This window comes from Herpailurus yagouaroundi, unplaced genomic scaffold, assembly GCF_014898765.1.
Source record: "Herpailurus yagouaroundi ecotype Mexico unplaced genomic scaffold, PumYag 189, whole genome shotgun sequence".
NCBI lineage: Eukaryota > Metazoa > Chordata > Mammalia > Carnivora > Felidae > Herpailurus > Herpailurus yagouaroundi.
This window is the reverse complement of record NW_024412420.1, coordinates 15,502,039-15,612,652: the sequence shown is the minus strand read 5'-3', so window position 1 is coordinate 15,612,652 and position 110,614 is coordinate 15,502,039. Positions and strand designations below refer to the sequence as shown.

At 54.3% G+C, this 110,614-nt stretch overlaps 8 protein-coding genes and 1 long non-coding RNA gene across 16 annotated transcripts in view; 8 read left to right on the top strand and 1 right to left on the bottom strand.

The window, feature by feature from the left end:
- KRT16 (keratin 16) overlaps window positions 1-5,285 on the top strand; it is a 22,639-nt gene extending 17,354 nt beyond the window's left edge. The window contains exon 7 of the mRNA XM_040497530.1: window positions 5,123-5,285. Within this exon, the coding sequence (XP_040353464.1) occupies window positions 5,123-5,270 (148 nt within the window). The 3' untranslated portion in view covers window positions 5,271-5,285. The remainder of the gene's footprint in view (window positions 1-5,122) is intronic.
- A 410-nt stretch (window positions 5,286-5,695) lies between these two features.
- On the top strand, window positions 5,696-10,397 carry KRT14 (keratin 14). The gene is made up of 8 exons (XM_040497527.1): window positions 5,696-6,297; window positions 7,489-7,571; window positions 8,388-8,544; window positions 8,711-8,872; window positions 8,977-9,102; window positions 9,194-9,414; window positions 9,508-9,554; window positions 10,115-10,397. Exons 1-8 carry the CDS (start codon window positions 5,767-5,769, stop codon window positions 10,210-10,212), a joined length of 1,425 nt encoding a protein of 474 aa, XP_040353461.1. The 5' UTR covers window positions 5,696-5,766; the 3' UTR covers window positions 10,213-10,397.
- A 9,419-nt stretch (window positions 10,398-19,816) lies between these two features.
- KRT9 (keratin 9) lies at window positions 19,817-26,310 on the top strand. The gene is made up of 8 exons (XM_040497526.1): window positions 19,817-20,986; window positions 22,096-22,178; window positions 22,297-22,453; window positions 22,728-22,889; window positions 23,600-23,725; window positions 23,851-24,074; window positions 24,452-24,915; window positions 26,008-26,310. The coding sequence occupies exons 1-8, from the start codon at window positions 20,312-20,314 to the stop codon at window positions 26,025-26,027; spliced, it is 1,911 nt and encodes a 636-aa protein (XP_040353460.1). The 5' UTR covers window positions 19,817-20,311; the 3' UTR covers window positions 26,028-26,310.
- A 28,236-nt stretch (window positions 26,311-54,546) lies between these two features.
- LOC121044988 (uncharacterized) lies at window positions 54,547-57,352 on the bottom strand. The gene is made up of 2 exons (XR_005797565.1): window positions 57,239-57,352; window positions 54,547-56,208 (listed from the first exon to the last, which is right to left on the bottom strand). It is a non-coding gene; the product is annotated as an uncharacterized LOC121044988 (long non-coding RNA).
- On the top strand, window positions 56,709-70,374 carry KRT15 (keratin 15). Of its 2 annotated transcripts, XM_040497522.1 has the most exons (12): window positions 56,709-56,889; window positions 62,435-62,438; window positions 63,458-63,473; window positions 64,227-64,228; window positions 66,203-66,617; window positions 67,500-67,582; window positions 67,723-67,879; window positions 68,364-68,525; window positions 68,612-68,737; window positions 68,933-69,153; window positions 69,462-69,487; window positions 70,020-70,374. In XM_040497522.1, the coding sequence occupies exons 1-12, from the start codon at window positions 56,724-56,726 to the stop codon at window positions 70,109-70,111; spliced, it is 1,470 nt and encodes a 489-aa protein (XP_040353456.1). In that variant the 5' UTR covers window positions 56,709-56,723; the 3' UTR covers window positions 70,112-70,374. The 2 variants fall into 2 exon arrangements, with proteins under 2 accessions (XP_040353456.1, XP_040353457.1); XM_040497523.1 differs by lacking the exons at window positions 56,709-56,889; window positions 62,435-62,438; window positions 63,458-63,473; window positions 64,227-64,228 and having other exon boundaries at window positions 66,032-66,617.
- Window positions 57,138-61,041, top strand: KRT19 (keratin 19). Its single transcript, XM_040497524.1, has 6 exons — window positions 57,138-57,637; window positions 59,354-59,436; window positions 59,665-59,821; window positions 60,126-60,287; window positions 60,402-60,527; window positions 60,658-61,041. The coding sequence occupies exons 1-6, from the start codon at window positions 57,221-57,223 to the stop codon at window positions 60,910-60,912; spliced, it is 1,200 nt and encodes a 399-aa protein (XP_040353458.1). The 5' UTR covers window positions 57,138-57,220; the 3' UTR covers window positions 60,913-61,041.
- Window positions 70,375-78,317: 7,943 nt separating the features above from the next.
- On the top strand, window positions 78,318-82,987 carry LOC121044987 (keratin, type I cytoskeletal 13). Its single transcript, XM_040497525.1, has 8 exons — window positions 78,318-78,904; window positions 80,356-80,438; window positions 80,614-80,770; window positions 80,947-81,108; window positions 81,197-81,322; window positions 81,418-81,638; window positions 82,291-82,316; window positions 82,667-82,987. The coding sequence occupies exons 1-8, from the start codon at window positions 78,422-78,424 to the stop codon at window positions 82,735-82,737; spliced, it is 1,329 nt and encodes a 442-aa protein (XP_040353459.1). The 5' UTR covers window positions 78,318-78,421; the 3' UTR covers window positions 82,738-82,987.
- A 4,085-nt stretch (window positions 82,988-87,072) lies between these two features.
- KRT36 (keratin 36) lies at window positions 87,073-96,513 on the top strand. 7 transcript variants are annotated; one of them, XM_040497508.1, is made up of 9 exons: window positions 87,073-87,211; window positions 90,357-90,507; window positions 90,657-93,174; window positions 93,898-93,980; window positions 94,244-94,400; window positions 94,934-95,095; window positions 95,208-95,333; window positions 95,511-95,731; window positions 96,117-96,513. In XM_040497508.1, the coding sequence occupies exons 3-9, from the start codon at window positions 92,716-92,718 to the stop codon at window positions 96,310-96,312; spliced, it is 1,404 nt and encodes a 467-aa protein (XP_040353442.1). In that variant the 5' UTR covers window positions 87,073-87,211; window positions 90,357-90,507; window positions 90,657-92,715; the 3' UTR covers window positions 96,313-96,513. The 7 variants fall into 7 exon arrangements, with proteins under 7 accessions (XP_040353442.1, XP_040353444.1, XP_040353443.1 ...); XM_040497510.1 differs by having other exon boundaries at window positions 90,357-90,788; window positions 91,647-93,174; XM_040497509.1 differs by having other exon boundaries at window positions 90,357-90,788; window positions 91,528-93,174.
- Window positions 96,514-98,242: 1,729 nt separating this feature from the next.
- Window positions 98,243-106,530, top strand: KRT35 (keratin 35). Its single transcript, XM_040497513.1, has 9 exons — window positions 98,243-98,361; window positions 101,726-101,799; window positions 102,273-103,054; window positions 103,921-104,003; window positions 104,199-104,355; window positions 104,490-104,651; window positions 104,964-105,089; window positions 105,517-105,737; window positions 106,027-106,530. The coding sequence occupies exons 3-9, from the start codon at window positions 102,584-102,586 to the stop codon at window positions 106,172-106,174; spliced, it is 1,368 nt and encodes a 455-aa protein (XP_040353447.1). The 5' UTR covers window positions 98,243-98,361; window positions 101,726-101,799; window positions 102,273-102,583; the 3' UTR covers window positions 106,175-106,530.
- The last annotated feature ends 4,084 nt before the right edge of the window (window positions 106,531-110,614 follow it).

Genomic DNA, 110,614 nt, shown 5'->3' with positions numbered 1-110,614 from the left:
AGGAAGAGAGGACAGAAGCGGAAATTCAGGCAGAGGCTGGAAGATGGAAGGTGATGTAAGGGTCAGTGAGGGGACTGGGCTGTTGGGGGTGGAGTTCAGTTTTCAGTGAGCATTATGGGTAATTGGCTAGAGAACATAAGCCTTACTTTCCCTGAGTAGGTAGCTCATAGATGGTTAGTGAACCCATGTGTTGCTGGGCTTTGGCTACTTAACTCTTCATGTTCTTAACAACCTAAATGTGATTCTGGGGTGCAGGCACAGCTCTTTTCAGCCCACACATTCTCAGCCTGCCTAGCTCAGGTTTCTGGGAGGCCCTTGTTGCACATTTCATAGTCAGGTGACTAGTTAGAGTCCCCCCTTGGGATTCTCAGACCTCTGCCATTTCTGCAAAGCAAGCTCTATGAGTGACTTCGGACATGACCTTTTCCATCTCAGGGCCTTAGTTTTCTCATCTGTAAAGTTAAGAGGTTGGTTTAGATGACCCCTGATCCCCTTTTTGGCTCTGACTTTCAAGGACCGTTCTCTGTGTTTGAAAAGCGAGGCTCACAGCCAGGAAGAGCTGGAAATGAATCCTGGCTGAGCGGCTTCCTCACTGTGGACCTTGCAAATTTCCTCAACCTCTGAGCCTTTTGCATCTGTAATGTGGGACAGTCGATTTCTGTCCTGTCATCCTTAGCCGCTGGCAGGTACAGACAAGGCCGTGGACACTGAAACACTTGGCTGAGCCCATCTGTTGTGTCAGTGAAGGCTCTCACAAGGACAAGGCCCAGATGGGCAGGCTGGCCTGGGAAACCAGTGGGTGGCAGACCTTTCTAGAGGAAAGAGGACTCAGGGCCTCGAGGAGGTACTCTAGGCTCCCGATGGCCTCCTGTGTTTGCAATCCTGCCTACCAGCCTGCTCCCTGCCCCCATGCTAGCCCAGCATTCCTGGAGGCAGAAATCGAGCTCTAGGTCAGCTCAGGCCTCAGTCTGTCACTTCTAGAAGTGACAGCCCTCAGCTCTAGGAGACTTTTACCTGTGCTACAGGCAAGCAGCTGGCTGGGACTTGGTGGAGAAAAGGATGGGCAAAAGTGAGAAGGGTGGGCAGGGAATGGTGTGGAGGGACAGGGAAGGAAGGGCAGGGGATATAGGACTCTGCTGGGAGGAGAGGAGGAGCCCAGCCTCTGGCAGAGGTCTGAGAATACCAAGGAGGGGGGGTTCTAATTAGTCACTTGACTATGAGCCTCTATGCACCTCAGACTTCCTACCTGTGACATGGGGAGGACCCTGACTGTCCTACTCTTTCCTCCAGGCTTGTGGGGGCCTAAGGAACGACTCTAGACATTAACGACTACAGAAATAGTTGGTAGGTCTTCCAGGGAAGTAGCCTGGGAGCGTCTTAGGGTACAGAGTCTAGCTTTGGGGACTGGATTAGAAAGGAAGAAAGAGTTCTTTCTTGGGCCTGGATTTCCTTCTCCAATGTGTTTCTTAAAAGCCACATTCCTTCAAGGAGTCCAGGGCGAATGAGGGTCTTAAGCTCACTTAAGTTTAAGATGAAGAGCTCTTGGGTATCAAGAGCTCTTTCCCACCACAAATGGATGCAGAATTAGTCGAAAAAAAAAAAAAAAAAAGGAGTTGAAGGAGAAACAGTATGGTTGAATAGTCTCAAAGTATCTTCTTGAAGGTATTTATTAATTTCAATGGGAAAAACAGTAACGCCACAATGGAGAAATCCAGCAAACACTACCTTAGCCAATGGACAGCAGTAAGACCCATTCAATTAATGTCTTCCATACCTGAGCTGAGGCACTGAGAAGGACACACCATGTCTGTGGTTGTCTTGCCAAAATGCATAACCTCAATCTGATCATGAGGAAATAACAGGAGAACACAACCTGGGGGATATTCTACTAGTCGCCTTCCAAACTGTCAAGGTCATGAAAGATAAGGACGGACTGAGGAGCTGTCATAGATTGGGAGAGACCAAGGAGACGTGACAACCAATGGAATGTGGGGTCCTGGGTGGGATCTTGCAACAGAGAAGGGACATTAGTAGAAAAACCGGTGAAATTCAAGTAAACTCTGTAGTTAATTAATAGCATTGGGTCAATGTTAATTTACTTGTTTGAATCATGGTACAATATTTATGTAACATGATCGTATTGGGGAAGTTGGGTGAAGGGCGCATGTGAACTCCCTGTATTACTTTCGCAACTTTTTATTATCTCAAAATAAAAATTTTAAAACAAAAATAAAAAAAAGCTCTCCTCCAGAGCAGCTGTCTATACGTGAAGGACCCAGAGAAACTAGGTGGTGGGAACCGTGGCCCGGACACCTGAGAATTCTGTCTCTCTGCTGCCCACTCCCCAGCACCCTTCTATGCTGAGCTAACAGCTGCCCCCAGAAGCCTTCCAGATCGGCCCTGCCGGCATCTTATCACAGTCATTCATCCACCACGTTTTCACCACTCCTGCTGTGATGTGGACAGTTCCTGGTCCGTTACACATGTAGTGGGTTGGACAGTGCCCCCCGCTCCCCCGCCAATTCACATCCACTGGAACCTCAGAATGTGACCTGATTTGGAAACAGGGTCTTTGCAGATGCCATTATGTTAAGAATTGAGATGAGATCACACTGGGTTAGGGTGAGCACCAAACCCAATGCGTGTCCTTAGAAGAGACAGAAAAGGACACAGAGAGAGACACAGACACAAAGAGCCACGTGAAGCCAGAGGCGGAGATTGGAGTTGTGTCACCACAAACCAAGGACTGCAAGGAGCCACCGGGAGCTGGAAGAGGTAAGAAAGGGTTCTCCCCTGGAGCCTTCAGACGGAGTGTGACCCTGCCGACAACTGGATTTTGGACTTCCAGAACATGAGAGAATACACTTCTGTTGTTTTAACCCACAAAGCTTGGGGTAATTTATCACGGCGGTCCCAGGAAACGAATACATATGAATTGTGCTTTTCTTATGCGTGTCCATGTCTTAAGTACTTTTGATGCGTACTTCTCTTCCCTTTCAGGCTGGGGGCTTCTTAAGGGCAAGGGGCAGTCTCTTCCATTAGACGGGGCTCTGAAGACAGGGGCTGTGCCTCTCTCCTCAGACTGGGCTGTCACTAGGTCCCCTCCTTCCTTAGGGACCCATCCCCTGGTGCCCAGCCCATCCTCAGCACACAATGCAGGCTCTGTGGGGGGGCTGCTTGGCCCTTCCGCCTCACCTGTTTGGGTTGGCATTGATCCTCCCCTCCATAGGCTGGCAGGAAGACTCACCAACCACAAGAGACACCACCCTAGGCTCATTTTGGCCCCCTCCTCTTTGGGGTAGGTGGAGTGAGGGCCGGGTCATGGTGCCCACTTAAAGCTTGTTTAGGAGTCTGGGGCCCAGAGGACAAGCCCTCATCCCTTTAATCCCTGTTGTCCAGAAAGCTGTCTCTCCTCCCATGTCATGAGCACCAGACTGGACCATTTGTGCCTAGTTCCACGTCTGCAGAGATCAGTCCCAGGATCGAGGCCAGGGGTCTAATCCTGGGCGCTGGCCGGAAGGGGGTAGGGGGCCTCAGACTTGTGTTCCAGGCTGGGGTTCCGGGGTCCGGAGGGGCAAGGAGGGCCTGGCAAAAGTCTCTTCCTAGATTGTGTGCGTGAGTGTACATGTTGCTGCTTCCCTGTGCTCTTTACTTTTGGATTTCCCTTGGAGGTGGACAAGGAGCCTCTTCTGGGTTCCACCGAATCAGGTGGAAGGTTGGGGGAGGAGAGCTTTGCCCACGTCCTGCGCTCTCGGGATTTTATCCGTGGCTTCCTGCCGTGGAGGGAGACAGGGTGGTGGGCAGCACAGAGAAAGCTGGTGTTGGGCTCTTCACTCACTCCTGTCCCGCAGGTCTCTGTGGAGGCTGCATTTTTCTCTGGTAGGTACCCCCCTGCCCCACCCAAGGGCAGTATGCCTCCTAACAAATGCATCTGTCCCTCAGCCAAAATCCCTGCTGCCTCTCACTGGGGTAGTTGTAGGGCTGGGCCGGGTGGGGGACCATTCCCTGGAAGGAGATTAGAGTGTCCGTCAGGGGTGGGTGGGGCAAGGCGGGGCCCTTGCTTACTCATCCTTGCAAGTCCTTGGGCGGCAGATTTGGGGAGCCCACAGCCTCAAGTGTCTGTCTCAGCATTGTCTTCTGAGCTCCTAAGCCCCGGAGACGGGGTGCTCCCTTGGCATGTGCTTTGGTGGCAGCCAGAGTGGCGGGGAAAGGGAGGCTTTGCTTCCCTCCTGGGAGCTGTTGATCCCAGGAAGAGCGTTGGAGCCTGCAGCGGGGGCTGTTGGGGCCTGTCTGGGGAGATGGGACGCGTCAGGCAGCCCCAGACACGACTGCATTCCTCCCAACATGCCTGCTGGGGTCCGTGGGGCTGAGGGGCTGGCGGGAAGGCGGGTGTGGCTGGAGGGGGTGCCTCTGGAGGCTGCCCGGGAGACGTGGGGCGGCTGAGGTCCCAATATGCAAGCCTCCGAGGCAGCACCAAAGGGACCCCTGGAAATGTCCCCCTGAGCCTCAGGGTCTCAGGAGTCAGGGACCCTCGAGTACACTCCCAAGTGCCTGCACTGCCTCTCCACCCCCAAATCTCTTGGGCCAGCAACACAAGGGGCTCAGACCAGGGTGCCCGAGCCAGCCTCTCCCACTGCCGCTGCCCTGGGGGCCTGGAGACACCTGGGGCTAGAGGCAAAAAGGCTCTCCTGTCCTGTTCCAGGGCTGTTGCGCACCCTCTCTGTGGCCAGACGAGGCTATAACAATGCTAACCAGACTTCGTGCCGTACTTGGCTTATAAAACCCTCACATATACACTGCCACTTGGATTCTCGGAGCTGACTCTGCAGTAGGCAGGGTGGATGATGTTTACTCCCACTTTACGGTGAGGAAACTGAGGCTCGGAGAAATGTCAGGTCACACAGGGGCACACAGTAGAGCCCAGACTCAGTCTGACTCCATGCTCTTTTAGCACGTCTCTGGCTGTGCCTGTGAGGCCCCCCCACCCCCACCCTTGGCCACCTGCTCTTGGCCAGCCAATGCCATGGGCCCATCCACAGGTGCGTGGAGGATCTTAGAGTCTGTGCTCAGGGTTGGGGAAAAGCTGCTTAGATTTCCCTTTAATGGGGGTACAGGGTGGAAGCCTGAGCCAGCTGATTGGCTGGGCGTGTTCCGGGGATGTGACAGGCTTCTCGGCACAGCCTAGCGGGTCGCATCTGGGAGGACGCCCCAAGAACTTCTCTCTTTTTATAGACGGTAATGCTGAGGGGGCATCACCGTGGCTAACGTAGCCTTGCCATGCTGGCATTTCTCCAGCCAGGAGCCTCCTGGAGTGATGTCTGGATGGATGTCAAAGGCCCACCTCATTAATGGGAGAACAGGTCACCAGGTTTCTGGGGCAGACGTCCTGCTCCCCGCCGCCTGGCCGAGCCCAACACGCGGGCCCCTGAGGGCCGCGGCTCCCAGGGCCAGATGGGAAAGTATAGCCTGCAGGCCCACACCTCCTTATGTGAGTCACACCTGGCGGGACAAGAAACCAAAAACACCCTAAACAATGAGTTTCCAGTAAAATGTGACGGACGTGATGAGGCGGGGGAGAGGAGGGATCTGACTGGGAGTTGGCACTGGCCTGTGGGTGGTGAAAGCCAAGGGGAATGGAAAATGCCAGGCCCGCCCCCTACTCAGGAGTATAAAGCACCCACCTCCTATTCCAACTTACCTGAGCACCTCTCTCTCCTCTCTGCCGCCTCGCTCGCTCGCTCGCTCACTCACCTCCCTCCTGGCATCATGACCACCTGCAGCCGCCAGTTCACCTCCTCCAGCTCCATGAAGGGCTCCTGCGGCATCGGGGGCGGCTCCAGCCGCATGTCCTCCGTGCTGGCCGGAGGGTCCTGCCGGGCCCCCAGCGCCTACGGGGGCCTGTCGGTCTCCTCCTCCCGCTACTCCTCCGGGGGGGCCTACGGCCTGGGGGGCGGCTACGGCGGCGGCTTCAGCAGCAGCAGCAGCTTTGGTGGGGCCCTGGGTAGCGGCTTCGGTGGAGGATATGGTGGTGGCCTTGGAGGTGGCTTTGGAGGTGGCCTTGGTGCTGGCTTCGGTGGTGGCTTCGGTGGTGGTGACGGGCTCCTGGTGGGCAGCGAGAAGGTGACCATGCAGAACCTCAACGACCGGCTGGCCTCCTACCTGGACAAGGTGCGCGCCCTGGAGGAGGCCAACGCCGACCTGGAGGTGAAGATCCGCGACTGGTACCAGAGGCAGAGGCCCGCTGAGACCAAGGACTACAGCCCCTACTTCAAGACCATCGAGGACCTGAGGAACAAGGTGTGTGGACCGGGCGGCAGGACTTGCCATTCTAGCTCCCTCGCTCTGGAGCGACAGATGCCTCAGGCCACTGGCATCTTTAGATTACTAGACCGGGCAGACGCCAACCCCGCATCCCTTCTTCTGGCTCTGGACGCCCCCCGCGGAGCCGGTCAGTGTCTCCCCGCTTTGCTCATGCCCTTCGGGGCTCCAGACCGCAGACCGCGAGAGCCTGGGGATTCCTACCCTTACATTTTACAGGGGAAGGAGTCAGAGCTTTGAGAGGTGCTGTGGGCTGCGAATCAATGGCAGAGCTGAGGCCAGAGCCCGTGTGCCCACTTGCTAATTACACGAGGCAGCTACCTGTTCCCCAGCACAGGGGAGGAGCGAGGCTGTAACGGGACCAGGCTAGACACCCAAACCACTCATTAGCTCATTAGTCTGGGCTGTGGCGGCTGCCGCCCGTGAGCCCTGGCACCGGAGCCCCTCCCCACCGGCAGGCAGGCAGAAAAACCCCAGAGAGGCAATCAGCGGAGCCCTGCCTTACGTGTCCTGCACAGGAGGGAGCCTGGGGGACTTGTATCACCTGACTCCAGCCCCGACCCCCTGCTCCAACCGCACCCTGGGAGCCCTCCCCGCTGATCCTGCTTCCTTTCGTTCCTGGCTCTGATGCCTCACGTGGATTAGGTAAATTAGATGGTGAGGGAGAGTACTGCAGCCAATCCGGGGTTCAGTATTTCCTCTGCTTCTTCTTTTCTCATCCCTTGTGCTAGTGGGGTCTCCTCTTTTGGGAAAGCCACACCTGAGGTCCCATGCTCTGCGAGCTCAGAAGGAACGTGTGAGGATGGGCAGATTGGCCTGTACAGAAAGAGAAGAATTCAGACCAGGAAGGGAGACTTTGGGACCTTAGGTCACTCCTCCACTCTGTGGGTAGGGGAACTGAGACCCTGAGACTCATCAGTGGTAGAACCACTGGTTCTACCAAGGCCAGGGCTCTTTCTATCCATTTTTTTTCTGATCCGGAGTCAGCAAAGTCGTGGGTCGAAGCTGGGCCATCAGGGGTTACCCTTTAGGTTGCTGTGGCAAAGGTTTTTGGGAGGAGGGGAGACTCAGGTGAGAGCAGGAAAGCAAAGGCCTGATGTATGCAGGCTGCAGTGAGGTCTGGCTAGTGACGTCCATTTGGCTGACGACCTGTGCCCTCTCTACCTGCAGATCCTCACGGCCACCGTGGACAATGCCAATGTCGTCCTGCAGATTGACAATGCCCGCCTTGCTGCTGATGACTTCCGCACCAAGTGAGTTCGCAGCAGTGACTCAGGATGTCCAATCTCCCCAGGGTGGGGTATTTTTGGGGCAGCGTCCCCTAAACAGGGCTGACCGGTTGCCAGGATGGCCACATGAAAACCCCTTGGGGTGCTTGTAAAAATACAAAACTCCTGGGCCCCAACCTGGAGTTCTGATTCAGTTATTCTTTTTTTTTTTTTTTTTTTTTTTTATTTTTTTTTCAACGTTTATTTATTTATTTTTGGGACAGAGAGAGACAGAGCATGAACGGGGGAGGGGCAGAGAGAGAGGGAGACACAGAATCGGAAACAGGCTCCAGGCTCCGAGCCATCAGCCCAGAGCCTGACGCGGGGCTTGAGCTCACGGACCGCAAGTTCGTGACCTGGCTGAAGTCGGACGCCTAACCGACTGCGCCACCCAGGCGCCCCATGATTCAGTTATTCTTAACAGGCTACCTGAGTGATTCTGATCCATGGCCAGGTTTGGGTGCCATTGCTTTAAGGGAGAGGGTTTCCCCACTCCTCCACCTGCCCCTGAAGTGTAGGAGGCAGTCACATTTGGAGGCCTGTGTGCTACTGGTTGTGAGGCCAGAAGCGTCTCCCCTCCCTGAATTCTGCAGCCTAATGAACTGCCTTATTCCCTGCCCCCAGGAGTGTTCAGATCTGAGTCCTCAATGGGTGCTGTGTCCAACCACGCCATTTTCAACATTGACTCCCTAAACCACCCACAGGGTGCCAGCTATGGGAAGAAGCTGCAGGGGGCAGAGAACAAAGCCTTCAGTGTGGCCAGGATGGATGTCCCATTCTTCTTGTCTTGGATCATTCCAGGTACGAGACTGAGCTGAACCTGCGGATGACCGTGGAGGCCGACACCAACGGCCTGCGCAGGGTGCTGGACGAGTTGACCCTGGCCAGGGCCGACCTGGAGATGCAGATCGAGAGCCTGAAGGAGGAGCTGGCCTACCTGAAGAAGAACCACGAGGAGGTGAGAACCAGCTTAGAAGATGAAGCTGGGAGGGCAAGGATGGGATTGAGATGGGGTGGCAGTGGTGTGGGCAATGCTGAGGCCAGGATCACCGGAGAGGAGGGAACCCCAACTGGTTGCCATGTCGCCATGGCTCCTGACTGTGCACCGTTCTTTGGTTGTGCAGGAAATGAACGCCCTGAGAGGCCAGGTGGGCGGAGACGTCAACGTGGAGATGGACGCCGCCCCCGGCGTGGACCTGAGCCGCATCCTGAACGAGATGCGCGACCAGTACGAGAAGATGGCGGAGAAGAACCGCAAGGACGCCGAGGACTGGTTCTTCAGCAAGGTGGGTGTCATCCCGGGGGCAGGGGGAGGGGTGGGGAAGGGACCCAGGAGACCCGCCTTCCAGGCACTTCTAGCGTGAATGACTTTTTTTTTTCTCTTCTGCAGACCGAGGAGCTGAACCGCGAGGTGGCCACCAACAGCGAGCTGGTGCAGAGCGGCAAGAGCGAGATCTCCGAGCTCCGGCGCACCGTGCAGAACCTGGAGATCGAGCTGCAGTCCCAGCTCAGCATGGTAGGGGAGCTGGCAGGCTTGGATCTGATCCAGGACTGGGAGGGAGGGAGTGACTACCCTCACTGATCCTTGATCTTTCCCTCCGTCACAGAAAGCATCCCTGGAGAACAGCCTGGAGGAGACCAAAGGCCGCTACTGCATGCAGCTCGCCCAGATCCAGGACCTGATCGGCAACGTGGAGGAGCAGCTGGCCCAGCTGCGCTGCGAGATGGAGCAGCAGAACCAGGAGTACAAGATCCTGCTGGACGTGAAGACGCGGCTGGAGCAGGAGATCGCCACCTACCGCCGCCTGCTGGAGGGCGAGGATGCCCAGTGAGTGCACTGCCCTCCTTCCCAGTCCTGCCCCCACTATTCACCTGCTGTATCCCATGTGTCTAATGATCTTGCCCTTTTCTGTCTTCATAGCCTCTCTTCTTCCCAGTTCTCCTCTGGCTCTCAGTCGTCCAGAGACGGTAAGACTTTCCTTCTCGTCAAGACTGGACTCGTGACCACTTCCTGTCTCCCAGCAGGTCCAGAGAATTGGCTTTTTGACGGGTTGAGTTAGAGTTTTCTCACCCAAGGTCCCTTATAAACCTACTTGGGTAGAAGCAGCCATTTTCTAAACCTTCCTTAGGGCTAGGAGTTAGTGGCCTCCACTTTTTACTTCTGTCACCTGGTGTCTGTGGCAGACTCCAATGTTCTGATGGTCAGCACCACGGACAGGACACCACATGGGTCTTCCCTTCAAGACCAGTCCACTTGGGTTGATCTGGCCTGAACCAAGCTGATCTGAGTTCTTAGGAGCCTCCAGTTTGAGGACACAGACTCTGTCCTACCTTCGGGAGCTCTAGGCTGAAAAAACTGTGCAGATGGGATCAGTGTTGGGATAAGAGCAGTGAGTGAAGAGATCATCAGGGGAGAGGGCAACAGGGAGATAGTCTGCTTAAGTCTTCCCAACTCCCTGGTCTCCCCACTCCTGATTTCTCCATTGCCTGTCCTCTGCTGGTAACACCTTCTCTCCCCTCTTCCCCAGTGACCTCCTCCAGTCGCCAGATCCGCACCAAGGTCATGGATGTGCACGATGGCAAGGTGGTGTCCACCCACGAGCAGGTTCTTCGCACCAAGAACTAAGGCTGCTCAGCATCGCTCAGGCCTAGGAGCACCCCCCCCCCCCCCCCCCCGCTGCTTCCCCGCCATGTGGATACAGACCACACTAGGGAATCCCCTTTCTTGCCCCCAAGAACTTCACACTTGAGTCCTGCCTCACCCTTGCCCTCTCCTGGCATTCAATAAAGCTTCATTATCTGAGTTGCACAGCTCCCGCCTCTACCTGGTCATTGTCAGGAGTGGAGGTGGGGAGAAAGCGGGGGAAGCCTCTCTTTGAAGCCTGTCATTAACACCTGGCTGTGGCCTCTAGGACTGGGAAAAAGGGCTTGGGGGCGGACTGGGCTCAGGTCCTGGAATGGCTTTCACCATCTCAAAAGATAGAGATGGATGTGTGTACTAGGTCGTTTGTGGTGTCTCCAAGGTCATGGAGGCACATTCATTCATTCACTCACTCACTTATTTGTTTACTCATTTATTTATTAGTTTGTTTATTCACCAATATCATTGAGTGCCTTTTGTGTGCCAGGCACTGCAGCAGGTTAAAGATTTTTTTTTAACAGTTTTGTCATCAGGGATTTCTTTGAGACTATACTGAAAGCTATAGATATTCTTTCCTCCCCCAGCCCGATAAGCACACACACACTTGCACATAATTCGTGAGGTTCCTGGGTCCCCTAAGGCTCATCAGTGGAGGTCCACAAACCCAGTAAGAACTCACGCTTTACTGAGACGTTGTCTCCTTCCATCCCACCTGCTCTTGTCTCTAGAGCTGGGATAGAAACTGCCTTGCTTTCAGTTGACGTAGGGCAGGTTGGTTACCATCTCCATGCCTCAGTTTTCACATCCATAAAGTGGGCACAATGACGGTACCTACCTCATGGGCTTTCTGTGAGGATTTTCTGGAAGAATGCACGTAAGGCCACCAGCACAGAACCTGGCACAGTGCAGGCTCAGGCACAGCTGTGAGTAATACTGGGGGAGCTACCTCTCGTGTGTGGTGATTTGCCATCCATGGTGAGGGCATTTTTAGAGACTTTGGGAACAGACAGACTGGCTTCTAACCCTGACTCTGTTCTGTATTATCTCTGTGATCTCGGAGAGTCTGTTTCCCCACTTATATAGTAAGCGTGGGGAACTCTGTTTCTTGCAGTTAATATGAGAATCCAGCAAGCAAATGCACAGTAAGAACCTGGGCTGTAGGTTGCAGGAGACTTCTCTGGTGGAAGTGTCTTTTTTTCTTTTCTGTAGGGAGCTGGAAAAGGAGGAGGAAGGGGAAGATCATCTGAGTGCTAGTGAAAATTCCAGAGGTGGGTAGGGCTCATTGCCCGGAGCTAGGAAAGAGTTGACTAGTCACTGTGTCAGTTTCAAGAGCTCATTCATTTGGCTCATTCATTTGGGTGAATGAAACTTCTCCGGGGAGCCAAGGATGGGGCATGGGTTAAAGAAAGACTTAGTCCTTGAGAGCAAGAAACCTAAAAGCCTAGGTTTTGGAATTAGACACCCCGAGTTGGAGTCCCAGCTCCCACACTGACTAGCATGGAAGAGTTTGGACAAGATCCTCTTTTACAAAATGAGGAATGAAAACGCTTACCACATAAGGCCAATGGTAGATAGAATGATCTCATGCAGGCAATGAGTTTAGCTTTGTGGTTGGCACATAGTCAGTGCTCTATAAATGGTACAGTAAAAGGGTGAGTTGTTAGGAATTGGAATGAAGTGATGTTGATTTCTCCTCACCTCATCTTCACCCCAGGGAAGAGAGGCCTGCTTTGTGCTCCTGAAACTCTGGGATGTCTTTTTACCTGAGTTTTGTCATTAGGAAGAGTTTACCTGGGGTGATCTCTGGGGGAAGGTGTGTCATTTTGGGGACGAATGCTTAGTTTTGGAGGTATGTGAGGATAGGCCACTCAGGGAGAAGGGTGTTTGGAAAAGTTTCCTTGGATCCTGGGAAGGGGTAGTTTGGTGGTCCTAAGAGCCCTGGTGCATGTTACCCCCGAGGATGGTGGACTCTAGGGTCTAGTGTTCCCAGCTGGACGATGAGCTCACACGTGGCAGAAACCCGGGGAAAAGTTCACATTTGGGAGGCCACACGGACCTGGACGAAGAGCAAAACCTTTCAGCGGTTGCCAACGAAGACTGAAGCCTAGAATGTTCCAGATTGCATAAGAATCCCCAGACATCACTCTGTCTTGGAGGTGGTGGCAGATTAAAGCTTCTCCACCCCCAAAAGAGATTTGCTTTAGAGGAATATAGAATGTGAGATTTCTTAGACTTGAAGGTGGTGGGGTGAGCTTCCTCCTCTCTTGACTGGTTGCCACTGACGTTTGGAGGGAATATAGGGGGTGTGGGCTTGCTTGACAGTAAAGATGGCGGCTGGAGGCCACCTGGCTGACAGCAGGGTCAGAAGTGGGAAGCGAGGAGCTCAAACATGGGCCTCGAGGGACTTCCACCCTATCTGGGTCCCAGAGATAAAGAGCAGGTGGAGCTGCCGTACCAGAGTCCCTCATGGAGGCCACCCCTCCTTGGGGTCCCCTGCCATCATACCCCACTGGGAAGAGCAGAGTCAACACTTTGGGCCCTGCTGCTGACCAGTGCTCTTGCCCACAAGGCCTGGCACCACAAGAACACACCCGAAGACCTGGGTCAGCCACTCTGACTATGGCGAGACTGCCTCCCCTCCCACCACCCCAGATCGGAATGACAGGAAACCGAGAAAGTGACTCCACAGCACAGTCTAGTGGAGGTAGGAGGAATGGCCTCTTAGAGGCCCGGGGCAGGTCACGTGACCCTCTGGCTCCACTTCCGCAATTTGGGAAGAGTGACCCTCTCTCCCGGCCCTCGTACAGCGCACAGCGCAGAAGGGCAGTGCTGGGAGAATCAGGGAGACGGCTCTTCCAACCTCCTCAACTTAGGGCCACAGTGGCCTGCTCTAGGTCATACAGACTGAAAGTGGACCGGGTGCTCAGGCCTCTGGTCCCTGACCAGGTTTGCGCTCCATTCCTGTGTGTTCTCTCTCAGGGAGGGGATGGAGCTGAGAGCCCCAGGGGACGAGCATGAATTTTTTTCCCAACTCACTCCGAGGTTTCCGTCTTATGGGATAGGCCCACCTTGAAACTCTGGGTCCTCGTTAGTTTGTGGGAGAAACTTGACTTTTTATTGTGAGAGGAACTTATCTGTGCCCTGGGAACTCTACAGGCCCAAGTGGCACATCTCCCTATGGTTATCGGATCTGGTGAAAGGCCCCTCCCCGAGGCCACAGATGACCTGGTTTGGGCAACGTAGCCAACTAGTCCTATAGGCTAGCGTCAGAGGGGGCAGCCCCAAGGAAGCCTGAGGCCCCGGAGGCTGGATGTCCTGATGTCCCAGCCTGGCCCACCTCACTGAGCTTAGATGTTGCCACAGAGGGGACAAGAGGACGCTAAGGACTCCAGGGCAATGGCTTGGCTTCAGGCAGATAGGACAAACACGAGCAGCTCCTCCTTTGTCCTTTGCTGGGCCAGCACTTTCCTGCCGGGGCCTTCCTGTGAGGCACTATTAGCTGTAGGGCCAGACCGGGAAAAGGAAGCCTTTTCCTTTGAGGTATTCTGACGAACTTTGGGGGCATTTTGGCAGGGGAGAAAGGGGACAAAGACAAGAGAGATGGAAACAAATGCATACAGACAGAGTCAGAGAGAGAGAGAGACAAGATAGTGAAGGCCTTGGGCTGGGATTAAGCAGTGAGGATCCTCCCTCCCTCCCTCCCTCCCTCCCCCCTTCCTTCCCTCCTTCCTTCCCTCCCTCATACATAGTTGTTGAAATTTACATGTGGAGGAACTTGGGGGTGAATTGAGACAGACGGAAACAAGGAGAGAGAGACCCAGAAAGCGTGTGAGGTTGGGAGAGGGAGCCCTGAGCCCGTGTTCATCTTAGCTCCCACTCACGGCAGGACAAACCGTGTTCTGCCTTCTGTTTGTTTAGCTCTGTGACTGTGGCCAAGACACTCAGCCTCTCTGAGCCTCAATTTAGACACCTGTAAAATGATTTAAAAGTTAGTATCTACCTCATTGTGAGGATTAATTGTGAAGATTACCATAGGGCAGGCAAAGCAATGGGGGTCTTGCCTGGAGCCGTGGAAGTTCCTGATGGAAGAAATCATGATCCTCCAACCTTTGTGTCCTCTCCTTCCCGGTCCCACTGAGCATAGGTCCTCGGTCTTACTAGGGGCTCAGCAGACCAGAGGGGTAGACTGATAATAAGAGAGAGGACTGAGAACCCAAGTTGTCCACCAGGTTCCGGGGGAATGTAGGGGGCAGGCACAATGCCACTGACAGGAAAATGTCCCATTAGGTGCTGGTCCTACACCAGCAGCTTTACATTAGCTCTTTTAAACCTTGCACTTTGGCCACACTGGCCTTCTGCCTTTGCAGTCACGTTGCTTCTTCCCACCTCAGGACATTTGCACATGCTATCTATATCTTCCCGAGGACACTTCTACTCACCTTCACTGAAGCGTCTTTTTCTCAGAGAGACCCTCCCCGATCTCCCAGATGGGGTCACACCTTTGTCATGTGCTCCCCATTTTCCTACCAATAGTACTCACCCCAGTTTTGAATTATATACCTTTATTCTTTTTAAAAAATATTTCTTTGAATATTTATTTTTGAGAGACAGAGACAGACAGACAGACAGAGTGAGAGCAAGGGAGGGGCAGAGAAAGAGGGAGACACAGAATCCAAAGCAGGCTCCAGGCTTTGTCTGAGCTGTCAGCACAGAGCCCAACACGGGGCTCGAATCCACGAACCATGAGATCATGACCTGAACCAAAGTCAGGTGCTTAACCAACTGAGCCACCAGGTGCCCCTATATACCTTTATTCTTGAGGGTCTGTTTTATCCCATAACTGTCCAAGAAGGTAGGTAGGGTTTATGTCTGGCTTGCTCACCACTTTATCCCCAGCACTCAAGACAATGCCTGGAACACAGTAAATATTCAAGAAACGATGAATCCAAACTTACAGTGAGGAAGTTGAGATTCAGCGAGGGGAAGTGACTCTTCCCAAACTGAGTGGGAGAACTTGGCTTCAGACTCAGACCTGTCCGGCTCCAAAAGCTAGTGCCCTGAACCTCTTTGCCAGGTATGCCCTCGCACCCTTGCCCATGACCCCTGGTGTCATGGGTCTGGTTAAGTGGGGGTGATGACAGGAACTTAATGTGTGAGGAAAGAATTAGAACAGGTGCAGGCGCCTGGCGCTGAGCCAGTGGGCGGTCCCTGCCTAGATAGGTAATGGAGGGGCGGGCCCATACTCCACGCCCAAGCAGCCACGCAGGATGACTAAGGGCCTTCCCTGGGCCCCACCTGGGACTCAATGACACAGCAAGTCTGGGGTGTGAGCGGCTGGTGGCAGGCAAGCAGCAGGGCTCTTGTGGCCAGTGGAAGCCTGTCCTTGTCCCCTCATCCCCCCAGTCCCCTTAACACCTGCCCTATGGGGACACCTCGCAGGTGGGATCTGGTTCCCTGTCTGTCCCTCTGCCTGCCTGAGTCCCAGCAGCCCCTTCCCTCCCACTCCCCCTCTGCAGGCAGGGCTTGCACCGCGCGGGCTGGAACCGTGGGTGCAGGTGGCAGTCTTGCGTGTGGGGCGGCAGAGGCAGGGCCGCTCCTCCTCGGGTCCCTGGGCTGTGTGTGCGCCATTTCTCACTCACCTTCTGGAGGTTTCCTGCAGGAGGTGGTCGAGGTGGGACTCAGAGGGCAGCCCCTGGGCCCTGAGAGGGTGGGAGAGTGAGCCATGTCACATGGCCCAGAAGAAATCGCTCACTAAGGCCAGGGATCTGTCAGCCTCCCCCGTCCCTGAACCGCTCTCACGCAGCCTGGGTCCTTGTGCCAGACAGAGAACTTGGGGGAGGGAAGGGACGGCACCCAGGGGCTTCTGGAGGAGGGCCTCATTTCCGGGCCGTAGGGTGGTCCAGTACAGCAAGCTGCTCTTGGCATTGGAAGTAGAGCCGGATGCGGAGAGGACAGGTAGGGGTGGGGGGGCAGGGCCGCACATGGGGAGTAGCTGGACATTCATCCAGGGACCCCTCCAGACGGGCCTGACGCATGCACTGTCTTTATGGCCCCAACAACTGTGTATGGAAGGGCTTCTCATGAAGAAACAGGCCAAGGCCCCAGGGTAGGGAGAGTGCGGCCGGGAGGCAGCCCCTTCTCTCTCCACACCACTGCTTCCCTGAGCCCCGATGAGGAGTGCCGGATGGAGAGAGCAGAGAGAGAACAAGGGCTCAGGAGAGGGTGGCAGGCACTGGAGATGTGCAGGAGCGGCCCAGATGTGGGAGAAAAGCCTGGACCTCTTAGCACCCAGGGAAGGGAGGGGAGCTGGCAGTGACCAGGGTTCCCTCAGTGCAGGCAGAAAATTGGCCAGATAAGTCCAAAATTCAGGGGACAGCCAGAGGTGACAGTCAACCTGGAGCACATGGCCTGTTAAGTCCTTGCCTTGCTGGTCCCCTGGGAGTTGGGTGTCCCCACAGGCGACCTGGCCTTCCTGTGTAGCCACAATGGAAGTCTGAGGATTACAGCCTGCAGCTCTGAGCTGAGGGAGGGTTAGGGCCAGCCCGGAGCTGGGGGAGCTGAGGAGGTGGTTGGGGGCAGGGTTTGGAGGGCTCGGGAACACGGCTGGGTAAGTGTCGTCTGTCACTAGAGCCATCTGGGCAGAGGTGCCCCCGCTGGGACCTTCTGGTCAGGCAGGCAGGTCTCAGCTGCCTCGACGCAGTCAGGCATGGACGTTCAGGAGCCCCCAGCACGAATGCATTTGCAGGGGGCGCACGCACAGGGCCCCAGAGGTGCTGCTCAGCTAGCTCTTGCCTCCCCTGTTCACTCCGGCTGCCCCGACCCCTCCTCCATCCAGCTCGGGCACCGAGACCTGGGCTTTGCATCCCAGAGTGGCAGCAGCTCATGGGGATCAGGGGAGGAGGTAAAAAGGAAGGGGCCTTCCCAGGGCTCCAATCACATGTCAGGTGCTGGGGTCACCAGCAGAGCTTGACGGGAACCAGGGAAAAGGTTTACAAAGAACACACTTGCCACTGACTTCAGTCTAAGAGTTTCCTGTGTGTTAGGCATTCACAAAATGCCTTCGATATTTTATGTATCACCTGTTTAATGTTTTAATATTTAATATTGATATTTTGTACTGCCCATTTAAATAGTTAATGCATTTTGGTACATCTGTTCACCTTTCATGTCTTTTTAAAAATTTTATTTATTAAAAATTTTTTTTAATGTTTATTTATTTTTGATGGGGAGAGAGAGAGAGAGACAGAGCACGAGTGGGGGAGGGGCAGAGAGAGAGGGAGACGCAGAATGTGAAGCAGGCTCCAGGCTCTGAGATGTCAGCGCAGAGCCCGATGCGGGGCTCGAACTCACAGACCGCGATATCATGACCTGAGCCGAAGTCGGACGTTTAACTGACTGAGCCACCTAGGCACCCCTAAATTTTATTTATTTAAATTTTTTTTAACATTTATTTATTTTTGAAAGAGAGAGAGAGACAGAGCTCTAGTGGGGGAGAGGCAGAGAGAGAGGGAGACAGAATCTGAAGCAGGCTCCAGGTTGCGAGCTGTCAGCACAGAGCCCAATGTGGGGCTCGAACCCATGAACTGTGAAATCATGACCTGAGCCAAAGTTGGAGGCTGAAGCGACTGAGTCACCCAGGTGTCCCTTATTTTTTAATGTTAGAGAGAGAAAGAGAGAGAGAGAGAGAGCAAGGGAGAGAGGCAGAGGGAGAGAGAGAGAGAGAGAGAGAGAGAGAGAGAGAGAGAGAATCCCAAGCAGGCTCCATGCTCAGTGTGGAGCCTGACTTGGGGCTCGAACCCACAACCCTGGGATCATGACCTGAGCTGAAATCAAGAGTTGGGCACTCAACCAACCCAGTTCAACAAATGGATGTTTATGAAGGAAATCCTTTATTACTCTATTACTAGCAAAAAATGAAAACCAGAATCACTTGCCAGAAATGGAAGGAAATAAATACTTAACTTAACTAGACACTGTTGCTTCCTGAAGGTTCTGAGCCCAAGGCCAGCTTTGGTCTGTGAAACAACGATTGGCAGTTACAGACGGGTGTTGAAGGGGCTGTAGAGTCCAGTTGAGATTTTCTCCTTGACTGATCAGAAAATTGAAAAATGGAAAAAGGGAATGTTTTCTTACCATGTGACTCTATTATTTAGCAGAGTCTCTGTGCATTGCCTAAAAGCATCTCAAGAAACACTGGTCCTTTGTGAAGCCTAAGCATCCTTTAGCTACAGCACAGAGGTCATTGCCTTTTCCAGAAGCTGTTGCTGACCACCCTGGCCTCTCTCTTTTCACCTTTATTTCTCTTTCAGCTCTTAGCACCTCCTAACTGGAATGACCGGTCGTCGTTCCTTTATTCCATGTGTGTTGGGATCCTACTTGGACGAGACACGGTGCTGGGCACCAGGACAAGTACAAGATGCATAAGCACGGGAAACTGCAATGGAGCAAAGTGCAAGGCCAAAGGGAGAGAACGCAGGAGGGCTTCCCGGAGGAGGGGGCACACAGATGGTTCGCTAGAGATGAGTAGGAGTCTCTGGGTAGAAAAGACGGAGGGATATTTGGACTGGAGCAAACTGGAAGCCCCGAGCATCATCTGAGGTTTGAAGGGTGTTTGGGAGCGTTGCGTGATTTGGTTAGGGGGTCTGGGGAACGGCAGCAGGTCAGGCTGGAATGGAAAGACTGGCCTGGGCCTTGAGTGTCAAGAGTGTGGACTTTCTCTTGGGGGTGAAGGGAAGTCAGTGGAGAACTGTGGTCACACCCAGGTCGGGAAAGACCACTTTCCCCAGGGGAGGAGTCTGGACTGAGCGAGGCAGGGAGAGCCGCTGCGAGCTGATGGTAAAGATCCAGGAGCGGGCAGAGTCCAGAGGGCCTCTGGGGCTGAAGGATCAGAGGTGGTGAAACCGTTTCTGGAGCCCTTCTCAAGCGTCTCTTCCTAGGAGATGGGCACACCGTTAACATCATCCTTTCACAGAGGAGAGAACGGAGGCACCGAGTAATTACATAACGTGGCAGAGTCACATGTCACACAGCTCGTGAGCGGGCAGCGGGGGTTGCCTCGGGTAGTCTGGCACCAGAGTCCCCTGCCTTTCTTACCGCTGTCTCCTGGCCCTGCTCACCAGAACACACTTCGGACCTTCTGCCAGGAGCAGGGGGCTTGCGCATTCCAGGAGGGCTGGGAAATCGCACATCTCTGTATCCCTCAGGGCTCAGTACGGACTAGGCAGTCAACCAAGGTCAATTCCATACCCGCTGCTGGGCCCTGCTGAAGGATCAGGACAGTGGAGCCCCTTGCCTTCCTGCTCCAAGGTCAGCCAGCCTCAGTACCACTGTCTTTATTCAGTCTTTCTCCCCGCATCCTTTGTGTGAACACAGCTTGCTATTTCCGAGCGCTGGTGGGCATGTGGCTGTGTTGCGGTCTTTCTGCCATGTCATTTGCTTCCTTCGTCACACTGGGGTTTCTGAGAGCAAGGACCGGGTTCCCCATCAGTCTGGGGCTCCGTGAGGGCAGGGGCTGGGCTTCCCACCATCACTGGCAGCTCTCTGTGGGCTGGGACTGTGCCTCCTCCATCCTCGGGGATGACCCCGTGGTCCCCCAGTCCTAGCCCACCCACAGTGCGCACTAGGTGGGAGCAGGGAGGGGTGCACACAGTGATAACCATCAGCGGGGGAGAAGACTCTACTCCTAGGAGTTCCTATCCCAGAGGGGCTAAGTCTCAGACCTGCTGCCGGGCCGGCTGGAGACCAAACGCCAGGATCTAGGTCACCCCCTTGGCGGCAGAGCTGATTTATGGTCCCCCTGACAGCCTAATATCACCAAATTACCCCACACAATGGAGAGAGGCTGGGCTGCCTCCGGGGAGTCAGAGAAGGACGCTGAGCCTGGGCGGCACTGCCGCCTCCCGATCGCAGACCTCCTTCAGGTCTGTGGGGGGAGGCTGGTGCCGACAGAGGGCACACCCAGGCATGCCACCTTCAGCTGGGGGTATAAGTAAGAAGCCTTGGGGACAGCCCTGTACCCTGCACTCGGGAACTAGCAGCGCTCTGACGACTGCCTCCTATCCCACGAGCTGCAGCAGGGCCAGCCATGAGTTGCAGACAATTCTCCTCCTCTTACCGGAGCCAAGGCAGCTCCAGGGGCGGCGGGGGCAGCATGATGTCCTCGTTCGGTCGCGTCAGCTCCTCAGGGGCCGCTGGAGGAGGGGGCCGATTCAGCTCTTCCAGTAGCTACGGAGGGGGGCGCTCCGGGGCCTGTGGGAGGGGAGGTGGTGGCAGTTTTGGCTCCAGCTACGGTGGAGGATCTGGGGGTGGTTTTAGTGCTGGTAGCTTCGGTGGAGGTTCCAGGCGCTTCGGTGGTGTGTCTGGAGGGGGCTTTGGGGGTGGATCTGGAGGAGGCTTTGGAGGCTCTGGGGGCTTTGGGGGTGGATCTGGAGGAGGCTTTGGAGGCTTTGGGGGCTTTGGGGGTGGATCTGGAGGAGGCTTTGGTTTTGGTGGCGGTTCTGCAGGAGGCTTTGGGGGATCTGGGGGCTTTGGCGGTGACTTTGATGGTGGTGCTGGTGGTATTCTGGGCGCTGATGAGAAGACCACCATGCAGAACCTCAATTTCCGGCTGGCCTCCTACTTGGAAAAGGTGCAGGCACTAGAGGAAGACAACAATAAACTGGAGGGTAAGATCCGGGAGTGGTATAACAAGCAGGGACCCATGGCCTTCCAAAAGGATTACTCCCCCTACTATGACACCATCGAAGACCTCAAGAACCAGGTAGGTGGGGAAACTCTGATCTTTCTCTCCTGGTGTCTCTGTCTCTCTTTCTCTCTCATACACACACACACACACACACACACACACACACACACACACTCACATGCTTCATCAACTTTCAGAGTCTGGGAAGAAGAGAGGACAGGCTTAGGTTAGCATGGGGGAGCCTGGGACTGGTTGTGGGGGGTCTCCTCTTGGCCTGACCCTAAGTTGGGAATGGAGAGGCAGTGTGGAGGGAGCACAGTGATGGAGGCACTGCCCTGGGAGCCAGTGATGCAGTCCTGGGTCTGCCATCAATTCACTATGCCCTCTCTGGGAAACCTGATGCCCTCTCTGGATCTGTTCTCCTACACATTTAATGCATGGGATGGGCAGACCAGCTCTTGTCCCTGTTGGTTCGAAACTTCTGTAATGATATGAAAAAAAAAATCCTGTTTGGAGCAGATCGTGTGGCTCAAGAGAGGAGGTAATCTGTGCGTGTCTCTCCTCTCACTCTTTAAGAATTTCGAACTTTCTAGTTTGGGAAACTTAGAAGTTGTATCTCTTCCTTCCTACTTCTCTTGGGCTTCTAGAGGGGCCTGTCTTGGTCTTTCCAGTTGGATGCAGACACACATGCTGGTTGTTTAAGGGGATGAAGAGGATCTAGAACTCCGGGGATGGAAGTAATCTACTTTTCCATACCCCCTACCTGCCCTTATCTACTCATCCTCCTACCACCCATTCATCTATATACCCACTCATCCAGCCAGCCATGTTTCTATCTATCCACTTATTCATCCACTCAATCTAGTGAATGACCACCCTCAGTGTTGCCTCCGGCAGACAAAGCGATGTACCAGACTTGGTCTCTGTCCTTGAGGAGCTCTCAGTTTAGCTAATTTGCCAAATGAATGAATGAATGAATGAATGAATGAATGTCACACTGAACATCCTTGCTGAAGTCTGTGAGGGGTATGTGCCAGGTACCAGCTGTTGGAAGCTTCTCCTACGTTTTAAGCATCTTCCCGGATGGGGCCATCATCTCTTATGGCTTTGCCTGGCCTCTTGCCTTCCCAGCAGTGGGTCATAGCAGAGGAGCATGGGCTCCATGCCATCTCCTCTGTTTTTAGATTCTGGACACCACAGTGGGCAACCATAAGACTCTCCTGGATCTTGACAACATTCGCATGACATTGGATGACTTCAGGATGAAGTGAGTCTGGCTGCCACTCCCTCTGCTGTCAACAATCTTTCTCCACCCCCTAGTGCTCTAAATGTCCCAGTAGGGACTTGTGCCCTCTTGCTCATTCCCACCCATGGCTGGTCTGCAGGTATGAGATGGAAAGCACCCTGCGACAAGGAGTGGAGGCTGACATCAATGGCTTGCGGAAGGTGCTGGATGATCTGACCATGCAAAAGTCTGACCTGGAAATGCAGTATGAGTCTCTGCAGGAGGAACTGATTTTCCTCAAGAAGAATCATGAGGATGTATGATACTGGCTACTTATGGCTTATTGAGGAGTGGGAGGAATGGAAGTGCAGAGACAATGGGGGGACAGCTATGGGGCATTGCCTGGGAGACACCCTCTCCGTGACTTTTGAGGACACTCTCCCAGTGCCTCCTTAGCAGTGCCTATGGTGGTGATTGGGCTTTGCCTTCCCAACTGTGCCCCTTTTTTGTACCTCTGGGAAAGCAGGGAGGGCTAAAATGTGGTGGAGAGGATCCTACCCCTTGACCTCATAGACCCATCATCCCTGGCAGGAGATGAATCAGCTGACTGGGCAGAACTCTGGGGATGTCAACGTGGAGATGAATGCTGCTCCTGGCAAAGATCTCACCAAGATCCTCAATGACATGCGCGAGCAGTATGAGAGGATCAGTGCTAAGAACCGTAGGGACATTGAAGAGCAATATGAGACTCAGGTGAGCAGAGTGGGCTGCCCATTCAACCATCTCTCCTTCTTCCATGCATCCCTCCATTCCTCCACCCCATCCCTCTCTCCTCCCACCCCTCCATCTCTCGGTTCAGCTGTCCTCCATCCAGCTTCAGTAATTGCCCACAAACATGATTACTGAGTGGCTTGTCAGTGACAGCTTTATGTGAAGTCCTAATGTCTCAGACATGAGCCAATAAGATTGCTGCTCTCAAGAAGCTCACAATTTATTACATGTGTGAACAAAGGCAGAGCATGAACAACTCATGTAAGTCTACGTGCTATCAGACCCCCCAGTAGAGGTGTGTGGTGTGCCTCTTATACCACACTGAGCTCTCTGATGTCTTCCTTTCTCCTTGAGCCTCCAGAGCCTACCACACGACCCTGGCATATGAGGGCATGGTCTCTAGTGTGTGTGTGTGTGCTTGTGTGTGTGTGTTTGGGGGTCGGTTTGAAATGAGGTTAGAAAGGTGGTTTGGGGACAAGTGTGAAGAATCTTAGAGCCTTGCTGGGAGGGAATGTTAAGTTGAGAGAATTGGATTACTCTGGCTGGCTAGCAGACCCAGGACTCAGGATAACTTGTCTTTGGTTTTGGCTCACTCTTGGTCCTGGAGGCAAAGGTCCGGGTGAGTGGGGCAGAACCTTCTCCATTGCAGCTTCTGGTCCAGCCTGGTTCTCACTGAGTTCTTGGGTTTTCAGATGAGCCAGATGGAGCAGGAAGTGACGAATAGTGGCCGGGAGATGGAGTCCAGCAACAAGGAGGTGACCCAGCTCCGGCACAGCATCCAGGAGATGGAGATTGAGCTGCAGTCTCAGCTCAGCAAGGTTGGCCGTTCTGCTCTAGACCCTTTGCCAACGTGAGGCACAGGAGGCTTGACATAATCCCCAGGAGTGGGAAGGGGAGGAGCTATGATGTAGCATCCCTCTTATAGCCTCCTCATGCCCCCTAGAAATCGGCCCTGGAGAAGTCCTTGGAAGACACCAAGAACCGCTACTGTGGCCAGCTGCAGCAGTTGCAGGAGCAGATCAGTAACCTGGAGGCTCAGCTCACTGAGATCCGGGGAGAGATTGAGTGCCAGAATCAGGAATATAGCGTTCTGCTCAACATCAAGACACGGCTGGAGCAGGAAATTGCGACTTACCGCAGCCTCCTTGAGGGTGGCCAGGAGGACTTGTAGGTGCCCCAGGATTCTGTGGAATCCCTAGGAATTTATAAGTCCCTGACATTGCATCTGTCTCTCTGGACACAGGCAGTTGGGAAAGTTCCTGTACACAGGGTCTTATGGGTTGAGGACTTCTTCATTCGGTGGGGGAGCTCAGGGCATCTGGGCTTTGGGAAAGGAGGTTGGTAACAATGAGAAAAGGGACTACTCCTTGTTCCAGGGAGAGGGAGGCTCTCCTTTCCAGCTGTGGTGCCAGCCTAGTCTGTCCTCTAGCTTGCAGAAGGAAAACTCAGGAAGATTCACATTTGGGTCTTGACTCTGTCCAGGTCCATCCTTGTATATGTAGTGGGGTCTCTCATTTTCTCTCTGTGTTATCTTTCATTCTCAGTGAATCTCATGAATCTGGACAAAGGTACTCTGGAGGTGGCAGAGGAAGTGGATATCACGGTGGAAGTGGAGGCAGTCATGGAAGAGGATCCTGGGGAGGAAGTGGAGGTAGCCATGGAAGAGGAAGTGGAGGCAGCTATGGAGGAAGAGGTAGTTCTGGAGGAGGAAGTGGAGGTAGCCATGGAGGAGGAAGTGGTGGCAGCTATGGTGGAGGAAGTAGTTCTGGAGGAGGAAGTGGAGGCAGGAGAGGAAGTGGTGGCAGCTGTGAAGAAGGAAGTGGATCTGGAGGAGGAAGTGGTGGCAGCTACGGAGGAGGAAGTGGATCTGGAGGAGGAAGTGGCGGCAGCTACGGAGGAGGAAGTGGATCTGGAGGAGGAAGTGGTGGCAGCTATGGAGGAGGAAGTGGAAGATCATCTCAGTCCCAGTCCTCTTCCTCAAAATCTGGTGAATGTGATGATACACAAGGTAAGGGACAACTCTAGCTCATGGGGTCAGGGAGGCACGGGTGTTAAGCTGTCATGGTACCACCCCTTTTTGAGTATCTTTGAGCTTCTCTAGGGGATACATACTCTGAACAGAGCTAGATTTTAGGGAGGTCTCTAGTAAGGTGTTATAGACTTGCCCTTATTTCTTAATTATCATTAATTTTGACAAACCTTTGGGTGAGGCTAGGACCAAATCTACATGGCCTGAGTCTCCATAGCTTAGGAGTTTGGTTGGAAATTGTGCATTATCTTATATGTTTCCCATCACACCCTATGAGGTGGTATTATTATTCCCATTTTAGAGATAAGGGAAATGAGGTTCAGAGAAGAGAAGTAGCTTATTCAAGGTCATACAATCAATAAATGAGGAACTCAGCTCTGTGGGTCTCCACAGCCAATACTTTCCATCATCATGAGGATGGGAAGACCTGGATTGGCAACATTTCAGGTAGAAAAGAGGTTCAGGTACTGTAGTCAGTGGTTGGCTCATACAAGTCAATTATATGGTGCAACTATCTAAAGGGGCATACACTGAACAGAAAAGTCTAATGTAAGAGTCACACCGTGAAGTGGTCTCTAGGTCAGAGAAAGTTTCCCCTTGTGCATGTTGAATTTTATGAATTATATGAAATTGTAGTAAAAAGTCTGGGTAACATGACCGGGGATTTTAGCTCAGAGAAACCTTGAGGTGCATGGAAGCTGTCCTTGTCTAGGGTGTCTGGTGTGGTTTTGTGCAACAAGAGGAACCACAGGGCCATGGATGTGCATGTATGGGCAGAGGCTGGGCCATACTTACCTCAACATCCAAGAAATGTACTAATAAGGCTATTGAATGGAAGAGGGACCAGGCTCATGAAACTTCATCTTCAGAAATGGGACAGTATCAGTCAGGGCTGCTGCAGGAGACCTTTAGGAATTGGATGGGGGCCACTAGGACCCCAAGGTCCTTCCAGCTCTTTGAGCTCCAGTCTCCTCGCTCTCCGTTTGCCTATCTTTCTCTAAGTCTTGGTTTCTCTGTCTCGTGTTCTAAGTCCTCCCTTCTCACCCTTACCTCTCTTCCGTCTCTCTACAGGCTATCAGATTCGATACTAGAGCTCCTGTAAATGTTTTTGGCTCCGCCTCAGCTGAGTGTCCCCCAGACAGGCAGCCCCCCAACAAAGCCTGCTTATTGCCTTCTGACATCAAGGATGGCTGGCAACAAGTCCCAGGGCTCATTTGGGACTGGGCTGAATGGGCATGTGTGCCTCTGGCTGCTCACTGGCTCCCTCCCCTAGGAGGGTTGGGGAGACCTCTCTTCCAACTGTCTGGTCTGGGGGTGATCCCACTTCCTGCCTGATCTCAATTTCCCAATAAAGCTTTCCTACTGCAAATCAAACTTGGACTTTGACCCATTTGTTCTTTGGGATTAAGAAGGGACAGAAAGGAGGTGAAGGGAGAATCAACTGAATCCACTTTGCAAAGTGTTGGTCAGGTTTTCTATCAATTGACTTTTGCTTGTAACAAAGCAACCCACGATTTAGTGGCTTAAAATAATAATCATTTATTTAGCTCATGATTTTGCAGTTGGCAGTTTAGACTGGGCAGTTCCATTTTCCTTCAAGCATCTGTGGCCAACTGCAATTTGGCTAGCTGCTCTGCCTCTGGGGCTTGGCTACATGCTGCCTGGGGGTGCTGGGGGTGAATGACACACATACTTCTCATCCTCCAGTTGGCTAGCTCAAGCAAGTGTCTCAGGAGAGTGAGTGGTAGTGTGCAAGGCCTCTTGGGGCTTGGGCTCAGAGTAGTCACTTTGGCTCTATCTTACTGCCCAAAACAACTCCCAGCCTTGGCCAGATTCAAAAGCAGGGGAAATAGACTCTTCCTGATGGGAGGAGCTACAAAGTCACAGGGCAAGGACATGGATATAGGGAGGGCAATGACTGAGGCCAGTTTTTGCAAACAATCTGCCATAGCCTATTAGCAGGTCCTATGTCTGATACAGAGAGAAAGAAGGCAAACACCATGTAGTTTTTGCTTTGGAAGATTTCACAGATGGCAAAAAATATAGCCCAAATAAAAGAGCTCCAAGGCAGAGTAAGGGATATTGTATATCCCTTGACATATATCCCTGTCAACAATGTTGACAGCAACCAACAATGTTCTCCAAAGATTCTGATGGGCCTGATATAGAATTACTTTTCCTGACAAGGGATGGACAGCCCCTCAGCCTGTGTTCCGGATATTATCACAGCTGATGTTAAACCCCCCAAAGCTTGGAAGCTTAAAACAATAACATTGATTTGGGGGCTTGGTGGGGACAGCTCACCTCTGTTCCACTTGGTGTCATTGTGCCTCACAGGCTGGAGTCATTTGAAGTCTTACTCACCTGTCTGGCACCTGGGCTGGAAAGACTCAAATGTGGGGGCTGGCCCTGCAGGGGCTCCTCAGTAGCTTTGTATGGAGATTCTCAGTGTGACCCTTCCAGCAGGGTAGCTTCAGGGTAGCCAGAATTCTTACATGCTGGAAGAAGTTGTTTTGCTTTATTATCTAGACTTGGGTGTCATGCAGGGTTCCCCTCTATTGTAGTGCTCGGGCCTGCTGAGATCCAAGGGAGGAAGCATAGACCTTGCAGGGGGCAGGATTCTAAGATGACCCCAGTTATTCAATCAAACATGAACCTAGGTATTGCTACGAAGGGATTTTGGAGAAATAATTAAGGTCTCTACTGTGTTGACCTTAAGATAGGGACATTATCCAGTGGGCCTGACATAATCATATAAGCTCTTTAAAAGGAGAGAGTTTTCTCTGGATGATCATAGAAGAGGAAGTCAGAGATGTGAAGCGCAAGATTTTGATTTGCCATTGCTGGCTTGAAGATGAAAAGGGGCATATGGCAAGAAATGTGGGTGGCCTCTAGAAGCTGAGAGCCACCCCGAAAAAGGGGACCTTGGTCCTCCAGCTGCAAAGAACGGATTTTTTTCCAAAAACAAGAAAGAGTTTGGAAGCAGATTTTCCACCAGAGTCTCCAGATGAGGACTCAGACTGGCCAACATCTTGATTTCAGCCTTGTAACACCCTTCACAGAAAACACCTGCAGAGCTGTGAGCTAATAAATGGGTGCTGTTTTAAGCTTAAAAATTTGCAGCAATTTTTAAAGCAGGAATAGAAAACAAGTACAGATCCCATATCAAGATGGAGGAGTGTCAATGTCACATTGAAGATCAGCATGTGGAATGGGATATAGTGATCTTTGGAAAATACACTTTTAAAAAACACATTTAAAAAACCACACTTTATTTATTTGTTTGGAGGTGGGGAGAAGGGCAGAGAGAGAGAAGGAGAGAGAAAATCCCAAGCAGGCTCCATGCTGTCTGCCCAGAGCCCGATGTGGGGCTCGATTTCACGAATCATGAGATCATGACTTGAGCCGAAATCAAGAGTTGGATGCCTAACCGACTGAGCCACCCAGGCGCCCTGGGAAAGCAAAATATGCCACAGATTGGCCAAATTATTGGGGGAGAGGTTGCATAAAGGTAAACTTAGGACAACAAGTGACACGGAAGCTCAGGAAAACCCAAGACCCTGGGGTTTATGAAGATGGAAGCTGGATAGTGTCTCTGGGTCCAAGATGGCTCTAGCAAGTTGCTGGAGCAGTGAGAATTTGTGATCATTTCGCTAGTGCTCCACCCTTACTGTGCCACTGGTTATTCTCTTCTCTGGTTCTCTTCCTGCTTCCAGCTGTCTTCCTCTCCTACCACTTTAATCTTCTCTCTACCTTTCTACCTCAAGATTGTCCATCTTGAGTCTGAGGCTTCCCAAGGGAGAAGCCAGAACCTTGCTTTCCCAACCTCCCTTGCAGCTAGGGCACGTGCATGTGACCCAGCTCTGCCAATCAGGTGCTCCCACACAAGACTTTGGTTTGAACGTGAAGGAATCTAATATGGCAGGAACAGAGCTGGGGCAGAGACACACAGGGGATGTTTACTGAGGCCACAGTAGTGGTGGCCCTGCAGGGATATGCAGTGCTCAACATGAACAGTTTAAGCTGCAATGTCTGTCCAGCAGCAACAGCCGTGGTGTCTTCCTGGCAAAATCCTTTAGAACGATTTGAGCATTGTTTCTGGTTGCATATACTCCAAGTCTGATTCTCTGCATATCCTGGGAAAGATGTACTTCTTTCTCTGTAGATGAAAGCAAACACATTCTGTTATTCTTTGCTCATTGGGATAAGGAAAGAAGAGTTTTCCACATCAGGGGCCAGAGACTATGGTGGTCTGTTCTAGTACGTAGACCAAATGTGGGTCAATGATTGCTATTGGAATAGCCATGTGATACATTGTAAAATAACCATCCCCTCACATCTGTTTGTATTCTACACAGGGAAAATGGCAAGTTAATTGGGAAGTGATCAGAGGCATCAACTCTGAATTTATCAAGTCTTTTCTGAGGTGCTAATCTCTGTCATTCTCTTAGAAATGTCGTGTTATTGGCTCTTCTTTCCACACTAATCTATACTCCATGGGTCAGGGAGCCATTTATTGACTATATAGATTCCATTGCAGACACTAGGAAATAACCACAAGATGGGTCTAGGGTACTACTGAGCTCACGAGAAGCAGACTTAAATCAAAACTCCATTTGTGGGGCACCTGTGTGGCTCAGTTGGTTAAGCATCTGATCTTGATTTTGGCTCAGATAGTGATCTCACAGTTTGTGGGTTTGAGCCCTGCGTCAGGCTCCATGCTGACAGTGCAGAGCCTGCTTGGGATTCTCTCTCTCCCTCTCTCTCTGCCCCTCCCCTGCTCGTGCACCACCCCCTCTCTCCTTTTCTCTCAAAATAAATAAATAAACCTAAAAAACCCCCTTAACTTGCTATCTGATCCTCTGTATTGGTCAGGTTCTCAGGTGCAACCAACAAAAGCAACTTTGCCTATTTTAACAAGTAAGGGATTTATAAGAGCTCCTGATACTTTGAAGAATCATCAAGAGACAATTAGGAAACAAAATTGGGGCTAAGTTTCTAGTGCCTCCCAAAATGACACAGCAGAATGGGTCTGCCAAGGGCATTGTTGCCTCTGGCGTGAGTAGGGAGTTTCCAAGTCAGGATGCGGCCTGCTGAATTAAGAAACAGCATCTACAGCCAGAGCTTCAGAACCAGGCTGTCTCTGCCATCGAGCCAGCAAACTGGATGTCCCAAGTGGAGCCCATTTCTTCATATACCTCCCTTCTAAATTAAGGATCACATGGTGCAGAACCTCATTTCAATGGCAAAGGAGGCTGGGAAATGTAGTTTTTGGATGTACCTGGGAAAGAATAGTGATCAAATGACAGATATAACATAAACACGCATAAGCTTCCAGTCTTGAACCACAGTGTTGTGCTGCTAACCTCCAATTTTCAGGGATTAGAGTTAGTGTGGAGCCAGTGTCCAATAATCCATGAAAGTCTGGGTACTTTTCTCCCCCCAGTACATAGCTACTCTTGTAAATGCCCACAGGTTCCTATGGGGAAGATTAGGAGGTAGACATACAGTATGTGCTTATAATTTATGGCAGAGTCCTTCCTCAAGGGTACCCAGACTTCCTTTTATTCAGAGTTCTCTGCATCTATGAGATAGTTCTGATTTAGGAATTCAATGAGTCTGTCATTCTCCATTATGGGGCTTAAGACAGGCCTATTCTTGACCTAAAGGTTTCTTTTTGGAGTGTGGGGTAGGGAAGTGGGGCAGGTATGGAAGACCCACTTGCTGATATCAGTCCCACATCCTTCTAGTAAGCATTCCTGTACTCTAAAGGCCGATAATCTTAGAACTATCTTTCCCAGACTCCCTTACAGCTATGGCTGTAGGAGAAATTTAGGTTTTTGCCAACACATACACTTCTGTGGGACATGAATCGAGTGGGGAGAGGTCTGGAGTGGAGAGTGTTTTTGCTGGTATAGATCTACCGGGTATGACATGGTCCCGGAGTCAACAGAACTATTTCTGGCTTACAGATTCCCAAGGTCTCTGATTGTGGCAACCAGGAGCTCCCTTTCAGTCTGGTTCTGTGGTGTTAATCTGGGAGCTATTCCCAGGGGCCCAATCCAGTGTCTGTTCCTCCAAGCTTCTTATGATTTTGTAAGCACCTAATGCTCTGTATTAAGTTCCTTTTGGTTAGGAGAAAAGTGAGATTTGTTTCTGTTACTTAATACTGAATCCTGACTGAATCAAGACCTTGGTGGGCGGTGCATATATTTTGGTCCTAGAAACCCATGAACAACTGACCATAATCAGGGATCCCTAGAGATTTTATCATTCTACCTTCTGTTCTAGCCTGCTAGCATTGAAATGCCCCTAATTGTCCTCTGCCACATAGAATCCCATTATTATTGAAGTAGAAATCCTCATTCAGCTGTATCATCTCTTACTTGCGTCCTCAGAGAATACTGCCGCTGCGCTTTTCAAAGATGCTGGGTTCCCTCTTGTCTAGGTATTATTATTATTATTATTATTATTATTATTATTTTGGAGAGAGAGAGAGCAAGCAAGGGAGAGGGGCAGAGGGAGAGAGAATCTTAAGCAGGTTCCATGCTTATCGCAGAGCCCAATGCGGGACTCAAACCCACAACCCTGGGATCATGACCGGAGCTGAAATCAAAAGATGGACAGTCAACTGAGTGAGCCACCCAGGTACCCCTTGTCTAGATATTTCTTAATTTCCAGAGTCTATACAGTGTCTTCTGGGCTCTCATAGCTGGAGAGTTGTTGAATACGTTCCATGAGATAACTCCACTCCAACATTTCTGTTTCCCTAACTGGTTGTATTCCTTCTTCCTTATTACAACAGGGGTTTTCTGGAAGCTCAGCTTTATTTCATATGGGCCACCACTGAGTTCAGTGTCTGCCACTCAACTGAGCAAGTATTTAGACCCACTCCCAGATATTCAAGCTAATAGCTGAACAGTGACTCTCCAGTGAATGCCTCCATATTGATTAATTCAGCCTGATCAAAAATTAGAATTAATTCTCAAACCCAGTGTTTACATTTCTGCTGATACAGTGGGTAAGCCTTTGGGTGAGCCTTTTTCTCTAAGCTTTGACTTGATAACTGACCTTCTCTTCCGGATCTGACTTACTTATAACTTTGGAGGCTATAAAGGCTGTAAAGGGTGGTAGGGTGGAGTGTAAAGATAATTTGGAGTTTGGGGTACTTTAAGCCAACAAAATCCTCTTATATTTCCATTCCAATTCTGTGAGTGCTCCTGTTTCCAGATCAATGGCCTAGCTTTTACATAAGAGACTTAGCAAGGCTGTGATTTCAACCGATGCTGTAACGTGGCAATTTGGGGAATTCAACTGTGAGATGAAATCTTCAGTCCTTCCGCCTGGAAAGTACAGGAAATAAGAGACCTTTTTAGCATAACCGTGGAAAGTCCCTGGTGTTCTGATTGCCCATAAAGTCCAGGACCTGGGAATTTGAGAAAACTACCCTAAGGTACTTCTCTAAGCTCTCCGGTACAGTTAGAAGAAAACTAGACAACCCCTATCTCATCACTACATGCCTTGGACTTCCAAAGCCCCATATTTTAATAACAGTTGGATGTTCACTGCCTTCAGACCCATCTAGGTCAGATAACTATTTTGAATCTCATGTTACTCCTTCAACAATCTTTATGGGGTAAAAATGTAATTAAGTTGCTTCTCTGCCAGGCACTGTTCATTGAACCAATGAGGCAAACATTCTTGCCTACCTGGAGCTTACATTATAGGTAGGGGGAGGGGAACACAATAAATGTAACACATCAATAAATTATTATGATATATTTTGAGGTGGAAAGTGCAAAGAGAAGCAGGGAATGGTGGGGGGGGGGGGGGCGTTGGAATGCGTGGTAGGGAGGGAAGGATGGCAGGGGTAAACAGGGTAGCCAAGGTCGGGTTAGTCAACAGGGTGAAATATAAGCAATGACCTGACAGAGCAAGGGAGATAGACAGGCAGGTGTGTGGCAGGAGATCAATCTGGGCACAGTGCATGAGGGTGTGAAGGCCCTAAGGTGGGAAGGGAACATATTTGGCATATGATTAGGTTTTATTTATTTATTTATAAGTTTATTTATAAGTTTATTTACTTATTTTTGAGAGAAAGAGAGGGAGCACAAGCAGGGGAAGAGCAGAGAGAGAGAGAGAGAGAGAGAGGGAGGGAGACACAGAATCCGAAGCAGGCTCCAGGCTCTGAGCCGTCAGCCCAGAGCCCGATGTGGGGCTCAAACCCACGAACCGCGAGATCGTGACCTGAGCCGAAGTCGGCCGCTCAACCGACTGAGCCACCCAGGCGCCCCATCAAGCAGGGTTTTTACCTGCACGGATCAGAAGCCACACTCTGAAGCCAGTTTGTTAAGGTGGGTCACAGAGTCCCTGGGAAGAACTCCCAGGGAACGAGGACTGCAGGCTGTGCAGCCGGAGGAAGCCTCCCTCTTGCACCATCTGCGGGCACCGATTCAGAGGCATGTCGTACTCGGAGCTGCTGCTAAGGCCCTGGCAGGGCTGCTGCTAGAAGCTGGGTGTCTCTGTGGCCGCTCCTACCAGAGCGGATCCCACGGGGCACATCCCTCTTTAGATCATTAGCTCTCGGCCCGCGGGCTTATGCCATGGGTTTGTTTGGGAAGGTTCTGGTCATGCGGCTGTGTTCCTACTGCAAGGGAGCCTGGAAGGCTATACGGGTGGGCGGGTGGAGAGGGGGGCCGGGGAGCACAGCCACCATACGGAGAATTCCTTTGCAAAGGAGCCGGATGACCAAGAACAGGAGAAAGGGGCAGGGACAAACAGTTATCAAGCACTCACTGTGGACAAGACGCTGTGTCAAACACTTCCCATATATATGACCTTTGTTAGTCCTTGCTGCAACCTCCTGATGCTGTTTATTTTTTCATTTCCTCGTGACAAAACACGTTCCGTTCCGTAGGGTTAAATCGCTTGCCAAAAAGATCACGTAGCTTCTAAGCGGCAGAGCCAGGATGTGAACCTAGAAGTCAGTTCCAGAAAAGCGGAGGTTATCATGCCCATTTTACAGAAGAAGAAACTCTAGCTCAGAGAGGTTAAGCAACTTGTCTGAGGTGACACAGCTTGTAAGTGACTGAGCTAGGACTCAAATCCAGTTTGGCCTGGCTCCGAAGCTGGTGCTCTTCCTGCCCTGTCTGGCCTCACACGATGATTGAGCTCCCACTGAATTCAGAGACAAGCAGAAGCAGAAGCTTGCCTGTAAGGCTTGTCGCAAATGCCCCGTGTGGGAAGCGATGCTGGCATAAAGCGCAGAGAAGATGGGCAACCTCACACATGGAGATTCTTTCCTGAGACCTCAGATCCCGCCCCCCCCCACCCAGAAGGCCCTGGGTCTGTGCTTGCCGCAAGGAGGAGTGGGTAAACAGAGAAGAGAGCGAAGGAATGAAGAGTGATAGCTGGATGGTCTTGGAAAACCTTTGTGACTCCAACGCTCATGACTCGCCAGCTCCCCGACCTCACGAGGCCCCCCGCCCCAAGGCTGTCCTACGTGTGGGGGCCGCTGGCCTTCCTGGCCCAGGGCGCGGGTGCTGTCCCCCCACCTCAGGCCTGGACAGGAACAACGTTCCCTTCTCTGTTCCCTTACTAGACTGGGAACCATTGGGACTGTCTGGGGACTCTCACGATGAACACCGGCGCCAGGTAGGAGGCAGGAGAGACGGTCCGGCCTGAGGTTAGGAGTTAGTGAGGAGAGGCGAGGTGAGGGTGGGAATCTCGAAGCTGCCTCCTTATGGGCCTCCAACTATTTTAATCTCCTCCTGAGACCGTTTCATTCAATGGTTCATTCACTCAACAAATCTGTATTCAACAAATTCTGTATTTGGGCTGGAAGGAAATAAAACTGTGAGGAAAACAGATGGAGTGTCTCTGCCCAGGGGGCTCACGGCCGGGTGCGGGAGGCAGACAGGCAGGTTGGTAATCGCGGTCTGGTGCGGTGAGTACGGTCCGTGCCGGGAAGAGCCCAGGGCTTTGAAAGCATGGCCTCCTGACCCGGCCCTGGCGGCCTGGGAGGTTCCTACGACAGGCATGTTCAGGAATGTTCCGCGTGCCACTGCTTCTCAAGACATTACCACGAGAGGCAGATGCCGTTGCTTCCGTTTGCAAATGAGGAAACTGAGGCTCAGGAAGGGAAGTCACTTGCTCAAGTCACACATACCAAGGTTGGCCTGGCTCCGAATCTTGCCCTCTCAGCACTGGCCTCTAACAATTATTAGCACCTTCTAAGGTCAGAGGTGGGCTGCCGATGGGCAGAGCTGTTTTGAGACAACCGTGCAAACAAGCAAGAGCGAACTCTTTGGTCTCTGGCCTCAGTTTCCCCCCCACAAGCACCCTCTCTGAGTTTGTTAAAGGAATGAGTGAGTGAACAGCTATGGAGGGGATGAGAGCATTGGACCAGATGGTGCCTAAGGATCCCTCTTCCCCAAAGAATCTGCTTCTGACCTTCATACCTCATCAGATGGCTTTGACCCTCCTGAGAGTTCTGGAATCTCTTGCCCAGGAGTCTCTCGATCCATCTTTGCCACCAGCACCCTCAGCCTCAGGGACATGCCATTCTCACTTGGACTCAGGCCAGACCCAGTGCAACACGATCCTTTTCCTGTCTTCCCCTCAGCATGACTAACACATGTTGGGGATTGTTGGAAGGAACTTTTGTCAGGACAGGGAAACCTCAGGGAAGTGAGTCAAGAGAGCACAAAACCCATAAAAATGGGTCAAGTCTGAGACAGACGCAAAGGTGGAGTGGAGGTGGAGAGAAAGTTGGCTCCTCCAGTCTCCCTGTTCATTGGGAGCCCCATGTGGAGCCCCTGTCTCCCTTTATCAAGTCATCGTCCCCTTCATTCAACACGTACTCATGGAGGCTGCTTGGTGGTGGGACCACAAGAGTGATCCATGAAGGGTCTGCTTCGTCGGGTCTTGTGGAGAAGACCAATGAGGACCAGAAACCACAGTGCAGGCACAGCGTGTTGAGTACCTCCTGGGGGAATCTGGGGGCTTGGGCACACACTGGGGGTGCCTGACCTAGTCCTAGGAGTCAGGGGACATTCCATGGAGGAAGCGCTGGGCTGAGACCCGAGAGATGATTGGGTTTATCCAGGTTATAGTTGATGGAGGTGTGTTGTACCAGAGTGCATGCGTGCTGGGGCGGGGTGAGTGCTTTGGGCAGGGGGACCTACACCGGTCAAGGCCTGGAGGTGGCACCGTGGCACAATGGAGGACCTGGAACATGCTTCCTGGGGCAGTGTGATGAGGGGCTGCTGAGAGGCGAGGGCGAGGGCGAGTTGGTGGAGACGTTGAGGTGCGAGCTTGTAGAACGTTCACACGTGTTCAAGTGTGACATGCAAGAATGGGGCTGGGGCAGAGGATCCCGGCTCTACTGGTTAATGATTCTGAAATGCATTAATTTCAAAGAAAACCTGCATTTCCCAAGCTTTCTGCTCCCTGTGGGGGCCTCCTATCTCTCTCTCCAATGTCATGGTTCCCCCTCTGCCCCAGGGGAAAGCTACTCTCATTTGCTCTTGGGTCCGAACTCCAGGAAAGCCAAATCTTCTTTTCTTCTCTCTTGGTTCCCTCCCTTTCTCTTCTTGCTGATGTCTGAGATGCTCTGGAATTTTCAGAGGGAAAGTTTGGCCACCTAAGAAAGGCTTAATGGAAATGAACAAGGAGTATTCAGAGTGGATGTAATCCTAGGAGATGGAGTCACGCTTGCGGGATTAAGGGCAAAGGAGGAGACGGCTGGGTGGCTCAGTGGGCTAAACATCCCATTCTTGATTTCAGCTCAGGTCATGATCTCACGGTTTGTGAGTTCAAGCCCTGAGTTGAGCTCTGGTCTGATGAGCGGAGCCTGTCTGGTATTCTCTCGCTCCCTCTCTGTCTGCCCTTACCCTGTTTGTGCTCTGTCTTTCTCTCTCTCAAAATAAATAAGCTTAAAAAAAAAAAAAAAAGGATAAAGGAGACCACAGTGGCTGTCTCCAGTAAAGCCACACCAGGCCCTCAGTCCCCTTCCCAGGCCGTTCATGCAGTCGGCAAATATCCTGTGATATTTGGGTAAATAGAATCCAGGTCCGGCGATCCAAGGGCTGTGATGAGGGAGGAACACAGGCTTGGCAGCTCAGAGCAGGGCATGCAGTGTAGATGAGGGAGCACCAGGGAGAGGATTAAGGAGCAGGTGGGAGAGGACAGAGTGGAGGTGCTGGTGGTGGGGAGTGTACGTGGGGAGGCCTGCAAGTAAGAGCTGGCCTGGTACTTTCAAGAAACCAGAACAAATCCGGAGTGGAGTCGGGGTGGGGGGGGCGGGTAGAAAGTGCTGAGGGTTGAAGATGGAGAGGTAGCTGGGCTGGATCCTGAAAGGTATGGAAAACCATGCCGGAGAGGTGGGCCCACTGAAGGGTTCTGTGCTCAGGCTGTGCAATCTTCCAGTGTCAAATTCCTCGAGTTATGTCGGAGGCTCTTCCTATGCCCACATCTCCCATTGTGTGGGGCAACTGCCGGGGAGAGGGGAACTTGGTGGAGGGTCCCCTCAGTCCAAATACAGACCCCCACCCCCCAGAGTGTCTCCTCCCACTGGTGGCTCTGGGAGGTTCAGTGACTGTCTTCGGACCCATAGCTATGGAGAGACTCACTGCCCTCCTGGATTTGAGCCCATGTGGCTGGGATTCCATGACCAGCGGGTTTTCTTTTGGTATCCTGTCTCTGCCCCTTGCAAGGGATTTAGGGCTGTTTCTTGCTCTCATGGGATTTATGCTCCTATCTGCCCAGCTTTCTTTTTAAAAAAAATTTAAATTTTATTTTTAGAGAAAGAGAAAGAGAACAAGGGCAGGGCAGAGAGAGAGAGAGAGAGAGAGAGGGAGGGAGAGAGAGAGAATCCCAAGTAGGCTCTGCACTGTCAGTGCCGAGCCTGATGTGGGGCTTGAACTCACGAACCATGAGATCATGACCTGAGCCGAAACCAAGAGTCAGATGCTTAACCAACTAAGCCACCCAGTGCCCCTCTGCCTGGCTTTCCACACCCTGATCTCCAAGGGTCCCAATAAATTCCACTCCCAACAGAACTGAATTAAGAGGATTGTTCTATTCCTGGAAATCTTTAACCACTCGGGTTACACTGATTCCAGCAGGTCTGGTACTGGGAGGCAGGAGGCTGGGCCGAAGCTGTGGGGGCATGGTGGGGGCAGGTAGCTGAGCTGGGCGGAAGTGGGTGCCAGTTTCCTTCACAGCCAAGGCTGCAGTGGCCCCTTGTGGTTGTCTTACACACAAGGAAACTGAGTGTCAGATACACTACAAGTTTAGAGCTGGGTGGGGAGGTACCTTTCCTTAGAAGGATGGCCTCCTCCACTCCTTTGTTGCTCAGAGAAGGAAAGACACATGCCCAGGGTCACACAGCTAGAAGCCAGGCCCTTGGACTTCCAGCCCTCCTGGGGCTCTTTCTCCTGTACCACTTCCAGCTCAGCGCCCTTTTGCTGTGCATAGGAAGGCCAGGGAGTAGCCTGGAGTGTAGCGCCCGCCCTTGCCTACATAGGCCCCCTCTGATCCTTCTCCTCGTTTCAGAATTGAGCAGGGGTACAGAAAGGGGCCGGCGGCAAGGAGACGGCCTGGTGACAGGGCAGCGCGTCCCCATGAGGCCTCCAGGGGGCGCTGTGGGACCGAGTTGGCCGGTCCCAAGCGCCCGGTGTAGGGGCGGAGCTAGTTCCGCACACTGGGGACAAAGGGCAGCCAGCCAGCCTGGGGGGGCTTGCGGGGAGAGTGCAACGGGGGGTGGGGGGGGGGGCCCGCGGCCCGCGGCCTGCCTTTTCCGAAGCCGTGGCTGGCTCCGAAGGGGACACCACCACCTCTTTCCGTGGCTCGGACGCCAGGCCTCTGATCCCCCTCTCAACCCCCTGGAAACTGCACTTTCCAGAAGCTACCTCTTTTTACTGAGTTTCCGAATGTCCAGGCAGGATTGTTGTCCCTGTGACTCGGATGGTGAACAGTTTCAGAGAGGCCGAGGGATTGGCCAAGGCCAGCCAGCTGCTAAAAAGACAGAGCCGGGCCTCCATCCAGAGCTTCTAGATTCAAACTCCAGCCCCCTTTCTGGCACACTCGGGGTTCCCAGAGTTTGGCTCAGGGTAAATGGGAAGGGGTGCTGTGGAAGGCAGTTGTGGGGGAGGCTTTGGAGTCCCCTCCATGACTCCCTGACCTTTTTGTCCCTCCTCTTCTCATCTGTAAAATGGTGGTAATCATTTCCCTCCAGAGGTTGCTCTAGAAAACGGACATAAGGATGTACCGAGACGGCCGGACACCAGGTCTGCGGTAGCCGGTGTTGAACACCGGGATGCTGCCAGCCCGGTCCTCTGTATAGCCTTCTTCCTAGGGACCCAGGCTGGGAACGTCAGAGCCCCGCTGTGCCTCCCTGAGGCGGGGGTGGCCGGTGCACGGCCTTTGACTCTGGGGCGCAGAGTGTGGGGCAGGCATTGATCAGCCTGGCGCAGCCAGTGCAGAGACAGAGCTGAGAGGGGCCAGGTCTGGTGGGGTCAGAGGCAGGGCAGGGTGTGAGGGATGTGGGGTGAGTCATTCTCCAGCCCAGCTGCTGTGGAGTGAAGGGGGAAGGAGTGTGGGGGTTGGCCAGGCCCGGCGGCACCAGGCACCACGATACCAGGCAAGGAGGCGGCCCTGAAGCAGAGGCGAGGCTGTGGCCCTGTGCCCACCCCACCCTGCCGGCTCCTGTCCTATCTGGTGCACCCCAGGAACGGGGTAGGCCAGAGGAGACATGTGGTCTGGGAATTCTCAGGGTGGGCCTGTGCGGGGAGTGGGGCCCCTCACTGGGGGCGAGGTCCGGAATGCATTCCTCCCCCAGCTCGCTGCCCACCTCCCTCCCCCCCCTCCCGCCACCGCCCTCGGCCCTTGCGAAAGCCTTTCTTCCTGCCCCTGCGGCTGGGGGTGGAAAAGAATGCTCTGTGGGGCTCTCTCCCAGCCCCCGTGGGGTCGCCATCTAAGACAGGCTGAGATGGTGTCCACATGTGTATCAGGCCCCACGGCAGACTGTAGCCACCCTTGCCTGGGTCAGGGTGTCCACAGGATACTGGGGACGTTCAGGGTCAACAGGATGGACTTTAGAGAAACAAGTTTTGGAAATGTGGACAAGGGCAGGGATGGGCCTGAACCTGGGGCATGGGAGCTGGGGGCTGGGAGGGGAGTCAGAAGAGCAGCAGGAAGCTGAAGGGACAGGCGAAAAGGGGTGAGGGAAGAGCGGTGTGATGGTGGGCTGGTGACGGCAGTGGGGGGGGGCTGCCTATGGTGTTTAAGAGGCCCCCCACCCCCCACTCCCAGTAGCTGATCAGCCTTCCTCCCTCAGAGCAGGGTGCAGACGGGTGGGGGGTGCACCTGGAAGGACCCAGGGGAATGATCAGGATGACAGGGACCCGAGATGAATAAGCCAGCTCCTGCCCTCAAGTAGCTTACTCGCTGGAGGAGAGAGAGCCAGCTGAGCTCACCGTGGGAAGAGGACAGTCACAGCAGAAGCCAAGCTCCAGACAGGCCAGGGGGAGCAAGGGAGTTGGGTAGGCGGGGCCGGGAGGCACAGTGGCTTTAAGGAAGAGGCTTCTTTTTGCTGCTGTTACAAGTTGCCACAAACTTAGTGGCTTAAACACCCACTTGGTGTCTTAATAGTTCTAGAGCTCAGCAGTCTGAACTGGGTCTTACGGGCTAAAGCCAAGGTGTCAGCAGAACCGTGTTCCTTCTGGATGTTCTAGGGGAGAGTCCGTTTCCTTGCCTTTCTGGCTCTTAGAGGCTGCTGCCTGCCTTGACTCTGGGCCTCTTCCTCCTTCGGAGTGCAACATTCTGGGACAGCTGGGTTGAGCCACTGACTTTTGATTTGGGCTCAGGTCATGATCTCACAGTTCATGAGCCCCGAGTTGGGCTCCGTGCTGAGTGTGGAGCCTGCTTGGCATTCTCTCTCTCTCTCTCTCTGCCTCTCCTCTGCTCTCTCTCTCTCTTTCTCAAAAATAAACTTTAAACAGTTTTTTAAAATGTTTATTCCTTTTTATTTTTTTTATTTTTTTTTCAACGTTTTTTTATTTATTTTTGGGACAGAGAGAGACAGAGCATGAACGGGGGAGGGGCAGAGAGAGAGGGAGACACAGAATCGGAAACAGGCTCCAGGCTCTGAGCCATCAGCCCAGAGCCCGATGCGGGGCTCGAACTCACGGACCGCGAGATCGTGACCTGGCTGAAGTCGGACGCTTAACCGACTGCGCCACCCAGGCGCCCCTGTTTATTCCTTTTTAAGAGAAAGAGAGAGACAGAGCACAAGTGGAGGTGGAGGGAGACACAGAATCCGAAGCAAGCTCCAGGCTCTGAGCTGTCAGCAGAGAGCCAGACAGCAGGGGCTGGAATTCATGAACTGTGAGACCGCGATTGGAGCCAAAGTCAGATGCTCAGCCGACTGAGCCACCCAGGTGCCCCCCTTCCATGCAAATAAATAAACTTTAAACAAAGTGCATCATTCTGCCCTGTTTCCATGGTCCCATCTCTTCTCTCTGACTTTGACCACTTTGCCCTCCTGTTATAAGGACCCTGGTGATTACGCTAAGCCCGCTCAGATAATCCAGCATAAATCTCTCCATCACAAGATCCTTAACTCAACCACATCTACAAAGTCCTTTTTTTTTTGCCACTTAAGGTGCATGTGCAGGTGTCCCGGGGATTCGGACATGCACATCTTTGGAGGGCCATTATTCTGCCGACCGCAGGTGGCACTGGAGATGGGGCGGGGCTTCGACAGGTGAGGGCTGAGGGAGAGGACCCTGCAGGTGGAGGGCCAGGGCCTGAGGGCTCCGGTGTATGCTTGCAGGCAGGTGTGGTTTGGGGGAACAGACCTGGGAGAGCTCAAAGGCCTGTGCTCGCCCCGTTTCTAAGTAAACCAGGTTGGCCTCCAAGGTCATGAGGCAGACTTGCCCCCTGAGAGACGGTGAGGCTGGGGCGAGATGTTCCTCCAGGACTTAGCGCTGCTCTGTTCTTTTCAGGTATAGAGGCCAGAATACCCTTGTGATTGTTTCCCAGTGGTGTCCACCCTGGAGCCCTGTCCCCTCCCGCCCACGCGACTCCCACCGCAGACATCGTCAGAATCGCAGACATCGTCAGAAACGGCACCAACCTCTCCTCCAGCTGCAAAGGGCAGATCTGGGCTTGTTCCCCTCCGTGGCCTGTGCTGGCCTTCAGCTCTGATCCCTTCCTCCAGCTTGACTCCCCAGCCACCTTGAACTGCTCCCTGGTCCATCTCTCACCCATTAGGCCCAGGTCATTGCCAGGAGCCCCCCACTGCTTTCCCCACTACTCAGCCTCAGCTCTTGGGAAACCAGCCTCCCCCTTCCTTCCTCTCCTCCAAGCATGGAAGCAGTGAGCAGCTTCCGCAGCATCTTCTGTAATAACCCGTGCCTGTGGAGTGACCCTCCGGTGCAGGGATGATGGACGCATCGCATTCACTCCTCCGTTTCAGAGATGAGGAAACTGAGGCTCGGAGAGGTAAGTAACTGGCCTTGAGTGACACAGCTTTAAAAAAAATAGTGGATCCATGGATGAAGCCCGGGAGTCATTTTATAGAGGAGGAAACTGAAGCTTGGGGAGGTTCAGTAACTGGCCAGGCTAATGAGTGGTTCCCAAACCAAGGTGTGGCTCGTTTCTAAGGCCAAGCTTGTCACTGTCTCACTCCGTGGTCACTCATTAATCTTAACTGCCACACTATGCCGCTTAGTCTAGCCGGGGGCTGGGCCTGTGTCTGTCATCTTTGTGTCCCGCACCAGCAGAGGTCCAGCTCAGGGCATGTGCCTGGCCAGATGAGTGAATGAAAGAATGAATGTTGCTTCCTGGGCGTGGCTCTGGGCAGAGCGGGGACACTGCTCAGGGAGGCCACCTGCAGCTGCTGAGATACAGAAGGAACTGCAGGCTTGAGGCCATGCTAGGCCGGGATGGGCTCCAGCCCATCCAAATTTCTTGGCAGATCTGAACATTCAAGTTGGTTGGTTGGTTTTACAAATGTATTTTATGTATAGTTTGGGGGAGAGGGAATACACACCTAGAGTAGGAAACTGTCAAAGTACAAAGGGGATAGAATAAAACCTTGGACTGGGATTAACTTGTTCCGCAAGACGGGATTAACGTGTTCCGCAAGACGAGCAAACATTTCTAATAAATTTGAACTTGATAAACGAGCGATGTCTTGCAATTCGAGTAGTCTGTGACACCAAATGTCACATGATCACAACTGAGCCAGTGGCTCTTCTCTCTCTGTCTCTGTCTCTCTCCCACTGTGGGATTATGGGTGATCGTCTCCCGTGCTCAGATGCTCAGTCTCAGGCCACGGGATCCGGCCGCAATCAGTGAGTTTTCAGAACGTTGGAAGGTGTCCACGGTGGCACTAGAGTATTTTTTGTCACTTCCAAGCACCTGTGGGCAATCCTTTGCTTTTCCATCCGAGAGTCAGCTTAGGAATGCTTTGCTTCATTCTAGGTCAGGCTGCCTGCAGATACAGACCCTTTCCTCTGCTGCCTGATTGACAGTAACATGAAATACGGTATCTGACAAGAGTTTATTAATACTGTACTGTAGTCAACAGCTGTGTGAGTGTATACAATGGCCCCCATGCAGAAAAAGGTTGAAAGGGAAGGTGGTAAGAAGAAGGACATGATTATGGTGGAAGTTAAGAAGGAAATCATCGAGAAGTATGAACAAGGTATGCAAGTGGCCAAAATTGCAAGATTTTACAAGAAGTCTACGTCTGCATCTTGTCTGCAGAGGAGGCGGAGAAAAAGGCAGAGGAATCCCTCACTTCCGATGAGATTAGGGAGATGAGTAAAATGTGGGAAATGGTGCAAAATTTGTAGAAAAGCACCACCCAAATAAGGCTGTAGCAGTGTGGGCAATGAGTCTGTTTAACGACAATGCAATGTCACATTTCCATGAAATCCTCAAAAGGAGGCAAAAGATGTCATTGGATGGGTTTCTTGTTAAAGGTGCACAAAAAGAAAAAGGTTCCACTGAGCCAATAGATAGCAGTGATTCCATTAGTGATAGTGAAAGTCGTCCTCCACAATAACCCTCCTGTCTCTTGTCTCCCTCACACCAGCCACAAAGGTTTTCAAAGGTAAGTGCAGGTGAATTTGTTTATACTTTGTATTTTCTTTATTATTTTGTATTATATTACAGAATTGTGATTATTTTTATATGACTATTTTTGGGTTGTAGAATGAATCATCTGAGTTTCCATTATTTCTTGTGGGGAAATTTGCTTTGATATACAAGTGCCTTGGCTCACAAGCATGTTTCCAGAACAAATTATGCTCGCAAACCAAGGTTTTACTGTACAAAGAAATGGTAGTCTTCCTGCCTCCTTTGAATCCAGTGTCCCAGCTCCTGCTCCAAGCAGCATCCTGTGCTGTAACATTCTGGTGTGCTTTTCTAAAGATATCCTTGTGGGATATCTGCCTGGCTCAGTCGGTTAAGCACTGACACTTGATCTCGGCTCAGGTCATGATCTCATGGTTTGTGCAATCAAGCCCCACCTTGGGCTCTGCACTGACCGCAAGGAGCCTGCTTGGGATTCCTCTCTCTGACGTTCCCCGCCTCCCTCCCCTCAAAATAAATAAATAAACTTAAAAAAAAAAAGATATCCCAGCATTTACAAACCTATATGTGTTTGTGTTCTCTCCTGGAGCACACGCATGAAGGGTAACAAATGATACACATTACTGTGCCTCTTAATTTTTCAACCTTTCTGATGGTTACACAGTAATCCTATTGTATAGAAGTATCACATAATGGATATTTAGGTGTTTCCACTCTTTTGCTATTACAAATGTCACTGCAATGAATATCCACGACATCATTTTGCATGTGTGCAAAAGTACCCCAGCAAGATAAACACCTGTCAGAGAGGTTGGTCGGTCAAAGAATTAGATTTAAAATTGTGATAGGTGTTGGCGATCACTGTTCATACTGTTTACACTGATTTTACCGCCAGCAACAATGTGTGGGTGTCTGATTCCCCATATTCTCAACAAAGGGTAAGAGATCAGCCCTTTTCAATCTTTGCCAGTCTGACACACGTAAAAAATGAGATTCACGATAGTCTAACTTTGCATTTCTCTTACCGTGCGCGAGGCAGAACATTTTCCTATGTCTAAATGTAATTTGTGTATTCTTTTCTGGGAACTGTTGGCTCATATTATTTGCTCTTTTTTTTTTTTTTCCTCCTGGGTTATTGGTCTCTTAGTCAGTTATTTGTAGGAACTCTTCATATATCTTAAGGATATTGGCTGTTGGCCCAGGATATATCTTCCCTGCACGTATCTTCCCTATGGCTGTTACCACAAGGTCTTTGGTGAAAGTTTCCTGCTTATCACTTTCCACCTTTGACTCTGGTTACTTGTCTATTTGCCTTATCTCCTCTATAATTATCTCCATATGCCTGGTGCCTTGCACTTGCATGGTCTGGTTTAAAGCATATAAATTCCATGCAAGATGAATTCCCATTCATGTTAGGAGACCATTGTCCTTGGATTTATTGCATTGATTCTGCACATCTTGCAACCAGAGGCTCTGAGTTGGACTGGTTACGGTCTATCTTTTCAAGGATGCTTTACTAGCCGGCTGCCTTGGAGGGAAGAGATAGCATCTCCCACTTGAGCAGAGGCAGGCTATTTTTTCTTGTTCTGCATAATAATGATGATACTTCCCTCTGGAGCAAAGATCGCACAGCTTTGCTTGCTGCTTGTTATAAAAGATTTGGTTTCCCAGCACTTGGGCTTTCTCAGCTGTGATTCCAAGCCCAACGCACATGGAGCACCAGCTGGGTCAAGCTTTGCATCACCCCGTAGTACTTGATAGGGCAAGAGGAATCAACACAAACACACATCTCCAGCTTGCTTGCTGTGCCTTGAATAATCAGGTCCTTTGTCTCTGATCCAGCAATGTCTGTTCTGCCAGCGTCCATAAAACTGGGGCGGGCTAACTTGTTAGCTTGCCAAAAGAATAAGTCTCAGACCTTTATGGCTCTTGACAATTTGGCAGCTGGGCAAGGTGAGGCTTTGATCACCTGAGCCCAAGGTCACCCAGATAGAAAGTAGCAAAGCTGGGCCTGGAATTGGGTCTCTTATGTACCCCACCCCTGAAGTTTTGGCTGTGCATAGCCTTCCCCTGCTGGCGGGTAAACTGACTATGGCTAGGCTCTCAGGCCGATTTATGTTTGTGTCACTCCCACACCTCTTGCATGGTTTTAACATGGGGGTTCTAGGCATCTCATTCTTGCACTAGTGGTTCTCAAGCTGTAGTGAGCCCCTGAAGCACCTGAGGGGCACCCCGGAAATGCAGATTTATTAAAAGTGTAGGCTCACCCACAGAGATTTGATTCAGTAACCCTGGGGTGGGATCTAGGCACCAGCATTTTAAACAAATCTCTCAGCTGATGCTCTCCCTGCGGGGGGTGTCTAAGGACCACGGGCTGAGAGTCACTGCCGTGAACAGGCTGTCACTGCAGGTTCGTGCGCAGAGTGACTCGATTGAAGCTGTCTGGAGATGGATGAGCCTGGAACTGGGAGAGGCACCACGACCAGCTCTGAGGGAGGCGCCCTGGATTAGGGGGGCCCGGGATTGGGGGGGGCGGCAGAGGGAAGGAATAGAGGAGGTATTGGGACACACAGCTGGGACGGCAGCCCTGTGTTCCCAGCCTTGGGGCAGTCTGACTCATCTCACACTTTGCATGTGTCACCTCTTGACTCAAAAGCCATTGTCGTTACTGCAGGAAAAAAAAAAAAAATCCAGTGACCTGGTCTGCAAGGCTCTTCCTTGTCTGAGTCGGGCCAGCTCTGCAGCCCCCACAGCCTCTTTGGCACAGAGATTAGACCGAATGCCACAGGGCCAGACCTCCTGGGTTAAAATCCAGCTCTGTCACTTTCCAACCTTTAAGCTTAAGCAAGTTCCCCTCAGTTTCCTAGTCAGTGAAAGGGGGATGTTGCTGTTTGCCACAAATGTGGAGTCTTGATGATTGACATGCGTTAGTGCATTCCAGGCCTTCCAGTCAGGCCTGTAGTAAGGACTCAGTAGATTTGGGCTTTTTTTTTTTTCCCCCGGGATCTTTCTTCTTGGAACTTTCTTCCCATCTGCCACCTCTGTGTCCTCCACTCCCTTCACTGCTTACGGCAGCTCACCCTGGGCTCTCAGAGCCCTCCTCCTCCAGGAGGCCCTCTCTGCTCACCCCTCTGCCTCACTCCGGGTGCTGTCCTTCCCTGAGCTCCAGCAGCCCTCTGCGATCTGCGATCCGCGTCCCTCCTCTGGCCCTGGCCTGCCACCTGCTCTTGTCAGGAACCTGTGGTGTTTACCTCCTTCTCCTCCGCAAGCTCAGATCTTCCCCTCGGGGCAGACAGCCTGGATCCAGGACACCTGCCTGCCCGGAAACCAGCTGTGTGGCTCAGGCAGGTAGAGTCCCCGCTCCCATCAGTTTTGCTAAAGCACCGGCTATGGAGCTTTAAAAGAGGGAGACCTGGGGCGCCTGGGTGGCTCAGTTGGTTAAGTGTCAGACTCTTGATTTCTGCACAGGTCATGGTCTCACGGTCCTGAGATTGAGGCTCCACCCCCCCCGGTCAGCGCGGCTGCTTGGGATCCTCCCTCTCCTCTCTCTCTCAAAAATAAATAAACATAAAAAAATGAAAATAAAAGAGGGAGACCTTCTGCTTGAGCAAAATCCTACAGGAAGCTGTGTGTAAAGCCAGTGAGGGTGGAGCTAGCTGCTCTGGGTGAAGGAGTGTGCGTGAGTGTGCACACACGTGTGTAGGAGCCTGTGAGTGTATGAGTAAGTGTGCGAGTGTATGTGAGAGCACGTGAACACATGACCAGGAGTGTGGAGAGCAGGCGAGTGTGTGTGTGTGCGTGTGTGAAGGGTGTGTGTGCGTGTGTGCCCATGTGAGGGTGTGCACGTGTGTATGTGTGAACGCACAAGGGTGTGGGCGCGTGTGCGCGGAGTGTGTGAGCGTGCGTGTGGGGGGGCACGTGTGCATGTGTATGAATGCTTGAGTGTGGGCGCTCGCCGGTGGGTATGCCCAGGGCTCTGTGGGCCAGGCAGGAAAACTTCTGGGCGAGGGGGTTTCTACACTCCGGTCTTAAAAGTGCAGGCGTTCGTCTGATGCGTCTTTCTGGGCTCACAGTAGATGCTTTCTCAGTGGTCAGGATGAGGGTAAGGACAAGGTAAAACAGGCCTGGCAAAACTGGCAAGTTATGGGTTCCTGAAGCTTCTCCTCCCCCTCCCTGAGCTCAAACCCTTCCTTCAGAAACTCCAGATACAGATCTCTCTGTCCCAAGGCGTTTGTTTGGTTTCTGTGTGCAGGGGCCCTGCCTTGTGTTTACTGAGCTAGGACTGGTGTCTTTGGTGGATGTTCTGGTCTCCACAGGCCCCTGTCCTAATCCCACATGGGGCCTGCAGAGGAAGGACCCCCCTCTCCAACTCCAGCACATTCCACTGGAGGGGGGCTGGGTCTCAGGCAGGGACTGGAGGGCTTCCTGGCAGTGGCTCCAGAGCTGCTTCCCGGGTCGCTTGGCACTGGCCCAGCCAGAAGGCCTCAGGCTGGTGCTTGGGCAGCTTGGCGAGGGCTGGGGCTGGCATCTGATAGGTCCTGCCTGGAATAGCAGTGCCCAAGGGAACCAATACGACTTTGTCCTCTGTTAATGTGTGTGTGTGTGTGTGTGTGTGTATCTTGGGCGGCGTGTATATTCCCTCCCCAGAAACTACCCAGTGATCAAAATGCCCCTTAGATACCAGGCCTCTAGTAGAGGGTGGGCCTCACTCGCTCTTTCTCTGGGAATAGGGCATCTCCCGAATCAGATCCCAGCCCCAGTCACTCCTGTGATCCCTAGCTTCCGTCAGCCCACCTTGTTATGGGTTCTTTGCTGTGTCTGTGTAATGAATGTTTACCCTGAGGCCAGGGCTCAGCATTCTGTCTCTAGAGAAGCTCTCAATTCCAGCTGCTCCCAAGAATGTCCTTCTTCTTTCTGCCTGTCTTCCTGTCTGGGGAGGAGGCAGCTTTTTCAGAAACTCAGCTAACCCAACCTTCCCTACCCCAAGCCTGCTGGGCCGCACTTGCCAACTTGAAGGCAGCAGAGCTTGGGGGCAAGTTGGAATTGAAAATATAAAAACATCCCTCACCTCCGATAATAGAGGTGATACATGTTCATTGTTGCTTTGTTGAAAACTTAGAGAACCACAGGTCAGAGGTCACCCCCCCCCCCCCCCCCCCCCCCCCCCCCTGTGGGCCTGTGAGGGAAGGGCCTGCGTGGGCACAGCCTCTGTCCTTCCCCCTCCCGTGGTGGGTGTCTGTGCAGCCAGACAGGGGCACAGTGAGTACTTGGTGAGTAGAACTCAATTAGAACCTAATTCTGCCAGGGGCGCCTGGGTTGCTCAGTCGGTTGGGTGTCCGACTTCGGCTCGGGTCATGATCTCATGGTTCGTGGTCTCGAGCCCCGCGTTGGGCTCTGTGCTGACTGCTGGGAGCCTGGAGCCTGCTTCAGACTTTGTGTCTCCCTCTCTCTCCCCCTCCCCCGCTTGTGCGTGCGCTCTCTTTCTCTCTCCCTCTCAAAAATAAATAAACATTAAAAAAAAAAAAAGAACCTAATTCTTCCAGATTATCCAGTTCTGGGGACAACCCTGGGGTGACCACTGTCTGTCTGGAGGGGGATGGGATAAGCCATGGCCTCAGACCAGTCCTCTGACTGCAGTGCAAGTGCCAGCTCAGGCCTGAAGTTAAGAGTCACCTGGATGCCTCTTCTTCCCGCTGCTTCAGGGGACCCCACTGGGCGGGACCCCAAAGCTGGCCGGGTTGGCTTTGCTTTCAGAATGTCCCCAGGCCACTTCCCACACGCCGGCCCACATGACCCCAGAATAAGCTCTCAGCATCTCTGCCTGGGCTTCATAAGAGCCTCTCCTCGGATTTCCAGCTTCCACCCTTCCCCACCCTCCCCATCCATCTGCAGGGACTAGCCCCAGGGCTCCTGGTGCTGCTCTGATCAAAGCTCCCAGCAAAAAAAAAAAACAAACAAACAAACAAAAAAAGCCCAGCCCCTGAGAACAGAACTGGATCCCCTCCTGCTCCTTCTCTCGCCTGGCCTCCTCTGGGCCTCTTCTCCCGCACACCCCTCCTCCGGGGCACCCCTCCCAGCTAGGGGGTGCTGGGTGATCCCGGAATACACCTGGCTCGTTCTTCCTCAGGGAGCAGAATTCCCTCCGCCTGGCTCCCCCAGGGGTCTGCAGGCTCCTTTGCCTTCATTCAGATCTCTCTATGTGCCACCTCCTCTCTTCCCGGCCTCTCTCCGCTGGTGGCCCCTCACCCCTTCCCTGATTAGCTCTTCCCCATGCACCCCTCATTGCTGGAATTAACCTTGTGCTGCCCCACCCAGATTGAAAGCTCGGCAGGGCGGGGGTTTTTTGAACATTTTGTTCCTGAAGCCCAGAGTCCAAAAAGTACCTAGCACATAGAGGGTGGTTCATAATTACCGGTTGAATGAAAAACAAGGGCTTCTCCTTCTCCTCTTTCCCAGCAAATACCCATTAAACATTCACCGGGGCTGGAGTCGACCCTGGAACCAGATGCAGTGGTGAAGCTTGGAAGTCCAGTTGGGGAGACAGAGCTGTGCATCTAAGGTGGTGAGTCCCGGGGGTTGTCAGGGGTGGGGGGCAGTAGTGGGAAAAACTGGCCCAGTCTGAGTGCATCAGGGAGGACGTCCCAGAGGAGGTGATGCCTAAGCTGAGGGCTTGGCTTGAAAGAGGAACTGCAGTTCCTGGCGTCTAGGGAAAGGGAGGGGGCTGGTGGGGAGGGAGGATTCTTCAAGTCTGCGGAAGGTCCTGGTCCCTCCTGGAGGCAGGGATGTCGCCCCTCATGGCCACGTGTCAACCTCTGGCACACAGTAGGTGTTCGTGAAAACTGCCGAGGTAGCCAGTGTCCTGGAGCCACACCTGATTTTGAGGAAGGCATTTCAGCTGCTGAACAGGAGCCTTGTGGGGGGCAGGGGCGTGGTAGGGGTGAGGTTGGCAAGGGCTGGGCAGAATTCCCCTAGGGATTCAGAGGATCAGATGAGTTTTGACATGGAAAGGGCCCCAAGTTCCAGAGTCTTTGTCGCTGCTTCCCTGGTGGGAAGGAAGTCAGCTGACTGGAAAGGGAGCTGAGGATCGAGGCCCATCCAGGTGGAATCAGGGCAGGCACCAGTCTTCTTTCTGTCTGTCTGTCCCGGGTCTGGCCCTCCTGGCATCCTGGCCCCGGTGGGATGGGCTGAGGCTCCGCACTGGGCTTCAAGTGGGGCCCGAATAGTCTAGGGCCAGGGCAAAGGCAGAGAGAGGCCTCCTGGCCGAGGGGCCGACCTGGCCCCTCCTTGTGTGCACAGGACCCTGAGCCTGGTCACGTACACCGAGCCCCTCGGGAGGGGTGGGGTGGGAGGGAGAGGCACCCGGTGTTCCCAGAGTGTGGAATGTGGCACCTGGGGGGAAGCTGGCCCTCTCCCTTCCCCCACTGCAGGGACAAGGGGCCCCCCCCCCCCCCCCCCTTTGGCCCTGGTTCCTGTCAGGCTGGTTTTTCCTCCCCTAGGGACTTGAAGAGGAACACCAGGGGCCATCCAGACCGGCCTGCTCTGCCCCACCTTTTATGGGTTCCCACTTGTGGAAAGTGACGAGATGAGCAGTCACAGAGGCAGCCAGACCTGGGCTGCTGGCCTTGGGTCCCCCTGCCACCACCCACCTGGCCTGAGCAAGCTCTTCAGAGCATGGCCAGTATTTTTTGTCTTCGTCCTTCACGACCCAGGCTCGCTCCTAGGCTCCCAGGACTACATTCAGGCTCTGTTTATCTGTAATGATCTCAGCAGACCCGAAACTGGTCTCCCCACCCCAGACCACGCCCCACTCCCGTGTGCCCCCCGGGCCCCGGGGCCCCCCCCCGCACCTGGAACCCGCAGCAATTTCTAAAGCATACATTTGACTACATCACATCGATGATTAAAATAACCTCCTGTTGTCTTCAGGATCAAGTCCATCTCGTTGGCTGAGCTGACAGCCCCTTCCTCCCACCCCTGCCCTGACCCCTGTCCTCCCTCACATAGTCCAGCCGGACCGAATTGCCAGTGGTTCTCCAAGCTGGCCAAAGTGATTCCATTCTTCCAGGCCCCTGTTCCCTTGCCCCCTGCCTGATAAACACCTACTAGTCTTTTAGCCTCTTGCTCAAGGGTCGTGCCCCCTTAGGAAAGCTGTCTCGATGCTCCCAGGAGGAAATGAATGCTCTCCCTTTGCCCCCACTTGCTCCTGTGCAGACACGATTCCCAGCACTGACACACTTGATTATACTGATCTGTTTGAGGCCTAAACGCCTACTGGCTCAACAGTTCTAGAAAGATGGCCCACATAGTGGCTACTCACTCCCACACCTCTAGAAATCCTCCCAGTTATTTCAGAAGGTCCTCAGAGGGACGCCCCCATGTGCTGACAAGGTGGCTGCTGACCGTAGGCTCATGTGGGGTACACTCTGCTTCTCCCCAGCTCTGGCCCCGCCGGTCCACGTGCACTACCTAGGGTCAACATCCGTGTCCATGCTGGCAGGCCTTGTCTGGGTGCTTCTAAAGCTTCTGGTCCTTGGGGAGCTAGAGCAGGGGTCTCCCCCACCCTCCCTGTTTCACCTCATTAGGCCCGAAGGAGCCCTCCTGCACCCAGGCTCTCTCCAAGTCCCTCTTGAAAAGTTTCTGCCACATCTTCCCTTCTACCCTCTGGCTTCATAAAGAGGGAAAACCCGTGCAAGGGACCCCAGGGGTGGGGACAGGACTTAGAAAGCTTTTTGGGGGGGCTGTCTTTTCCCCACATCTGCTGCTCCCCTTTCCAAAACTTCCTCTCTAGTGTATGAGTGAGACAAAGACGTCAGTGGTGTGTGGATGGAGGGGAAGAGGTATTTACTCTATTAAATAAAATCAGTTCTAAATGTCCATCATGTAGTGTTTCTTAAGAAATTATTGCCTGCTGGGGCGCCTGGGTGGCTCAGTCGATAAGGGTCCAACTCTTGATTTCGGCTCAGGTCATGATCTCATCGTTCGTGAGTTTGAGCCCCTGCATCAGGCTCTGTGCTGGCAGTGTGGAGCCTGCTTCAGATTCTCTCTCTCCCTCTGTGCCTCCCCAACTTGTCCTCTTTCTCTCTCTCTCTCTCTCTCTCTCAAAATAAATAAACTTAAAAAAAATTATTGCCTATTAATGCGTAACATGAAACAAGTTACACGTAAATACATCCTTGTAAAAATTAGAACAGCAGATGGGGCGCCTGGGTGGCTCAGTCGGTTGGGCGTCCAACTTCAACTCAGGTCATGACCTCACACCTTATGGGTTCGAGCCCTGCGTCGGGTTCTGTGCTGACAGCTCAGAGCCTGGAGCCTGCTTCGGATTCTGTGTCTCCTTCTCTGACCCTCCCCCGCTCGTGTTCTGTCTCTCAAAAATAAATAAACATTAAAAATTAAAAAAAAATTACAACAGCAGAGATAAGTATGGGTTGCCTTCACTCAGCTTCTCTCCAAGGAAATCCTTGTCTTTGGTCTGGAGCACGTCCTCCCGCACCTGTGTGCTTACATGCATATTCATATGCATACGGAGAAATAGCCATCTTTTTAAAAAATGTTTATTTATTTTTGAGAGAGAGTGACAGAGCATGAGCGGGGGAGGGACAGAAAGGGAGACACAGAATCGGAAGCAGGCTCCAGGCTCTGAGCTCTCGGCACAGAGCCCAACGCGGCGCTCGAACCCCAAACCGTGAGATCACGACCTGAGCCGAAGTCAGACGCTTAACCGACTGAACCACCCAGATGCCCCCCGAGGTCCACTACTTACCTGCAGGACCTTGGTCAAGTTTTTAACCTCTTTGAGCCTCAGCTGATCCTCAGGCCGGATCAGCTTTTCTTGTGACATATGGATTATTAATTCATAGGTGTCACCTGAGAAAAGATTCCATGGTCCAGTATATTTGGTAAATTCTGGTTGGACAAAGTTAAATAATAATACTTATAATACATGATAATATATATCATTATAAGTATCATTATATAATCCTATCAATATATTGTTACAAGTAAATGATAATATAACAACACATACACTATTTATTATGTAATGATTGTTGAATATTGTGATATTACTATTTCATAATTAAATTATATAATAACATTGTTTTGAGTGCTTACTATTTGTCAGACGCCCTTACAAGGACCATCTCATTTAACCCTCAAAACAACGCCATAAAGGAGGTTACTATTATTATCTGTGTTTTACAAATGACGGACTAAGGTCATCAGAGCCTTTGGTACCACGCACTGTCACTCTCTAAGAGGGAGTGGGGACAAGCAGTATTTCTGATGTTTGTCAGTGGATCCCCTTTTCCCAAAGGGATGTCATGGTGCTGGGGCTTTGTAGACATGAGGTGGGGGAGGTTGGGCAGGATCCGGTCTGGGATTCTCTCATGCTTTAACATTCCCTTCCCACTCCTGACGCTGTGTGCCCCTCCCCTGGAGGCGAGGGAACCTTGGCGTGGGGACCAGGGCTTGGGAAGGGAGCTCCTCCGTCAGGTTTTGCCCTCCAGCAGCCAGGGGCCGATCAGAGACTCAGGGCTGTGGGCAGTTCGTTACTGAATGGGAACAGCAGCTTGACCCCTCAGTTACATCTCTGGGGACAGCGGTCCATCCAGGTTGTTAGCTCCTGAGTTCTTGATGTACCAGAGAACTGGTCCAAAGCCATGCAGCTCAGGGTGGAAGGTGTTGGGCACTGTTCTGGCTGGGGAGCAGGGGAAGGGGATTCTTCCTGACCCCCCTTGCATTTCAGCCTGGGGTTTACTGCCCTTGGGGTTGGTATAAGATTTTGGAAATGGGACCCAAAGGAGTTGTTCTGGAGCTGCGGCTTCGTTGGAAGGGAGAGCGGAGCCCCTGTCCCACCCCAGAGCCCCGGCCGCCGGGCTGAGGGGTGAGAGGCTGGAAGCCAGGCTCTGACACAGCTGGCTGTGGACCTGCCAAGTCATTGCCCCTCTTGGAGCCTCTGTTTTCTCCTCTGTAAAATGGGCTGGGCTGCTGTGAGGATCCAATCAGACCTGAAAAGATGTAGGCTGTACTCCCCTCAGTCAGTTGTTATGATTATGGCCCTGGGGCTCGCACGGGACACTCTAAGCTCCTCTGGAGTTTTGGGAGCTCACAACCCCTTAATATTTGGGGGTGGGGGGCTTTGGTCCTATTCTTTTGTTTCCTAACACAAAGCTCCTTCCCAAAGCCTCCTATCAAGCCAGAAGAACAGAGATTCCAGCTCGGGCTTGGTGTTCCTAGCAACCATCTGGCCCATGAAGAGCAGGCCTCCTTCTCTGGGTCAAATAAAGAGTGACTCACCTCAGCCCAGCCCTGGCGGCTACAACCTTTGTGAAGGCCCACCACACCCTGCTTTCAGGGCCTGCCTTGGGTCACACCCGTCTTCTTTTCACCTTTGGGCACCCCAGACCCACTTACAGGTCTGATTCACTAGTTTAAACAGCCTCAGGCTGGCCTTCCTGAGTGGCTCAGGGCTCTTGCTGGTGGGTTAGGGGTGTGTGTAGGCGGTTTCCTGTCCCCTGCTCCTGGCTATAAGTTGGTGGCTGGAAGGCAGTTTGTTGGGGACTGGTTTCAGAGGCCTTCCTTTAGCCACAGGGGACCCAGGTGATGATATGTAGAAAGGAGGACTGAGATTTCACGGGGGAAACTGAGGCACGTTGACGGGAAGTGACTGGCCCATCTCCCTAACAGCATCTCAGAAGGGCTTAGGGCCTCGGTCCTGTGACTGAGTGACCGCTCTGACCTAAGGAACCATGGAGACATTTCTGAGGAGGGGTGAGGTCCTTGTGGACAGGAACTGGGGTGAGGCACAGGCAGTGTCTGGCAGGGGGCCCGGCCTTCCCAGGCGATGAAGAAAAGGTGGAATTGTTGAGCGGGATGAAGAGGGGTGAAGAGCGGGGCTGGGGGCTGTGTGTGGAGACGAGGGTTCCTTCCCCTATGATCCAAGCTCTTCACTCCGGCCATGAGAACCTCCGGAGAGCCTGGCAGTTCAGCCATTCGTCCATGTCTGAGGCTCCGGGATTCAGCCTGATACCCTCCTTCCAGATGCTCACACGGAGGGAGGGATTCCACCCCATTTCTGTCTCTGGGTGGCAGGCGCTACATGTCTCATGGGCAAGTTATTTGCTTCCTTCAGGCTCAGATTCCCCATCATGGATTTCAGGAAATCTGTGTTGAATGAATGCATGATTTGCGGGCGGAGGGTGGGGGCTGTCCTGGAGGGGGTAGGTGGTAAGAGGCCCCCAGGGGGTCTGCCCCAGGTGGGGTCAGGCTTGAGCCTGGGGTTCCCAAGAAGCCCCATATAGCCCAGCTGCAGAAGCCTCCCAGCAGCCAGCAGCTGTTCTCAGGAGCCTGCTCTCCGCCCTCCCCATCCCCCGCGCAGCCCCAGCCCCAGCCCCAGCCCCAGCCCCCGCCCCCAGCCCCAGCCCCAGCCCCCGGCCCCAGCCCCAGCCCCAGCCCCGGGATTTGTATGGCTCCAGCGGCCGGCAGCTTTGTCTCAGAAGGCCAGCAGCAACAGTCCCCTCCTCTCTGGGAAAGAGAGGGAGTCAGGGTGTGGGTGATCCCCACGGGGCTGTAATTCCAAGTGGGGTGTAGGAATCTCCTGAATGTACTGGAAGGAAGGGTTAACTTAGACCCCCAAGGAAGGGGCTTCAGAACATAATTCTAGAGGGGGCCTCTGAGTGATGGGGGGAGGGGGAGGACTGGGTGTAGGAGTCTACTGTCGGAAGGACTTAATTCCTGGAGGGGGTGTCAAACCTGGGGAAATCTTAATCGGGGAGGCCCAGAATGTGACTGGGAGGGTGTCCTTGTGTTGTGATGGGGTGAAGAAGGGAAGGAGTGTGACGGGAGGTGCTCCGTCGGGGCTCTGGAGTGGGCAGGGGTGGGGCACTTCGAGGGGGGAGGGTGGGGGTGGGGGTGAACACTGTCTCAGGCCCCTGGGAGGGAAGAGCTGGAGGGAAGAGCTGGAGGCAGAGCCGCCAAGAATCGACCAATGGGGAGAGTGCCCGTATTTGCACTCTGGAGCTTGCAAATTCCTCGGGGCTCAGATATCCGCCCTGACGCCCTCCCCCCTCCCCCTCTCCCTGCCCCCGCCCGCCTAGGGCATAAAAGGCGCCAGGTGAGGCCCTCGCCACTCCTCCCGCCAAGCGATACGCTACTGAACTATTCCCGCTGCGTCCCCATGGCTTCCTACACTTACCGCCAGTTGGCCACCACCTCGTCCCTCGGGGGCCCGGGCAGCGGCTCCCTGCGCTTCACGGCGGGAAATGTCTTCCGCGCGCCCAGCATCCATGGGGGTTCGGGCGGCCGCGGCGTGTCCGTGTCCTCCGCCCGCTTCGTGTCCTCGTCTTCCGGGGGCTACGGCAGCAGCTTTGCGGGCGGCCTGGCCGGGTCCGACGGCCTCCTCTCCGGCAACGAGAAGCTCACCATGCAGAACCTTAACGACCGGCTGGCCTCCTACCTGGACAAGGTGCGCGCCCTGGAGGAGGCCAACGGCGACCTGGAGCAGAAGATCCGCGACTGGTACCAGAAGCAGGGGCCCGGGCCCTCCCGAGACTACAGCCACTACTTCAAGACCATCGAGGATCTGCGGGACAAGGTGGGCGGCGGCCCAGCTTCGGGAGGTGCACCTGTCGCGCAGACCCAGCCCCGCGGGCCGGGCGAGGCCCGAGGCGGGCACGGCGGGCACCGGAGCCACCACCCGACAGGGCAGGGCGGTAGCGAGCCCGTTAGGACGTGGGAGGGCCGCAGGGTGGGGCAGAGAGCTGGGGGCAGGTGAGCGGGGGCAGGACAGTGGGACAGGAAGTGGAGGCTGGGGCTGAGGGAAGGGGGTGGGGTGTGCAGCTGCGGTGGGGGCGGGGCTGGAGGGTGGGGAGGTCTGGGAAAGGGGGTGAGAAGGAGTAGGAGGAGGTGGGACAAGGCTGTGGGCTGTCCGGAGGTCTGGGCCAGAGGCTGCAGTCACAGACAAGAGTTTGGCCTGGGAGGGACCCATCCGCTGCTGCCCCCGGCGTGGGCCCCTCTGCATTGCATTCCTCTGGTGGGGCAGGTCTGCTTTCCTTCACGCTCGGGCTGGAGCCCCTCCTGCCCCGCCCAAGAGGGCCACCCGGATTTAGGAAGAACTTCTAGGAAGAATGGGAGGGGACAAATGCTGTGGCCCAAAGACCTGGTGAAGGCGGGACACACTCAGAGGCCCCGGGGGTCCTTTTCAGCAATAGTTCTGTGTGGGTGGAGAGTCCTGGGGTTGGGGGGGTGGACCACAGGTCTTACAGGGAGCCCCGAGGCCATGCGGAACTGAGACCTCTGCCTTGAAGAAATGTATCAGAAGCCAGTGGGACATTTAATGGTCCCACATGCTGGGTCTCCAAAGCGGGCCCGGCGCCTGCCCTGTGCCCAGCATGGTGCGGGCCGCTAGGGGCATAGAACAGATAGGCCAGACTTCTAGACGAGGGGGGACAGCTAGAGATGTAAACAACAAAGTAGAATACTGCTTGCACACTTTAAAAATTGTAACCTGCCGTAAGAAATACATTTCAGGGTGTTCTCGCTCTGTGATGCACAGAGCGTTCTCGCTCTGTGATGCACACACCCAAAATGGAAGCAAAGCTTTCTTGAAACAATTCTTACCCTGCTGTGGTCCATCTCTTCTCATATTTTATATTCTGTTCAGTTTCATTAAAAAACTATGCAAATCACCACTCACTGTACTGGGTGACTAATGAGCCATGACCTGCTCTTTGAAAAACATGAACCCAAGTACCATAATCCATGATGTGAATATGCCCATCACATCAGAGGGACCTCAGATGGGGGTCAATTTGGACAAGGACTCCTGAAGTTCATTTCCACCTCTGTAAGATAGGCATACCCACTGACCTGGCATGAAAGATGAAGTGCAAAGTGCTTGGCACATAATAGATGCTCAACACATGGGAATTCGCTTTCCTAAAGCAGATTGTGCTTTGCACGGGGGGTTCAGAGAAAGGTAACCCAATACGCCATCTGGTTTGCAGATCATTAGCGTCTGCCTCCCGACCATTTAGAGTACAGGTCTCAGATGCTTTCCTCCCAGACTCCCCTCTGCCCTCCCACACCCGTCCCCTACCCCCTGGCTCAGCAGTCCCTGACCACGGTTTCTCCTGCTCTAGCTCCTGGGCAGGGACTGACTTCAAGACCTCCCAGAGAGCAGGCCAATGGTCAGCTGAGTCTCTAGGGGGTAGGGGCACACCCATTTGTTTTCGTCTGTCTTCTGGGAAGAAAGTGGGTGGACAGAGCCAATATGCTGAGCTGGTGCCAACCTCCTGCCTCTGTCTTCCAGATTCTCGGTGCCACCATCGAGAACTCCAAGATCGTCCTGCAGATTGACAATGCCCGTCTGGCTGCCGATGACTTCCGCACCAAGTGAGTATGTGTTTGCCCTGGAGGGCTGCAGAGGGGGCAATGCCAGGCCCTTTGGGGGCTCGGTGCAGCGGGGGACTGCTCTCTGTCCTCGCTCACCCCAGCTGGCCTGGAGTAAGCCCCACCACCTCCACGGACTCCTGAACCATGAGGAGAGTTCAGGGAGGACTCCTGAACTCTGCAGGGGTTCGGAGGAAACGCTGGCCTGACTGCACCTATTTCCTCTGAAAGGCTTGAGATGGAGCAAGCCCTGCGCCAGAGCATGGAGGCCGACATCAACGGCCTGCGCAGGGTGCTGGACGAGCTGACCCTGGCCAGGACCGACCTGGAGATGCAGATCGAAGGGCTGAAGGAGGAGCTGGCCTTCCTGAAGAAGAACCACGAGGAGGTGGGTGTCAGGCTGCGCCTCCTGTCCATCCCACTCCAGCTTTCCAGGGCTGAGGACACTTTTTTGTCCTGTATCCTCTTGACCATGGCTGCACTTGCTGTACCCTCGGCATGGCCCCGGGCGTGGAGCAGGGCTTCCGGGGGTTCCAGCAGCGGATGGAGGCCACCTTGTCTGTCCTGCGGTGGTGGCTCCTGGTCTGCACCTGAAAATCAAGCCCTTTCCGCCTGGGGGACGGGGGAGTGACTTGGCCCAGGCCCAGCAGGCTCTGGGCTCCGACATGCCCATCTCTGCTGTGTCTTTCCAGGAAGTCAGTGCCCTGAGGGGCCAGGTGGGTGGCCAGGTCAGCGTGGAGGTGGATTCTGCTCCGGGCATTGACCTTGCCAAGATCCTGAGTGACGTGAGAAGCCAATATGAGGTCATGGCTGAGAAAAACCGAAAGGATGCTGAAGACTGGTTCACCAGCCGGGTACGGCGAGGGGAGCGGGTGCCCTCTGGGGAGGTGGCAGGGAGAGAGGGCTTTGTGCTCTCAGACAGAGGTCTGCCTCAGTGCTGACTCCTTCTGCCTCCTCTCTTATTGCAGATGGAGGAGCTGAATCAGGAGGTGGCCGGCCACACAGAGCAGCTGCAGATGAGCAAGACGGAGGTCACCGAACTGCGGCGCACCCTCCAGGGTCTGGAGATTGAGCTGCAGTCGCAGCTAAGCATGGTTTGTGCCCCCTGCCCCGTGGGATGCACGCCGGGGCCCTCGCAGCCTTGCGCAGCCCGGGCCGTGGCTGTGCCCATGCCCTCTCTGGGAACCGGTCTCCGCTGAGTCTGTTCCCTCTCCCTGCTCTCAGAAAGCCGCCCTGGAAGGCACGCTGGCGGAAACAGAGGCCCGCTTTGGAGCCCAGCTGGCCCAGATCCAGGCTCTGGTCAGCAGTATGGAAGCCCAGCTGAGCGACGTGCGTGCGGACACTGAGCGGCAGAACCAGGAGTACCAGCAGCTCATGGACATCAAGTCACGGCTGGAGCAGGAGATCGCCACCTACCGCAGCCTGCTGGAGGGACAGGACGCCCAGTACAACAACCTGCCCACCTATAAGGCTCTCTGAGTCCGGCAGCCTCCTGAGCTTCCTGCTGTCCCGCAGAGAGGTTCCCCTGGGGAGGGGCATGTGGGAAGGGACGGGCCCTACCCCCAGCTCTTTCCCTGACCTGCCAATAAAGCTTTATGACCCAAGGGAGGAAGGATGTTGGGTTTGTTGTTTCAGCCCATAGAGATGGGCCAGGACTTGGTCCTGTTAAGGTTTTATTTGGATCAGAGTGCACCCTGTCCTAAGAGAGGGAAGGGGTGGGGTACACGCTAACTCCTATGGTCGTGGTAATTCCTGTTTGCGGAACTTTTCATTTATCAAACCTGTTCCTTGAAACAAGCCTGTGATGGGGGCTTAGTCGGTTGAGCGTCCGACTTCGGCTCCGGTCATGATCTCACGATTCGTGGCTTCAAGCCCCACATCGGGCTCTGTGCTGACAGCTCAGAGCAGCCTGCTTCAGATTCTGTGTCTCCCTCTCTCTCTGCCCCTCCCCTGCTCGTATTCTGTCTCCCTCTCTCAAAAAAAATGTAAAAACAAACTTGTGAAGCAAGCATTGCTCCCATTTTATAGAGGGACAAACTAAGGTTCAGAGAGGTGAAGTGGTTTGTTGTGTGTGTAACTGTTCCAACATGGCAAAGGTGGGATTTGAAACAGTGTGTTTTTTTCAAATTCAGTTTTTTCAAATGTTTATTTTTGAGAGACAGAGTACGAGTGGGGGAGGGGTAGAGAGAGAGGGAGACACAGAATCCGAAGCAGACTCCAGGCTCTGAGCCGTCAGCACAGAGCCCGACTCAGGGTTCCAACTTGTGAACCGTGAGATCATGGCCTGAGCCGAAGTCGGACACATAACCTACTGAGCCACCCATGTGCCCCCAGAGTTAGTTTTCTTTCCACTTTACTCCCTCATGGGTGGGTGTGTGTATTTGTGTGTTGGAAATTAATGTTTATTTGAGCACTTAGTATGTGCCATTTAATCAAACAACCCTCAAAGGTAGTTAAGTAGGAGTACGCGTCGTATAGAGCAGGAAACGGGGAAGTTAGGTAACTTGTCCAAGGTCACAGAGTGTCTAGGTTTCCTGCTTACTAGCTCGCCGGGCCACCTGGTACCCCAGTCTCCTAGGATTTGACACTCCCTTGTGCTGGGTCCTCAGTACCTTCGGGTCTTGTTCCGTGTGAAGTCCTAGGACCGGGATCCCTTGGGGGCAGCTCCTTTTGATAACATTTCTTCACCAAGCCAGGAACGGGGGCAGGCATCCCACTGAGAAGGCTGAAGAGAGTGTACCTGTTGGTGTGCATCTGTGTGCGTGCATGTGCTAACACATTCATGCATTTCTGGGCAGCCCCACATAAGCCCCCTACGCCCACCAGCTCATACCTGGGCCCAGAGCCTGGAATGGGACCCGGCCGTGACCTGGACCTCCCGCACAGACCCCCAACCTGGCTTGCCTGAGGCTGGTCCCAGGCCAGCAAAAGAACGTAAGTCCCAGCTTCCTGGTAGAACTCTGCCCTTGTGGGGGTGTGGTCTTGCCCCTGTGGTTTACAGTTCAGCTGCCAAGAATTGAGGCCAATTAAAGGTAAATAAGTACTTCCCCTTGGCTGAGAGGTTCAGCCTGAGTGGGTCTGTTAGGTCCCAGGGATCTGCCTGACGGCAGGTCCGCTCTGCGAAGGGAGGGGGTCAGGTGAGGAGCACTCTACCCCCTGCCCCCAGAAGGGCTCCTGTAGGGGACTGAAGTGGACACTTGTCTGCTGTGTGTGTCCCGCACTGTGCTAAGGAGCCTGGGATCCAGGCATACCCTGTGCTGATGATCCTGAGGTGGTGGTATTTCTAGTTTTCTGTGGGTCGTAGAGGGGTTTGTTAGCTTGCTATAAGTCAGAAATGGGGACCCCAGAGCTCAGATCTCTCTCGGGGTCTGGAGCCCCTCTGCCACCTCCCTAGCTGTTCTGCCCTGGCCTCCAGCATCTATGACCACTCCCCACGCCCCCACCCCCTCCACCTCACTTAACGTTAGGGGCCCGGCCTCACTTGGAGGCTGGGTCTGTCCAGAGATTTCTGTCCCCTGTTCCTGAAAGCCTCTGTTGTCACAGCTGAAACCCTCCCCTATGCCCCAGAGGCCCCTGGAATGTGGTGTGGGGCGGGGTCTGGCCTCACACAGGTGGGTCAGGTGACTGGGTTGCAGGTCTGGGTATCGGGAATGAAGCCTTCCTTTGTGTGTGTGTGTTGGGGGGGGGGGCAGGGGCACTTTTCTGTCTCGGTCTGGGAGCTGAAACTAGGGGTACTGTGTTGACAGAGTCTGGACTAGGGGAGAGGGAGGGGGAGGGAGAGAGAAGGGGAGAGGATTTAGAGGGTGGGTCTTTCCATCCCCCCTGGGCATTGCATTATGACCACTGGGTTTGCAAAGCATTTCCTGTCAGTCATGTGGCTCCATCCCTGTGAGTCAGACTGGGCAGGAGTTATTTCCATTTTCCTGATTGGTAGACTGAGGCTCAGAGAGGAGGCTGCATTACCCAAAGTCCCATACTGAAGTCAGCCACATACCTAATAGAGGAAGAATTATCCAGGCCCCAGGACGTGTGCTCTCTCCGTCCTGACACCTCCCTGGTGGGGGAGAAGTGGGGGGGCAGGTGAGGGTGGATTTATGGAGACCACACCCTCACGTGTCATTGAATGTTAACGGTGGCCCTGTAGCAGGACTCCGTGTTCATGGCTCCAATGGCTCCGTGATTTCTTTTTGTTTGTTCTGGTAAAATACACATATAATTTACTCTCTTAACCATTTGAGAGTCTGTGGTTCCGTGGCACTGACATTCACACTGTTATGCAACCATCACTATTGTGTATGCTCCTGTGTCCGTCTTGTAAAACTGAAACCCTAAGTCTGTTAAATAGTAACCCCTTGTGTGATTCTGACTATTCTAAGTACCTCATATAAGTGGAAAAATGGCCCAATTTTAAGTCGGGAACCTGGCTCCACGAGTTTGAGTCACACCCAGAGGTGGAGTCCAGCCCAAGGCTTTTTCCACTGGGCTGCTCGTCCAGGAGAGAAGGCCCCGAGACAGCCTGTTTGCAGTGGGCAAAGGACAGAAACTAGCACAGCATGGGTGGGCTGCCTGGGGCAGGGCCCCAGGCTGCAGCCTGGGCCGGAACCAGGTAGAGCTGGGTCCCCACCCTTGCCTGGCCTCTCGACCCACTGCTAATGAGCAGGAAGCAAGGGGCCTCAACCTTGACCTTGCAGGAGCTGTTTGCACTGAAACCAGGGATTCGTGACTGGGACAGCTCCTGCCCCCGGAGAGGCCTGATGGTGTGTAAAAGCCCCCTTTTGAGGGGTGCTGGAGAGGAGTCAGGGTGCGGATGAGGGGCTGGCCAGGTGCCCATCCCTCCCTCAGCCTGGAGTGATGGCGTGTAATTGTTCCTGTGTTAATTGCTGGGGCCGTGATGTCTGCAGAGACTTTAATGAGCTGTGGCTGATCTGACTTTGATTATTTTTCTTTCAGAGGGAAAGACAATGTCCTCCCGCCCAGGAGACAATACTGCACTGTCTGGGCACAGTGCTCAGAGGCCCAGCTCAATCACCCCCTCCCACCCAGGCCTGTCTCTCTTACCACCCTAGCTCAGATGGCAATCCCGGGTACTGAGCCACACTATCTGCTTCCTTAGAAGTTGGGGAGCCAAGAGGAGGCAGGATGGGGGCTCTCAGGTCTCAGGTGGAAGCTGACAGTGCCCCTTGCCACAGGAACCTGTCCAAGGTTTCACAGCAGTAATTGACGGAGCCAGGAATTGAACCCAGGCCTTAGGGACTCTGGAGCTCTATCCACCTCCGTGTGCTTCAACCCTGGAAAAGGTATCGTCCTGACTCTCCAGATCAGCCTTGCTTACCTCCCCAAACCCAAGAGCCCTGGAGCCGGGGCTAGAGGGTCAAGCCGTGCCTCCAAATGGCACTACCCACATGTAACAGGTATCCCTGAAAGCCGGCCTCTGGGTTGGTGGCAGAGAAAAGGGCTTTCCTGAGTGTTTTGCTCCCGCCTCTGGCCTCAGCATCCTGCTCTGTAAAGAGGTGTCTTCCAGTCGGCCTGCCAGGCCTCCCAATCTCCTCCCTCCCAACACTCAGGCACGTAGAACCCTCCGGGTCGGTCCCTCCCCGGCCCCACAGCGCTTGACAGGACAAACGGAGTTAATCTGCCTTTGCTATGCAGGGACATGCCTCTCTCTGGAGAAGGCAGGGGCTTCCCAGACCAGGCTCCAGTCTTATCTGCAGAGGTTTGCCCCAACGTGTCCCAGGAGCAAGCAAAGGTTCAGTGACATGTGCAATTGGCAGGTGGCGGGATTATCAATCAGCCCCCTGTCAGCCCTGAGGCTCCTGGTCTTTGGGAGAGTGCCAGGGTGGTGGGGCAAGGGGCCGGTGGGGGCCTGGGGTGGGGAGGAGAGGAGGGGATGGAGGAGGAGAGTCCTGCTGTATCAGGGAAATGACGGATGTTAGCTTCTCTGATCACCTTAGCTGGAAATGCGCTCATGACCCCCTCTCTTGTCCTCAGCCTGTGCCCATGGGCCCTGCATTCATTCCTGGGTGTGCCTCTGCCCACCCATCCCCAGAGGCCACTGCTACCCCCCCCCCCCCAGCCCTGCAGGCTCACACATGGGGTCTGGGAGTGGGATGACAGAGCAGCGATAGGGAGGGGGCTCACAAACTGAGAGCATGGAGCTGGCCGCCTGGGGTGAGGGTCCTGGGCTGGAGGCAGCACAGAAAACTCCGGGAGGGCAGAGCTGGCCTGGGCTGCTCTACCCGTAGGCGGAGGCCTGGTAGCTGTGGAGTGACAGGAGATTTCTCCCCAGCAACTCTTCACGTTCTCCCGGGAGTGCAGACATGAACCTGCCTTCGAAGTGTTAAAACCATGGCCCCGGGGCAAAACACCATTCATTCTGAATCATCTCTTTTGTTGCATTTAAAAAAAAAAAAAAAAAGAAAGAAAGAAAGAAAGGAGAAACTCCACACCAGCCAGGCAGAGGTGTGCAGGCGGCTGTGTTTGAACACAGGAGTTGGCTTCCTTTTGGGGGAGGAGACGAGGTCCCACGACAACTCGGAGGGGTATATAAGGAGCCGCGGGCTGGGGGGGAGACATTCCTGGGGCCCTGCTTCCAGCCCAAGCCTGCGGCTCCAGCCTGCTGAGGACTCACCCGCTGCCCGGCCATGAGCACCACATTTCTGCAGACTTCTTCCTCCACCTTTGGGGGTGCCTCTACCAGAGGGGGTTCCCTCTGGGCCGGGGGAGGCGGCTTTGGTGGGGGGAGTCTCTATGGGGGCGGTGGAGGCCGCAGTATCTCGGCTTCTTCTGCTAGGTTTGTCTCCTCGGGGTCCGGAGGGGGCTACGGCGGCGGCGGCATGAGCTGCAGCTTCGGTGCAGGGGCTGGTAGTGGTTTGGGCGGAGGCTTCGGAGGTGGCCTCGGAGGAGGCTTAGGAGGTGGCCTTGGAGGTGGCTTTGGTGGGGGTTTTGGCGCTGGCTTTGGTGACTTTGGTGGCGGCGACGGCGGCCTCCTCTCCGGCAACGAGAAGCTCACCATGCAGAACCTCAACGACCGGCTGGCCTCCTACCTGGACAAGGTGCGCGCCCTGGAGGAGGCCAACGCCGACCTGGAGGTGAAGATCCGGGACTGGTACCAGAAGCAGAGCCCCAGCAGCCCGGAGCGGGACTACAGCCACTTCTACAAGATCATCGAGGACCTGCGGGACAAGGTGAGTCCTCCAGCACCAGAGAGAGGGGAGCAGGTGGCTGGCGCCCTGCATACATCTCCATCATCTTTCTTGCTGCCTCAAGGAAATCCTTTTCCTGCCCAGGCAACGACTGTCGGTGTATAACTTAGAGAGCAGGGAATGCTTTCCAGGTGCGGAGGCCAGCATACATCCGCTTAACTTGGCAGTGAGAATAATGCTCAGGAACTCTGGTCGGGGGAGGGTCCGAGGTGGGGGCAGTTACACACACCAAGCAGGGGTCTGCATAAAGCTCCCTTTTGCTTCTTTTGCAGGAACAGTTAAGGGTAGCTTCAGGAGCCTTGAATGCCAGGACCACCTCCCTCACCCTTTGAGGAGGTCTTTGGTGCGAAAAAGCTCTATTGGGACTTAGGAGACCTGGAACTCCTTATGTGCTCTGCCAGTTACTTACTCACCCTCTCTACTTACCTGGACTGGTTTCCTCAGCTGTAGCGTGCCTTCCTGCCCTGCCCTCCAGGGTCCTACTGGCTGTGGAATGTTCTGTGGGTCCATGGCTGTGTCAAGTGTTCAGGAGGCCAGTGACCAGGGGAGGCTGGCAGAATATTCCCGAGAAAGCTGCTGAACCCCACCGCACCCAACTCCTGGCCAGGCACTTCCCACAGGGGAGTCCAGGCACTCCTGGCTCCTTGGTTTTTCATGCCCTGGAGGCAGGAAGGGTGGTGTGGGCTCACACCAAGTATGGGCACTCGAGGTGAGGCTGAACTCTGCCCCGGGGAGGCTACAGGCCTCTGTTGCTCGTGTCAGAAGGGAGACTGTCAGTAAGGCGTCTGACCTGGGGTGCAGGGCGGGGAGAGCAGTAGGGAAGAGAAAACAGTACTCCAGATACCAACTCCCTGCCTCCTGCAGATCCTGGGGGCCAAGATCGACAACTCCCGGGTCATCCTGGAGATCGACAATGCCAGGCTGGCGGCAGATGACTTCAGACTCAAGTACGCTCCTGCCTCTCTCTCCCCTCCAGATTCACCCCCTTTCTTGGCCTTCTCTCCCTCTTCCAGCTCCAACAGCCCGCACCCCTACTCCAACAGCCCACAGCCCACTTCCTTACTCTGGGCTCCCTCTGTGTTCCCAGGTATGAGAACGAGCTGGCCCTGCGCCAGAGCGTGGAGGCCGACACCAACGGCCTGCGCAGGGTGCTGGATGAGCTGACCCTGACCAAGACCGACCTGGAGATGCAGATCGAGAGCCTGAATGAGGAGCTGGCCTTCCTGAAGAAGAACCACGAGGAGGTGGGGGCCGGCAGGGGCTGCTGGTGGCGGGGGGCAGAGTGGGATCATGGACACCTTCTCATCGTTGACCGAAGGGCTTGGCGGTTCAGATATGCTCCCCTCCACCAAAAACAGGGTGTGTCGCCACGGAGAGCAAGGGGTACTGTCCTTTGGGAACCCAGATCCCTTTCCTTCTTGGATCCATAGCCAGGCCAGGTGGTCAGTGGGACCCGCTGTCCTGATTTGTTTCATGAGCTCAGACAAGGGCCCTGCTGTCTTGAGTCCTCCCGTAGGACCTAGCAAGGAAGAGAGACCCTCAGAGCCAAGAGGCCCATGTGCTCAAACCTCTTCACGCTCACTGGGAAACAGAGGCTGGGGGGTGGGTATGCAGGAGGGCGAAGGGCATGTCGCGAGTCAGGCACGAAGCCGGGATTGGCATGTGGGAGCCCGCTCTCTGCCCCCTCTTCTGCCCTCCGTCCCTAAACGGGCCCCACCCACTCCGCAGGAGATGAAGGAGTTCAGCAGCCAGCTGGCCGGCCAGGTCAACGTGGAGATGGACGCGGCCCCGGGCGTGGACCTGACCCGCGTGCTGGCCGAGATGAGGGAACAGTATGAGGCCATGGCCGAGAAGAACCGCCGGGACGCCGAGGCCTGGTTCTTCAGCAAGGTGGGCCTGAGCTCACGGCCCCGCCTCAGCTCCCCACGTCTCCCAGGGTGCCTGTGGGCCTCACTGGTCTTGTGCGTGGCCTACAGACGGAGGAGCTGAACAAAGAGGTGGCCTCCAACACAGAGATGATCCAGACCAGCAAGACAGAGATCACGGACCTGAGACGCACTTTGCAAGGCCTGGAGATCGAGCTGCAGTCCCAGCTCAGCATGGTAGGGCCTCCGACCCCCCACCCGGCCACAGCCCAGCGCAGCTGGGCCTTTGCCACCGTCTGTGGCTCATTAAGTCTCGGGGTTCCCAAGCCTCCTCCCAGGGGGTTCTCTGCACTCCGTTCAACACCCTTCTGCATGACCGCGGCATCTTCCTTCCTGGCCTGATGTGGGGTCCGTTGACCACCCCCCCTCCAGAAAGCCGGGCTGGAGAGCTCGCTGGCGGAGACGGAGTGCCGCTATGCCACGCAGCTGCAGCAGATCCAGGGGCTCATCGGCGGCCTGGAGGCCCAGCTGAGCGAGCTCCGCAGCGAGATGGAGTGCCAGGACCAGGAGTACAGGACGCTGCTGGACATCAAGACGCGGCTGGAGCAGGAGATCGCCACCTACCGCAGCCTGCTGGAAGGCCAGGACACCAGGCAGGGGCCAGGGTGCAGGGGGAAGCCTGAGAGAGGGGCCGGTTGGGGTTGGGGTGGAGAGTCTTCGGGGGACAGCAGTGGGACAGGGAAAAGGAAACAGATGGGGTGTTAGTGTAGATCAGAATCTGTCTGCTTGGGGGTGGCAGGCCTGAACAGGTTCTCAGGACGTGCCAGCCTCTAGAGAAGTCAGATGTGCAGGTGGTGGGGGTGGGGGCCGCTGGAGAGGATTGCTTAGCCAGACACCGGGGCTCCCTTAGGGAGACCTGGGCTCATGCCCTCCCCTTACATCTGCTTCCCCTCTCTTTCAGGATGGCTGGCTTTGGCACCAGAGAAGGTAAGAAGGCTTAACTCTTCCTGCATGGGGCGGGGGGTTGGGGGGGGGGCGGGCAAGGCGGCTGTTGAAGCCACCGTTCCCCTTGGCATGGGGTGGAAGCAGGAGGAGGCCAAACATGCCAGTGGGGCAGGAACACACCCATTTCAGGTGATACCTCTTCCCCGGGGGATCCTCCATCAGCCCCAGTAGAGTCAGGGCTGAAGATTTATTGAGAACCTTCCGGGTTGAGCAGGCTTTGTCCAGGGCATAGCTTCCTCCAGGCCCCACCTTCCTGCACTTATGGGAAGAAGCCCCCAGTTACTACCTGTTCACCCTGACTTTCTTGCTCACTGTGGGGCGCGAACTGCCGCTGCCTGCCTCCATGATGAGTGGTTCACCGCCAGACCTCCTGGCCACTCTCGAGGGATTGGCCAGCGGCCATTCTCAGGGGTGCTGTCTGGTTCTCCCCGAGCTCAGCCAAGGTCCTGGCTGCCTTGGGAGGGCGAACAGCGAGGGTCCCCCCCCCCCCCAAGCTTGCTCCTTCTTTCTACAGCATCCCTGGGAGGTGGTGGCGGCAAAGTTCGCATCAACGTCGAGGAGACAGTGGACGGGAAGGTGGTTTCTTCTCACAAGAGAGAGGTCTGAGTGCCTGGCGCAGGAGAGACCTCCCTGACCACCCCCACCCTCCCCAGGCTGGATGGAGGACCGCCCAGAGGGGCCAGAAGAGCCAACCCCAGTCCCTGCTTTCAGAGGGTCCGGCTCTCCCTGTTGGGCACTCGGCATCCTCCCCCTCCCTCTCCCCACCTGCTCTAGACCAGGGACAGGCAAGAAGTAGCTGTATTGTGTAACGAGCTGGATCGTACCACGTCTGCCCATGCAATAAAGAATTGCTTTTCCTTTTGCAAATATCTCTTGGTAGTATGTCCAGTTTTTCTTGTTGGGGGCCTCTGTGGGCCTAGGACCCACATGATGACATCTCCTACTTTGGCCTCTTCCCTGCACCCAGGACCAATTCAGACTGTTCCGGTGACTTGATGTTCTGGCTCATTCCATCTAGTGATTATGGAAGCAGGAGACGGGGGTTGCCCTCAGAGCAGTTGGGTGCACCCGGCAGAGGACTTGTCACATCGAACAATTATTTAGCGGGCAACTGACTGTATAGGTCGTACTGGTTACCACCGTGTCGTTGGCACTGTGCCATGTGACCCTACCCCCGCGTCCTGTTTAAGGCAATTGTGGGCCATCAGGATTTATGATTCCCACCTTAGAGATGAGGAAGCCAGGGAGGTGAGTGACTCCCTCAGGGGCCTCATGGATGGATGGTGAGCAACAGGGCTGGGACTGGACCCTACACCTGTATGACTTTTAAGTTCAGCGCTTGTTCTGGGACGCCAGGCCCTGGCCCTGCACGGCTCACTGCCAGGACCTTCCTCCTTATTTCTGGTCCTCCTACATGTGTCCCTAGCACCTCCCCTCTTTTCCAGTCAGGCACACCTGACCTCCAGAGTGGCTGAGCCAGGTACCATCGCTGCCTCCTGCAAAGACGGACCTTATCTACCCCCTTACCCCTGAAGCTGCCATCTCCTTCCCATAAGGCAATTACCGTGCTCAGAGGGAAAGACACCAACTCCAGGAAGCCCTCTCTGATTTCTCTAAGCTTAAATCCAAAGCAACATCAACCCTATCGCCCTCCTCAGTCCAAACCTCACTCCTGCTCCCCTGACCCCAGCATCTCTGCCTTTGGGCTCATTAGAGCAGCAGTGACATCCACACACACCGAATTTGTTGCCTCTGGTCTGAGGCTGGTTCCCCTGGGATTCATAGTCCCAGACAGAGGGCAAGGAATGAGGAAGCAGAGCGTTCTGGGTGCTGTGGCTGGGCTGGGCTCTGGTGAGGACTATGGGGAGAGGGAGAGCCGGTTTCTTAGTCCTGCTGGGAACAGGAGGTTGGAGGTGCCTCTGTTCTGAGAATCAGATCATCCGGGGGAGAATTAAGCCCTCTGAGCGGGCCGCCCTGAGTCTTGCTGGGTGAAACTCTGCCCAGCAACCCTGGTTGGAGAGAGGGTGGCGTCTGTTTCTTCGGGAGGAGGTTTAATCTAGAACGTGTCTCCTGCGTACACACTTGGAGGCCAGACTTCTCTGAGGCTGGAGGAAGGAAACAGAATTTACGAAGCCTCTATTCTGCAGGGCTCTGGGCAGGGCATTCAGAGGATGGCATCTCAATGACTCTCCTGGGGGCTTCGTGAAGGTGGGGTGGACCCTACATCCTCAGTTTTCAGAGGAGGAAACTGAGGCTCAGGGAAGTTAAGTAGCTTGAATTAAGTCACAAGCTGGGAAATGGGAGGCTGAGCCTGGGAATGAGCCCTCTGATTTCAGACCCTTGCTCTTCTCTGGACGTCATGAGGGTGATGGAAACTGGCAACACCTTTCTTAAGAGAAGCCCTCTCTTTTTGTTTTTTTGTTTTTGTTTTTTCCGACAGTTTTTAGACCTAACATTTGATTTAATTAACTAATTATTTATTTTTTCTTTTCAAATTTTTATTTAACTTTTAGTTAGTTAACACAGTGCAACACTGCTTTCAGGAGCAGAATTCAGTGATGCATCACCTAGGTGCAACACCCAGTGCCCATCACAAGGGCCCTTTAATACCCATCCCCCATCCAGCCCATCGCCGCCCACCTCCCTCCATCAACCCGCTGTTTGTTCTCTATCTTTAAGAGTCTCCTGTGGTTTGTTTCCCTGCCTCTTCCTTCTTTTTCTTTTATTTATGAAACCCCTTTCTTAATGTCTGTGGGAAGCCAGTTCAGATGTCATACAGCCGTTACCGTCAGAAAGATTACTCTCACATCTAGCTTTGGTCTCCTGTGCTGTGGCTTAAGTTCACACCGAAGCCCAAAACATCAGGTGTCATGTTCCCTGACGTTCTGACAACAACCAGGCCCCTTGCTGAATCCAGGCCCCTGCTCCTGCTTCACCAGCCTCCGGGCCTCTGTCAAGAAGTCTCAGGCCTTCAGAGCAACCCACAAGGGTTTTCTCAGCCCACAGTTTGCCAAAATAACAACCCCTGCAAAGGTGCAGAGAGGCAAAAGGTGGGTCTCCACCCTTATCCAGCAAGCCTTCTCTTGGGGCCAGACCCTGGGCTGGTGGGGAGAGAAGGCTGGTTCCGTTTCCTTGGAGGGCCCCTTCCACTCTCCTCGGATCCTGGGGTTGGAGGGAGCTGACAGAGAGGGCCTTGGATCTGCCAAGTCCTGTTTCCTGCCTGACCCTGGAGTGAGATGCTCACACCCAGGGAAAACTGGTGCCCTGCCGAGCCCTTTAAGTAGTCTCTGGGCAGAGATGGCCCGCCTTCTGCCTGCCCCTGGGCTGAGGTCGGGCTTGGTTTCCAGCCAGTGTGGGAGGCAGACAGCAGGCCTCCCTTCTACCCTAGGGAGAGGGTAGCTATGGGACGAGGGATTAGGGCCTTGGGTGTGTCTTCTGCACAGGCTGGGCTTCCCAGGGTAGGCACGGGGCACTGCCCATCTCCCTGAGGACTTTGTTTGGTCCCTGTCCCTCTGTGGGTCTCAGCATCCTCATCTTTAAATCGAGGAGTCTGGCTGGACCAGATGATTTCAAGGTTCTCTATGACTTGATCTGTGTCCTGGGACCTCGGAGGGGTCCTGGACTGTGACATCGATGGCCCTGGGGCTGTGTCTCCTCCTTGCACTGCTGAGTCCTCATAGTGGGAGCTACATAAATATTTGTTGAATGAATGCATGACTTTGCTCCTCCTTTGCTTTTTCCCGTTTTAGACATGGCTCCGGACATTCACCAGAATCTTGGGCGAGTATGTCCCTGGTGGTCACCTGTCCCTCCACGGACAGCTGGCAGCTTCTCCCATGAGATCTGTAGCAGGGATGACCCCATCAGATAATACTCCTGGTTGCCATTCATTCTCATCTAAAGCCAGCAGACAGGGGTGTCTGGCTGACTCAGTCGGTTAAGCATCCGACTTCAGCTCAGGTCATGATCTCATGGCTCGTGAGTTCAAGCCCCATGTCAAGCTCTGTGCTGACAGCTCGGAGCCTGGAGCCTGTTTCTGACTCTGTCTCTCTCGCTCTCTTTCTGCCCCTGCCCCGCTCACACTCTGTCTTTATCTCTCAAAAATAAACGTTAAAAAAAAAGTAAAGCCAGCAGACAAAACAAACAAACAAACAAACAAACAACAAACAAACAAACAAACAAAACACCACTTCTCGGGTGTTTGAGAGCTTCTCTCTGCCAGGAGGGAGTGCCTTGGAGGTTTATAAAGACCTTCTCAGGGTGCCTGGGTGGCTCAGGCAGTTAAGTGTCCAACTCTTGACTTCAGCTCAGGTCATGATCTCATCGTTCCTGAGTTCGAGCCCCACATTGGGCTCTGTGCCGACAGCATGGAGCCTGCTGGGATTCTCTCCCTCTCTCTCTGTCCCTCCCCTGCTTGCTCTCTCTCTCTCTCCCTCAAAATAAATAAAAATAAACTTCAATAAAATAAAATAAAATGTGAAAAAAAAAGAACTTCTCCTCAGGGAATGTAAAACCGAGTCGGGGAAATAAAGTAGGAACACCACCAGCGGTCACTCGTCTGATTGTTGTGGGCACCGTGCTGGCTGCAGGAACCAGAGAGGGAGGCAGAGCAGGCTGGCACAGAATGGAGGCCCAGGACAGGTCACGATGCACAGATGAGCTGGAATTTCCTCATTTGTAAGAAGGAGGGGTTCTGCCTGCCAAGTGCTTCCCTAGGTCAGGTGCTTCTCAAACGCTCACTCATCAAATGCCTGTTTTTCAGTTGTGGCCACCAAAGCACTGACAGGTTGAGTAACTTTCCCAAGGTCACACAGCCAGTTGATGGCACATGTAGGTTGAAACTCCGTTCCATCTAATTCAAAGGCTTTGCCGACCTCACTGGGTTCCTGGGCAGCACGGCGGTAGAAGAGGGATTCTAGAGAGCCGGGTACCATAGCCATGTAAGGACCTGGTGCATTGAGGCTGGGCCGGAGAAGGCTCCCGAGTCCTGCTATGTGAAGCAGGTGTCTCTGAGGGCAAGGCGGATGACCACCGTCTGGGGAAGGTCTGCTTTTCATGAAAGGCTCCTCCACCGTGAGAGGTGGGTCGGGCATCCTGGGGTCCAGGCCCCTTGCGGTCCAGGGAAAAAGGGAAGGAGGGAGGAGCCTGATCCAAGAGCCAAGCGAGGAAGGCTGGATTAGGAGCTGGGGGACAGGATTTAAGCCTCAGCTGTGCAGGCGAACCATCTGGCACCTCTGGACAGGTCTTTGAGAACCAGAGACTCAGAAAGCCGTTGCTGAAGGCAACGCAATTCAACGCAAAGCCCACAGTGAGTTGGTGCTGGAGCTGGACACCCAGGCATTTCTCCTTGCTCCCCACCGCCTTGGGCCTTGGCATTCTGGGTCTTGGTTTCCTCACACGTGAGACATGAGGGCATTGGGCGGGAAAGTTCCCATGACGATTCCGGCTTTGACATCCTGCGCTGACTATCCTCGCAAGCCCCCGAGCTTCAGAGCTCACGCTAGGACAGACAGTAGACAGGCCGACCCATCAGGCCATCAGCTGCGCAGGTCCAGCCACTGTGGGAAAACAGGACCATCCACCAGCCGGGCCTGCGGTGACAGGGAGCCCGGGAATGCAGAGAGCGGCAGCGGACGCCCGTGCTTGGGTGGGGTGGCATTGACACTGGCCTGAAAGGGATGGAGCAGGCAGTAGTGAAGGGTGCAGACCCTGGAGACAGAGGTTCACAATGAATTTAAGCTTTCTGGACCTCAGTTTCCTCATCTGAGAAAAAGGGTGTGAAAAAAACGGTAGAGTTGTTTGCGAGTTATGCACGGAGAGTGTTTACGAAATGTTAGCTAGTGTTATTTTATTATCTTTGGTAAGTATGGAATGGAACACTCAGAGATCACACGCTGAGTTCACAGCAAGGCTCAGAGGCACCATCATTTGGGGTAGAGAGAGAGAGCCAGAGACGAGGTTTAAATCTTGACTCCATAGCGACCTCGAGCAAGTAGCTTGGCCTCCCTTCACCTCACTTGCCTCATCTGTAAAATGGGGCCAGTAAAAACCCTCCCCCGTTGTTGTGCGGACTCAGTGACAACGGGTGAAGCCAAGCCTTCCTTGATTGCAGGAAGGAAGCCTTCCTTGATTCCTTGTAAATGCAGCCTTCCCCCCGCCCCCCGCCCTTACTGAATTTGGTGTGATTTTGTCAGAAAGCAAAGAGGGAAGCTCAAGATGTGTGAGCAGTGCCTCAGCTCCCACACTCTGTCCTTCCTCGTTTGGAGCAGGGCCAGTAGAAGCGAAACTGGGGCCCCAGGATGGGTCTCTGCCCAGCTTCTTCCAGGAGGGCCCTGGGGTTCACCATGGGTCAGAGGAAGGCATTCCTGCGTCAGGCACCATAAGTACCTGCTCAGGAGGGGAGTGGTGGGGAGGGGCCGTGCCCTGACCCTGCGAGGGGAGGCATGTCATGGCCACCCTATGTTTGTACTACTGGGACTTTGGAGGATCTGTGGTATTGTTCCTCTAAGAGGCGTTGGCCTGAATCTGCTGTCAGCCCCGGGGGGGGGGGGGGGGGGTAGGATCGTCACTCCAGGCCTGGCAGGTTTCATTAATCACCTTTTTGTCAGTTTTGATCCTCTCCCCGAGAGAGAGGAGAGAGACAGCCCTGAGAGGTCCTACTTTGGGCTGAATCACAGCTTTTCAGAGAGAGAGAGACAGAGAGAGACAGAGAGAGAGAGGGCAAGAGTGCTGAGCTATCAGTTTGGGGCAGAAGGGCTGGACAGGATCAGAGCTCAGAGGTCAGCCTGAACTGCCCCCCCCCCCCCCCCCAGCCTTTGTCTCCCCTGGGAGACCCCAAGCCTGCCCTGGTTCTCTCCCTGGTGCTGACACTCGCTGGGTGAAACACAGGCCCAGCTTCCCTACTCACAGAAAACAAAGGGCAGGAAAGCGCTGACTCACAGTCCTCTTTCCTGGTCCGGGTTGCTGAATCAGCGAAGGGGTTTTGGGGAGAACCACAAACCTGTGTCACCCCACCCGAGCCCTTGGTCTAGTCCAGACCTCCTGGCTGCTGTGGGCCAGCAGGCTCCCCCTGAGAGGCCATTCATGACAATCCTGGCCTCCTTGGTGAGTGGGAGTTGGAGCCTGAGCCCACAGCCCTCCATTTTAGCCCTAGAAACTTCTCCTACCTTGGGCTCCGAGAGACCACTGCTAAGCCCTTTTATTCCAGCCTGAGGGCTCCTCGGGCAGGGCTACTAAGCAGTCTCCGAATTTTAGCTGCGTCCTAGGCTCCTCGGAAGAGACCCTGGCCCCAGGCCCTGGGTTACATCCTCTTCTGGGGCCTCTTGGTCAAATGCTCACAAGCTGAGACAGGTGTCATGTGACCGGAGGGCTGGAGAGAGCCCTGTCAGGCATTATAAGACTCCCTTTCTGGACTTGACTGTGCCTCTAAGGCAGCTGGGATGATGGCATGATTGAACACATGGCTCAGGCTGATCCAGGGCTCCTCAGCCTCGACACTATCGACCTTCTGGGCTGGAGAATTCTTTATTGTGGGCTGTCCTGTGCGTGGTAGGATATTTAGCAGCATCCCTGGTCTAGGTCCTCTAGACAGCAGCAGCAGCGCCCTGTTGTGACAACCAATGTCTCCAGACATTGTCAAATGTTCTCTAGGGAGCGAAAGAGTCCCTGGCTGAGATCTGCGGATTCATCTAGGGTGACAGTAGAGGGAATTGTGGTCTTCCTAGGGATATAGGGCACGGGTAGCTGACTGGGAAAAGGTATGGGGAGCTTTATGGAGTCCAGAAATGTTCGGGGTGATGGGTAAACTTCATACATAGGTAAAAATGCATTAAGCTGGGGGCACCTGGGTGGCTCAGTCAGTTGAGCATCTGACTTCGGCTCAGGTCGTGATCTCACAGCTCGTGAGTTCGAGCCCTATATTGGGCCAGCTTTGCATTCTCTGCATTTTCTGTTCCCCTTTCTCTCTGCCTCTCCCTGACTTGTGCTCTCTCCCCCAAATAAATACACATTTAAAAAATGCATTAAGTTGGACACAAATGATTTGCACAATTTACCGTATGAATAATATACCTAAAAAGGCAGTTTTAGTGTCAGACTGAACCAGACTTGGGTCCCAGGCCTGACTACCCTTAAGCCTCGGTTTCCCCATGTGTAAAATGGGGTTACGAGTAGGACCCACGTCATCGGGCTGTTGCAAAGATCGAATGACAAGTAAATGTACTTAGTCCCGTGCCCACCCATGGTGAGGGGTCTGAGTGTGTTAGCTGTTATGATGTTCAGGGTTGCTTCCTTCCTCATTCTGTGCCTCAGTCTCCCTGGGTTTTGATGGTCTTGGGAACTATTTTTTTTTCTCCCAGTTTAAACACTTTCGAGGTAGTCGATTCTACAAGACCGAGCAGTTTGTCATCAGAGTCTCTGGGAGCACTGGAGTCGATGAAATGCTAAAGAGGGGGCAGAACATTCCAGTCTGAAGTTTTGGAGACAGAAAGAAGGGAGTCGAGGGCTGCTGTGACCTCGTGAAGCACAGGGCCACCTTGCAGCTCTGTCCCCATTCTAGTACTGGGTGGAGCTGAGAGCCCGTGGAGGGAGCTCCCACAGTACAGAGGTGAAGTTGAATTCAGCTGTCAAAAGGGTAGTCTCGGGCAGAACACCGTTCCCTCTGAATCATCCCTTTTGTTAAGGCTTAAAGCCACCCCCAAAGGCACAACCCACCTTGGAGAGCAGAGGTAACTGGCTTGTGGGAAACAGTACAGTTGGCACCAGTCACAGGGTGGGGAAGGGAGGAGAGAAGATGGGGCAATTGTCCAACCTCGTAGAAGGCGGTATAAAAGGCCCCCACTCCAGGGAAGAGCCACCGTCTTCGGCCCAGGCCAAGCCCAGCTGCTGTCCTCACCTGCTCCCCATCTTGCTCTCACCATGAGCTGCCGCATACAGAGCTCCTCCGCCAGCTATGGAGGTGGATTCGGGGGTGGCTCTTGCCAGCTGGGAGGAGGCCGCAGTATCTCTACCTGCTCATCACGCTTTGTCTCTGGGGGATCAGCTGGGGGCTACGGGGGCGGCATGAGCTGCGGCTTCGGTGCAGGGGCTGGTAGTGGTTTTGGCGGAGGCTTTGGAGGGGGCTTTGGAGGTGGCCTTGGAGGTGGCTTTGGTGGGGGTTTTGGCGCTGGCTTTGGTGACTTTGGTGGCGGCGACGGCGGCCTCCTCTCCGGCAACGAGAAGCTCACCATGCAGAACCTCAACGACCGGCTGGCCTCCTACCTGGACAAGGTGCGCGCCCTGGAGGAGGCCAACGCCGACCTGGAGGTGAAGATCCGGGACTGGTACCAGAAGCAGAGCCCCAGCAGCCCGGAGCGGGACTACAGCCACTACTACAAGACCATCGAGGACCTGCGGGACAAGGTGAGTCCTTGGATGTTGGCAAGGGTTCTTCTGTGCAGGCCAGAGCCGCAAAAGCCAGGAAATGCAGTATGGTAGAACCCTCACCCCCCCTGCAGGGGAAAATTCTAGTCTTTTACCAGCAAGTGTCCCTATTCCTGATAACCTTCCTTAGGCCACTGCTCCCCAAACGCGTTTTCTCCTACTATCCATTTTTACTGTTATTACCACTCATGTCAACATTTTTACCACTTTTTACTGTCAACATTTACTGCTTTGTTATTAGTGACTGGATCCCTATAATTCTAACCCACTGAGTTGTTTGGAAACCATGACAGTTTTTTAAAAAAATTTTTTTAATGTTTATTTATTTTCGAGGGAGAGAGAGAGAGAGACAGAGCAAGAGCGGGGGAGGAGCAGAGAGAGAGGGAGACACAGAATCCGAAACAGGCTCCAGGCTCTGAGTTGTCAGCACAGAGCCTGACGCGGGGCTCGAACTCACAAACCGTGAGCTCATGACCTGAGCCGAAGCCGGACGCTCAACAGACTGAGCCCCCCAGGCGCCCCAACCATGACAGTTTTAAAAGCCACTAAGAATGACTCCAATCCTCAGAGAGGGATACGTATTCATTCACTGGCCTTGGAATACTGGTTGATGTTGTAAGGGCCCCATTTAAATTGTTACACTCAATTAGCTACGGCCAGGTGGGAAAGATGGAGAAGAGGCTCAGCCAGCATCAAACTGAGATTCCTTCATCGAGGACTGTCCATCATGCTGGGACCCAGCTTGCTAGAACAGAAATCCACCTGCCTGGGCTATGTCCCAGCTATGTGCGGTGGAATTTGCTTTTTTAATTTAAATTCAAGTTAGCTAACATACAATGTAGTCTTGGCTTCAGGAGTAGAACCCAGTGATTCATCTCTTACATATGACACCCAGTGCTCACCTGGAAAAGTGCCCTCCTTAATGCCTGTCCCCCATTTAACCCACCCCCACCCTCTCCTCTGGCGGCCTGCTTCAGAATATGGAAGTTTAGACAAGAAATTCAGACTGTTGGGAGTGTTTGTTAGATCTTTCCTCAGCGCGGAGGCCAGCTCCAACGAAGTTACTATGAGCTGTCTGGAGCCAGGCTGACCCCCTCCTGACCTTAAGGTCACCTGCTCTCACAATGGCGGGCTTGCTAGTCTGGGGCCGTTGAGACATGATGAACCAAAGATGTTCTCGGCAGGGTCATTCCCCTGAAATGTGCATCCTTATCTTCCCCACCATGACCAGGCGTAGAATGCCAGAGTGACTGGGCAAGCGGAAGGACTTGCCCCACCCCCCCTTTACAAGAAGAGGAGACAAGTGCCTTATTCTGGCTCGCGGGGACAGTACAGAGGCAGTCAGATGATGACAACCGTCCTGCCCACGCTGTCTCTTCCTCCTCCCCAAACTCGTGGACCCTCCGGTGATTACCTCCTGTATTTTGCAGATCCTGGCGGCCACCATCGACAACAACCGGGTCGTTCTGGAGATCGACAATGCCAGGCTGGCTGCGGACGACTTTAGGCTCAAGTGAGTCCTGGCCTTTCCAAACTGTCTTTTATTTGACACAAATGCTCATCTGAACAGTGAGATCGGAGCATCCCAGGGGTGAAGGTCTTGGAGAAGTAGCAGAGTCCAGTACAGAATTAGGGGAGTGTCTAACTTCTGTGTTGCTTTTTATATTAAAAAAAAAAAAATCGTTTAGGTATGAGAACGAGCTGGCCCTGCGCCAGAGCGTGGAGGCCGACATCAACGGCCTGCGCAGGGTGCTGGACGAGCTGACCCTGACCAAGACCGACCTGGAGATGCAGATCGAGAGCCTGAACGAGGAGCTGGCCTTCCTGAAGAAGAACCATGAGGAGGTGAGGGCCGGCAGGGGCCTGCCATGGCTCAATGGCCTCCACTGAGAAAGGGGAGCAGCCAGACTTAGCCCTCCGTGGTGGGACCTGGAGGTGCTTCCTAGAACACGTTGGTGGCACTCAGAGCCAAGGAGAGGGAGGTCAGGAGCTTCACACACCTTCCTTTTCCATCCCTACAGGAGATGAAGGAGTTCAGCAGCCAGCTGGCCGGACAGGTCAACGTGGAGATGGACGCGGCCCCGGGCGTGGACCTGACCCGCGTGCTGGCCGAGATGAGGGAACAGTACGAGGCCATGGCCGAGAAGAACCGCCGGGACGCCGAGGAATGGTTCCACAGCAAGGTACCCGGCCCTCTCACCCCGTGGCGCCCAGGGATTCCAGGGCCTTCCACTGGGCTCCTCCGTAACCTTCTTCCTGCTCGGATTTCAGAGTGCAGAGCTGAACAAGGAGGTGTCTTCTAGCACCGCCATGATCCAGACCAGCAAGACAGAGATCACAGAGCTCAGACGCACCCTCCAGGGCCTGGAGATTGAGCTGCAGTCCCAGCTCAGCATGGTACACCTGCTGCCTCCTGCCCAGCAGCCAGCACCTCTGGGCCTCTGCCTGGCCTGGCTCCCCTTCTCACTTCTCTGTTACCCCCTCCCCCCCAGAAAGCCGGGCTGGAGAGCTCGCTGGCGGAGACGGAGTGCCGCTATGCCACGCAGCTGCAGCAGATCCAGGGGCTCATCGGCGGCATCGAGGCCCAGCTGAGCGAGCTCCGCAGCGAGATGGAGTGCCAGGACCAGGAGTACAGGACGCTGCTGGACATCAAGACGCGGCTGGAGCAGGAGATCGCCACCTACCGCAGCCTGCTGGAGGGCCAGGACGCCAGGTAGGCCCTCTCAAGCCTCTCTGTTGGGAAAGTGACCACAGGACCCTTGGACATTCGAACAGGCAAGGCTTTAAGGATCGGGTCCTCATGCTCCATATGGAAGGGGACCTTCTGAGCTTAAACTGACTGGATGGAGATCCAGGACCAGGGCTTCCTGTGTTCTTGAATCAGACTGCGGGGGGATTTCCTCAGTGGCCTGCAGGGTCAATACCTTTAGGCTTTCCAATTTGGGCCTTTGGATTAGACTGGCAGGAATAGGGGCCATGGACAGAACGGCTCATATCGGAAGAATATTGCCTGGGGTTCAGGTCGGCTAAACAAAGCGATAAAAATGGCGATTTCTGCCTTCAGACCATTTGCAGGGACCAGGCTGTCCTCGTGGGCTCAGCGGGAGTAGGGTGTAGGTTTCGAAGGAACCAGAGGGAAGACAAAAGATCTGGCAGATATCCTGGATTTGGGGCCGGTACTATGTCCTCCTGAGGTCCCATAGGCCTGCCAGTTACCTGTGGCGGCCCTTGGGCTGGGGCACAGTTGGTAAGGAAGCCCAGCTTGGGGGCCTCTCAGTGATCTGAGTCGCTCGATCCAAGGGCAGATGAGCGAGCAGCTGTCCTTGGGTGATTTGTGCTCACGCCGCTCCTCTTCTCTCTCCCAGGATGGCTGGCTTACCCTCCTCAGGAGGTAAGGAAACAACCCGGTGGGAGAGGCGGGTCGGCCTCCTGCTCGCTGCCCTGGGGGGGGGGGGGGGGGGGGGGGAGGCAGTGCCAGACTCCCCAGTGGACGGAGGGAGGGGGTTATGGTGGACGTGGTCATTTGCTCATCTCTTTCTTTTCAGAATAGCTGGCTCTGCCCCATGGAGCCACTGGGAGGCTTTGGAGGCTTCCCCACCTTGGGGGACAATAACATAAGAGTCCCTATCAGCTAACGCCCAGCCCGACCAGTGAGGGGGCTTGGGGCCCTCCTGGGGGGCCCTGACCTGCTGAGGTGGGTCTTCTCCAGCCTGAGTGTCTCTTGCCCCCTCTGTTTCTCAGGAAGCACCAGCGCCACTGGCACCACTGCCTCCCCTCCCAGTCGCCGCATTTCCGACACCCGTAAGCCTTAAATCCACCTGGCCTCCTCTCCCTCTGTCTTCAGCACCCAGAGGAGAGAGATGACAGGTCCCTGCAGGAGAGAGGGAGGGACGGCAGGACGCTCAGGACACCGGCCCCCCGGGGCTCTCCCGAGGGCGGGCGCTCTGCGCTTCTCTCCCTGGGCACCTCCCCTTCTCCCTTATCTGGTCACTCTGATTTCTCAGCTTCTCTGCTAAAAAGAAAAGACGATTCAATAAAGTTTCCTGCCTTTCTGCATATGTATTTTTGACTCTGGCCTGATTTCTGAGGGCAGGACCTGCCGAGGCCCTGATTTGGGGTGACAGGTGGGCGGGTACCCTTGGGCCAAGTGGCTTACCCCAACAAGGCCTGGCCCAGGCAGCTCCCAGCTGGGCAGGACACGAGGCACCTGGGCCAACCATCAGGGCACAGACACGGGGGAAATGGGTGGCTCATGGGCCACGGTGCTCAGCAAACACGGACAAATGCAACAAACTGGAGACACGCGAGGCCACGTGAGCCAGTTCAACACCCTATAGGCTAGAAGGTGGCAACGGGACACTGACAGAGGATGGGGAGATTCGGGAAAGAGGTCCAGAGGGCTCTGGGGAGGGCTTCGAGGGCCAGTGTTCCCTTGCAGAGAAACAGAGGGGGCAGGAGACACTGGGGCTGGTTTGGGGAGGAGACCCAGGACAGTTACCCCAGGCCCAACCTGCTGCCTCCCCCTTTCTTCAAGTACCTTCCTTTTAAGATGATGGACATCCGGACCTGCAGTTCCCCTCTACCCACTCCAAGGTCCTGCCATGCCAACCCGCTCAATGAACTGGCCACATGACTCAATGGGTGACCTGAATCTGAGCTGACTTTCCTCCCCAATTCCCCTCTGCACCCGTGTCCCCACCTCTCTCCATGTCACAGCTCTGATTTGCAGCCTCCTCTTGCTGGGCGCGCTCCTTACGTGGAGTCTGGTCCTCTGGATTCTGGCATGAGCATGCTTCTCTTTATTCTTTCAACCCTCCCCTTGGCTCATCTGGGATATGTCCATGGTCACGATCGCCAATGCGTTCTGATGGCACTCCAGTGAAGCCCCTCTCCTCTAGTCCAGACCCTCATGCCCGCTGCCTCCTCTAAACCACTGTCCGAAGGAGCACCCTTCACGCTCCCAGATCTGTGCCATCCTGGTCCCCCATCCCAGAGGCTCCGGAGGCCCAAGTCAGGAGCCCAGGAGTCACCTTGGCCTGCTCTCTCCCTGACTGCCCTCCCAAGTCCATCCTGTGGATGCTGGTAGCTTGTGATGTCCTCACAGCCGGCCTCCCTGGCCTCCCTGCCTCCAGTTTGAGCTTCCCCTGCGTCCTTGCTCCACACTCAATTGGGGATGATTCCTGGGAATGGGAAGTCTTCCTCCTGGCCTAGTGATGCTTCCGTGGCTCCCCTGGCCACTGAAGAAAACCTGGACTCCTCCCTGGCGGAGGCCGCTACTGTCTGGCCTCTTCCTGCCTGTCTCTGGCCCTGAATTCTACAATCGCCCCCTCTCACACCTTGAGGTCCTGTTATTGCAAACCGGTCTTGGTGACCCAGCCATGTGACTGGGAGCCTTGGGCCCTTGTTCAATGAATGACCTCAGTCTGAGGTGACCTTCCTCCTCGCTTTCCCTCTGCGCCCCCACATTTGTGTTATTGGAAGCTACCAGGTGTTTCTTTTCCGTGTTTATTTATTTTTGCAGCGGGGGAGGGGCAGAGAGAGAGGGGAAGGGGGGGCAGACGATCCGAAGCACGCCGACAGCAGAGAGCCCTCTGTGGGGCTCGACCCCGCAAACCGCGAGATCGTGACCTGAGCCGAAGTCAGACACTTAACTAAACTGAGCCACCCGCGTGTCCTGAGACTACTGGGTTTTTATTCACCGTTCAGACTGAGATGCACACCCCCTCCCCTGTGGCACCCGGACAGTGTGGGGTGCATTCAGGTGTGTGTGTGTCTGCGCCTGCCTAGCCCGGTGTTGACCACGTGCTTGGGAGGGTGGGGCTGCCTTTCTCTCCCTGGACCAGCCTAGCTACCTCTGGGGCGCTGCTGTGGGCCCAGGTGGCTGGCTTAGTCCTACAAACATCACTCACATGCGGCCCACCCGGCTGACTAAGCCAGAGCATTCCAGATTCCTCCCCTCTCCCCCAACCACTGCAGAACGGGCTGGACTTAATTCTAGCTCACATGCCCAGGTCCGTGTCGTCCACGTGGAGCCACGAAATGAGCTGGACCCTGGGCCTGGTGGGGATTCTGGTCGGGGACCCTTTCACCCAGGCGTCAGGGAGGCCATCGAAGCCGGACTCACACAAGGGCCTCTGTGGCCCTGTCGGGAGTCCCAGGGAAGCCAGAGAGGGAAGCCCAGGAGGGGCCGTCAAAGCCAACCCCGCAGCCTTCCTGAACCGGGAGAAGGTGGTCACCTCGGTAGTGTGGTGTGCGGGCTGGGAATCCGCCCTTTCCATCCAGGACTCAGTTTTTCCCCCTGTCATCTGTAGGGGGCGGCCATTTGAGGGAGGGCAGCTTTGAGGGAGGCCTGCGGGGTTGGTATTTCCCTCCCCCAGTTCGCTAGGTGCCCACGCCCACCCCAGGCCCACACCCCTGCTTCCCAGGGCTGCGGTCATGAGCGTGTGGCTAATCACATGTGAATGCCAGAGGTGCCAAATCAGACGGGGTAAAAACAAAGGGGAAAGCGACAGTGTGTCTAGTGCCTGACTCTTTACGGAGCTCCTTTGCATTATTTCATTTTTGTCACAATCCCATGCGTCGGCACCATTGTGCCCATTTTACACGTCTAAAGACTGAGGCCCAGGCTGCTGAAGTGACCTGCCTAGCGAGAGAGCTGGCATCCATGTTCCAGTGTGCTTTCCGAGACTGTGGTTGGCCTTTTGCCAAAGTCAAGCGTTCGGTTCTGGGCCTCTAGGGAAAGAAAGGAGGCTCTCGTCTAAGCCCCAATGCTTAGGGGATAGAGGCGTCAACCATGCGATGCTCCTGTGGCGTCCCGTGCCTCAGAGCTAGTCAGGCTCCCGAGGCAAGCACCTCCATACGGTAGGTGCTGCACAAAGTTGGCTAATTTCTGTGCTGCCTCTGTGCCCTCTTCCTCCTCACCCTCGGCAAAGGTGCCTCCCTCTCTTTCAGGCTCCGCCCCGTGGACGGGGCAGTCAACTTCTGCCCTCCCTGATGGGGGTGTGTGTCCTGTCTGGGCCCTGCAGGGGGCAGGCTCACCCCAGAAAGCAGATCAGTTCCTCTCGGCCACCTGCTGGGACCCAGGGCGGAGGGACAGAGCCCTAGACCTGATCCTACCTGGGTCCGGTGTCCACACCAGGCCTTGGCCAGTCCCCGGCCTCGTGTTGGGCAGCTGGGCGCCCTGGTGAACGGGGCACGGCTGAGCCCCGAGACTCCTCGGGTGCCTGTTGTCTTTCTGTTTTGGGTGGTAACCTTTGAGGGTCCACAAAAGACTCAGAGTGTGAGATGAAGGTGCCTGGGGCTTTCTGGGAAGAGGAGGCTCACGGTCCCTCCTAAGGGGAGCTTGAGGGAAGAGAAGGGAGGGATGTCACGCGAAGGCTGCGGTCAATGGCGTGTGATGATGCGCTGTTCCGGCTTTCCCGCGTCAGCCGCTGGGGCCCTTCCTCTCTCCCTGCCTGGGTCAGCGTGCATCTCGGGGCTGCCTGGGGACCTGCCTCCTATTGGATGGTGTTCCTGGGGCTTAGTGGCTGGAGTGGGGCAGGGTATGCGAGTGGCACGCCTTTGAGCAGCTCCTCTGGGGGGTCCAGCACGAGCCGAGCACACATCAGACTCCATTCTGCAGAGTTTGGGAAGGATCAGGTTGCTGGGTGGGTCCTCAGACCCACACAGGCTCCTGTTGCGAGTGGGGAGGGGGGCGGGGGAGTTGGCCAAGAGCTGGTATTCACTCTTCGGGCCCATTTTTATGAACGGCCGTGATGACTCTGTGGCTTCTTTCAACCAAGGATCTCAGCCTAGTTTGCAAGCGGAGTCCACAGTATAAAGCCGAGTTAATTACAATCTGGAGCCCACAGTGCTTTGCAGACACGCCGTCGTCAGTAGGAAGTACTGAGACCGAGTGCACACCAGGCCCTGTGAATGCGGACGATGGAACTCAATTAAACAGGGTGTTTGGGAAATTTGCTTTGTAGTTCAGTTAAGTGGTACCTGAATCCGGTGGACGCGGGAGGCTGAGGTACCGCTTCTTTCTCCCACTGGGCCTGGCTCCGCGTCTCCCACAAACCACAGGTTCTCCAGGCACTTGAGGGAAAGCAGTGACAGCTCTGGAATTTTCCATAAAAGCTGGGTGGGGGGAGTTAGGGGCTGAGTGGATCCGAGCAGGAGGCCCTGGACTCTTCCAGATGGGAGCTGTCAGCCGACGCAGCTGTGCAGGGAGGAAGAGCTGGCTGTAGGTGAGGGAAGTGGGTCCTGGGATGCAGGAACGGAGCCTGGTGAGAGAGAACCAGAGAGGTATGGCCGCGGACTGGGGTCGGGGTGGCTCTCTGGGCCTCCCCCAAAGCAAGGGTAGTTTGGAGCAGAATCCAGAAGCCCCGGGCGATTGCCAAATGACACCCGAGGGGGAGAGAAAGTACCTTTGTGTTTTGGGGGGAATGAGAGTTCTGGGGGGTTCTGGAGCTGGTGAGGTGGGGGTTTCAAGTCCTGATCTGGGTGGGGCTCAGGCCCAGTGGGGATTCAGGGCCATACAAGGAGCAGCATGCTGGGAAGCCATGTCCCCGGGAGCCCGGTAGAGGCCTGGGTCCTCAGGAGGAGCCACTTCCCGGAGCCGTGGGCTACTCGTCAGCTCTCCTGAGGTCCCAGGGCATGGGCTCCTGGTCCTATGGAGGGGCAGCCAGGGAGTGGGGAGAGACAACCCCCAACCCCCCCCCTTGTTCAATCAGTGTGTGTCCAGATTGTCCTGAGCCTGGCTAGGGCCGGATGGCAGCCTTGCCCAGTTAATGTGGAACCACAGACAGTGAGTGATTTCAAGTACAAGTATGTCCCAATATTGTATGCAGTTTTGTTTGCTAATAAAATCTGGCAGCCCTGCCCTTAGCAGGTCTGGGAACAGCTCTGAGTCTCTTCCAGTCAAGACTAAAAAAGGCGCAACGTTTCTCTGATTCTTTGGATAAATCGAATTGGTGGCTCAAAATGTCTTAATTGAAAGATTCCCCCCCTCCCATAATGCTTCCGTCAACTTCGTGTACCTGTTACTGCACGTCTGTACTAGAATCTCACAGCTGGCAGCAGAGTTGGCCTGGGGTTTTGATGTGGTTATTTGGCACAGAAATTTCTGGGAGGGGCCGGGAATCCCAGGTGCTTTGCCGCTTGAGTAAATTGAAAAAGCAGTTGTGTGGGGGGAAGAAATGGAGGTCAGTGTGGGTGTCCCCATTTCTGGGTGGGTGGGTGCTGGGTGGGGTCTAAAAAGGTGAAGACTTGGGATCAGCATGTCCTAGGTGCCTCTTAGAGTGAGAAATTCTGCAGGACCCGTGTGTATGGGTGTCAAAGATCAAACAGGTACCAGGAAAACCAGGAAGCTCAAGCCTAAGCCTAGAGAGAGAGAGAGAGAGAGAGAGAGAGAGAGAGATTGTATTTCTTGAGTGACCTTTTTCTTTTTGTGCCCTTTTGTGGAGACCTGGCTTCCCCATGGTCCATGGTCTGCTTCCTCCAATGCCTTTGGGGCTCCATGTGATGGTGGAGGCTGGCTTCTAACTATAGCACCAGCACCGAGAAGCAGGAAAAGAGGGACCCTGCTTTCCTCCTCGGGCCCACTGTGACAGGCCGTTCCCAGTCCCTTCTATGTTGAAGGGAATGATCAGCTGGGCAGCAGACTCATGCTTGATTTCTTGGGTCTTCGCCCACGGAGAACCTTGGCTTTCAGATGGAAGCTCATTTGAGAACAGATACCCCTCCTTCTTCTTCTTCTTCTTCTTCTTCTTCTTCTTCTTCTTCTTCAACCAAAAAAGGATCCACAAACCCAGTGGTTGATTTTGAACTTGGTGGCCTTCCAAGGTGGGCTTGGGAAAAGCCAGGACATTTTATGTTCCTACAGCAGCACCTCCCCTCCTCCCCTTGACCCTGAAGCTGGAGCCATGGTGGGCAGAGAGCATCCTGTCAGCTCTGTAGCCCTAAAGCCAGCACCGGTGCTGGCAGGAAGTGGGGGTAGCTTTTGGAAGGTGCTAGCTTCTCGTCAGAGGCCAGAGGGTCCTGGTCTAGGGGGCTCCTGCTGCTCTTTGATCAGCTGTCTTTCTTGCACAGCTGGGCTGCATCCCATGAAACCAGGGTGAGTGATTTGAGCCCCTGGATACAGCATTTGGCTGGAGCTTAGGCTATATGGGTTCTAAGAACAGTTTTGATCTCTCAAATCTGTGACACCAGTTCCTGTTCATCAAGCATGTTTACTTCTCACAATCCTGTGACTGTGGTTCCTCCTGGAAAAACTGAGGCTCAGAGTGGCTGGGTAGCTTCAACTACCCAGGTCTGCCTGAGTTTAGACCCCAGGCCCCTGTGGGCCAGCCTGAGACCCTCTGAGCCCCTTCTTTGGCAAAGCCGTGTCCCTGGCTCAGTTGGCCAGAGATGTCATTTCAGCCTGGACGTGCTGAGGTGCCGGCTCAACATCCCGGTGACTCTGTACCTCCAAATGGGGGCTTCTGGGGAACAGCCCCAGGAGGTGGGTTCGTGTGGCCTCTGCCTACCAGGGCAGGCCCCGAGGAAGCCCATGCCTTTGCTCTGGTGGAGGCGTGGAAGCAAAGGGTGGCCTGAGGTCCAAGAGGGTTTGCAAAAACAAAAACAAAAAAACAACAAGAAAACTCAATCATGTCATAAGCTGGAATCTCTGTAACTTCTCTCCATTCTTTTATTCTCCAGGCTAGTGGCAAAGAAGCAGGATGGTGGCTGTGGGGGGGTGGTGAATGAGTCACGGACACGTGCAGGTGACTCCTGGCCCCCTCCACAGGAAATGCCTAGGCCTCAAATCCTATAATGTCTGAGATGGAAGAGGGCCTCAAGCTTGCCTTGTCTGGGCACTTCCTGTTCAGGTTGGGGCTCTGAGGCCCGGAACGGACGGGGGTCACTTGGGAAGGTTGGGGCAGAGCTTGGCTTGGAGTCCAGGCTGCTGACCCTTAGCCCAGTGTATTGTATTGTATTGTATTTATTTATTTTGAGGAGAGAGAGAGAAAGCAAGAGAGCAGGAGCAGGGGAAGGGCAGAGAGAAGGAGAGAGAGAATACCAAGCAGGCTCCACACCATCAATGCAGAGCCCAATATAGGGCTTGAGCTCATGAACCGCGAGATCATGACCTGAGCTGAAACCAAGAGTCAGATGCTTAACCGACTGAGCCACCCAGGCGCTCCTTTAGATTAATGTTAGAAAGAATGGTCTTGAAATGGACTCTATTTTGAAATAAAACCTGATGAATGGGCACTCCTGGTTTACTTGATGCCGAACAGGGGGGATTTTCTCTAAGGCTGGGGCGCCATGGGGAGTGGGGTGGGCAGATCCCTGGGGCTGTGTTGGGAGACGAGTGGCTCTGTGAGTCCTGGGTTCTCTTCCCTGATGCAGGCAGGGCATCTGTTCCGCATGGGCCTCACTTCCATCCTGTCATGGCCCCGGCTTCTAGGTGGAAGAGAGCAGAGCAATCTGCTCCCATGAAGCCCCCTCCACACTTCCCCCCGAGGGGTGGCCTCGCAGTTTGCGACGTGGAGAAAGGCAGAGGACCAAGCGCGACCGAAAGCCCTTCTCTGACCCGCTTGTCACCCGCTTCAGGAGAGGTACGTGCCTCTCCTCATAGCCTGGGAGACACCTGCCTGGACTCTGGCCCTTGGCGGCCACCCTGATGCACAGGCTGGGAGCGATGGGAGCAGAGCATCAGACACCTGCCCACTCGGTTGCCCTGAAGGAAACCTGCAATCATCTTCAGATATGGATCGTTCAGCGGAGGGGTGAAAAAACCCAGAAACGTCAGATGCCTGGCAGCCAGAGGCCCCGGAGAAGAGCCGTGCCAGGCCTTGGAAGGGCTGCCCTTGGAAGAGCACGCTGTGTCCCACATAAGGTAAGTTGAAGCATGGGTGCTTTAGGGACTTGCCTGAGTGGGCCCCACAGTGACAGCCAGACTCTGCGTGAGTCGTCCTAGAAATCAGAGGGGGGCATTTATAGGAGGTCTGGTCAGAGCCCCTGTCCTGATGGTCAGTGGTTGTCAACTGGGGAGGGGTTTGGCCTCCCAGGGGATATTTGGCAGTGTCTGGGGACATCTCAGATTGCCACAACTGGGGGAGGGGGTTGCTACTGGCATCTGGTGATAGAATCCAGGGACGCTGCTGACATTTTACGATGTACCGGAAGCCTCCCCGCCCATAAGGAATTATGTAGTCTACGATGTCAGTGCTGAGGTTGAGAAACCCCAGGGACAGCCCCATCCTAGGCTCTGCTGGAAGACGGGGCCGCTGTGAGGACCTGGTTCCGTGGCATCCAGAGCTCTGGGGGCCTAATGTCCCCCTTTCCGCTCCCAGTGTGGGGGGGGGGCGCTGTCAGGCATCCTGTCGAGGTGTCTGCCGAAGTGGGTGAGGCATGGGCATCACAGCCAACCCTCCTGAGTAATTTCGGAGAGAAGCTTATAAAGCGTTTTAAGAGGTTGCTAAATTACAACTTCAGTGTCACATAAATGCTTCCATAAACGCCAGTCTTGCAAACCAAGTCTGTGTGGGAGAAGAGTGAGCGGGTCGCCTGAGCCTTGGGAAATCCCACTTTGTGAGGCGGCAGACGGAGTTTACTTTTGGTGGTTAAATTCTCAGGTGCTCCTCCCAGCTTGCTTAATTATCTGGCAGTGCTTTGTTTATTCTCATTTTTTCCTTCCCTGTCCAACGCGTCTGCATTGACCATCTCCTGTCATCTGCACTGAGCCGTCTCTCAGGGCCTAGGGGGACGGTGGAGGCTGCCCAGGGTCCTGATTCTACTCTCCCAGGTTCAGAGACCTGCGGGTCACAAAGGACACTGCCCTCCAGGGCAGCCCCTTGGAGGGCTCACACACGCGATCCTTTGCCAGCCACAGCCACAAACCATCATCAAAGACTGTCCTGTGTAAGCAGTGTTTCTAGAGCGCACAGGGGTTTTCAAAATACCCTTACCTCTGTTCTCGACTCTTCTCATATCTGTGGGAAGCAGGCAGGGCAGGCTGATGACCTGCACTGTCCTGATGAGGACACTGAAGTACACCACAGTCATGTGCTCACATGGCAGGACCGATTATCCGCAGAGCCATCATTTGGACCTAGGTCTCTGGGTCCCAGATTCTGGGTGCCTGCACTTGACTTTGGTTGTGTGAGAGAAGCAGCAGGAACACAGGAGTACAGGATTTGGGGTCTGGGAGACCTGGTCTCCGTTCCAAGCTCTGTCACTCACTGCCATGTCACCATTGGTGCCATGGAGACAGGACCGGCTGCCTCCCAGGATTGTTGTGTGGTGTAAATGAAGTGACTACGGGTCCTGAACACAGCAGCTCCGGGAATTGTCCTTCCCTTTTAGCCGTCCCAGGGGCCCAGGCGCAGGGGAGCACCTGTGAGGCCGGGGAAGTGGACAGGGGGTGACGAGCAGACAGACTGGGTTGCTCCGGGGAAGGCACGCAGAGAGAGCAGGAACCAAATGTCATTTGTGAGGCCACTCCCGATTTATGGGATCTGGTGCAAAGACTTTGAAGACGCAATAAAATTCATATTCTGACAGGAAATGACAACACACGAGAGTCCTGACTTAGCAAACAAAATTCAAATTTTTTTTTTTTTAATTTTTTACAAGCTAAGAAATTCTGGATGGGTAGCAAAAAAATCACATTCTGATGAGATTAGCTTTCTGGAATAGGAATAGGCTTTCCCAAGAGAAACACGCCAACACCCCATGGAGACTGTATATAAACACCCCAGAGAGGCCTTGAGAGTCTAGAACCTGAGCTCCTTGCTTCACTGTGACCTGCCTCTGCTAGGATCATGGCCACCCAGGTCTGCACCCCGGTCTTCTCCTCTGGGTCTGTCAAGGGCCTGTGTGGCACGGCAGGCGGCATCTCTCGGGTGTCCTCCGTCCGCTCTGTGGGCTCCTGCAGGGTCCCCAGTCTTGCTGGTGCTGTGGGGTCTGCCTCCTCCATCAGGCTGGGCCTCTCCAGCCTCGGGAGCTGCTTGCCCGGCTCCTACCTGGCCGCTGGCTGCTACCCCTCTGGCTTTGTTGGGAGCGGGGGCTGGTTCTGCGAAGGCGCCTTCAATGGCAACGAGAAGGAGACCATGCAGTTCCTGAATGACCGCCTGGCCAGCTACCTGGAGAAGGTGCGCCAGCTGGAGCGGGACAACGTGGAGCTGGAGACCAGGATCCGGGAGTGGTATGAGTCTCAGATCCCGTACATCTGCCCAGACTACCAGTCGTATTTCAAGACCATCGAGGACCTCCAGCAGAAGGTAATGGGGACCTGGCCCCTCCCCAGCATCCCCAGCCCTGGCTGGGAGTGGGGTGGTGGTGGGGGGGGGGAGGGTCCTGTCTCATTCCAAGGGACTACAGACGGATGAGAATTCTTAGGACCTCTTAGGGAATTCTCTGTTCAGGGCAAGATTTTCTCTGGGGGTTCTGGTTTTCTGGGGCGGGGCGGGGGGGACCCAGACCTCTGTGAGTCTCTTGCTAAGTGCATCTATGCCAGCCATCCCTCTCCTCCCCTGGCTGTCTTAGCTATAGGAAGGGCAATAACATGTACCCAGCCTCTACCAAATGCAGGCACAGCGCCTGATGCTTTCCCATCTGTTAGATTACTTGGAGAGATGGGTAATACTCACCTTGGAGATCTCACCTTGGAGAGATGGGTATTACTGGGCCCATTTAACAGAGGCAGAAGTTAAGTATCCGGGAGGTTCAGCAAACTTGCCCGAGATCGCACAGCCTGTGAGTGTGAGATGCAGAATCTGAATCCGGGTTGGCTTGGATCTTTGCACCTCAGCCTGAGGCCTCCCGCCGTGCCATTCTGGGGCCTACTTCTAGTGATGCCCTTCCTGGGACTGATGCTCCTTCCATGTCTGGGCTCAGGGCTCAGGACTCGGGGCTGGGCATGCTGAAGGTGCCGGTGGTACTTAGAAGCATGCCCTCTGTGAGCTGGGCCTTTCCTAGCTCCCGGGACGCCCCTTGTTCCCCAGATCCTGCTGACCAAGGCTGAGAACGCCAGGCTAGTCCTGCAGATTGACAACGCCAAGCTGGCTGCCGACGACTTCCGGACCAAGTGAGTGGGCCTCATCGGGGAAGGTCCGTTGTGTCTTCCTTCGCCTCTGCCCTCCGGCCTTGGGAGCTGGGGAGGTGGGAGTGAGGCCAGACGGAACCGTAAGCGGGAATACGGCACAGGCCCTGGATCCCTTCCGGGTCAAAGGAAAGGCCCAGCGTGCTGCTGACCCCAAATCAGCCACCGCAGCTGACGGAGGGCGGGGGACCCTGCCTGTGCGTGGCTCCTTCGCTGCAGACCCAGCAGGGTTGTGTGTGTGTGTGCAGGTACGAGACGGAGCTGTCCATGCGGCAGCTGGTGGAGGCCGACACCAACGGCCTGCGCAGGATCCTGGACGAGCTGACCCTGTGCAAGGCCGACCTGGAGGCCCAGGTGGAGTCCCTGAAGGAGGAGCTGCTGTGCCTCAAGAAGAACCACGAGGAGGTGAGGCTCGTGTCGTGTGACTTTCCGGAGTTTCCCACCCGGCAGGGAGCCCCCGGTGACCCTTGGGGCTAACAACTGTGACAGCTACCCCCCCAGGAGCTCCAGCTGACATTTGTTGACATCACACTGTGTGCCTGGAGCTGTTGGAAACACTTTGCATTTTGTTCTCGCTTCATTTCGTCCTCACAATGATCCCATTTTACGGATGAGAAAAACGAGGCACGGAGGGGTTCAGTCACGTGCCTAGGGTCACACAGATCCCACACTCCTGCCCATGACACGAGATCTCCCTCTGGATGCTAGCGCCTGATAACATTTATTCTATTTGCCTGATGTTTGCCTCATGTCACCCTACCCTCCCAAATCCCCAGAGGAGGCAGGTGTGTGTCCGTGAGGCGACCGAGACTCAGAGAAGTTGATATGCTAACGTTACCCAGCCGGCACCTGCGGGAGGAGGGTTTGAACCCAGCCACTGGAACCCTCAATCCGGCACCCTTTTCCCAACCGTGTGCCATCCTGCCTCCCCTCTGCAGGAAGTCAACACGCTCCGTTGCCAACTTGGGGACCGACTGAACGTGGAGGTGGATGCCGCCCCCCCGGTGGATCTCAACAAGATTCTTGATGATATGAGATGCCAGTACGAGGCCCTGGTGGAGAATAACCGTCGAGACGTGGAGGCCTGGTTCAACACCCAGGTGGGGCTGGGGCCGCTGGGCTGGGGCGGCAGGGGGCAGGCACCAGCTCCCGGGGCAGGGGGTTCCCCTTTAAAGTAGCTTCACTTGGTCTGACCATGCTCTGGGCCCTCAGACCGAGGAGCTGAACCAGCAGGTGATGTCCAGCTCGGAGCAGCTGCAGTGTTGCCAGACGGAGATCATCGAGCTGAGACGCACGGTCAACGCCCTGGAGATCGAGCTGCAGGCCCAGCACAGCATGGTGGGTGGCTTCTGCCCCAGTCGCTGGCCACAGCTCCTGGCAAAGCCCTGACCCCCCAGCCTCACCGTGCGGGCTCATGATGGGGTGTGATCACACAGGATACGCACATACCCAGGGCTACAGGGTCTCTGGTTGGGATTCCCTTCCACTGGCGGCTCTTCCTCTTTCCCCTTCCAGAGGAACTCCCTGGAATCCACCCTGGCGGAGACCGAGGCGCGCTACAGCTCCCAGCTGGCCCAGATGCAGTGCCTGATCAGCAACGTGGAGGCCCAGTTGGCCGAGATCCGCTGTGACCTGGAGCGGCAGAACCAGGAGTACCAGGTGCTGCTGGACGTCAAGGCCCGGCTGGAGTCGGAGATCGCCACCTACCGCCGCCTGCTGGAGGGCGAGGACTGCAAGTGAGTGGCTGTGAGCCCCAGAGAGCCAGGCGTGGGGACAGGGCTCCCGGGGACCAGCCCTCAGTGCCTCAGAGAGGGTGTCAGTCTGCAGTGGATGACAGCGATTGATCCAAAACCTCTCCCTTGAGATCCCTTCTTGTCCCAGCTTGGTCATTACAGGGGCACAAGCCGCACCCCCCCTTCCCCCCACAGTGCCTTCCCACCATGGTGCTTAGCTGGGAGTTCCTCGTCTTCCCCCCTGCAGCCCTTGGGGGGTTTCAGAGGCACCGAAGCCATCGGTTGTTGTCATCCTAAACCTGTACTCTATCCCCTAAATCCGCTTAACATGAATCTCAGTCCCATGCCCCGATGCCAAATGCACTCTGATATGATTTCATTTCCTCAGGCTGCCTGCCCACCCTTGTGCCACGGAATGCAAGCCTTCCGTTAGGGTACCTTACGTCTCGACTGTGCCCTGTGCTCCGGCTGTGCCCTGCGGCCCGGCTCCCCAGGTCAGCACCCAGATCCGCACCATCACCGAGGAGATCAGAGACGGGAAGGTCGTCTCCTCCAGGGAGCACCTGCAGCCCTGCCCACTGTAGCCAGACCCCCGGAGGGACACCCCTGTGGCTCCTGGCTCTAAATGACCTCCCCTCCATTCCTTAGAGGGGCTCCCCGCTCAGCAGATTTTTTTTCTACCAAAATGACTTCTTATATTGTGTTTCTGGACTTAACTGCTTTTATGCAAAACTAGGTTCCCCTGGAATTCTACCCAATAAAGTGTGTTCTCTTGGCATTGCAAATGTGACTCTGTCTATTCTTATGAGGTTAGTTAGTGGGGATGTTTGGTCAAGGGTCACAGTAAAGTTGTGCGCTTTGGTTTCACGTCTGTCTTCTCTGGGTCTGAGTGGTAGGGAGTGACAGGGTGATTAAAGATATTTAATAACAGCTTCAGCCCTGCCCATGGGTACCCACCTGGTGGCCCTGCAAAGGCTCCCAAGCCAGCCCTCCTTGGTCACCCTGCCTGGATCTGGTGGTCCCTGTCCTTCCCTTTAGCTTCTCCTCCTTAGTCCAGCTTCCACTGACCTGTTGGCCCACCCTCAGGCCCAATACTGGTGCCAGTTTGGGAGAGGCACCAACCAGAGAGAGGCAAACGGCAGGCAGCCAGCCTGGGCAGACCACTTCGGGGAGGGGAGCTGGAAGATGAAGCCAGGTGACCCTCTGTCCCCAGACCTGGATACAGGGCTGAATGAAGGACAACAGGGACAGTGAAGTGTGGGGGGTGAAACACAGAGCAGGTGGGAGGGAACCTCTCTGTGGGGCAGAGGTCAGAGTGCCCCAAAGTCTACTGGCTGAGCTCTGCCCTTCTGGGCATCCAGCCTAATGGTGCCGGGCCCTGGACGCCACTCTGGTCAGAGACGCATGGCCTGTGAGACGTCTGAGGGCCCCCTGTCTTCTTTGCCCCCCTGATTTATTCTTTAGTTGAGAAGACAGGCCCAGAGTGGACGGTGACTTTCCTTAGGCCACACAGCAGTGAGTGGCAGAGAAGAGGCCATCGTCCAGCTATTCTGATTCTGACTCTGGTCCTCTTCCCAGCTCGTAGTGTCTCTCCCCACCTCCACCCAACCTGAATCATCGCTACCTACTGGTCAGGCCCCGCTTCCCCCAGGTACTCCATGCTCCTGCTCTGGGGGCTGATGTCTGCCACTCCCTGCTCTGGCCTGAGGCTCTGGAGACGGTGGGCCGCAGGGTGTGCACAGAGCACATCCCAGCCCTGCTTGCTGGTGTGTGGAGACGGCCAGGGAGCAGGAGGTGGACTGAGCCCTCTGTTCTGGCCACCGCTCGAGCTGCCCTGCTATTGCAGGCAGACAGACCACACCGGGTCGTGCATCCTGGCAAATAATCACACCGTCAGCGCCTCACTCTGTCCTACAGCATGTCCCCTTTATGTGCGCCCTCTACAGCTTATGGGGTGCACCCACAGCCTCGTCTCAGGCACTCAGACTGCCCTGTGTGGCTGTAGGTGCTTTCTTTTCTTCTTTTTGTAAAGTTTGTTTATTTTGAGAGAGAGAGAGAGAGAGAGAGAACACGAGTGGGTGAGGGACAGAGAGAGAGAGAGAGGGAGAGACAGAATCCCAAGCAGTCTCCACCCTCAGTGAGGGGCCTAATGCGGGCTCAATCCCACAACCACACGATCATGACCTGAGCGGAAATCAAGAGTCAGTCACTGGGGCACCTGGGGGGCTCAGTCGGTTAAGCGTCCGACTTTGGCTCAGGTCATGATCTCACGATTGGTGAATTCGAGCCCCGCGTTGGGCTTTGTGCTGACAGCTCAGAGCCTGGGGCCTGCTTCAGATTCTGTGTCTCTGTCTCTCTCTGCCCCTCCCCTGCTCACGCGCGCTCTCTCTCTCTCTCTCTCTCAAAATTAAACATTAAAAAAAAAAAAAAGAGTCAGTCGCTTAACTGACTGAGCCACCCAGGTGCCCCTGTAGGCACTTTCTTTATGTAGCGTTGTCTAGCTGTTTATGATATTTCAGAGCATCAGGGCACCTGGGTGGCTCAGTCCAAGAGTGTAACACAGAGATCCTGCTGAGTTTCCAGCTGCCAGCCTGTCCTACGGATCTCAGATTTGCAAGCCTCTCCTCAACTACGTGAGTCCATATATATATATATATATATATTTTTTTTTTTTTTCCATCCTATTGGTTCTGTTTCTCTGGAGAAACCTGATTGATAACACCCGTTAAGCGTCGGACTTCGACTCAGGTCATTATCTCGAGTTGGTGGGTTCAAGCCCTGCGTTGGGCTCGGAGCTGACAGCTCAGAGCCTGGAGCCTACTTCGTATTCTGTGTCTCCCTCTCTCTCTGCTCTTCCCCCGCTTGGGCTCTGTCTCTTTCTCTCTCTCTCCAAAATAAATAAACATTAAAAAAATTAAAAAAAAAAAAAAAGAAATTTCAGAGTATCTGCACTGGTTAAGGAACCCCTCCTATCCTCGACCTCACACCCACACTTAACTGTGTTCCAGTTTAAATCACTAACTGCTGTGGAAACCAGAACTCAGCACTTTTGCTCAGCACTGCTGGGGACCGGCACTGGCACAGTAAAGGGCAGACAGGACACCCTTGCAGGCCTTTTGACTCCTATGTCATTGCTCTTTTTTGACACCAAGGGAGAGATGATATCACACATTACATTTTATCAAATTCCTCCAGAGTGAACATAATCCTTTATTTCAAGGTGGTTCTCATCTTGTTTATACTTGCAGAGCTGCTATCTGGCTATCTTTCTCATGCTCCAATCAATTAATCAACCAACACCTCATGCATGAAACAAGTGCTAATGCAGGGGAACATCCAGGGAGAAGAGGGGGTGCGGGGGAAGCAGCTGGATCAAACGGTGGGTCACGGGCCCTCCAGTCCTCAAGAAGCTGATGGTCCAGCTGGGGAGACAGCCGCCTGCGCTCCATGCAGCACAAGGCATGGCGGGTGTGGGTGTGGGGCAGGCTCTCGGGTTCTCAGGATGGGGAGAGGTCATTGAGAGCTGGGGGTTTAGGGGAGATTTGGAATTAATGGAAGCTTTGAAGGATGGGCAGAGCAGGAAGGAGGAGGGCAAAGGTATTTTAAAGTATGGCCAAGTGCACCCACGGCATGTTCTGGGGACAGCACAGACCCTACCTTGGCGGGGTGCACAGGTCCTGTCCGAAAAGTAATTAGGATACTTACTAACAAGATTGGTTCTTGCTGATAAGGCATTCTAGGTCATTATTTCGTTTTAGTAAAAAGAATGCTGAGGAAGAATGGAAATAGACCAGAATGATTTAGAGGCTACTTCATAGCTTTAAAAATATTACTTATATGTCTTATAAAATTATCTAAAAAAACTTATCAAGAATTTTTAGCCACAGAATAGGCTTATGGGCCTGTCTCCCTTTGGCAGAATGGCTTTTGGCCCAGAGAACACTTTGTTAGTGTTAGTCTGGGCAGTGCTGCTCCCCTACACAGAGCTGCCCAATCTCTGAGCCTCAGTTTCCTCATCTATAACAGTAGGGATATTAAGTCTGACTTTGGAAGTGTTTTTTCCCTCCCAGCTCCCTACCCACTTTTTTCCCCCTCCCTTCCTTCTTCCCCCCCCCCCGCCCCCTTTCTTAATGTTCCTTTTCTCTCAAAATCCTTTCCTTTCTTTCTCACTTAGCACAACTTACCATGGGCCAAGCATTCATTCACTCATTCATTCATTCATTCCTCCTTTCATTTATTCTTTCATTCTGAGACATCTGGGAGCCTAGCTCCATGCTTGAACTATAGAGATTTCAAAAGAAGTAGGAGGTCTGTCTTTGCCCCCAAAACAGTCTCCCTGGGAACACACGGCTCAAACACAAGACAATTGGAGGGTATCAGTGAAGGGAGGGCCAGCAGATCAACCACCAGTCACTGCCATGGGCGTTCAGAGCCAGGAGGGCAAAGCTGGGCTGGAGCGGGGTAGGCTTCTGAAACATTCCAAGTCTCAGTTTACTCATCTACTAAATGGGGGATACTGGCAATGCCAATCTCATGAGACTGTTGTGAGCAATGAATGAGAGAATGCTTGGAGAGAGCTCAGCATGGGGCCTGGCAGGAACTAAGTGCCATCAGCCTTGCCTTTAACAGGGCTGTGTCGGGGAGGCAAACCCGTTCCGGGCAGCACAGGTGTGGAGCCCTTTCTAGGAACCCATGTGACCGTGGCCCCCCCCCCCCCCGGGGGGACAGGTATAAACAGCATGGGGCTTCCCAGGCCTTTGTTGCTGTGGCTTCTCTGGGCCCTGTGGATCCAGGGTGGCCCTTGAGCCCAGAGCACAGGAGGCTTAGCAGGGCTGGGGTGGAGCCCTGTGCTCATATGGATGGGAGATCCGAACACCAGAGGAGGCTCATCCAGGCTCTTAGCTCAGCCGCGTCCTTTGCACTGAGGCATGGATTTCCAGGGAGGAGAAGGTGAGGCAGCCAACTGGCCCTGGAACTGTGCTGGGCGGGTGCTGGTCACACCAGGCTCCTGGGTGTGGGAAGGGCATGGTGACTCACGAGAGTTCTATATCTGAGGGCCCCCAAACGCACGCACCTGGCCGATGGGATGGTGGCCTAGGTGCTCAGAGCCCATCTACACTCCCTAGTGACAGCTTCTTAGCTTGTCAGTCTGAGCACAGCAAGACTCCGCCCATCACAGCGGTTGGCGTTCCCGAGCACTTCCCGTGAGCAGGTGCTGTTTCTGCTTTTTAATCCTCAGAGGAGCCCTAGGAAGTAGGTGTTGTTATCTTCTTGCCACTTTACAGAGGAGGAAACAGAGAGAGATGGGGAGAAATTCAAGCACACGGTTGGTACATGTTGGGACTGGGATTGGAACCCACAGAGTTCACATGCTTCTGAGCTGCTTCTCCTGGGACACCAGAGGCTATTGGTCATCCCCTTGTGGAGCCCACACTATTCGTTCTTTCTGTCCTTTGCAGAGCCCAGCCGTACCTGGCAGCCCGGGAGGGGTTCCCAGCAGAGGCGGAGGCGGGTGGTGTGGTGGAGAGGGCATCTTGGCTCTGACGGTCACTAGGTGGTGGCACTTTGGCAAGCTCTTATCATCCCTGGGTCTTGGGTTCCTCAGCTCTGAGGTGGGGATGACAAGCCTGGGCTCACAGGGCAACATGGGGGTGAAGCGAGACCATGTACCGGGAAGGCTGCTGGTGCTCAGCTCACGGCCGTTCTCCCGATGGGAAGGTGAAACGTGTCTCCAGAAGAGTCGGCAGGGCCCCGAACTGCAGGGCAGACTGGAAGGCAAATCCCACAGGGCTCCGCCTGCCCTCTGGCGCGGCTCCCAGACCCTCTCCCAGGCCTCACTCGCTTGGCAGATGGGACGTTCTGGAAAAATACACTCCACCCCTAGTCAAGCTTTCTGGACATCAGTCCAGACAGCTCCTGCAGCAGAGATAAAACTCTGAAGATCCGACTGTGTCTTCTGACGAGGTCTGTGAATCATGTCTCCGTTCTCCCCCTCAGTCCTGAGGCAGCCAGCAAGAAAGGCTTCTCCACTTTTTGGCCGGGGTGTGGGAAGACATACCTTCCTACACATGGTAAGTGTGACCATGGACAGGCGCTCAGTAGGCTGACCTCTAGTTGTTTTGGCTGATGGTAGGGCTATACAACCGGCCATATTTCCTGGTGAGGGAGGGAGTGGGGGTCTCACCCCAAGGCTCTGCTCTGTCTGGGGTGACCAACTCTCCCATTTTGCAGGGGACTGAGGGGTTCTCAGAGATATGGGGCTTTTAGCACTAAATCGAGAGCAGTCCTGAGGAAACTGGGATAGTTGGTCACCATTGCCACATTTCTGGGCCATTCTAGAGCCTTCTGTGTCTCCTTGGGCACGAGGTCTTTGTATCCTGCAACAGCCGGGCTTGCTTTTCCAACACCCAGGGGCCAACCCAGAGGCCTCCTCTACTCCCTTGGGCCCATAAAAGGGGATAATGCTGGAGAAAGTCAAGATCGTGGCTGTGGGTTCCCACACCTCCTAAGGCGGAGGCTGATGAGGTCTGGGCTCGGATGACAGGCCCCTTTGAAGAACTGATGGATACTTGGTCTTCCCGGCAACACGGGGCGGAGGAGACGTCTCGTCGTGGCCACCAGTTCAACGGGGCTCCCGATTTACGAGGCCGGAAAACGTTCACGGGAAGCTAAATAACAGGGTAATGAGGGGTTCTTCTAGAAAGTGGTATTAACTTTAATGAGGAGAAAACCCTTTGTAAAGGCCAACGCCCACTGGGGCAGAGATATAAACGCGGGGTGAAGGGCTGCTTGTCCACACTGGGGGGGGCGCCTGGCCTCGAAGACCGATCGCTCGTGTCTGGGCGGCTGAGGTCAATGGCTTCCAAGTGCCTGAAGGCTAGCTTCTCTTCGGGGTCTCTCAAGGGCCCGGGAGGGGCCGGCGGGGGCTCCGCTCGCGTGTCCGCAATGTACTCCAGTGGCTCCTGCAAGCTCCCCAGCCTCTCCCCCGGGGCCCGGAGCTTCTCTGCGTGCTCCGTGGGGCTGGGCCGGAGCGGCTGCAGGGCGGCCAGCTGCCTGCCTGCTCTCTGCCTCCCGTACGGAGGCTTTGCCACCAGCTCCAGCGTGGGCGGGGGCTGGTTCGGGGAAGGCGTCCTCGCCGGCAGCGAGAAGGAGACCATGCAGTCCCTGAACGACCGCCTGGCCAGCTACCTGGAGAAGGTGCGCCAGCTGGAGCGGGACAACGCCAGCCTGGAGAGCCGCATCCGGGAGTGGTGTGAGCAGCAGGTGCCCTACCTGTGCCCCGACTACCAGTCCTACTTCCGGACCATCGAGGAACTCCAGAAGAAGGTGAGACGTCCAGAGTGGCTTTGGCTGCCCAGGAGTCTGCTGTCACCAGCACTGGACGGGGAAGCCAGAGTAGCTGTGGCGGTAGCCCTGCTCCCACGGGGTACTTGAGAAAGGTCGCAGGGCATGTTCACATCTGTGGCCTCATTTGCTCCTCCCCGTCATCTGATGAGAGAGGTATCGTTAGCCTATTTTACAGAAGAGAACAACTGAAGCTGAGGCTGGTTAAGTGACTTATTCTGGGTGGTCCAGCTGGCAGTTGGTGGAGCCAGGGTTTGAACGCAGGCTCCGTGAACTGACGGACTGTGTAACCTTTGCTAGCATGGCCTACCTCTTTGAGTTTTAATTTCTTCTTTTTTTTTTTTTTTTTTTTTTTTTTTTTTTTTTTTAAGGTGAGGGGCTTGGACTTGATTTGTTTGGTGCACATCAGGTTTTCTATAAAGAACTCAGGGAAGAAAGGGCCCGTCAGATGTTTCCTTCTTGTCCAGCCCACATCCCCTGAAAGTCCCAGCTGCCTCCTGGGAGGGACCATTTGTGACCAAGGAATCACAGACTACGCTGTTGTTCATGACCCACCCTGAGCCCCCAGTGGTGTGGAGACAGGAAGACAAGAGGCAGCCACCATGCCAGTCTTTGCTGGAGCCTTTCCCCATCTGCCCCTGTCCAAGCCAGTTTACGGGTCTCAGAGGCTGCCGAGGCTTCCTTCTCTGACCCCCCTCTGCGTGCCCTTAATAAGCCTTCAAGGAGCCTCAGTTGCCGGGAGTCCCGGGACGGCTGACTCCCTCCGGAGGTGGCCCTTGGCAGCTTTGGGGAGCTCCAGCTGACAGAATGTCCTTCCTTGCCCTGATGTCACTTCTCTATTGCCCCAGACCCTGTGCACCAAGGCAGAGAACGCCAGGCTCGTGGTGCAGATCGACAACGCCAAGCTGGCCGCAGACGACTTCAGAACCAAGTGAGTGTTCTGCTGGCTCCTCGGCCGGGGGCTGGTAGAAATGGACATGGGTGAGGCCAGGACTCAGGGTTTTGGCCGCACTAAAGTCGCTGAGGCATTAAGATGGGACACACAGAACCAGGCCAGTCTGGGGTGGGATCTGACTTGGACATAAAAGGAGACGTAGCTTCAGGCACCCTGTTATGCGCCTGCCAGGTACGAGACGGAGCTGTCCATGCGGCAGCTGGTGGAGTCAGACATGAACGGCCTGCGCAGGATCCTGGACGATCTGACCCTGTGCAAGGCCGACCTGGAGGCCCAGGTGGAGTCCCTGAAGGAGGAGCTGCTGTGCCTCAAGAAGAACCACGAGGAGGTGAGCACAGGGGAGGAGGTGGGCAGGTGGGCATGGGGAAGAAGGTGAACATCGGGAGCAGGTAGGCACAGGGGAGGAGGGTGAGCGAGGCAGCCAGCTGGGAAAGTTAGTGCCGACCCTGATCTGTGCCACAGGAAGTGAACTCACTTCGGTGCCAGCTTGGTGACCGGCTCAATGTTGAGGTGGACGCTGCCCCGCCTGTTGACCTGAACCGTGTTCTGGATGAGATGAGATGCCAGTATGAGACCCTGGTGGAGAATAACCGCCGTGATGCTGAAGAATGGTTCAACACCCAGGTACGTGCCTGGAAACAGTCAGTGCAACGGAGACACAAGGTGGGTCAAACAGAATTGACCTTGGGGCTCTGAACGAAGAAGTTGAGTCTGAGCCCCAGCTCTGTTTTGACCTCACTATGCACGTTGGGCAGGTTGCTGTCCTCTAAGCAATAATGTCCTCAGGGACGTTACTGAAATGGGGATGAAATGAAGGGGATGGACTGGTGTTCTGGAAGGTCCTTCTTGGCTCATGATTCTGTGTGGCCTCTGTAGACCTCTTCATGAAGCTGAGTCCCGACGTTCCTGACCAGGTCCTGTGTGTGTATGTTTCAGACGGAGGAGCTGAACCAGCAGGTGGTGTCCAGCTCGGAGCAGCTGCAGTCCTGCCAGGCGGAGATCATCGAGCTGAGACGCACGGTCAACGCCCTGGAGATCGAGCTGCAGGCCCAGCAGAGCATGGTGAGCCCGGGCCTTGAGCAAGGCTGCTGGGGGACCAAACCCGGCAGCACATGAGCCCCCTGGGCTTCCATGCTCTGAACACACAGGCAGGCTCCAGGGGTTCAAGGTCTTAAGCATCAGGGACTTTCTGTGTAGAGGGAATGAGGTCCCAGCCCCCATTCACAAATGTCCCAGAGGTAAAACACAGGAGACCTATAGCAACCAACATGTCCCGGCAGCAGCTCTTGTAGATTCATTCTGAGTAATTGTCAGTTACTCGGAGGTGTTGTTAATAGGGGAGCTACTCTCCAGATCAGGGGGGCTACAGGGGCTCATTGGCTATCTCAAATGAGATGCCCAGTGGTGGTGCATCTTGGCTCAAAGTGATTCCCTGCTCCTTCTCGGACCTCCCACCTTTGTCTTCCCTCCCCAATCCTTGTCCTCACAGAGAGATGCTTTGGAATCCACCCTGGCAGAGACCGAGGCGCGCTACAGCTCCCAGCTGGCCCAGATGCAGTGCCTGATCAGCAACGTGGAGGCCCAGTTGGCCGAGATCCGGGCTGACCTGGAGCGGCAGAACCAGGAGTACCAGGTGCTGCTGGACGTGCGGGCCCGGCTGGAGGGCGAGATCAACACGTACCGGGGCCTGCTGGAGAGCGAGGACTGCAAGTGAGTGGCGCCGCAGGCTCCCCTGTCTTCCGAATGCAGTCTGCAAAATCTGGGGAGACGGCACGGTGCCTGGGAAGGGCCCGGTATTTGGAGTCGGGAGCCCTGGGGCTTTAGTTCTGGTCATATGACAAATCCATCACGTGACCCTGGCAAGTCCTTTTTCTCTCTGGGACTCTGTCTCCCCATTGATAAAACCGGGGGGTAGGACTAGGTGATTTTTAAGGTGCTCTGAGTTACTGAAAACAGCAACTGGGAAATCATAGTAATTGGAACATTTTCTTCCTCTTAGGCTGCCCTGTAACCCGTGTGCTCCTGACCACTCGCCTTCCAAGGCCTGCCTCCCCTGTCTTCCTGCGGCCTCCTGTGGCCCGGGCGCTGTTCGCACAACCTGCAGCCCCCGCCCCATCTGTGTGCCCTGCCCGGGGGGCCGGTTCTGAGAGTGACTGGCCATTGTCTCCAGGGCTTAGGCTTGGCCTCTTTTCAACCCTAACCCTAAAGCCCAATCCCCTCTCTCTGTGCGGAGCCCAGGGCCCTGGGGCCTGGCCCTGTGCGGTCTCACTGCAAATACATGCCTCAAAGTCTCTCAAAGCCTGTCATTAAGGCTGGTCACCCCCGAACGCCTCAACTCCTCATCATTTCAATGGGTGCCAGCCAGGCTCTCTGTTCTCAGGCTGCCTCCTGGGTCAGGTTTTCCTTCTGGGCGCTCTTTTAGTGGGTTCTGAAATGCAATAGAGGGCTTGTGTGGGCAGAATAATAAAGTGCATTTGCTTTGGCTCTCGACGCCTGACTGGCACCACGTTGGTATCGTTGTTTTGTGTCTCTGCTGGGTGAAGAGGGCTGACCCCTGGGCTGACAAATAGGGCTGTTTGACCATGTATGACCCTGGGGATGACAGGGCCCCTGTGACCCTGTTTGGGGTGGATAAGGGTGTAAAGTGGGGTTTCTTGCTCAGCTGCTCCGCTTTCCTGATGAAGAAGACGCTTCTCCAAGGTTCTGATGTGGTGACCCGTGTTACCAGCCCCTTCCCACTACCCTTCTTAGTCTATTCAGGAGACTACATCCCAGAGGAGGGAGGATAAAGCCGAGGCCAGTGCGGTGTGAGGCATCTTAGGCTGCTTTTCATTTCATGTCTGGGGTTCTCATAAGAGCAGCAACATGTAAATCCCACACCCAGGGGACTTTCGTTTCTTTCTTCCGCTGCAGAACTTTCCCACAGCCCCCCGGTCCAGCAAGCACCCTAAAAACCCACACCCCATCAAAAGCAGGAGATGGGAGAGTGAGCCCGCCTTTGTGACTTCCGCCCACGATTTAGAGATTCTTGTCCATAAGAGGCTCATCGTGTGCTGTGTGCCTTTGGAACCTGTTACCACACGCAGCACCTTTGGGCCTCAGAGCATTTCCGCATGGCAGTGGGCACTCCCAGCATCTTGGCCCAAAGGCTCTCATTTATGTCCAGACCAGGTAAATACCAAGCTCCGTGGATCCCAATGGGAAATGGAGACGAAGGTAAAACTGTCTCAGGCAGAAAGGAAGGCCGGTTTCTCCAGATAGCCCTGTGCTATTCATAAGATGCCAACAGGACCACTATGAAATGTTAGCGACGTTTAGAGAGTTGTAATAGCACGGGAGGCGGAGAACTGATTCGGGAAAGATGCTGACGAAGGTGGGCCTGAGACCCCCACCTCTTAAGAGGGCCTGGTATAATTCACCCTGATTCTACTTCAGAGTTATCCCCTCTTTTTTTTTTTTTAATTTTTAAAAAAATATTTGTTTCAGAGAGAGAGAGAGCAGGGGAGGGGCAGAGAGAGAGGGAGACACAGAATCTGAAGCAGGCTCCAGGCTCTGAGCTGTCAGCACAGAGCCCGATGTGGGGCCTGAACTCACAAACTGTGAAATCATGGCCTGAGCTGAAGTCAGATGCTCAACCGACTGAGCCACCCAGGTGCCCCTAGAGTCGCCCCTTTCTAACCCTCTGTAAAGGAAGGCCTGGGGCTTTGCTGTCTCCCAGCCCCCTGACTTCTGGAATCCTGACCACCCCCATGTTGGCCTTCTTGGAACACCTTGGCTGCTTTTGTTGAGGCTCAGCCCCCCGAAGAGGCTGATGGTCTGGCGATCATTCAGTTTATTCAACACGTCTTTACTGGGTGCCTCCCTGGGCTGGACAGTGTGTCAGGTGCCAGGAGCAGGACTGACCCTCGTCAGAGGGAGGCCTTGGGATGGGAAATCAAGGGCACCCACTCCCTGCCTCAGTGGCAGGACGAGGCCCGGCGAAGGGGCCTTGGCATTAGTGTGATGAAATTGGGCTCTGAACGTGGAGTCAGACTGACCTGGGGTTCATATCCCGACCCCGCCACTTACCGCCAGTGGGAGCTTTGGCACAGGGCAGCCCCTTGCCGAGCCTCAGTTTCCTCATCAGTAAAACAGAGGCCACGACACTTACTATACTATAAGGTCCGTCCTGCTTTGCCGAGCCTTTGCCGGGTCTTGGAAAACGGCTCGTGTTGTTGACTGTCTATGGTAGCTGGAGGCCTGGATCGCTGTGAGGGTGGGCGTCTACATTCTCCCTGCCCGGAGTTTCATTCCTGAGCTTTTGTTCCAAGCAGCAACGTCTAGCAGCCGAGGTGGAGAGGCAGGTCCGTGACTTATTATTTTTTCTGACTCGGAAGAAAGTCGGGCGTAGGGGAGCCACAGTTAGCAAGCAATGCGTGGGCGCTGTCTCGAGCGCACAGGCTGCAGGTAACTCCGTTTACCATCAGCCACACGTCCTCTTTAGGACATTCCTTGTGGTACAAACCCCTTCCAAACCCATCTGAATTCCCCTCCCCAGATGGAGAGAACCAGATCCTGCGTAGCCTTGCCACTTACTATTATTTATTTATTCCTTATTATTAGTTACTTCAACTTTGAATATAATGCTGATTCCATTAGGTCAGAGATTCTCAACGTTGGCCGCACATTGCAATGACCTGGGGGGCATATGGGATGTGTGGTCTGACCCCCAGCTATCCTGACTTAGTTGGTCTGGGATATGGCCTGGTGTTGGGATATTAGAAAGCTCCCCGAGTGATTCCAGGGCGCAGCCAGGATTGAGGGCTCCTCCATTAGCGGGAGAGCCTTTTGGCAAAGCAGTTGGGAGCTCAGGGCAGCTCTGACGTCACCCTGAGGGCTAGCAGATTCCTGAACTGTACTTTTTGACTATTCCTCAGCTCCGGCTTTACTCTCTCCTTTAATTTCAAACACCCGCACTGAAGTTTAAATTTCAGTTCCCATAGTTTTAATTTCAAAGAGTTAAGTTTTTGCTGTTCTCTGTTCCTCTTCCATAACACTGTCTCAAGACTGCCATTTTTATCCCTGAGGTTATTAAAAAACATACACACACGTACACGTGTATTAATAGATTGTCTTAAATTCTGCCTTGCTTCAGTCTCCCCCAGTTTCCTCTTCAGCAATTTGTTAGCTTGTTTTGTTTTGTCTCTCTTTGCGATGCTGGAAACTTCTCTCAAACGTCTGGTGATCCTTCCGCTTATAGTTGAAGACATGACACTAAAAAGCTGATGGAAAGTGCTGTGTGTATGGGCGGGTTGGCAAACTGGCTTTTTTTTTTTTAAGTTTGTATATTTATTTTGAGAGAGAGAGGCAGAGAAAGAGAGAGAGAGAGAGAGAGGCAGAGGGAGACGGAGGGAGAGAATCCCAAGCAGGCTCCGCACAGTCAGCAGAGAGCCCGATGTGGGGCTCGAACCCATGAACTGTGAGATCATGACCAAAACTGAGTCAGATGTCCAACCAACTGAGCCACCCAGGCGCCCCCAAACTGGCTTGTTGGATGGTAGAACTACCTAAATTCAGCTTTTATAATCTTTTGTCTGGAATCATTCTGGTTTTTCAAAGAACGGAGACAGTCTTGGGCCAGACCCCTGCATGCATCCCACCTACCTTTATTTATTTATTTATTTTTTTAATGTTTATTTATTTTTGAGAGAGAGTGAGCAAGAGTGTGAGCAGTGGAGGGGCAGAGACAGAGGGAGAGCTCTGTCAGCACAGAGCCCGACGCGGGGCTCAATCTTACAAACAGCGAGATCGTGACCTGAGCTGAAATCAAGAGTCAGACGCTTAACTGACTAAACCACCCAGGCGTCCCCAGGAATTGCATTTCTAACATGTTCCTGAGCGATGCTGATGCTGCTGGTCTGGAGGCCAGCATTTCGAGAGCCACTGCTATACTTTATTACAATAATAATTTTTTACAGTTTTTTTGGATGAGGATTAAGTGGGCAAATTAATGCCTAGCACCCAGCACAGCGCCTGGTATTTGCATAGATTCAATAAATGCTAGTTATGATTTTGAAGACTGGTCCAATGCGCCTCATTCTATTTGGTTGGTATCGCCATCATACCTCCTCCCATCTAATGCTACTGTCTTCTCTAAATAGCTCATCCAGACAAAGGACCTGGAATTGATGGTTGGTGCAGGAATTCTAGCTGAGAGATGATTTAGTCTAACCCTTTCGATATGCATGAGGAAATGGAAACCCAGAGAGGTAAAGCAATTTTCCCAAGGTCACACAGTAAATTAGAAGGCAACATCTCTATCTTTTTTTGAAAAACTCAAGAATTCTAGGGGCGCCTGGGTGGCGCAGTCAGTTAAGCGTCCGACTTCAGCCAGGTTACAATCTCGCGGTCCGTGAGTTCGAGCCCCGCGTCAGGCTCTGGGCTGATGGCTCAGAGCCTGGAGCCTGTTTCTGATTCTGTGTCTCCCTCTGTCTCTGCCCCTCCCCCGTTCATGCTCTGTCTCTCTCTGTCCCAAAAATAAATAAACGTTGAAAAAAAAATTTAAAAACTCAAGAATTCTTTTTTTTTTTTTTAATTTTTTTTCAACG

Bases quoted from the DNA above. Each gene is read 5' to 3' on its own strand.
- KRT14 (XM_040497527.1), top strand. From the start codon at position 5,767: ATGACCACCTGCAGCCGCCAGTTCACCTCCTCCAGCTCCATGAAGGGC. The intron at 7,572-8,387 runs GTGAGTTCGCAG...GGATCATTCCAG, and splicing joins GCTGATGACTTCCGCACCAA to GTACGAGACTGAGCTGAACC. The intron at 9,415-9,507 runs GTGAGTGCACTG...CTGTCTTCATAG, and splicing joins CTGGAGGGCGAGGATGCCCA to CCTCTCTTCTTCCCAGTTCT.
- KRT9 (XM_040497526.1), top strand. From the start codon at position 20,312: ATGAGTTGCAGACAATTCTCCTCCTCTTACCGGAGCCAAGGCAGCTCC. The intron at 22,454-22,727 runs GTATGATACTGG...CATCCCTGGCAG, and splicing joins TCAAGAAGAATCATGAGGAT to GAGATGAATCAGCTGACTGG. The intron at 22,890-23,599 runs GTGAGCAGAGTG...TTGGGTTTTCAG, and splicing joins AAGAGCAATATGAGACTCAG to ATGAGCCAGATGGAGCAGGA.
- KRT15 (XM_040497522.1), top strand. From the start codon at position 56,724: ATGGGGGGAGGGGGAGGACTGGGTGTAGGAGTCTACTGTCGGAAGGAC. The intron at 67,880-68,363 runs GTGGGGGCCGGC...CCCACTCCGCAG, and splicing joins TGAAGAAGAACCACGAGGAG to GAGATGAAGGAGTTCAGCAG. The intron at 68,526-68,611 runs GTGGGCCTGAGC...CGTGGCCTACAG, and splicing joins AGGCCTGGTTCTTCAGCAAG to ACGGAGGAGCTGAACAAAGA.
- KRT19 (XM_040497524.1), top strand. From the start codon at position 57,221: ATGGCTTCCTACACTTACCGCCAGTTGGCCACCACCTCGTCCCTCGGG. The intron at 60,288-60,401 runs GTACGGCGAGGG...CTCTTATTGCAG, and splicing joins AAGACTGGTTCACCAGCCGG to ATGGAGGAGCTGAATCAGGA. The intron at 60,528-60,657 runs GTTTGTGCCCCC...CCCTGCTCTCAG, and splicing joins TGCAGTCGCAGCTAAGCATG to AAAGCCGCCCTGGAAGGCAC.
- LOC121044987 (XM_040497525.1), top strand. From the start codon at position 78,422: ATGAGCTGCCGCATACAGAGCTCCTCCGCCAGCTATGGAGGTGGATTC. The intron at 80,771-80,946 runs GTGAGGGCCGGC...CCATCCCTACAG, and splicing joins TGAAGAAGAACCATGAGGAG to GAGATGAAGGAGTTCAGCAG. The intron at 81,323-81,417 runs GTACACCTGCTG...CCTCCCCCCCAG, and splicing joins TGCAGTCCCAGCTCAGCATG to AAAGCCGGGCTGGAGAGCTC.
- KRT36 (XM_040497508.1), top strand. From the start codon at position 92,716: ATGGCCACCCAGGTCTGCACCCCGGTCTTCTCCTCTGGGTCTGTCAAG. The intron at 93,175-93,897 runs GTAATGGGGACC...CTTGTTCCCCAG, and splicing joins TCGAGGACCTCCAGCAGAAG to ATCCTGCTGACCAAGGCTGA. The intron at 93,981-94,243 runs GTGAGTGGGCCT...GTGTGTGTGCAG, and splicing joins GCCGACGACTTCCGGACCAA to GTACGAGACGGAGCTGTCCA.
- KRT35 (XM_040497513.1), top strand. From the start codon at position 102,584: ATGGCTTCCAAGTGCCTGAAGGCTAGCTTCTCTTCGGGGTCTCTCAAG. The intron at 105,090-105,516 runs GTGAGCCCGGGC...TTGTCCTCACAG, and splicing joins TGCAGGCCCAGCAGAGCATG to AGAGATGCTTTGGAATCCAC. The intron at 105,738-106,026 runs GTGAGTGGCGCC...TCTTCCTCTTAG, and splicing joins CTGGAGAGCGAGGACTGCAA to GCTGCCCTGTAACCCGTGTG.